The following is a 144,179-nucleotide window of genomic DNA, read 5'->3' as shown; positions in this document are numbered from 1 at the left end:
GGTCCAGAAGAGGTCAATCAAACAATTGATTTTAATGAATACACGCAGCGTGGAGAGGTGCAAACTGCAAAGCAGTTGTACATCTCTACCCAAAATACACTCTAGATTGCTTTTATAACATCAGGGTATTGTAACGCCCCTTCTTGCGTTTACAAGCACATAATTTGCATGTACAGAACATTCATGTATTTTAAGAATTAACTGCAACATAGAGGTTCCTCCTTGTGGCATACTCTTAAGAATATGGTGATGATCTAAGGCCTTTGAGGTCACCATGGGCTGGACATCCTTCCGTCACCTGTAACTAAGCAAACTCAAATGCAACAAGAAGCTGAATACATTCAGGCCTTTGCTCAGCTACTTTTTACTGTACCCATATACTCAGCCTACGAGTTATGATACATATATATTTAACTCAATCATTTTAAAGTAGTTATAACTGCACCTGTAATAAACATGTTAATATTTGATTAGGATAACCCCTATAATATCAATTATAACATAATGCCAGCAACTTCAATAAACACTTCGATGAAATGATAATTAATGCAATGATAAGATGATGGTTATGTAAAATAATCCCTGTAATTCCACAATTCCCCCTTTTGACGTCTTCCAAAGACGTCACTACACCATTCCCAGGTCCACTACCTTCGCTCTGACCCTCTCTAGCCGCCCCCTGACTCAGCAAATCCGACAACAACCTCATGTCCTCTAGGTGGTCCAGCAATAAAACACCAGCTCCCACTTGAAAACACTTCATGCTTAAGTGGTCTCTGCTCCTTTCTGGGTCCCTCTCTAGTGGAAATCTTCTCCTGTAAGGGATAGAAAACAAACAACCTTTCTCTGCTACACCTTACTAACTTACTGTGTTCATCTCAGGTTCCTGTCATTATTCAAAGTTGGTTCACAATATCATATCAGGCCAAATCACAAACCCTACTGCCACGTCTACTTTGTTAAGCTCTTCAGCTAGACTCTGTACCGGTTTGCCAATCTGTGTGTACATGTCTCTACACTTTTAATGTCTAAATGCACATCTGGATGTATGTGCACTTGTGTGTCTATCTGCATCTATGAGTCAATGATTTGTCAGATGTAAGGCGTTAATGTGAGAAATGTTTCCTGACTATTAACTCCTGATACTCGAGGAACTTTCCTGTTTGCCGAACTTCCTAGGTTTGGCCTTTTACACTTTTACTAAAGAAATTTTAACAGAGCCCAAAGAGATTTTTATTTTACTCCTGTGCTTGACAGGTTAAGCGAAGTTGTTTTTTGTTTTGTTTTGAAATTTTTCTCTTCTGTGTGTGTGTGTGTACATAAGTAAGAATATGATAATCAACATAAGATCCCTGGTTTGCAAATGATTTTCTGCCCCGCTGCAGGGCAACATCATGTGGTGGTGAGTCTATGTTGGCTAGTTTAATGCAAATATGTAACAGTTGCTTCATTACATTGCCCACTCAGAGTTGCGCAGTTTCAAAGTATGTGGAGAATTCAATACACATTTCTTGGCTAATTATTTTCCCAATAAAAGTGAAATCATACATTGCATTTGATTTCACTTATATATTATCATGTTCTGGGCTCTATCCATTATATTAACTTTATTTAATCTCAATACTCTTTATGTGTGTGAGCAACGCTTTTAGTCTTATTAAACACAACCCAAGTAAAATGCACACCATCCCCATGTCAGCCTAAATCTCCGCTAAAGAGCACACTTCAAAGTTTTCTATCTGGATTTACGCCTTTTGGCCTCAAGCATATACATAACATGCCAAGGTTACTGTTAATGCCCATTAGACAAGTTTCCATTATCTACAACATTTTGTTTCACCCGGCTCACCCTTACACATTTCCTGTTCACTTATTGCATATTTATCTTTAACACCTTTTACCTCAGTAGTTGCTAAGCAGAAACAAAGCAACCTGTGGTCCACCTTTACCCTGTAAAATAAACCCTGTTATGATTGTGTCTGTAAGCATGTTTTGCATTCATTCATTACACTCCCGCCATTCCTACAAGTTAGGAGCTGTAAAGTTGAAAGCTACATCAAGTCCAGGCCTCTGGCCTGGCCTATATATAAATCATGTGTGTTTGTAAGCGTGCATGCAATTCACCTGCTATGTTCTCATCTTCCCTCAACATGTATCACCTGGACACTCTCACCAGTGAAGCTTAAAACCCTCTTGGATAGAACATCAACTCTAAACAAGCACAGTTATGCATTGCGTATAAAATTAACTCAACCTCATGCTAACCTACATAAGTACCTGTCTTAAGAGAGACCTCTGCACAGCTCAGACGCCAGTTGCAAGAGCTCTCTAACATTAGAATCATCAGCTGTGACTTATATAGTGTTATTTCGGTACTTTACACTTCACACATTTTGAATGTTGCTTATATGGGGAGTTCCTCTTTTTGTGTCTATATTTATTAATATGCCTTGTGCACTAAAGCTTCCTGTTTTTCAGTCTGGCTGAGCACTCGTTTGTGAGTATAAACTGGCCTCTACAAGCCTTCATTAGCAGATACACATTACAAATACTTCATATATAGAGAAAAACCCAATAATCCACATTTCACTATTTTGTTCTTTGGTTCAGATTTGGATTCTGTATTGTTCTTCATTTGTTATTATTTATGTTTAGATTGTTTATTGCTAATCTTGGTTTGTTGTTGTCTGTTTGGGAGCTGACATAGTCTCTATAAATTAACTTCTTTTGGTGGAGTAGCATCAGGAGAGAAGCTCCAGAGAGGCATCTTCCATGTTAAACACTAAAATATAACATAAGAGATCTTCTCAACGTGTTATATATTTTAATATTTCCTTATTATTTTGTCATAAAATAAATCAACCAAATAACTTAAGCTATGTGACAGCACCTTGCGTTTACGCCAGGCTGTGAACTGCCCTAAATCTACTTGCTTCACCCCCTTTTCACCTAGTTTAATTTTTTCAATCCTAATTTAAACTATTCCTGACTTCCCTCAATGCACACTGTAAAGTGTAAAAGATACAATTAGCTTTCTCCTGGTAAAAGGTCCTACATTATTTTCTCTACCTTTGGAAACATCCTCTATCGAGTTAACCCATTTCATTTTTCAAACTTAGGCCTGATTTCTTCGCCCCCTTTAACGGGTAGCACATATCCGGTCTGAACACTGTGTTTGGGCAATTTACTTAATTGTTGCAGGATTTCTATGTTATGTAAAGTTCCTCTCATCCCTTTTATGCTTCCATTATAACCTGTGTCTAACAAGCTTTTGATCTTCTTTGTAATATAAACAACTCGGTGTATTTGTGCTCTGTTCTTCTCCTTTCTGTCGTCTGATCATCTCAAGTACGTCCTGTACCCAATTTGCTTCCTCTTTTCAAGCCCCACATTTAATTACAAGCTCAAACATATTTGCCCTATATTGCTGTCTCGACGTGTTTCCTGTCAACTTAACAGAGTTATTCTCAGAACTCAGAGCTGAGGTTCCCCTTTTCTAAATCTGTATGTTCTACAAGAGAGCAAGTCGGTAAACAAGTTTATCATCACAAAGGTTATTAGGTAAAGGTCACGTAGACATTTGCTTAGTAACCCTAAAACAGCACATTTCATGTAGCTAATCGCATATGTTAACACCCCCCTTTTTGTGACACATCTCATGTGTTACAAACTCAAAATCCTTCACTTAGGTTAGGCAATCAAAAGAAAAGTTTAGTCCTATCATATTATGTATAAATGCTCCGGAGCTTCAAACCTGTGTTTAAGGAATGAAATCAAATTAATCATCATGTCAAATCCTTTCTTGGCTCCATCCACAGCCTGCATCCTTGAAACGTCCTAGAAACAAAAACCTGTGTGTTAACCAGAACATCACCTTTTATACTCAGTTTTCCACTTATGATCCAACCTGTGTTATAACAGAAAAGTTAAAACAGAACAATTATCAGTCATGTGTCCAACCTTAGTCCAGTCTTTTGTCAGTGTCCAGTCGGTCCAACCTATGGTCTGCCTGGTCCATCCATTCACCTGTCCATTCCCACACATTCACTCACACGCATTAACATCAGGTATTGCTGACAGTGGAGACTATCTCGCAAATATTCAGTCTTCACTCTCAGCATCATCAACTCATTTATTTGTTTTACTTTGTTTTTAAAAAAATAGTTCTTTCTGCTTTTAGACTGGATTGGCTCATGGGCAATCCTTTTACTTTGTCAGCGCTGTTATCCACTCTTTTGCAGGCCTGCTTACAACAAAATGAGAAAAAAAGAGAGCTGAGTATTAGCTCATCAAAGTACAAAACAAAATCACCTGACAGGTTTTTCTTTATAAGTGCACTGTTATAAAAACTATGGGCCCTTTTAGACATGTCCATGTTTATCAAAACTCCCTCTATTAAAAATAAAACAACAACCTCAAAAATCTTCAACAATCTTAAATTTCACCCTAGAACACACCCAAAGCGTAAAAAGCTACACCGTTTTGTACACGAGATCCCCTTTAAGCACTTTACCAAACTCACATTCAACCTTAACATATAAGCACGTTCTCACAATATGTCAACACTAATTTATACACCTCCTAATCAAATTTGCACCTCTGAACAATCTACCCCTCCTTTAAGGCCTCAATCACACCCACACAGCAACCTCCTCTGTCCACATTCACACGAGCTCTCAAACTTTTTCCATACTCAGCCATATCTCAACAATTTAACTTGGCAAAAGAAATACATGTTTAAACTTTATCACATTATTGAATTATTTTCATTTTCTTTCTATACTAATCACTTACTTTGATCAATCAGTGCAAGAGCACTCCTGAGTCACTCTTATAAACACTTCTCTTTTGTTTTTCCATCTATTTTATGAACCATTCACACCATTCTCTCACTCATACAAGTAGCAAGCCGTTCTTCATTGCATATGCTTATGTTCTTAGCCAGGTTTTTAATCAATATCTGTTCATTAAGCTTCAGGAGCTTGTCTTTATAAGGTTAATGCATTTTCTGTTTGTGTGTGTATGGGTATATGTTATTTTGCATCTATGACTTCACAGTCTCCCAGACTTCTTCCCAACTCTCCAGTTAAGCAGTCAGTTTTCTTTTTCCCCGAGTTACTAACCCACATTTTGATTTCCCACCTTAAATTACCGCCCTCCTGGTCTTCAGCCAGGAGCTGGGGCTTGCTTTTCAGGTTCCTGGACACATCCTGCTGTGAACAATTCAACCAGAAACTTGCCTTAACTTATCCATAGATGTTAACCTCTAACTTTCTTCCGACTGCTGCTGTGGAGAGCCGGTCCAAGTCTGCTTTACTCCTGAAAATAACAAAACTAAGACATTTTCATTATTATCACCAGTGGTTAAATAACCCATTTCTCTGTCTCTGGTCAGAAACACCAATTATGCCATGCATGTAAGCGTGTTCTTCCCTGCATTTTATGTTAATTGGGTGTAAACTGCTTCTTCATTAAATTAATTCATTGAGTTTCTCATTGCATTTCTATGTATTCATGTTAATGTACACTACGTGTAAGCTGTTTCTTCATTGCATCCTATATATTCATATTTAATTTATGCATTTCACCACTGAGCTTTAGATTCAAACTATCTCACTTCTGATTCATTTCAAAATAATCTCACATGTAACAATTTGTATGTGTGTTTTCTATTCATTAAGGTAATAACAATTATTTCTTTCATTATTCTTACCTTTTCTAATGTTTACCTCTTTGTTATGCTATGGTGGACATCCCTAAACAATTCATGAGTTCAGGTTTCAATTTTCAATCCAATTATATCCTATATTCTCGCAGTCAAACTCGTCCAGCTTCATCTCTCACTGGTCCTCTCTGCACAATGTCCTGTTCGTGCTTCAAAGCTCCAGCAAACACAGTCTCAACTCAGCTGTTGTCTTCTTCTCTGTTTCTTTACAGTCTTTCTTTCAGATTAAGTCCCAGCATGGCAAAATATCACTCAATGTCCAGTGCTCTTCCACAATTCTTTATCCCACTGTTCAACTGCCCAGCCTGTATTTTCACAGTACATGTTACATTACTCTTACATGCTGCTGCTGGTCGTCAGTCTTCATCAGTGTTACTGGATCAGTGGCACTGTCGTTTGCCTGCTGTATTCAAGTCCACGATGTTCTATCGGTCTTCATCAGGCGATTAACTGTCCTTTGAACTTCTTCTCCGCTTCAGGGACAAAGTGAGAGATCCAGCCACACAATTTCGAGCCAAAGACTGGCTTATTTTCCCAATTCTTTTAATCTACTTTTCTGCTACTGAACTCAAGGTTGCAAAGTTGAAAGACGCCCACCTGTATTGACCATATAATTAGTATTATATTCATTTTTTCTTAAAGGCTTCATTTGCTTCATGTGCCTAGAGTTAACTCTCTCTCTCTACTCTGGGTGCACACTTGTCACCGTGAGCTTCCCTTTTTATGGGCATGCATTTCCTGTCCCACACACACACATACTTCCTGTTGCAGCAGCCTCGGTACACAGAGCCATATTTCCTGTTCCTCAAACTAATCTAACTCCTTTGTTTTTGTTTTCTTGAATTAAAAGCACTTTCAAACTTTAGCACATCCTACTTTTCATCACACAAGAAATATATTTCACACTCCTTTATTCCATACACACCTTTTAAATGCTCTAACCTCTTTCAGACGCCATAAATCGTCTCACACGCACTGCCTTTCTCTCTCTCAGACTTCCCCTTTTCACTTACTCAGACAAATCACCCAGTCACTCAAATCAAATACTGACAGCATTCACACAGTTAAAATCACACAAAATACGCTTTCATACAGTATCTTGGACATGCCTTCCATGATCAGAAAGAGCAAGTCAAAAGAAAAAAAAAAAAAAAACTGAAACCTCTCATAACATCACTGAAGGTCAAATATCTTCATAGACCCAAAAGTAAGCATATTATTTCCCTAGTCAAAAGTCAAACCGTTACTCACAGTAATTTTAATCTCACAGCCTTTGTGTTTTGAAACTAAAAGAGGAAGGAACAGCGCCCAATTTAAACTGCGCATGTTGTCACTCAACAACACACACACAGAAAATGTAACTGTATATATTATCTCAAACTGAAACAGAACCCATCTAAAAATCCTAAAACATCTTACTTCGACACCCCAAAACACACATCGCTTACAGACATCTTTATTAATTAAATTATCTCAAATTCAATTTCAGTTCTCAGAACCCAGGTAACAGTCTTAAGTATCAACAGTTTATGTATCCTATCTCAAAACCCCGCAAAAAGTCATACAGTCATGGCAAGAAATAAAACTTTACTTACATATTGTAATAAACAAAACCAGCGTACATGCATCAGCAATGTCTAGCAGTCTCTATAAACTTCCTCATACTCTATTGACCTCTCAGCTGCCTTATTTGCATTCTCACACACACACACACAGTCTAAAAATAATACCAGCCTGACTCACAGACTCAGACAAGTCTCTTAATATATTTACACAGACGTCCTATGATTACAACTGCACAGATTTTAGGCTTCTCATTCCAAAACCTACACAATTTAGACAATTTTAAATTAACCCTCCAAGGGACAAACTCCTGAGTTTTTGTGATCAATTTAACCAGTCTCGGCCCCGGACCGTGGTCAAATATCTAAGACCCTACACAATTTAAAAGCGTCCAACCAACTCAACCCCTGCCGAAAAGCTCTGTTTTGGGGACATTTCACATCCCAGGCTTCCCGAAGTTTAAGTTAAAGTTACACGCCCGAAACCCGGTTTCTACTGACCAAAAAGTGCAAACCACCGTCCCGGACGGCAAAGTGGTCCAACCACTAGTTATTCTGGAGTGCCCCAAGCTCCACAGTGACCAACTGACTATCCTCAACTGAGGACAAGGTCTAAGCGTCCTTGACCTTGGCAACCGTTACGTCTGAGCAATACACTTCTTAGCAGTCCAACTGCCGTTCTAGAATAATTTATAATACTTTGAAAACACCCCATAAAACTACACAAGCAATCTTATTGATGTCCAAGCCCGGCTTTATGTTCAATTAAGACTTAACTGTCACAAACTCTTCGCCAATAACCTATAACTCTAACTTCACTCTGCAGTCCAACTGCTTTAAATACACTTATTCTCTTTACTCTTTACTTATTTTCTCTTATTCTCTTTTCCTTTGGGACTTTAACCCAGTACCTTTAGTGAGACTCTAACTCACTTTTACTTATAACTTATCATTACTTCAGCTTCAACTTCTCATGAGATTTTCACCAAAATCAAAACAGACATTTAGCAGTAATTTCAGTGAGTAGACTTTAATTTCTCATGTCCAATCTGGCACATTTTGGAAATAATTCAACAGGTAGTGCCTTACCTTTGAATAAGCCGGCTTATGTCCACTCACTTCGACCACTGACTCGTGTCTGCTCGTTCGAGCGCCTCGGACCCTCTCAGTCTCAACCTCCAACTTTTCTCCCTCAACCGGCCAATGCACCAAATGTTACGGGTCCGAAATTGAGGACGAGAGTAAAACAATGATGGTCCAGAAGAGGTCAATCAAACAATTGATTTTAATGAATACACGCAGCGTGGAGAGGTGCAAACTGCAAAGCAGTTGTACATCTCTACCCAAAATACACTCTAGATTGCTTTTATAACATCAGGGTATTATAACGCCCTTCTTGCGTTTACAAGCACATAATTTGCATGTACAGAACATTCATGTATTTTAAGAATTAACTGCAACATAGAGGTTCCTCCTTGTGGCATACTCTTAAGAATATGGTGATGATCTAAGGCCTTTGAGGTCACCATGGGCTGGACATCCTTCCGTCACCTGTAACTAGGCAAACTCAAATGCAACAAGAAGCTGAATACATTCAGGCCTTTGCTCAGCTACTTTTTACTGTACCCATATACTCAGCCTACGAGTTATGATACATATATATTTAACTCAATCATTTTAAAGTAGTTATAACTGCACCTGTAATAAACATGTTAATATTTGATTAGGATAACCCCTATAATATCAATTATAACATAATGCCAGCAACTTCAATAAACACTTCGATGAAATGATAATTAATGCAATGATAAGATGATGGTTATGTAAAATAATCCCTGTAATTCCACAATAGTCATAAAGCAAATAGCTATGTACAGTTAATTATTAATGGCCTTATGTACATAAGTCCGTTTTAACATATTATAATTGTACATAATTGGGAATTATTCTGCACATTAAACACACCTAACAAAGAGTCAGCCCAGTTAAATTACCGGAGATGAATCAACTGTATGGTTATTTTGGAGTTTATAGTTTATTCTGCTGTTAAACTTTACAGTATTGACTTCAGTATTTTTGCTGTTGGTGTAGCTAGATTACTATGTTGATCAGTAATATGTAATGTGAAATTTGATATTGTTACTTTGCTGGATTCACTGAGACACATGTCCAACAACCTTGGTTTATAAAGGAAATTACAGAAATTTGAGCTAACAAAACAGAGACTGGATACCTGTGTCCACAAAAAGCCCCTGTGCCAAACAGAAATTTTAATATGGTCTAATCAGCTCTATTTCATAAATGACTTCTTACCAAGCATAATCAGCGTTGGGGTGCTTGGCAGGCTTTTAACATGCAAACTGAACAATATAAATTTGCGTGCACTGAAGCCACAAAATTTAGAAATACACAGCTGCAAAAAGTTCAGTGACCAATTACCTTTCCTGAATGACATATGCAATGCAAAAAATAAGAGTATTGTCAATAGGGACCAATTCCCAGTTTTTACATGATCAAAATTATTCACAAAAGGCTTCAATAAACAGAAAATGTGTGCCGACAAGAGAGCAGTGCACAAAAACGAAAAGATATTTGAGCTCGACGCTTTAATGGGTTTAACATGACTTAGTCAGCACTCCGCACCGTACAGGTAGTACAAGCACACCTGAAAACACTGACCAGCTAACAGCTTTAAGCATTTGGGCGCAACCTCGGTAGTTCACCGATTCACCTGTTGCAAACGTCCAAGTTTCTATCAAGTCTCATAAATCCATCGGCAACTATTACCTAACTAGTCTTTTGAGTCTCCACATTCATAGCTACAGACATTTTGTCTTAGCATTTGAATGAAAATATCCTGGCTGGGTAGCTTAAAAGTCAAAACAAACAGTAATAAGAGCGCATTTCTGACTTCTCTCGAATAAGTGAAAAAAACACTTACCTTCAGACTGATTAGCTGGTTCCGATCCAACTTTAATGTGTCCCATGTCAGTCCGTTTTAGGGAAAAAGTGTTAAGTGGTTTCATTTAATTTTGGGACGAGCAATTTGGAGTCTAGCAGAGTTATCACGAATAGCATACGATCTTCAGATATAATCCAATCAACCTTGCATTTAACCCGATTGAACATCAGTTACCTCTGACTACTTCTAAGTTGCACATGTTAACGGTCTCATCATCACTCTGTGCTGCAGCGAACTGGATCTGTGGCACAGAATAGTTGATGGTCATGTTGTTCTCCTGCTTTGCAGCTTTGTTTGAGTCTGAATTGCGGCTTAAACGTGCAAAACTAAGAGAAGCAGATCAATATTTTCTTCTTGTTGTTATTTAATGGTGGTTGGCAACCAGCGAAAGGAGCATTAACCACTCGAGCAATATTTTCTATCCCCATTGTTGTTTTGAAAGTGAATACCCGGCGTAAAGCGTCATACGTCACGTTGTACGTCAGGTGAAGGTGTGGTGTCGGCTATCGCACCTGTCGCATTAAAAGCTTTAAAAACGTAACAATTGCTTTAAAAACACAACCCAACGCGCTAAACTGTGATAATGTGCAGAGCATATTATTAGGTTAGTTCACTGTAGTTAGGCAGAGGTGTCTTAAAAAGTACCACCTTATACAAAACAAATGAAGGTCCAGAAAGAATAAGAAGAGAAAAAAGGAACACCCTGCTAAATTAAGTCATTTTTAAACATTACTCTAAATGTAGCCATTAGTATTTGTTGCTGGCCATACAAAAAATAAGTATACTTCAATTATATTTCCCAAGTATACCTTACCTAGTACGTATACTAATAATGCTTCTTGGGACTATATTGGCCCTCGTTTTAGTACATAACAGTATTCTTGAAATTAACTTTTAGATGTACTTTTTGTTCACCATAATTGTACTAGCATAATGTCATAATGTCTACAAGAGTATAATTAAAATATACACGACTCTATCACAATACTAACCTTACAAGTATACTATTAAATAATAGTATTACTAATGTTTCACATTGTTTGACTTAACAAATACATTTATTAATATATGAGGTTCCATTCAGTTCAAGGAATTAAATTTTAGTGTGGCTGCAACTTACTCCTTAAGTTAAAAATTATGCTGTAGTTTATATGTTATACTACTTTCACAGTGAATCACATTTTATGGTAATACACTCTGAATGAGGATTTAAGTAATTACTCTTAGATCTACAGTAGAAAACAACAGAAATCCGGATGGTGTAATAGTATAATCTCAGTAACATCACCAATTGTTGCATTTGCTGTATTTTACAGCTGTTTCCATGAGTACGGTGAGTTACCGTAAAAATAATGTAATCTCATGGAATTTTCCCACAATTACATGCAAATTACAGTACTAAACTGCTAACATCCTTTAGAGTTTTTTACTGTTGATTTTGCAGTACTAAGCTATGGAAATTACTGCAAAGGCTAACAGTGTGCTAATGAAGTTCCTTCACAATGGTTATCTGAACCATCTCCACTCCATCAAGTGGAGAGAACGGAGAACAAGATCAAGAATTTGCTCCTGTTTTTAAAGGAATTTAAATCATACAAATACCATGTCTGCAACTGCTCAGAGACTAAAAACTGTGAGACCCGTGTGGAGAATAAGTTTGTCAAAATTTACAGATGAGGAGTGAAAGCTGAATTGTAGATTTAACAGGTTAAACCAGAATAAATGTAAATGTAGAGCTCTTTATTTCTGTAATCACTGCATTAGTGCAGGCAGTAGAGAGCTCAGTTTGTCAATTAGCTTTAACCTTCTAAGACCTGAACTCCTTTATGGCATGCATTTTTAATTTCACTTTGTCATTTGGGCTGATCGGGACCTGATGAATGTAAAAAACAAAGAATTACCTTTTTTTTTTTTTTTTTTCTTTAGAATTACCTGATTTTTCTTTCTGAGAAAAATGACATCCACATATGAGGACAGATAGAACAGTGGCAGTATAATGTCCTCGTGAGTGGATATCAGGCCCTTGTAGACCAAAATGTTCTATTTTGGTCTAGACAACCCAAAATGTGATGTCCATTGTTCATTGCATGCTGTCAATGAAGGGAACAGGAGTGCTCTTGTGTTACCATGCAGGAAGGTCAACGCATCACAGAGATGTGGCAACAACTTAAAACATGAAAGCAAACCCTTTTTGTTGTCGGCAGTGGGAAAAGACATTAAAGGACAAATTTCATTTGATGAATTTGTGTGAATTATCAACACACTCAAGTAATAATGAATGCTTGTTTTCAGTATGTTTTAATTCATTACTTTAATTTTAACTCAGATTTGAGCCATGAGTCATTTTTGATAGAAACAGAAGCTTTTAAATTTAATACATTCTATGATTTCTGCCTCTTTAGATGTCGCAGGATACAAAATGTTTTATGAGCTGATACTCAGGTTCCTTTATTTATATTTATTTCTTAATTTTATTATTTATTTCTGCCTGTGAGGAGACAGAGGTGAAGAGTCATGAACACATGAGGTCAAAGTTCTGTCACAAAAGGAACACATAGCAGGCAGGATGAGAAAATAAAATTAACTGAAAATAAAACCCATATGCAAACATTAACAAAGTACTGAAATGAGATGGAGTGTTAAACATGATGGAAAGTTCCCCCTGCCACCATCTGTGGTTTACAACAGCAGTCTAATGTAATTTATGGTCTTGCAAATGTGTCTGTCTACATGTGCGTTCCTGTGCAGTCTGCCAAAATCTGTTTTTTTAAACAAACAGCCGAGCCCTGTTTTAGGTGACTTTCTAATTTAGCCTACAGTCCTGTTAGGTAATAAATAAAAACAGTACATTAACAGTGAAGTTAGTGATGCTAACAGCTTTTCTCTTCTCCAAAAACCTTACCAATATCTGATATCTGTCAATCAAAAGAAAACACTATAGTGGGGCATAAAAAAGTATTTAGTCAGCCATTAATAGTGCAAGTTTCCCCAAATTAAAAAGATGAGAGGCCTATAATTTGCATCATAGGTATACATCAACTATGAGAGAAAAAATGAGAAAATAAATCCAGAAAAATCACATTGTCTGATTTTTAAAGAATTTATTGGTAAATGGTAAATGGCCTGTATTTGTATAGCGCTTTACTAGTCCCTCAGGACCCCAAAGCGCTTTACACATCCAGTCATCCACCCATTCACACACATTTTCAAATTATGGTGGAAAATAAGCATTTGGTCAAGAATAAAAGTTCATCTGAATACTTTGTTATATACCCCTTGTTGGCAATGACAGAGGTCAGACATTTTCTGTAAGTCTTCACACTGATGCTGGTATTTTGGCCCATACCTCCATGCAGATCTCCTCTAGAGCAGTGATGTTTTGGGGCTGTCGCTGGGCAACACAGACTTCAACTCCCTCCAGAGATTTTCTATGAGGTTGAGCATTCCAGACCTTGAAATGTTTCTTATGAAACCACTCCTTTGTTACCCAGGTGGTGTGTTTGGGATCACTGTCATGCTAAAAGACCCAGCCATGTTTTATCTTCAATGCCCTTGCTGATGGAAGGAGTTTTTCACTCAAAATCTCACAACACGTGGTTCCATTCATTCTTTCCTTTACATGGATCAGTCATCCTGGTCCCTTTGCAGAAAAACAGCCTCAAAGCATGATGTTTCTACCCCCATGCTTCACAGTAGGTATGGTTTTCTTTGGATAGCACTGAGCATTCTTTCTCCTCCAAACACGACAAATAGAGTTTTTTATCAAAAAGTTCTATTTTGGTTTCTTCTGACCATATGACATTCTCCCAGTCCTGTTCTGGATCATCCAAATGCTCTCTAGCAAACTTCAGACAGACGTTGACATGTACTGGCTTAAGCAGGGGGACACGTCTGGAACTGCAGGATTTGAGTCCCTGGCGGTGTAGTGTATTACTGATGGTTGGCTTTTGTCCCTTTGGTCCAAGCTCTCTGCAGGTCATTCACCAGGTCCCCCCGTGTGCTTCTGGGATTTTTGCTCACCATTCTCGTGATCCTTTTGACCCCACGGAGTGAGATCTTGCATGCAGCCCCAGATCGACAGAGATTATCAGTGTTCTTGTATGTCTTGAGTTTTCTAATAATTGCTCCTACAATTGATTTCTTCACACCAAGCTGCTTACCTATTGCATATTCAGTCTTCCCAGCCTGGTGCAGGTCTACAATTTTGTTTCTGGTGTCCTTTGTGACTGTTTGAGGTTGAAGAGAGGTGTCTTTTATACTGATAATGAGTTCAAACAGGTACCATTAATACAGGTAACGAGTAGAAGACAGAGGAGCCTCTAACAGAAGACGTTACAGGTCTGTGAGAGCCAGAAATCTTGTTTGTTTGTTTTTTTCCCCTCATTTTGTCTCTCATAGTTGAGGTATAACTATGATGGAAATTACAGGCCTCTGTCATCTTTTAAGTGACAGAGGCCTGTATAATAAAACAGGCTGAGGATATATAATGATCTATAAATTTGAATATTAAAAAAAAATCAGAAAAAACTAACTCAACTTATATAAATCAATAAAGTTAAAATAAGGGGTCAGTAAGCAATCATGTTGAGTCAAAGTTATTAAGTATTGATGATAATTAATGAGGCGATTCATTTTTAACTAAATTTAGAGACTTAAGATTGTTCTTCCAAAAATTCAAATTTGGCTTGAATTAACATTAGGCTAAATTTCCACTTTTAAATTCCTTAAAATGACTCCAAATTTTAGTATTCTTACATAATGCACGCAATACATAATACTGCAGTGGGCTGCATCCTGATGCAGCCCATTGTGTACATCGATTTACTGCCATTTTAAATCTTAGCCTAATAAAATTATTTGGACCATTTTCAAAACGCTCTCCAAAGCGGATACATTTGGAAACGCCATTTTTTGCATCGCAGTGTGGATGGAGGCTTTCAGAAACGATGACGCATTTTAGTCATATGAGGCAGTCATGTGACCAATTAAACACAGCAGTTGTTTTATTTGCTTTCAAATTTGACAGCCCTATTAAAGATTAATATCAGTTTGTATAAGCTCCAGAAAGCTTTTCTTCAAAATCTTTAACTCTCACTCACTTTTGCAACTTTGTATTTTTCTGTTACTCGCAGCAACAACTCCACCTCATCGTTAGTCCATTTAAAAAACTCAGTGCTTTTACTCAACATTTTGCCGTGACGTTTCAAAGAGCAGGAAAGTAAATAAGCGGCAGACAGAAATGAGGCAGGTCGAAGCAGCTTGCGCTTCATGCATGCGCAGTACTGGAAAGTAAGAGTTTTCGACCGTTTCAATGTGGACGCACAACTCTGAAAATGACTGAAAATGCTAATGTGGACGAGGAGCATTTTCAGACCAAAACGCCGTTTTCAAATCTATCCGGGCTAGTGTGGACGTAGCATAAATAAAGTCATGTTAGTCATGGCCCATTGAAAAGCACACACAGATGACAGGCCACCAGTCACAATGACCTGCAACATGAGTGCCACAGTCACGACGAACCTGATAACACACCTAGGGAAAACATCTAAACAACATCTAAACAAGAAGCAACTATCCAAATATGATCAGCTTTTCCATTTGGCTGCCAAACAACAAAAGGGGGTGAAGGGGAACAGTGAGAGATGGGGGCTACAGTCAAGCCCTCAAATAGGAAATTATAATTTCCTATTTATACTTTCAATGCTTCATAATGGTAGCATCCTTCAAGCATGTGTCATACTGGATAATCACAGAGGCCCTAATGGGACAGAACTATAAGTGTAATGGGTCAGTGCAATATCAGGACAGTCAGAGCATATACAATACTGGGGTTTGTGCAATATAATTAATGTGTTTCCGTTATTGTTCTCTATGTTGTTCTCTGTTGTCCACTCTTCTTGTCATTGTTTTTTCTAATATAATGTGATCACTGTTTTTGTCCTTTTCACATGATCTGTAAATAGTGTCTCGGTATGTTTTTACTAACTTGTGTTTAACACCAACCTGCCAGATGATCTGCAGATGGAAATTAGCCCAAGGCTATAATCTGGCATATTTACATTTGTTAAAATGTTCATGAATATGTATTGCACTCTTTCTAAATAAAATAAATAAATAAATAAATTTGTCTCCCCTTGAGCTCATGAGCCTGCGTCTGTGTAAAGTTATTATCCACTGCCCGCTGGACCGCCTTTGTGCTGAAGTGTTTGAAATGGGGGATTTCGTTGTAACTGACCCCACGACTTATTCATGCCGTAGTGTAAATGTACAATCCACACATTAACCAGTTAATTAAGTCTGAGCACACAAACAGTAAAGAGGCTAAATTTTAGTCAAATTACTATAAATACTTGAGTTACAACCATTCTTATCATTTTTCAGTTCGGATTTTTTTTTTTTGTTGTTGCTCCATGACCAGTTTCATATTGATTGTTTTTTCCACCCAGTATGCCAGGACCAAACTTATTAGATCCACTGTTACGAAGGCTAAGATGTTCATATTTGATTTTTTTTAATGTGTAAGACATTCCTCTGCTTACAATAACTGACTCCAGCTATCAATCACATGGCAAAACAATAACCAAATTGTCTGTCTTATTATATCTTATATCTTATTTTAAGCCTGGACAAAAAAAGAAAAACAAAAAACAACCATTACAGTTAACCCATGTGTCCTCCCCTTTCTTGTATATAAGAGATAACTTCTATTTTGATGGTCTTGATAGGATCTCTATGTTGATATGCAGACATCTTTTTTTTAATCTAATGTAAATCTATTGTTAATTTCAGCCAAAGCCTATGTGAAGTAGGGACAGACAAACCTAGTTAGTATCTTACTGGTGAAATCTGTCCTGTATTGAGTATTTATTCATGGACTTCTAATATTTATGTTAGAAATGCTCTTCAATCATATTTATAAACCCAGCGTGTTTGGTGACAGGTTGAGGAATGTGTGTAATGTTACGAAATATCACGGTGCATTTATTAGCACACACACACACCTTGTAATCCTTTCTCATCATGACTGGAATGCAGTTCAGCACATTCTCAGAAACGTTTTCAAAACATGTTGGCACAGACTTTATTATTTAGAGTAGTTGTAATCAGAGCTGATTTGATTATTTAAATACTGGTGAAACACCCACCAGTGCTTCCCTCATGAATTCTAATAGTAGACTGAACACTGGAGCATCCTTTATGAAGGGAGACAGTAAGAAAACTTCACATCACTCCTTCACCTCGTGATGTTTTCCTTTAAATTAGAGCAAACATAAACCAAAGATAGAGGAGAGAAGTTTTTCATACTGTAAGTTTGAAACTATTTGTTCCTGTCATTCAGCAGAACAGGGAAGTAAAAGCTTCTGTAATCAATAAAGGGGGAAATCTGCTGTTGGAAATTGAGTCATATCAATGCTATAACAGCTACTCAGAGACTGAAACCAGACACCAGAGCAGACCACACAGATGTCTTTTTAGAACAGGCCCTGCGCTGTGGCTGATTTGAATGTCAAATTTGCAAAGAGGGAAAAAGATTGTTACGCACTAAGCTTTGTTTTAGAAGTGAAAGTGAGAGAGAGAGAAGGCCACACCCACCAGCATTTTGTTTATTAGTGAAAAGTTTCCAACATTTATTCTGTGATTTTACTCGTTTTAGACATTTTAATGATATAAGGAACATTATGCATGACTCACATGGATGAACAGAAGCTTCACTGCAGGTTTTTTAATATGCAGAAAAAAAAGAATCACTTAAAACAAATAAGCTCATTATAGATGAGCCAGCTGGAGCTTTGGGGCCCTCTGGAGGTCAGATTTAAACACTGAGGCTGCTCTTATGAACACGACACATATTTATTCATGGACTTTAATATTTATGTTAGAAATTCTCTTTAATCATATTTATAAACCCAGAGTTTTGACTTACAGGAGTGTCTGAACGTTTGTATTGTTAGGAACTATCAGGAAGCATTCATCAGCACTGACACACCTGTAATCCTGTCTCATCATGTCTGGAATGCAGTTCAGCCGTTTCTTAGAAACATCTGAGAGGTCATGATGTTTCAAAACAAAACATGTTGGCACTGGTTGACTTTCAGTTTGAGCGTCCTGTTTACATCTGATCTCTCCTTTGACTGCATCCTTCAATCCATCCATCTTCCTCCACTTTATCTGGGGGCAGCAGCCTAAGCAGAGAAGCCCAGACCTCCCTCTCCCCAGCCACCACCTCTAGCTTATCCGGGGGAACACCAAAGCGTTCCCAGGCCAGCCGCGAGATATAATCTCTCCAGCGTGTCCTGGGTAAGGCTGCCCCAGGGCCTCCTCCCAGTGGGACATGCCCGAAACACCTCACCCAGGAGGCGTCCAGGAAGCATGCTTGTCAGATGCCTGAACCACCTCAGCTGGCTCCTTCCTCCCCTTTATTTAAATGTATAACCTTCATTTGTATATTTTTCCCTCAGTCAGAGCAGATATAGAAAAACAGCTTTAAACATGGATTCATCTACAGCAGGAGCTGATGCTGGCCGAGCTATTGCTGTGGGAGTGTTTAGCTGAAATTCAAAGAACTAAGAAACTTGTGTCCTTCACATGTTACTGCTAATCTGGATTATTATTTTTATATAATTTTTGTGACTGTTTATAATATTTAGTGTCTGATGGCTCTTTGCAGAGGACACAGCAGAAGCAGCTCATTTTCTGTTTAATATTCACTGATTGTTTCACTTCTCTGCTTATTGATCTACTGTAATGTCTATTGTTTGCTCTCTATCAGCGCATGATTACAATTTTCCTCATTTTCTTTTTTCCCCTTTTAATAAAAGGTCATAGGTCACAGTTGTGGGTCTGACTAAATCTCCTGTGCTGCCACCTGCTGGTGACAAACTGTGAAAGCGCTTCATACATCAATCACTTTAGGCATTTTTTCAATTATGACCTCGATGACATAAACTACGTACACACACAGTAATCATGTGTTATCATGACTGGAATGCAGTTCAGTCCTTTCTCAGAAACTCCTAAAAGTCCATTGTGTTTCATAACAAAACATGCTGGGACTAATTGGCTTTTTAAAATTTTCATTTATATAATTGGTGTGACTGTTTATAATTTTTAGTGTCTGGTGGCTCTTTACAGAAGGCACAAGAGAAGAAGCTCGCACACCGTGCTGCGCAACATATACCATAAACTGATGTGAAATGGTACAGATTCTGGTATGTTCGAGTGCAACGATTAGCTGTGTTATTATTATTTTTTTTAAGACATCTTACTTTAAAAAAAAAGAAAGAAGATTTCCACTTCATCCGGGAACTCTTACTAAAGGTTCTGATTGGGGTTCAGCTTTTACTAAATCCAGATAAATGTCCATATAAAAATATAAAAACTTTCACTGAATCCATGTCATGGTTCCCTGCGTCCTTGCCCCGTGGCCTAGGACTCCTTTTTCCTGCTTTACATTCTATTGAACATTGAAACCAGGTGAAAGAGTCTTAAAGGTTAAAATGCTGCCGAAAATGAAAACATAAATGTGGCTGCTGTCAGTTTTAAGTTACAATAAATACATTAAAACACTTTATTTTTAATAAATGAGATAGCAAAATTTTTCCAGGTACCAATGTTCTGTCTGTTGTTCAGGGTTGACGATATTTTCAGTTACACGCCACACTCAGTAGAGGGCAGCGTGCTTTCCTTTCTCAATTGATGGTAGAGGTTTGGAGACGCATGCAACAAAGTTTTCCAGCTGTGGGTAAAGAGTGTGCACTGCAAGATGTGTTATCATTAACCCCTTCAAGTTAATGCGGGCAGAGAGGTATGCAATTTGTATTTTATATGTTTTATGTGTTAAATAAGATCTTTACTTGTCACAGAACTGTCGAGTTTATGTTAGTCATATGTCAACATTTTGTAAAGGTTGAATGCTGTTGAATAAATTTATTTTCTATGAGAACAACTTACTGTAGAAACTGAATATTTAATGTGTTTGTACAGTTCCCACAGCTTCATTGGTGGTACCTGTATGCAATAAATACCAGGAAAAATCAAGAACACCTTTTGTCCATTTTTCAACTTGGAGGGAGTTACAAAAAAAGTCACAGCAACAATTAAAACAACAGATTTAATCAGTAAAATAGGTTTAAAAAATGAAATCATGGAGGAAATTTCAGACAGAATATGTTCTGTGATCAGCTTGTTACGAAATCAGTTTCACCCCGGTTCTTTGTATTCCTCAGGCATCCAGAGACGACTCTCGGCTCTCTTTGATATTTGGGCATATTGGGGCCCGATAAATGTAAAAACAAAGAATTACCAGATTATTTTTTGCCTGATTTTTGTTTCTAAGAAAAATGAGAGCCACAAATGAGGATATTCATTTAAAATTTTGATAGAACAGTAGCAATATAATGTCCTCGTAAGTGGATATCAAGCCCTTTAAATGTGATGTCCACATATGTGGAAACCAGGTCCTAGGAGGTTAAATCATAAAACAAAAAGTAAAGATATAAAGTAAAGCTGACTTTCATGAGTTAGTTTTGTGCTGAGTTAGTCGTATGTATGTAGCATCAAACCATCTTGAAAATTCAGCCACTTTGTGTTAAAGCCACTATGACACTTACCAACATGAGGAAGCTTTGCACTCATCTGCTGGCAGTTTCCTCTGCAGGCTGTCACTCAGTTCCCTGATCAAATGTGGTTGTACCTGAAGAACTGAGACGTGTGACTCGTTCTCTGTGGGGTTTGTCTTTTACTGCATATCTGGCAGCTGAAATCAAAAGTAACATTTAACACAAACGCAGAACAAGAGGAAATGTTATTGTTCTAACCAAAAAGCATAAGTCACACATCACAGACAAAACCCACATTGCAAGTATTTCACAAACCTGTTTGTTTTGGTTAGCGCTGATTGCATCAATCGTGTTAAGTCCTGACTTTAAAGATAATATACTGATACTTCTTTAGAGATCAGCTGCAACTAAGCAGTTTGTATTTGATGACTAGAATGCAGTTCAGTCGTTTATGGTTTATTCTGTCTGTCAGATTAAGTAGTTCCTAAAATAACTGCTGCATGTGCACCCAGTTTGTCCTTGTTGGATTTGTATGTAGTGATGAGCTCAGAGTGTTGGCACCAAACTCTGACTTTATTTGTCTGGTGTAATAAATCATTTCAAACTTGAGCTGCATGACTCATCATATATTTCCTTTATCCATTTGATGGTACTGTTTATTTATCATTAGGTTGGATGATGGTGTTAGTGTTGAATAGTGTTGAAATGTTGAATTGACTCAGCGAGTCTGTTTATGTAAAGTGGTTGACCCAGGTGTAACTGTGAGGAGGGAAACACCACCCCCCCCCCAAAAAACCGGACGGAGCAGTGGAGCAGCCAAGGGAATAGAACGATATAAAAACTGTATCACTAAAATATAATTTATTATACAGAAAAAGGTTCAAAACAATTAAAACAACCCTGGCCAAGGAGAACACGCAATAAAAACCAATAAAACATAAATAAACAAACAATAAAACAAACATTAAAAGTCTAGTGGCGTTAGCCACAGAATTAAAATCCAGTCAATCGGGACTGGGCCAGGAAAACCCGGCAGCCTCCCCGGCCGTCCTGTGAGTCTCTCCGCTCCGGAGTGCTGGAAAAGAGAGGGGCAGGGATGGGCTGAGCTCCTAACTTTGCCCGCCGCTTTTCTGTGTCACGCCATAAAAGGTAGGGCGCTGTTCCGCTGCTAACTAATCCCCCACCGTAGCGTCCTCCAGCATCAAGCTATCCCAGCAGCAGCGCAGCTCCGTCCGCCTCTCCGCTCACTGGCCGTCTTATGCCAAAGCCGCGCCGCCACAATTGTGGCCTGGCCGCCGCCTGCCACCATCTACTCGGCCATCTCTTCTTGTCTTTCTTCTCCTCCTTCTTCTTCTCCAGTTTAACGGCAGCTTGCATCCATCGAAGTTGCGTTACTGCCACCCTCTGGTGTTACGTAGACTGCATCTAGCTCTTTAAATCCTCTTAAACAATCCAGTTCTTCTCAGAAACCGAAGAACCACTCCTTTCCATTCATGACATCCTAGCCAGTCAACCATCTTTTCAAACCTGAGCTCCCCCCTAATTACCAATTCTACCCTCATCATTCCCCTGTGGTTATCATACTTTCTCCAGTTAAGAAATACATGCTCAATTGTTTCCATAACACCACACAAATTACATAGCGCCCTCCTTCTCCTGACCGGCCAGGCCCTCTTATTGGGCCTCCGTGACCTCCCAGGTGTGCCAAGTTGGTAATCAGGGAGGGGTGGAGTCTCTCCAGGACAAGTCAACAACAAATACAATAAAAGAATGCAATAAAAGAATAAAACACTATAGAATATTAAAATATTAACAATAATAAAACTTGTCCATTTCCACCCCGTAACATTTAAATTTGGTTCACAGTTTTTCAAAAACTGACTGCGTGTAAGGAAGCAGAAACGGGAGCTTTTCTCAAGGAGTTCTGGGATAAATACAATAAAAATGAGTTGATCTGAATCTGTGGACTCACAGATTAGAAGAATAAAACTAATCCAAATATATTTAACTGTGTGATTAAGCTGCTGGTTGCTCATCTCTCTGCATTGTGAAACTGTGTTTAGTCTTGATTGACGGTTGTGCGAGTCTCAGCAGTAACTTCGGCAGTTTCAGAGTCGATGATTATCTGAGTGTAGACTTTTTATCTTTCATTTCCAGCCTGTGACCACAGCTGAACGACTGCTGATGCAAAGCTGTGCGCACAGACATCATGTGTTTGTGATCAACTCAGGTTGTATGGACATAATTTAAGAGCTACTGAACTTAAATGTTATGTAAAACTTTAGAACTGAAAGGGTTTTTTCCCAACACCCCACAATTAAGGGAGAAATGTGACAAAGGAACTGTTTGATGCCAGTCAGACAGATAAAAGTAACAGTCTTTGACTCTCCACACTGCTGTGGTGGAGTTCACTTCGCCGTGTTTTTTTTTTTTTTTTTTTTTTTGTGAATAGAATTTTTTTAAAAAGAAGAAAAAAAAAGAAGCCTGATCTACTGCTTGGAAGAGAAACAGGAAAGGTCTCCATGGCCTGTAAATGCCTCCTCTCACTGTGATCCTGTTGAATGTCAAAGAGCACAAAGCAAACCACGTGAAGGTTTGCTTCAGGCAGCAACAAGCTGAAAACAGACACATAGGTCATTATCCGAACATTCAGTGATTAAAAAAAAAAAATGTTTACTTGAACTCAGTAAAGACAAGCTTGTAAATCAGGTTTCCTATTAATTGTTTGCTGAGTTACAAATAACCAAGAAAAGTATAATATCTGAATATGAACTCCTCTCCTCTAACACAGCAAAGACCGCAAAACTGAAGGTTTAATACAGAAATATCTGTACTTTGAAGCTAATCCAAGGTTTGCAAAACCTTCACCATGGTTTCAAAAGAGAGCAGAGGACTACCTATTTTAATGATACATTGTATTTAATGAGGAGAAACGCGCCACATTTTCACGTTGTCTAATCCAGCAGCTGCTGTGTGGAAACTTTACTGACAGACAGGGGAAGTACAGAGTCTCAATTTTCTTGTCGTTGCAATTGAGAGTGTAGCTGTGATAATGATATTTATAATGATATTCCCAGAATCCAAACCCATAAATGTCGGACTCTCTTTGTGCTGTAACAGAAAGCAAAGTGTTAAGCAAAGCAAAGTTCTAGTTGCACGTTTCCTGTCACCCAGGTAGAGTCTTCTTCTTCTGTCAAGTTTAACGGCAGCTTGCATCCAAAACTGTTGCATTACTGCATCTCCTGGCTGTTAATCGTCCGTCACTCCTCAATCCTCAGATCCTCTTGATGAGACCAGTATTTCTCAAAAAACGAAAAACCACCACTTTCCCTTCACCGTGACTTAACTCATTAACCACTTGTTCAAACGTAAGTTCCCTTCCACCACTCATTTCACCCCTCATCACCCTCCTGTGACTTGCATACTTCCTACAACTAAGGAGTACATGCTCAACCGTCTTCATATCAGTGCACACATCACACAACCTAGTCGGAAGTTTTCCTATCCTAAAAAGAGTCCCATTTAAAAAGCAGTGGCCTGTTCGTATTCTACTGATAATAACCTCCTCCTGTCTCTTTAATCTGCTACTCCTCTTAGCTTCTATTGTTTTTTGCACCCTATATAAATGTCTCCCTTTTGTGTCAGTATCCCATGCCATTTGCCAGAAGTTCTTACTTTCTGTCCAAACTATACTTTTCCCTTCAGATTTTGACAATGGTATCTGTACATCTATGTCGACTCTTTTAACAGAAGCTTTGGCCAACCTATCTGCTCTTTCATTACCCAAAATACCCACATGAGCCGGAGTCCACATTATTACTACATGTTTATTTTGGTCAGACAATCTATGATGAGCAAAAAGAACGTCATACAAAATCTGCTGATGGGTAGTTGTGTATCCTTGTTCAATACTTAATAATGCCACCCAGGCAGAGTCACCACTTCACCAATAATAAAAGGAAGAAATAAATCTAAACGCCAAAATCAATATTGTGTTCTTTCAGCCATTTTGTAGTACATAATTTTTGTAGTTTTTTAGTATGTAAACATCATTTACACAATTTTTACAATTTACATGAACATAAATTGGGTTTCGGGTGGAACACGCATGTGTGTCCTTGTATAGTATTAGATCTGTGAGTAAAGCTAGCTTGCCACCTGGTGGCTGCATTTGTTCAAAACTCTGTACAGTGTGCATCACCCCACGATGCAAATCACACACAACAATCACAACAATCTTAGACAGAGGCAATTCTTCTCTTTAAACATACTGAACAAGACGTATTGAAGAAAAAAGGGGATTTTTTTAAAATAAGGAGGACCACAAGAGCCACACACACCGAAATAAACAATTATGTGCTTAAATAATGAAATAATGAATTCTGCATTTGTAAATTAATTTTTATTGTTTATTTATAAAAACATTACAAAAGTAATTTATCATTTAAAAACACTGTTTTAAAATCAATATTTCAAAATGAATTATTAATTCATTAAGAAATACTTAATGGAAAAAAGAATTAAACTTTCAATTAAAAAAACGATTTAAAAAAGAGTTCAAAGTAAGTGGATTCAAAAATCAAAGATTTACTTCTGACATTTAAAATGGTGATTCCACTCCTTTCCTGTAAATGCCTTTCCCGTTGGCTCAATGATAAGCCATTATATTAACAATTGGATTTGTTTTTGGAATAACTACTGGATTATTTATCAGATTAGCCATCTCATTTCTGAAATTCCAAAGCACATTATTGAGGCTTACAGGGGTGATATTTGTTCCAATCGCCCTCATGAAGAGAGAATCAGACAGCGGTGAGCACAGACTATTACACAGGTCAAATCTTACTCGCAGCTGGAATGCGAAAATTTAACTTGTAACATTGTAACAATTAGTTTCTTCTGTTTTAGAAATATTAAGACGTGAAATTAGAGGATGTGAAGTGACCCAAAGTATTATTAATATCTATATGTTTCTATCTAATATTATCTATTAATATTAGGAAATGACAGAAAGAACACAAATATTGATTTTGGTGTTTAGATTTATTCCTTCCTTTTATTCTTGGTGAAGTGGAGACTCTGCCTGGGTGACAGGAAATGTGAAAGTATAACATACACTTCGCTTTCTGTTAGCAGCACAGCACAAACATACTCAAACATTTACGGTTTTGGATTTTGGGGATATCATTACCACAGCTACACTCACAATAACACAATTGCAATCACAAGAGGACTGAGACACTGGACAGACCCCTGTGTGTCGGTCAGTAAAGTGTTGGTCAGTAAAATGTCAGTCATTCATCTGTGAAAAATGTGCCTCTATTAAACCTTTGATTTTCCCTCTTTGCTGTGTAAGAGGAACAAATGTTTTGACTCTAAACTGTCAGAGTTCATATTCAGCGTTTTACTTTTCTTGCTTATTTCTAAGTCAGCATATAATTAATAGGAAGACTTTCTATCTAACATTATATATTATTTTTAGATAGAAATGACTTGCAAAGAAATAATCATACAAAAAAAGCCCTTGTTGTATGATTCTTGCTTGTGTGAATGTTTATGAATTGGTGAATGAGGCAAGTCAGGCAAGTTGTATAAAGTGTTTTAAAAGCTGAAGATGAAGCAGAAAAGCAATTTTAACAAAGCCCGTCAGAGGTCAGCTGCTGGGAGAAACAGATGGCAGCATGATGGTGCAGTGGTTTGTCTTTCCATGTAGTTTGCATGTTCTCCCTGTGTTTGTGTGGGTTCTCTGCAGGTACTCCAACTTCATCCCACAGTCCCAACTCGGCAGCTCTTTAATGCAACCTTAGTCAAATGTCCTGCCCTGCCCCAGCTTTTAACTCTGCACTCAGTTTCCTCGTTTCATACATTGATGTAATCACAGTGACTTTAGTAAAGCTTATTCACTTTCCACACCAGCTTCCAGGAGCTCACAAAGGGGAGAGTTAATGCTGTGTGATGGTCCTAACCCCCTGTAGTTGCACCACACTACATAGAATTAGACCATCCAATTAAGATCAGTTTTATGTTGTTGGTTGTAAAGATCTGGATGGATAGTTTATTTTAATTCTAATTTACATTTTTATTTTTCAAGATTTGGTGAATTGACCTTTTTGGATAACTTGGCCTACCCTTTTTAGTTTTGTTAATATTGGCAATAATGAGAAGTTTGTATTTCCATCTAATGATATTATTTCATTATTATATTATTTATAGCACACGGTTCAGTTACCTTTGCACAAAAATAGAAACATCCTCTAAAGAGCGACTTCTTACTTTGAGTACATTTCAGAGTCTGTACTTCTTTACTTTTACATGAGTAAAGAAGTTTAAATATTACTTCAACTTTTACTGTAATATTTTTAACAGTAGTATCTGTACTTCTATTTAAGTACAGAATGTCTGTACTTTTGCCAGCTTTGGTTAAAAGTGTGAGGAGGTCTTTGTTCCAACAGTTTTTAGGTGGAGAATTATTACCAGCAATGCTCCAGTTTGACCTCACGGTGGCAGTACTGTCTCACTCTGATAATGTCTACACTGAGACTACAGGACATAACAGTGTTTAAGTAAATCAGCTTAAAACCACAAAGCATTTTGGGCTGGTGCCTTCTTGTTGGTCAGTTATTGTGTCTGTTGGTATTTTTGTTTCTTTCACTAACTGCAAAAACTCAAGTGTTACATAGATCAGTACTTATGTAGCCTTTTTCTAATTGAGCCCTCAAGGCACTTTCTTACTACGAGCCTTATTCACACATTGGACTTTCTCTAAGTGCCTTTAAGGTGACATACACGCTCACACGCATATGGATGCATGTTTGGCCTTTGAGACTACAGGAGCTAAGACTCAAACCACCAACCTGTCCACTAGAAGACGACCCGCTCTATCTCCTGAGCCACAGCTGCTCACAACAGCACAGCTTTCAGCTCTACATCATCACAAAGTCCTTCAAAAACATAATTTGTTCTCATTTCTTTAGTTGAATCTGTCGAAAATGACAATGGTAACACAGTTACCAGCAACACAAGATGTCTGTGATATGAATTTATCTGACTTGATGTATGTGGTGTAAAAAAGTGAGGACAGGAGAAAAATGAGAAAAATTGTTTTCAAAGTTAAGAACCGCTCAGTGAAATCTGCTATAAATGATTTGGTTATTTTATATTGTTGAACATCTGGAAACACAAACTGAGTCATAATCTTCGTGTGTTATGAAAAGGTGAAACCAGTCAGCAGGTTTCTACAGTTTAGTGCAGAGCTGTGGTGAAGTTCATAGTGATGCATTATGTTAGGTTGAAATCATTATTTTCAGCTTCTTATGTGAAACATGCCAGAAAGTTTGAAACCGCTGTGTTTGATTCAAATGTCCGTTTGTATGATGCTGTTTAGTTTCACTCCTCAGAGGATAGTTTTACACTGACTAGTTATGAAAAATCAGCAATCACAGCATCTGTAAACATCTGTGTGTATGATGTTGAATTCAGACTGTCTGATAGTTTGGGCTCTGACGCTCCTGTGAACCCCAGAGGTCTGGAGGGAGAGTTTCTGTGAACGAGGAGGTTTAGACTTCAGTGATGATTGGGACTCATTAGTTTCACTTTCATTGTTCTGTTTAGATGTTAATGTGTCATTTTAATGCCTCCCTCATGTCTCTGTGCAAACACATGTAAAAGCTGCCACCAGTGTGAGCTTCATGTGTATGTTTGACCCAAAAAGCATTTAAATATGAGAGCGCTAAAGCTGTTAGCACTGTTAGTGCAGTAGAGTCAGTCACATAGAAACATAAAGCTTACCAGCGGCATCTTTATTTGCTGTTTAAAACTCTACAAATTAAACAATATGAAGCTTAAATTAAAAGTTTTTTTTCAATCAGATGAGAGACGCAAGACTGTTCTCACTGATTTCTCTGTAAATGTTTGTTCTTTAACACTCGATTAGCTCAATGACAAAGAAGACAAAAATATCAAGCCCAGATTAAATATGTTTTTAATGTATCCAGCACTATAGTTGACATATATAGTTGGTACAGCTCTAGCACCTGGCTGTAGCTCAGGTGGTAGAGTGAGTCATCTACTGATCGGAAGGTTGGTGGTTTGATTCATGCATGCCAAATATCCTTGGGCAAGATACTAACCCCAAATTGCTCTCCTCTGAGTATGAATGCGTGCGTGAATGTTACTTAGAAAATATGCTTGTGCGAATGGGTGTGAATAGGTGAATGTACAAGTTGTGTACAGTTGTGTAGAAAAGTATTATATAAGAACCAGTCCATTTACCATATCCAAAACATATAAAACAAGTTGATCACAGATTATAAAGAAAATGTCACAAAGATGTATAAATTATTTTTCATTGAAGGAAGTTCATTTGGCTCCTAATAGTTGACAAAAAACACTAGTTGTAGAACCACAGCATGGGTCAGCTCAGGGCACTAAACAGTAAAGTACAAAGTAAAGTAAGAGGAAACACTTGACAACAGCAGAGAAAAAAAAGGGCTTCTGTGTGTTTCATGTTTCTCCACATTCCTATTAGACATTTCTGGACCTTAATGTAACCTCTGAGATTACACAGTAACAAAATCTTAATCAGACGTTCATTTCTTAATAGGAGAAGCTTTTTTTCAAACTGGATTTTATTCAGGACGAATTTGACGTTTTCAGTTTTCCAATGATCACAAAAGCAGCCACAACAACACAAATCACACCAAAGACTGAGAGACCAGCTACCAGACCAGGACGTCCTCTACTGACTCCATCCTTTGTGTCCTCCTGTCTGACCTGCAGGTGAGAAACAGGTGTGAGGTGTCAGCTGTCAGGTAGGTGATGAGTGAAGAACAGAACAGAATCCATTTCCTCTTCAAACTGCTGTCAGACATTATCTACTGCACTCTGATCACATCACTCAGACCAGCTGCTTTCTACAAAGTCTCATCAACAACATCTTTAGAAACAAACATCAACAACCAGGAAGCAGCTTCACCTCTGATCACACACACTCAACTCTACTCACTCACCTGGAAGATCAACAACACTCAGGTAGATGATGCAGATGGGAGGAGTCTTCAGATGAGCTCTCTTCCTGCGGTTTGTTTTTCTCTGGACGACACGATACTCATATGTTCCAGCATCATCACTTGTCACATCCTTCAGAATCAAAGACACGTCTCAATCCTTCAACTGTCTGTCCTGCAGATCCACCCGGTTCTTAAAAGATGGATGCTGACCATCTGCATATAAGTGACCGTCCCGGTACATAAGGACATATTCTTCCTTCAGGTCAGCTCTGCTCCACTCTACAACTGTGATCGGGATGTTGCTATTTGGAGCTCGACATGTCAGAGTGACGTCCTGTCCAGCTGTGATGTTTAGCTCTAAAAGAGAGGAAACAATATGGAACATGGATAAAGATTCAAAGTGTAATGATTATCATGGTGAGCTACACGTGGAGATCACTGACTTATGATGAACCAGAGGAAGTACAGCACACACTGGATGCTGAAATTCCGTGTACAAAAAGGGCGATCGTGGCTTATTCATTTTTTAGTAAGATTTGACAAATCAAGTATTTAAGATATTTTTATGGGGTTTAATAGTTTTATAAATGATTTACATTTGTAGGGGCAATCTTCGGTCCCTCTTTGCTGCTTCTGCAGGACGTAAAGTTTGTGAGTCGTGCTTTTCTAAGACAGCTTGTTTGCAATTTGGTAGCAAAAAAACAAGGCGAATGTAAAAAAGGGGAAAAAAATTATTAAACACAAAAACGAAAACTACAGAACCAATCTCTCCAGTTGGAGCCCCGATTACATTTTCCTGATATTCAATTCAAATCAAATCAATTTAATTCGATTCAATTCAATTTCATTTATATAGCACCAAATCACAACAACAGTCACATCAAGGTGCTTTATATTGTACAGTATTATATTTGTTTTATACCTAAAACAACTATAAACAGCAACGTTCATAAAACTTTTGCTTCTCATCCTGCTTACTCGCCTATTCTTTCTTATCATGCTACAACTTTGAACAGTTCCGTTTGTTCCTGTGACAGGGTATTAAATATGAAATGACGATATTTATTTTAAGCAGTTTTAGGATTTTTAAAAGTCCCAAGGCCCCAAAAATGACCCTCTTGGCTGTTCTAGTTTTAAGTGGAAAACTGACTCATTTTCAGCTTTTCTTGTTTTTGCCAAAGAAGCGGAAGCATTTTACATTTTACATTTTATAATCCAGGTTTTCAGTTTTACTGTTGACATATTTCAGATGTTGTCATCTGCAGTGATTTTACACTAACGACACATACTAGTGAGCTTTCAGGTTTTTATTAAAAGACACTGAAAAAAATATTACTGGGTGCAAATAAATACACTGTAAACAAAAAATCCTGTGATTGGACTTCAATTTTTATGCTTTTGCGAAATAAATTATAAGCACTCTTTCTCTGTGGTGCCATGGATCAGCTCATTCCTTCACATGCACACATCTTGTTCAGTGTGCCTAACATGGTACTGAGTTAATAAACACACCGTTTTAACTGTTAATCATCACAAATTTTATGTTTCATGTTTTATCAGGTCAGACAAAACTATTGTTAAGCTCAGCTGTATTATAACAGTAACACCTGATTACCTTCAGAGGCAGAAAGTAGAAAAAAGACACACAGCAGAGTCCAGAAGAGTCCATGATGGAGCAGGTTCAGCACAGCCATGCTGTCTCTGCATTAACGGGCTCAACAAAACCTAAAATCTAAGTCTGAGACACCTGAGACCACGAGGAGTGATTACTGATGTTCTCTGATTAACTCTCTGCTTTTTAAACTGCTAGACCTCACATTAGCACCACCCCCGGCACCGCCCAACAGCTGCACAGTTCAGCGGGAAAGAAGAGGAACTGGACTTTACAGTTCTGATGCTGGTCTATAAAGCTCTGAATGGTTTAGGAGCAAAATACATCAGTGACCTCCTGACCCAGTATGAACCTTCCAGATCCCTCAGCTCATCTGGATCTGGATTTTTATCAGTTCTCAGAGTCAGAACCAGACACGGAGAAGCTGCATTCAGCTTTTATGCTCCTTATATCTGGAACAAACTCCCAGAAAGCCTCAGATCAGCTGAAACACTCAGTTTACAGGGTGGGCCATTTATATGGACACACCGTAATAACATGGGAATGGTTGGTGATATTAAAGTCCTGTTTGTGGCACATTAGTATATGTGAGGGGGCAAACTCCTCAAGATGGGTGTGACCATGGCGGCCATTTAGAAGTCGGCCATCTTGGATACAACTTTTTTATACAAATAAAAAATTTTTCAATAGGAAGAGGGCCATGTGACACATCAAACTTATTGGTAATGTCACAAGAAAAACAAAGGTGTGCTTGGTTTCAACCTAACTTTATTCTTTCATTAGTTATTTACAAGTTTCTGACCACTTATAAAATGTGTTCAATGTGCTGCCCATTGTGTTGGATTGTAATATCACCAACCATTCCCATGTTATTACGGTGTATCCATATAAATGGCCCACCCTGTATACATTATATAATACATTTTAATTTTTATTAAATGTTTTCCTTAATTTTCGGATTTTACTCATAGGTCAAAAAGTAAAGAGATAAAGTAAAGCAGAATTTCATGGGTTACTTATAGGCAGAGTTGGTTTTATCTATATATAGCATCAAACCATCTTGAAATTTAAGCTTTGTATTTACTTTGTATCAAACCCACTATAATACTTAACAACAACATTTGTGACATGTTAGATAAGGGCGCTTGCCTTTGAACTCATCTGCTGGGAGTTTCCTCTGTACATCGTCTCGCAGTGCCCTGATTGTACTTTTGGTTTTACCTGAACAACTGAAACGCGTGACACATTCTCTGTGGGATTTGTTTTTTATTGCATATCTGGCAGCTGAAATCAAAGGAAACATTTAACACTGAAACGCAGAACAAGAGGAAACATTCCTCTTGTTGAGAGGAAAAAGAATGCATTTCAGTAGTGTGTGGTTCCTAAAATAACCCTGTAAGAGGGTGTGCACATGTTACTGCCTGATTTCTTAGTATCAGACTTGCAGGAAATGTGATGAGCTCACCTCATCCAATGCAGATTTAGTTTAGTAAAGGAATTCTACTCACACAAAGTCAAAGGTCAAACACTTTTCTATTCTTAATTTACTGAGCAGTGAAGTGTCTTGTGACGTTTTAGCTCGGTGACCAGAACGAGCTGCAGTAGATATCGGCGCGGTGGAAACAACAGCCTCCAAAGCAAACTGTTTGTTTAGAGCTTCTAAACAAACAGTTTGCTTTGGAGACTCTTTCATTGCCAACATTTCACAATGTTGGCAATAAAAGAGTCTCCAAAGCAAACAGGCTCTTCTACTGCCAACATTGTGAAATGTCCTGTTCATGAAAGTTTTAGTGGAAACTGTTTTACTGCTGATCCAGTTTAGCTGACACCAGCTAAAGAACACACAAACTACAGCACTAAAAGTTTTAAAAAATATCCATAGTTTGTACTTCTTTGAGGTTTTATTTGTAGATATTTTAATAATGTTGAATGTTCCCAGGTTTCCATCCTGAATTCTTTCTGAAATATGTGGGTACATTTTTCTCATGAGCTGACTCACACTGAAGTTTCCTTTGGAGGCTGAAATGTTCAATCCTAGAATTTCAACACATTTTCCTGTGTTTCATTTGAACTTCTTTTATTCCACTAATATCAAGCTAACTCAAAAAACTCAACCCAGTAGACAGAGCTGCTGTATGAACAGCTCACGGTAACTCTCACATCTGTCACTGACATCAGGAGCGTCATATTTCCTTCTGCTGCTTCTATTTTCACTTTCTGAAAGTAACACATGACAGCAGAGATAATCTGATAAGGGCTCTTTGATTTATTGGTATCAAATGAACATAAGATCAACTTTGTTTCCATGAACAATACAAAACATTATTCTACATGGCTGTTTTTCTTAATGTAAAACAGTGTCTAGTGTTGGGGAGCAGTGCAAAATTTCCCTCTTCAGCGTGAGAGTCACATGCCTTCACAATGGTTATCTGAATCATCTCCACTCTTTGACAGAAGAATGTGAACATTATTTTTAATGTGCAAACAATAAGATCTGTTCCCACTGGTCTCTCACAGAAGAACTGACATAAAAGGTGTCAGTGGTTCTGTCTCTCTCTCACTTTGAATTTTCCAAAATATAAGGAAAGGTGGTTTAAAGCTTCCTTTAATGCTTCCTTTAGCAGAGGAGACACTGGAATATCCTTAGTGAAAGAAAATAAACTGATGCTGTTCACAGGGACTCATCGTCAGACCAAACAGTCAGCATATGACTGATGAGTGTCACCATGTAAATGACTTCTCTGCTTTCATCTTAACAGATGAACTCTGAACATTACTCTGCTTTATTAAAATCTGTTTCTTATGAACTTCTTTTCTCTGTGAAGCTCTTTGTGATGTGTTTAGAAAATATTAATGGGATGATGAAATGATGGAAATGGAAAGTGTAGCAGTGTAAGTCAGTCTCTTCTCAGTTCAGGTGATGTATCAATAAATCATCTGATGTCAGAAGTCCCGAGAGCTTTTCAACAGAGAGTATTAGAGAAGATGAGCAGGATGAAAACAGGACTGTTATTTTTTTATTTTTTTTATCTATTTGAAATTTTTAATCTGAACCACAGGAAGCAACACAGTAAGAACTCATGGGGCGAAGTATTCAAGAGGAGCTCTTTGTGCTCCATCATCACATATTTTTAGGTGGTTTACATGCATCAGTAACATCCACCACCACATTAGTAAACAGACTGCTATCAGAGCAGCCTGAGTCTCTGAAACAAAGAAAATTTAACATCTTTCCTTCCCTTCATGATTTTGTCCCCTTTAAAGTAAAGGAAAAAAAGGAAATTACTTCAAGTCAGAGGAGGGATATTTATGAACTATATGAATGTTTCATATTCTGTTTAATATCATGAAATTAATTTTTATCATGCTGTAAGATTAAAGTTTACTTTGTTCCCAGTGTAACATGGTGAACTATTGCGCCTGTATTAATTTAGCCCCATGTTACTGTGTGAAGTTGCACTGGGTTGGGAGTGGTTGTGTGTGTGTCACATTTGCGGCGAGCCAATGGCAAGAATGGCGTTTGGACTATTTGGAGGCAGGTGTAGTTGATTGCACTGATACGCTAGTCTACTTATGGCCCACACTAAAAACACTGCTGTGTTATTTTGTCTCTCTGTGCAGGTATGTAGTGTGATGAAACCTAGGAGGACATGATATGTTTGGGATGGAATATTAGTTGCGCTTTAAATTGCAGATTGAAACCGCTGTTACTTTGTCTCCCTGTGCAGGCCAGGGCCTATCATATGCCACAGCCTACAGGCAGTTGCGTTGCAGAGTGATCACTGGCCATCTACTTACAGGGTGGTGGGTCTCAACTGCTATCCCTGCTGAAGTGATCAAAGTGTAGAGTGCAACTGCTTTTGTGGCATAGTTGGCTCTGACCGGGGACTCTGTTTTTATTATTCTGTATCCAAGTAGGACACTGGACTGCATAATCTGTTATTTTTGGATTATTGCGTTAATGAATTACCTCTTAGAATTGTATTGCCTGTCATCTTTTTGCCCGCGCCTGAGATGGTTGGTCAGACCTAGAAACCTTTGTGTGTGCGTTACACTGCCGTTCAGCAGAACAGGGTCATGAAAGGGGGAACTTGCTGCTGCTGTTAAACAATTTAAAAATTTAAGATGACTCCAAATGCTCAGACTAAAAACTGAGAGCAAAGGAGATTTGTGTGTGCATAGTTTCTGTTTACTCTCCTGTGTTTTGCATTTGTGTGAGAAGCACATGTTTTTTGTTGTTGTTGTTGTTGTTGTTGTTGTTGTTTTAATCTATGGCCCCCTCGCTGCAGCCCGGCTGGTTATGCACGAATTTGGTCGCACAGTCCCTTGCTCATTTATATCAGTTGACTGACAAGTTGGTATGTCTTACATACCCAGTTGGTACTTTAACACTAAGTTTTAGTGTGAAAATTGGTTGGTATGTAACACATTCCCCTGTCCTGTATTGACAGTCAGGGCCAAAGGTAAAACATAGTTTTCTATGGTCAGAGTCATGTCCAGTAAATTTACTAAATGTGTAGATTAAACAAAAATTTGATTTTCTGTCATGATGGGATCATGCAATCATGCAGTGAGAATGTGACACCTGCCTTTGTGTATGAATGGAGCCTGGGGGGAGGGCCGCTCACTGAAAGTGTTTTTACAAACAGCACGTGACTGCTGGGGGAGGGGAGGGGGGGGCATTTTTAACCTTTATTGATAGAGAGAGAGTGAAGATAGACAGGAAAGTGGGGAGAAAAAGAGAGAGGGGGGAAGACATGTAGCAAAGTGCCGCGAGTCAAACCGCTACTTTACAGCCTTACGGCATATAGTCGCCTCCTCACCCCACTGAGCAAAAACGGTGCCCAGATTTATATTGTTAAATGGTAGTTATGAGACGGTGTGTTTCAGATCATTTTACAGAGTAACATGAAACTAACGTAACAAGTAGTATTACGAATGTCTTTCTCCTGGGAGTAATTAAGTAACGTACTGCATTACTTTTAAGAGAGGTGTTCTGTGTAGTATGTGCAATAACTTCTTTTCTTTACTGTGTTTTACTTTACAACATTGTGTTTCGAGTAATGAACCCAGCACTGATCACAACAAAGAGAAGATAATGGAATTGATATCGATAATGGTATTGGAATTGCTAAATTGACACAGAAGCAACCTGATATCAGACTGAGACTCTCTGACTCAGAGGTCTGCACTCAAATAAAAACAAATAGGAAAGAATCATGTCTGTATGTGACATGCAGCACACAGAATGGGTGCATTTGTGTGAAGCGTGTTTTAACCATGAATCACTGTGAATAGGTTTGCATAAGAAAAGACATCTCAATCTCTGCGAGCCATAGAGGTTTACAGCAGCTGTTTTTAAAGCTGAGCTCTGCAGGCACTGACAGGAAGACTGAAGTCAGTTTATTCTGCCTGAAGCAGAATCAACAGAATCATTTTAAACACTTTAAAAATGAGAATAATGGAGAATTTCCATTTTATATTTTATATTATAAAATCCCAAGCCAGGAAAATCACCTTCATGTTTTTCTGTGTTTTATCTTTAGCTACTTTGACACTTTGCTGTGACGCTCACACCTTTCATAAAGTCTTGCGTGTGTCAGCTTCCTTTTTATTGATACAACAATATGTAAATGTACTGATCTGAATTATAATATTTATGACTGTCAAAAGTTCCCAGATTCAAATCGAATTGAATCGAATCGAATTAAATCGAATCGTGGATCGAATCGATTCGGAACCTTGTGAATCGGAATTGAATCGATTCTAGAAATCAGTGACGATACCCAGCCCTAATTGTTGTCCCTGGCTCTCTTTCTCTCTCTCTCCCTCCCGCTCTGTTCCTCTGCTACTGCGACTCCAATTACCGCCCCTCCCCCCCTCTGCCCAGCGCAAAGCACAAGGCTCGCGTGCGGAGTGAAGCGGGAAAAAAAGTGCGAGAGAGAGAGAGAGAGAGAGAGGGTGAGAGAAAGAAAAGAAAAAACCCACGGCTCGCGATAAGGAGCCGGCTCGCGTCGTTCACTTCCAAGATCCGGCTCTAAGAGCCATTTCGTTCGTGAACGACACATCACTACTGCTGGCACATTTGTTTTACATCTGTACTGTCCAGTCTCTCCTGGTGGACATGGCACACAGCAACATTGTTTAATCTCATTTGAGTCATTGTTGACCTTTCCCATCTTTTTAGTCTTCTGAGAGCACTGAAGCTTCTTTCAGCCTGAGTACATGTGTTTTATCCTCATATTAAAATTATTATTATGTGCTTGATGTGTCTCACCTTTGGCCCTGGCTCTTCCCCTCTGACTGCACTAGGACATACTGCCACCTGATAAAATAACACATTGATTCGTGCCATATAAAAAGTGAGACGTGTCAATTCAGATTCTTTGTCAAATATACACTAATAAATCAGTTTACATCAATAATAACAGATTGGCAGGATAAACAGTTTTTAAAGGTGAAATATAGAAGCCAAATCAAAAGTAGTCAAAAACGGCCAATTATACCCTGGACCCCAGAGGGTTAAAGGCTAAAAGCAAAGTTGTCACCAAGTACTGTTTATATTTGTGTGTATTGCTGCAGCTTTTTTGAGTATTAACTTGGTGCCTTTGGGTGAAATAATGGTAATATGAGGGACCGATCCATATGGTCACAAAGAATAGCCACTTGTTTCTGTGCTACCAAAGTTCCCCGGCTTTCATTCAAAATGTGTTTATCGTCAGCACCTACACATTAAACTACTTAAACATTATAAATGTCTTCAAGCTCACACGAGGCCTGTGGGGCACTATCAGCCACTGAGACACTACACACATATATATGTGTTTGTATATGAATATTTCATACTTTAAGGGTGCCTGTTTATTTAAGGGAGATGAACAAAATAAATTGGAATTGTACATAATAATATCACAGATGATAAATAGATTTTAAGTAGATGCTTGTGCATCTACAGAGATTGCATGTGACCTGTTCAAAGCCTCTCCTAGTCATGTCTGTTCTCCATGCCTGTCTGACATGATGTTATTAGCACAAACACTTTCAAGGTGATCATTTAGGACTTCAGCAATAATACAGACAGCAATGTAGTTAGCAATAAAACAGTTAGTTTTATTGGGAATTAACTTTAAAAACAAACCAACATCTGTCTTCTATTTTTTGACACACAGGAAAGAAGCATCAATATCTGATGAGAAGACTTATTTCTTTTTTGGGGTATTTTTTTTCAACAGAAGAACATCTCTAACAAGTTGATTTGTTCACATTTTCACATCTTGATTTTTAAGTGAAATGTGCATTTTGAGTTTATACACTGTGTATATAAGGCAACCGTTTCCTTTTGCAGTATTTTTGTGTGGTCTTAACAAAAGGTGGACAAAGGTGTCTACGTTCACCTAGGATGATTTGTTTTAATTTTCACATGGTCTTACTGAGGTGAAGCGAATTGAAACATGCTTTCTTTTTTTTTTCTTTTTTTGGGGGCGGGGGGCGGGGTGCTGGAAAAGCTTGAAAAGGGACCTTGAAAGTGCTTAAGAAGAGCTTGAATTTGACCATGAAAAAGGTGTATGAACCTTGAACTACCTTCCTCTCTCCTGCTTCTTCCTCTTCCTGATCTTCCCCCACTAGAAACTGGGGTCCATTCACCAAAGTCCATTTCATCGTGCTCGTCTACCTGAGACGCCATTCCAGCTAGTCACACACCAGTTTATGCCAACCGCCAAAGTCTGTAATCCAAATCCGTAGTCCAAAGTCAAAAACAATTCACTCAAACCGTATGGTGCGTCTGCCGTTAAATTTCTCCCCGTTAATCAATCCTCTTATATGAGCCTCAGCTACAAGGAAGTGGTTTGTCCAATCCGCCCCTCTGCTTTCATTTGCCCCGCCAGGCCCCTTTATTGGCCTATGGTGGCCAAAGGCGAACCCTGATTGGTCAGTCTTAACTGGCATGCCTGCTCAGGTGTATCAATTTAGCAATTAGTATGGGGAGGAAGTCTCTCCAGAACACAATTTAAAACGTGTCTAGTTCACCCTGTACAGATTCTTCCTTTAATGCTTCCTTTAGTAGAGGAGACACAGAGACATCCTTCATGAAAGGAAAGAAACTGATGCTCTCCCACAGTTCACAGAGACTCACCGTTAGACCAAACAGTCAGCATGACTGATGAGTGTCACCATGTAAATGACTTCTGTACTTTCATCTTAACAGATGAACTCTGAACATTACTCTGCTTTATTAAAATCGGCTTCTTATTAACTTCTTTTCTCTGTGAAGCACTTTTTAAAAAATCTATTTGAAATTTTTAATCAAAACACAGGAAGCAACATTGTAACTCATGGGGTGAAGTATTCAAGAGGAGCTCTTTGTGCTCCATCACATATTTTGGGATGGTTTGTATTCAAGTTAGTATGCAAGATTTGCATACACATTGCAAATGTGTATACAAGTCTGTATGCAAATGTGTATGCAAGTTTGTATGAAAATGTATATGCAAGTTTTTATGCAAGTTAGTATGCAAGTTTGTAAGCAAATTTGTATGCAAGTTAGTATGCAAGTTTTGCAAATGCAAATGTATATGCAATTTAGTATGCAAATGTCTATGCAAGTTATTATGCAAGTATTGCAAATGTGTATGCAAGTTAGTAAGTAAGTTTTTATGCAAATGTGTATACAAGTTAGTATGCAAATGTCTATGCAACTTAGTATGCAAGTTTTTATGCTAATGTGTATGCAAGGTAGTATGCAAATATGTATGCAACTTAGTATGCAAGTTTTGCAAATGCAAATGTGTATGCAAATTTTTATGCACGTTAGTATGCAAGTTTTGCAAATGCAAATGTATATACAATTTAGTATGCAAATGTCTATGCAAGTTATTATGCAAGTATTGCAAATGTGTAAGCAAGTTAGTAAGCAAGTGTTTATGCAAATATGTATGCAACTTAGTATGCAAGTTTTGCAAATGCAAATGTGTATGCACATTTTTATGCAAGTTTCGCAAATGCAAATATATATGCAATTTCTGCAAGGCAAGTGTGTATGCAAGTTTTTATGCAAATATTTATGCAAGTTTGTATGCAAATTAGTATGCAAGTTTTGCAAAGGCACATGTACATGTAATTTACTATGCACGTTTTGCAAATGCAAATGTATATGCACGTTAGTATGCAAGTTTTGCAAATGCAAGTTTGTAAGCAAATTTGCATGCAAGTTAATATTCAAATGTGTACGCAAGTTAGTATGCAAGTTAGTATGCAAGTTCTTATGCAAGTTAGTATGCAAGTTTTGCAAATGCAAGTTTGTAAGCAAATTTGCATGCAAGTTAATATGCAAATGTGTACGCAAGTTAGTATGCAAGTTAGTATGCAAGTTCTTATGCAAGTTAGTATGCAAGTTTTGCGAATGCAAGTTTGTAAGCAAATTTGCAAGTTTGTATGCTAGCAGACATAGAAACAAACCAATAAGAAACGCCCTGCAAACATTGCTAAAAGCTAAGCAAGTTTGACTAGTGTGATCACTGCTGGCAGAAGATCATTCTGTTGTTAATCAGAAATGTTCAACTCATGAAGAGATAAATTTAAATGTTCCTGCTGAATCTGTCGATGTGTTATTAACAGTGTTCAGGTGTCAAAAGTTTGCAAGCTCTCCTTTTCAAATGTTTTTTTTTTTTGTTAAATAAAAGTGTAGTGATCTAAAGTGCCTTTAAATTTCAGCTTGTCCCCAGCAAAATGTTCATGATTTTTTTTAATGTTTTTTTTTTCTCTCAACTGGGGAAGTGAAATCACACTGCTGTCTCACATGTGTTTAAATTTCTAAGCACACAGATTTTTAAAGAGGGAGTTTAAGAGGACTGTACTCAGCTTGCACACTACACAGATATATATATATATATATATATATATATATATATATATATATATATATATATATATATATATATATACAGTGTTGGGAAGGTTACTTTTAAAATGTATTCCACTACAGAATACTGAATACATGCCCCAAAATGTATTCTGTAACGTATTCCGTTACGTTACTCAATGAGAGTAACGTATTCTGAATACTTTGGAATACTTAATATATTATCATGCTGTTTACAACTACATGAATGTCCTATTGCTGTGATTTATTACTGTTACTGAAGGTCCGCGGCTCGAAACGTAGTAAAGGGACCTCTGGCTAATACGTCGGGTTCGTGTCGGGCTGGTAGCCGAAAACTAGCTTTACTTTGTTGTCTGGGTCAACTTTGCTTGCGGGGAGACAGAGAGAGGCGTTGAAAGGCTGCTCCAACAGAACTTATTTTTCCGGAGGAAAACACGAACACAGTGTACAGTTGAGTCTTAATAGCTTACTTACAGCTGGGCTCCTCAGGCACTCTTCTTGGTTGCTGTGGTTATTATTATATTTACATGCTTCCAGCTCCCGTTTTTGCTCCGTGACAGCTCGGACTTTTCCTTTCTCTCCTCCCTCGCTCACAGACACATCACGTGTATGGCAGTCCATTCTCGCTGCAGCACGGACTACACTGCCCATGAGGCTACATGCTTTAGAGCTATGCCTGTAGCATTCTGCCTTTTAGCTTAGCACAACAACAACAACAAAAAAGCGCTCTCTCACCCAGGAAACACGCAGAGAGAGAGCGCGTCACCCTGTAACCATGGCAACCGTAACGCTGCCGCCTGGAACAACAGAACGTAGCTGTCAAACAAACCCAAACAATCCTGACCCGCGACAATATGAAACAGGAAAGTACCGCCGTGTATTCCATTTATTTCAACAAAGTAACTGTATTCTGAATACCACCTTTTTAAACGGTAACTGTAACGGAATACAGTTACTCATATTTTGTATTCTGAATACGTAACGGCGGTACATGTATTCCGTTACTCCCCAACACTGTATATATATATATTTATATGTGGTGAGATGAAATTATCTCATTATCTGCAAATATCTACTAATTATAGATTTCCGGTCTGATGCAGGCTAGACATGCAAGCCAAAAGCTTTACAGCACAGGATCATTATATCCATTCGAAGGTACTAATAACCTGTCAGTCTTCTTTAACTACATTACAAAGAAAGTAGCAAACTGCCAGGTGACACAAAGGATTTTTTTTTTTTTTCTTTTGAAGGGCCAGTGTGAGGCATGGAAATGTCGTTTGTTGCCTCAGGGTAGAGGGTTAAGTGTCCGTGTGTTTGTTTAACGGGGCGTTCCCGCCTCGTGCTCCATCTTATATAAATTACCGGGATTTATTCAGTCTGACAACACAGACATGCTCCTTCAGCTCAACCGACTGTTATAGTCGCTGCAACAAGAGGACGGAGAGTTGACAGGGAACGTTACACATTTTACCGATTGGGGTTATATTTATTTTAGAGTCTTTTAGTGGAAAGTGGTTATGTTTGAGTTGCTTCATATACTCGCTTGGAGTCTTCTGTGTGGCTGTTTTCAGCTTTCTGCCTCTGTGGGTAAGCTATTCACGTTACTGTGCCGATGTCCCGTTTACTAAAACATATTAAAGGCTTTAATTGTGATTTTCTGACTTGCTTGCTAAAGAGTTTTGTTATTACATATGACCGTGTTTTTAATTTTTGGTTATTTTAACATCTCACCTTGGACTCTCTCACCCTTATTGACCTCTTTAATGTCAGTCAGTGGGTGAGTGAGCCAACTCATGAAAAATGACACATTCATACTTATGAAATTCATACGGTCTGAACTTATGTACCACTGAATTCAACAACTGTGGGATATCGGACCATTTTTGCTGTGGTGTTTAATTTCGTTAGTGGGGTTAAGTTGATTATTGAATCTAAATTGCTGATAGGTGTGAATGTGAGTGTGAATGGTTAGCCTTGGGTCAGACTGGCGACCTGTCCAGGGTGTACCCCGCCTCTAGCCCTGAGACAGCTGGGATAGGCTCCAGCCTGCCCGCAACCCTGAATGGGATGGATGTTTATATTGTGGTGTGTAGCCCGGGATTAGGAGACCTGTGTGGCGTTTACGTACGTAAACTTGACTGTTGTTCACGTTTCTTCCAGTTTCACTAAATTTGCCCTTAAATGATCAGAATATCAGAATAATGTTAAAGCTGCAAAATCAGCCTTTCTGTCTAACGTGATTTCTAGCAGCAGTCAAAATCCCTGAGGTCTTTATGTTATTATTATTATTATTATTTTATTTTGAATTTAAAACAAAATTTCTTCTTCCTTAACTGTGACTCGAGTTCCAACAATACTTTCATGTTGTCGTGTTTGTCTTTTAGATCTTTTAACATAAATTTTATTGCATGTGTTAGATTTTTTTGTGTGCGTTTTTTTTTTAAAATTGCATTTAATAGCCCCGCTAAGTTTACCTGTCATCAAATAAATCGAGTACCTTATTTTAAAAAATCCTCGACGCAAATTCTTTCCCACATATCGAAGAGTTATCAAAAGCATGTTAAATCAGTGTTACACTGTCAACCTAAATTTCATTGAGTTAAAATTGAATTCTGACATTGATTCTTGATGGTTTACCACCTTCAGTTAATATTGAAATAATGTGGACGTAACTACTAAAGATCAAGAGGACAAGCTGTGTTTCAACTGACGTTAAAGAAAACAACTTACTCACTGTACTTCTGCGCTGTACTTATCTAATGTTAAGGTAAAGGATGTAATGATGTTGATCAATCATTTTAACTGTACTATTAAACACTAGGCTCTAACATAAACGACAACAGCCATCTTCACATCAATTAAAACTTATCAAATTTAATTTAATAAAGCAAGATTGGTTTACAATAAGTTTTTGTTGAATTCACTCCTACAGTGAGTGCTGTCCGGCCTGGATCTTAAAGCGAACTCAGACTGAACGACACCAAAACCGGTTTAAATGCCCTGTTTAAAAAATCTCTCTCTAACTCATAGCTAACAAAATCCGTCTAAGTTATCAGTTACGTTTCCGAGTTAATGACATTTTTAAAGTGTGTAATGATGACCGTTGTGACTGTTCCACATCTACGCTTAGTTACACAATTAGCAACCAGGCACCACAGTCACCACAGTCACCGCAGGCTGTGGAGAAGTAAGGAAGAGAAGGATGTACGTGAGTCCAGCGCTGTTGTCAATATCTACGAAATGCAAATGGTTAAAAATACATGTGGCACAATTCAAATATTAGAAAATATCTGACTGCTTACTTGATGTATTCACAGAGGACATCTTTGGACTGCAGTAATGTCAACTAATACAGTCAACTATAATGCTGTTTGAATAACATCTCCCAGTCAACTGTAAATCAGTGACTATTAAACTGATAGGATGTACCATGTGAGAGGGGTGTGTTGGAATATAGTAACTTTAATAATGATATGGGCCTACCATACAAATATATTTAGGAGCAGTATGTGACAACATAAAGATCTTTTAAGTGGCCCATCGGGACTGTCTTTTTTTTTTCTTTTTTCTTTTTTGTTAGAATGCAGACATAATATTGCAGAGTCAAATATATAACTGCAAACGTGAAATGGACACGTTGGCCGGACTGTGTATTTCAGGCTTTGTCGTCGTATCGGGTTGTTTAAAAAAAACAAAACAGATTCCGTTTTCACACCGCAAAGAGGCAGGTTGTTTCTGCAATCACCATTGAAACCTTTAAAACAGGAGTTCTTTGTAGCTGCTCCATCCACCGCCATGTGTTTTAGAGAGTATTACAGAGAAATATCTGCACAATCCTCCAGAAGCTGCATTAAAATATTCAGATGAAACCTTAGCTTTAAATTAGACACCCTGCAGAAGGTTGACGTCCCTCTCTCTCTGCTGCTGTGACCTGCAGCAGCGCCAGAAAAGTAGGTAAGCAAGGCCAGTAAAACTCAAAGTAGCCACATACTCCTTTAAAGGTTTACAGACACAATCAGTTGAATAGTTAATAGAATACTTGGTTGCTAAAGTAATCTACAGCTGCAGCCCTAATATGTTTTCTATTGATCTATTTTCATCTTGTTTTTTTTGTTGTTGTTGTTTGTTTGTTTCTTAAACAAACTTCTAAAGCTCTTTGATCAATCTTGCTAAAGTTAGGGTTAAAACGTCACTGTTTGCATGGGCCCTAAATAATCCAATCATGTGTGTTTACACGCACCAAGCGTTTGAACAGAATAAATCTGATATGCAAAGACATGCCCACATTTCAGGAAGAAGTAGTAGAAGTACCCGACGTAAACAAAGGTCATTGTCTGGATTTCTTTTTATCATCACTTTGCTGCTTTTCATGGATTTCAGTTTCTCAGGCATTTGTGACTTTTCTGTCTTTTTTTATTATTCAAAAGTGCCTTAACTGTGCATGTGCAATAAATGTATATGTTTACAAGACTTTTAATCAGGTCACGGTATCCAGGTAAACATGACTTTTGCCACTTTATGAATTTTCAAACAAACTCCAGATGTGATAGTTGTCTCTAATGTTTGCTCAACAAAACTATCTTAAAAATGGCACACATAGTTCTGAGCATGATTAACTTCATTGTTAAACAACATGTAAAGACAGAATTAACTCCCACAAGAGTAACAGGCTAAATATATAAAGTTGCTTTAAATGAGACTGATATCTTTCTCAGCTTATTCTGCAAGTGAGCCATAATCGCTGAGGAGTTTCTTCTCATTTTTACCCCTCAGCCATAAGAGGCTGATGGACTGGACACCCGAGTTTGTGAGTGCAATAACTCGAGAATGAAGCAACATTTTTATTGATTATTATTTTATTGACTATCTTTTGTTGTTATTATGTATTGATTAATAACAATAAATACACACACTAATAGATAAATAGATAGATAGATAGATAGATAGATAGATAGATAGATAGATAGATAGATAGATAGATAGATAGATAGATAGATAGATAGATAGATAGATAGATAGATAGAGATCTCTTAACACATGTCCATCTACTAAAAATGACATCTCAACCTTAATGTCAAGGTTAGAGGCAAAATTTTTAAGAAATCTTGTGAATGCAATAACATAAGAAGGAAGTCACCTAGGATTTTAAAATTCCTACCATATGTGCATATGAAGGAAGCTGAGGGACAGTGCTGGCAGCTGCCAGTATCTTTTTTTTTTCTTTTTACTTCTGCCTCCTCATCTCCTTCGTCTTCCTGCAGACGAGGATTTTCAGGTCAACTGATGATGGATTCCCTGAAAATCAGTCTTAGTACTTAATGTTGAAGGAGGTGTCAGTTCTTGAAATGCTTCTGGAGGACAGATGAGTGTTTTTTTTGTTTTTTTTTTACTTTCAGATTATAAACGTAAAATATGTGGAATATAGAAACTATGGTGGAATGGAGGAGTCTTTTTTTCAGAAGTTGTTTCAGTTCTATAAGATGATCAAACTTCATCATTTCTGTGTGTAATCTAACGATCTCTGGTATCTGTCACATTTATCCATTTTTATTCATTTAAGGTATATCAATATGAAACATATCATAACTTTGTTACACCTCATGTCATAACAGCTGAGCTCATAAATTCAGTAGTTTGGCTCTAATAAAACTATTTATCATCCAGTTGTTCCAAACATTTATTTTAATTACCACAGTTTAAAATAGGCTTTGAAGCTATGAGGATTCACTCTGCTGAAGCTGTTTCCTCGATGCATCTCTCCTCATGTATCTTCCTGAGCTCCTCAGTTCACATCTCTGATGGGGTTAAGACACAAGGGGATGAGTGTAGAAGGGGTTTGAGGGATTTCAGCATTTAGTGCATGCTGTACTCCCCTCAGAAATCCGTAGCCTCTGTTTGTAGCTCATTGTGATAACCAGTGCTGCAGAAGTCTGTAATTTTTTATTGACCATTTTAACCTCCTCCGTTTGCTTTCTCTCTTTCAGACCCAAAAAACATCACAGTTATGTCTGGACAGAACGTCACTTTGCCATGTCGAGCTCCAAACAACATGATCATAGTTGCAGAGTGGAGCAGAACTGACCAGAAGACGCAGTATGTCATTTTGTACCGGGATGAGCAGTCTTTTCCAGACAACCAACATCCATCATATAAGAACCGGGTGGATCTGCAGGACAGACAGATGAAGGATGGAGACGTGTCTTTGATTCTGAACAATGTGACGATTAATGATAATGGAACATATGAGTGTCGTGTTGCGAACAGAAGAACAAACCGTGAAAAAAGAGCTGTTTTGAAGAGCAACCCCATCAACATCATCACACTGAGTGTTGTTGATCCTCCAGGTGAGTGAGTAGAGTTGAGTGTGTGTGTGATCAGAGGTGAAGCTGCTTCCTGGTTGTTGATGTTTGTTTCTAAAGATGTTGTTGATGAGACTTTGTAGAAAGCAGCTGGTCTGAGTGATGTGATCAGAGTGCAGTAGATAATGTCTGACAGCAGTTTGAAGAGGAAATGGATTCTGTTCTGTTCTTCACTCATCACCTACCTGACAGCTGACACCTCACACCTGTTTCTCACCTGCAGGTCAGACAGGAGGACACACAGAGGATGGAGGGAAGGAGGATGGAGGGAAGGAGGCTGTAGTCAGCAGAAGACATCTTGGTCTAATAGCTATTCCATCAAGTTTTGTTTTGATGGTTGTTTTAGTGTTCTTTGTGAAACTGAGACCAGCCTGAAGCAGCAAACATTGTATTTCTCTTCTGCAACTGCAGACAAAACCAATTTCCTTCAGCATTGTTCACTAATATTAAGATGAAAACAATATTGAAATCGATGAACTTAAGCTTTGAAGCACCTCAGCCTCTGTTCAGCTGGTTTTAGAGGATGAAACAGAACAGTTATAGAAGAGTTTCCTGTTTGTGCCATTCCTGTATAAAATGTTTAAATGTGGTGCTCAGACTAAATTAACATGCAATTCCTGTGAGATTTTGGTTCAATCTGAACAAAGTTAAAACTGACTGCTGCACACTGAGACAAACTCAGAGTAGCGTGTAAATCTGAAAGCATGTGAGAAATTATGTCATACTGTCACTGCTGAGAGCAGAAAAGATGAGAATTACTTAATAACCAAAATATCATCAACCCGAGATTCAGACACGAATCTCAAAACAGGATCCTGATCAAATCAAAACAAGTGGATGCTTTTATTTTGAAGACTGGGTTAGAGATGTTTGATATTTGATTCGTTATTAGAGGTGAAAAATACTTAAAGAATGAGGGGGGGAAAAAGATGTACATTTTTCTGCTGAATGCCTGTCACTTGAATCTAATTAAGGATAGCTGTTAATGATAGTTTCATTTATCCTGTTTAAAAAAATAAAAATAAAATAAAGTGATTTTCTCTCATTTTTTTTATTGGCAATATTCAGGCGTCAAACAGTTGATGTCTCTGCTTTTCAAATGTTTTTATGTGAAATGTGCACAGAGTTTTCCCCAGACAAAATGTTCATGATTTTGTTGCCCCTTATTAAAAAGTGGTTTCTCATTGGCCTCTCACATATGATTAAATGACTGAGCACATGGATTTTCACAGAGGTAGACATGACTCACATGTTTAGGAATGGACCGAGACCATTCTAAATGCTTTGAATTTCTGTTAAACTATAATAATTACAGGAAAGTGACCATATTTATTTATTTTTCTATATTTGTCCTGGCTGTGAGTGTCAAACTTCACTGTTTTCCACATGGACATAAAGAGTAGGGAAACTTAAGAGGAGTTTGTTCTCCTGAAACCAGGTCTCCAGGTTTCTAATCTCCTCCAGGTAGGCCTTCTCCATGTCAGAGATCAGGCCTACAACTACAGTGTTGACAATGGAGGTGATGTCTGATGTGGCTACACAGTACAGTGAGTACAGCAAGGGGCTGTACTCACTGCAAGTACAGCAGGACAAAGCCCTAAGGCACTCCAGTATAAAAACTGTACTGTGATCACCTTCATATAAGCTGGTATGGTGCTGCAGTGCCAAAAGATTTCCTTTGTTTCATGTTTGAATGTTCAGACATTGATGCTTATCTATATATATACTGAAAAAAAGGAATGAAAGCTAAATGTGATTTTTTTCTGTCTCTATTAGAACTCTATTAGAACTTGTATTCTCGATTTATGTTTGAGTTCTTTCATGTAGTGGATGACAAATTTGGGAGAAGTCATGTTCATACAGGTCTAATTTCACTGGAATCCAGTTTATCTAGTCTGGGAGAGGTAAACAAATCACCTGACCAGCTTTAATGCAACACCAGACAATATCTATATATCTATCTATCTATCTATCTATCTATCTATCTATCTATCTATCTATATATATATATATATATATATATATATATATATATATATATATATATATATATATATATATATATATATATATATATATATATCTATATATATATATATATATATATATATATATATATATATATCTATATAGATATATATATCTATATATATATATATATATATATATATATATATACATATATATATATATATATATATATATATATATATCTATCTATATATATATATATATATATAGATATATATATATATATATATATATGTATATATATATATATATATATATATATATATATATATATATATATATATATATATGTATATATATATATGTGTATATGTGTATATGTATATGTGTATTGTAGAATTATAGGGATTATTTTACATAACCATCATCTTGTCATTGCATTAATTATCATTTCATCCAAGCATTTATTGAAGCTGCTGGCATTATGTTATAATTTATATTATAGGGGTTATCATAATCAAATATTAACATGTTTATTACAGGTGCAGTTATAACTACTTTAAAATGATTGAGTTAAATATATGTATCATAACTCATATGCTGAGTATATTGGTACAGTAAAATAGTAGCTGAGCAAAGGCCTGAATGTATTCAGCTTCTTGTGGTATTTGAGTTTGCCTAGTTACAGGTGACGGAAGGATGTCCAGTCCATGGTGACCTCAAAGGCCTTAGGTCATCACTATATTCGGAAGAGTATGCCACAAGGAGGAACCTCTATGTTGCAGTTAATTCTTAAAATACATGAATGTTCTGTACATGCAAATTATGTGCTTGTAAACGCAAGAAGGGCGTTACAATACCCTGATGTTATAAAAGCAATCTAGAGTGTATTTTGGGCAGAGATGTACAACTGTTCTGCAGTTTGCACCTCTCCACGCTGCGTGCATTCATTAAAATCAATTGTTTGATTGACCTCTTCTGGACCATCATTGTTTTACTCTCATCCTCAATTTCGGACCCGTAACATTTGGTGCATTTGGCCGAGGTTGAGGGAGAAAAGTTGGAGGTTGAGACTGAGAGGGTCCGAGGCGCTCGAACAAGCAGACACGAGTCAGTGGTCGAAGTGAGTGGACATAAGCCGGCTTATTCAAAGGTAAGGCACTACCTGTTGAAGTATTTCCAAAATGTGCCAGATTGGACATGAGAAATTAAAGTCTACTCACTGAAATTACTGGTAAGTGTCTCTTTTGATTTTGGTGAAAATCTCATGAGAAGTTGAAGTTGAAGTAATGATAAGTTATAAGTAAAAGTGAGTTAGAGTCTCACTAAAGGTACCGGGTTAAAGTCCCAAAGGAATAAGAATAAAGAGGATTTAGAATAAAGAGGATTTAGAATAAAGAGAATTTAGAATAATAGGTAATTGGTGAAGTTTGTGACATTAAAGTCTCAATTGAATATAAAGCCGGGCTTGGACACCGATATATGGTGGGTTTGTGATTTTGGGGTGTCTTCAAAATAATTAAATTGTATAGAGCGGGACTCTGGGAGTCTAACAAGTGCATTTGTCGGAAGGTGACGCTTCCAAGTTGTCGGTGACGATCGACAGCTACCTCGGGGAGGGATAGTTCACTTGGCAAGTGTGGAGAACTACGACACTCCAAAATAGCCACTGACTGGGTCAGTTTACCGTCCGGGCGGTGGTTTGCACTTTTTGGTCAGTAGAAACCGGGTTTCGGGCGTCTACCTTTAACTTAAAACTGGGAAGCCTGGGATGTGGGGTGTCCACATAACAGGGCTTTTCGGGTTGAGTTGATTGATGCTTTTAAATTGTGTTAGGGCATTAGATATGTGACCACGGTCCGGGCCGAGACTGGTTAATTGATGACAAAAACTCAGGGAGTTTGTCCCTTGGAGGGTTAAGTTAAAATTTTGTCTAAATTCGGTAGGTTATGCAATTTAAGGCCTTGTAAATATTATTTAATTTATCAGACGTCTCTGTGTTATAATTTCTATGTTTGTATATAGGCTCTGTCTGCCACGGGCACTGCAGCAGGCTGGTTATTTTGAGATTGTGTGTCTGTGTCTATGTAAATGAGATGCCTGTGACTTATTTAGAGTGACATTTCCTGTTTACTAATGAGTGGCTAATGACTGACTGCAGAGCCAGGGTTAAGGACGACTTCAATCTGTGTTTTAAGGGAAGAAATGCAGTTTATGTTTATTATATTTGTGTGACTGTTGTTGATTATGATAAGTATTTCATGATAACTGTAGAATATGAGTATGGGGTTTGCTTGACACGTGTCTGTACTAGGTAAAACTGTATAAGACTGATAGGAAGTTTATAGAGACTGCTAGACATTGCTGATGCATGTGCTTAAGACGCTGATTTTGTTTATTACAATATGTAAGTAAAGTTTTATTTCTTGCCATGACTGTATGACTTTTTGAGGGTTTTGAGATAGGATACATAAACTGTTGATACTTAAGACTGTTACCTGGGTTCTGAGAAGTGAAATTGAATTTGAGATAATTTAATTAATAAAGATGTCTGTAGCGATGTGTGTTTTTTGGGGTGTCAAGTAAGATGTTTTAGGATTTTTAGATGGGTTCTGTTTCAGTTTGAGATAATATATACAGTTACATTTTCTGTGTGTGTCGTTGTTGAGTGACAACATGCGCAGTTTAAATTGGGCGCTGTTCCTTCCTCTTTTTAGTTTCAAAACACAAAGGCTGTTAGATTAAAATTACTGTGAGTAACGGTTTGACTTTTGACTAGGGAAATAATATGCTTACTTTTGGGTCTATGAAGATATTTGACCTTCAGTGATGTTATGAGAGGTTTCAGTTTTCTTTTTTTTTCTTTTGACTTGCTCTTTCTGATCATGGAAGGCATGTCCAAGATACTCGTATGAAAGCGTATTTTGTGTGATTTTAACTGTGTGAATGCTGTCAGTATTTGATTTGAGTGACTGGGTGATTTCTCTGAGTAAGTGAAAAGGGGAAGTTTGAGAGAGAAAAGGCAGTGCGTGTGAGACGATTTATGGCGTCTGAGTAGAGAGATTTAACTCTGGGCAGATGAAGCAAAAGGGAGGTTTTAAGATAAAATGAATATATTACTAATTGTATGCTTTAGTGTGTCAACACAGGTGGACTCTCTCAACATTGCAACCTTGAGTTCAGCAGCAGAAAAGTAGATTAAAAGAATTGGGAGAATAAGCCAGTTTTTGGCTCGAAATTGTGCGGCTGGATCTCTCACTTTGTCCCTGAAGCGGAGAAGAAGTTCAAAGGACAGTCAATCGCCTGATGAAGACCGATAGAACATCGTGGATGTGAAGAAGTAACGGAAGCTAAAAGACAGTGCAGGCGAAAGCAGTAACACTGACAACGACTGATGAGTCCAGCAGCATGGAAGAAAGCACGTGATGCAACATGCATGCTGGTGAAGAACAGCGTGATATGTCTGCTTGAAGGCACTGACTGTCATATTTGCCAAGCTTGGAGCAATCTTGGAAGAAAAGACTGAAAAGATGAATGGAGAAGAAAACAGAGCAAATGAAAATAAGACTGAAGGAAGAGGAAATACTGAAAGATCAAAACAGAGAAGAAACAGACTGTGTTTGCTGGGGCTCTGAAGCCCGAACAGGACACTGTGAATGAAAAAGGACCAGTGAGAGATGAAGCTGGACGAGTTTGACTGCGAGAAGATAGGAGATGATTGGATTGAAATTGAACCCTGAACTCGGGATAGTTTAGGGATGTCCACCATATCACAACAAAGAGGTAAACAATACAAAAGGTAAAGATAATCAAAATAACTGACAATTATATTAATGAATAGAAAACACACATATACCAATTGTTACATGTGAGATTATTTTTGAAACGAATCAGAAGTGAGATAGTTTGGATCTAGAGCTCAGTGAAAAGATGCATAAATTAAATATGAATACATGAAAATGCAATGAATACATAAGGATGCAATGAAGAAAACAGCTTACACTGCATTTACATGACCACATAACGCAAGGAAGAACACGCTTACATGCATGGCATAATTGGTATTTCTGACCAGAGATAGAGAAATGGGTTATTTAGGCACTTGTGATAATAATGAAAATGTCTTAGTTTTGTTATTTTCAGGAGTAAAAGCAGAACCGGACAAATTCTCCACAGCAGCAGTCGGAAGAAAATTATAGGTTGACATCAATGGATATGTTAAGGCAAGTTTCTGGTTGAATTGTTCACAGAATGATGTGTCCATGAACCTGAAAAGCAAGCCCTAACTCCTGGCTGAAGACCAGGAGTGCTTTATTTAAGGTGGGAGATCAAAAGTCTGGGTTAGTAATTCGGGGAAGGAGAAAACTCACTGTTTAACTGGAGGATTGGAAAGGTGTCTGACAGACTGCGAAGCCATATATGCAAAATAACACGTACACATACACATACAAAAAGAGAATGTATTAACCTTACAAAGACAAGCTCATGAGGATTAATGCATAAGATAGTGATTAAAACCTGGCTAAGAACACAAGCATACGCAATGAAGATCAGCTTGCTAATTGTATGAGTGATAGAATGGTGTGAATGGTTAATAAAATAGACTTAAAGCTTGAGGTTGATTCAAAGAAGTTAGGTGACAGGGGAGTGAGCTATGGAAAAAAAAAAAAAAAAAAAAAAAAAAAGAAAAGATAAGTGATTAAAGTAGTTTAAAAAGAGTGACTTAGCAGTGCTTTTGCACTGAGTGATCAAAACAAGTGATTAGTATAGAAAGAAAATGAAAATAATTGAATAATGGCATGAGGTTTAAAAAAAAAAAAAAAAAAGTATTTCTCTTGCCAAGTTAAATTGTTGAGATATGGCTGAGTATGCAACAAGTTCGAAAACTCGTGTGAATGTGGACAGAGGAGGTTGCTGTGTGTGTGTGATTGAGGCCTTAAAGGAGGGGTAGATTGTTCAGAGGTGCAAATTTGATTAAGAGGTTTATAAATTAGTGTTGACACATTGTTGTAAGATCTTAGGCTGAATCTGAGTATGGTAAAGTGCCTAAAGGGGATATTGTTGTGTACTAAACGGTGCAGCTTTTGGCGAGGTTTTCAGTGTGTCGAACGGGTGAAATTTCAGATTGTTGAAGATTTTTGAGGTTGTTGTTTTATTTTTAAAGAGGGAGTGTTAATAAACATGGACATGTTTAAGGGGTTTTGTAACAGTGCACTTATAAAGAAAAACCTGTCAGGTGATTTTGTTTTGTACTTGATGAGCTAATACTCAGCTCTCTTTTTCTCATTTTTTTGTTGTAAGCAGGCCTGCAAAAGAGTGGATAACAGTGCTGACAAAGTAAAAGGATTGCCATGAGCCAATCCAGTCTAAAAGCAGAAAGAACTATTTTCTTAAAACAAAGTAAAACAAATAAATGAGTTGATGTTGCTGAGAGTGAAGACTGAATATTTGCGAGATAGTCTCCACTGTCAGCAATACCTGATGGTAATGCGTGTGAGTGAATGTGTGGAATGGACAGGTGAATGGACGGACGAGGCAGACCATAGGTTGGACTGACTGGACACTGACAAAAGACTGGACTAAGGTTAGACACATGACTGATAATTGTTCTGTTTTAACTTTTTATATTACAGGTTGGATGAAGTGGAGAAACTGAGTATAAAAGGTGATGTTCTGGTTAACACACAGGTTTTTGTTTCTAGGACGTCTCAAGGATGCAGGCTGTGGATGGAGCCAAGAAAAGATTTGACATGATGATTAATTTGATTTCATTCCTTAAATACAGGTTTGAAGCTCCGGAGCATGTATGCCTAATATGATAGGACTAACTTTTTTCTTTTAATTTCCTAAGCTCGACTGAAGGATTTTGAGTTTGTAACACATGAGATGTGTCACAAAAAGGGGGGTGTTAATATATGCGATTAGCTACATGAAATGTGTTCTTTTAGGGTTACTAAGCAAATGTCTACGTGACCTTTACCTAATAACCTTTGTGATGATAAACTTGTTTACCGACTTGCTCTCTTGTAGAACATACAGATTTAGAAAAGGGGAACCTCAGCTCTGAGTTCTGAGAATAACTCTGTTAAGTTGACAGGAAACACGTCGAGACAGCAATATAGGGCAAATATGTTTGAGCTTGTAATTAAATGTGGGACTTGAAAAGAGGAAGTAAATTTGGTACAGGACGTGCTTGAGACGATCAGACGAGAGAAAGGAGAAGAACAGAGCACAAATACACCGAGTTGTTTATATTACAAAGAAGATCAAAAGCTTGTTAGACACAGGTTATAATGGAAGCATAAAAGGGATGAGAGGAACTTTACATAACATAGAAATCCTGCAACAATTAAGTAAATTGCCCAAACACAGTGTTCAGACCGGATATGCGCTACCCGTTAAAGGGGCGAAGAAATCAGGCCTAAGTTTGAAAAATGAAATGGGTTAACTCGATAGAGGATGTTTCCAAAGGTAGAGAAAATAATGTAGGACCTTTTACCAGGAGAAAGCTAATTGTATTTTTACACTTTACAGTGTGCATTGAGGGAAGTCAGGAATAGTTTAAATTAGGATTGAAAAAATTAAACTAGGTGAAAAGGGGTGTAGCAAGTAGATTTAGGGCAGTTCACAGCCTGGCGTAAACGCAAGGTGCTGTCACACAGCTTAAGTTATTTGGTTGATTTATTTTATGACAAAATAATAAGGAAATATTAAAAATATATAACACGTTGAGAAGATCTCTTATGTTATATATTTTAGTGTTTAACATGGAAGATGCCTCTCTGGAGCTTCTCTCCTGATGCTACTCCACCAAAAGAAGTTCATTTATAGAGACTATGTCAGCTCCCAAACAGACAACAACAAACCAAGACTAGCAAAACAATCTGAATATAAATAATAATAAATAAAGAACAATACAGAATCCAAATCTGAACCAAAGAACAAAATAGTGAAATGTGGATTATTGGGTTTTTCTCTGTATATATGAAGCATTTGTAATGTGTATCTGCTAATGAAGGCTTGTAGAGGCCAGTTTATACTCACAAACGAGTGCTCAGCCAGACTGAAAAACAGGAAGCTTTAGTGCACAAGGCATATTAATAAACATAGACACAAAAGAGGAACTCCCCATATAAACAACGTTCAAAATGTGTGAAGTATAAAGTACCGAAATAACACTATATAAGTCACAGCTGATGATTCTAATGTTAGAGAGCTCTTGCAACTGGCGTCTGAGCTGTGCAGAGGTCTCTTTAAGACAGGTACTTATGTAGGTTAGCATGAGGTTGAGTTAATTTTATACACAATGCATAACTGTGCTTGTTTAGAGTTGATGTTCTATCCAAGAGGGTTTTAAGCTTCACTGGTGAGAGTGTCCAGGTGATACATGTTGAGGGAAGATGAGAACATAGCAGGTGAATTGCACGCACGCTACAAAAACACACATGATTTATATATAGGCCAGGCCAAAGGCCTGGACTTGATGTAGCTTTCAACTTTACAGCTCCTAACTTGCAGGAATGGCTGGGAGTGTAATGAATGAATGCAAAACATGCTTACAGACACAAACATGACAGGGGTTCATTTTACAGGGTAAAGGTGGACCACAGGTTGCTTTGTTTCTGCTTAGCAACTACTGAGGTAAAAGGTGTTAAAGATAAATATGCAATAAGTGAACAGGAAATGTGTAAGGGTGAGCCGGGTGAAACAAAATGTTGTAGATAATGGAAACTTGTCTAACGGGCATTAACAGTAACCTTTGCATGTTATGTATATGCTTGAGGCCAAAAGAGGCGTAAATCCAGATAGAAAACTTTGAAGTGTGCTTTTTAGCGGAGAGTCAGGCTGACATGGGGATGGTGTGTATTTTACTGGGGTGGTGTTTAATAAAATTAAAAGCGTTGCTCACACACATAAAGAGTATTGAGATTGAATAAAGTTAATATAATGGATAGAGCCCAGAACATGATAATACATAAGTGAAATCAAATGCAATGTATGATTTCACTTTTATTGGGAAACAATCAGGCTAGAAATGTGAGTAACCTATGTTTAAACTGTGAAAACACTCTCCACATACATTAAAACTGTGCAACTCTGAGTGGGCAATGTAATGAAGCAACTGTTACATATTTGCATTAAATTAGCCAACATAGACTCACCACCACATGATGTTGCCCTGCAGCGGGGGCAGAAAATCATTTGCAAACCAGGGATCTTATGTTGATTATCATATTCTTACTTATGTACACACACACACACACAGAAGAGAAAAATTTCAAAATAAAACAAAAACAACTTAAACTTAACCTGTCAAGCACAGGAGCAAAATAAAAATCTCTTTGGGCTCTGTTAAAATTTCTTTAGTAAAGTGTAAAAGGCCAAACCTAGGAAGTTCGGCAAACAGGAAAGTTCCTCGAGTATCAGGAGTTAATAGTCAGGAAACATTTCTCACATTAACGCCTTACATCTGACAAATCATTGACTCATAGATGCAGATAGACACACAAGTGCACATACATCCAGATGTGCATTTAGACATTAAAAGTGTAGAGACATGTACACACGGAGTGGCAAACCGGTACAGAATCTAACTGAAGAGCTTAACAAAGCAGACGTGGCAGTAGGGTTTGTGATTTTGCCTGATATGATATTGGGAACCAACTTTGAATAATGACAGGAACCTGAGATGAACACAGTAGGTTAGTAAGGTGTAGCAGAGAGAGGGTCAGAGCGAAGGTAGTGGACCTGGGAATAGTGTAGTGACGTCTTTGGAAGACGTCAAAAGGGGGAATTGTAGAATTATAGGGATTATTTTACATAACCATCATCTTGTCATTGCATTAATTATCATTTCATCCAAGCATTTATTGAAGCTGCTGGCATTATGTTATAATTTATATTATAGGGTTATCATAATCAAATATTAACATGTTTATTACAGGTGCAGTTATAACTACTTTAAAATGATTGAGTTAAATATATGTATCATAACTCATATGCTGAGTATATTGGTACAGTAAAATAGTAGCTGAGCAAAGGCCTGAATGTATTCAGCTTCTTGTGGTATTTGAGTTTGCCTAGTTACAGGTGACGGAAGGATGTCCAGTCCATGGTGACCTCAAAGGCCTTAGGTCATCACTATATTCGGAAGAGTATGCCACAAGGAGGAACCTCTATGTTGCAGTTAATTCTTAAAATACATGAATGTTCTGTACATGCAAATTATGTGCTTGTAAACGCAAGAAGGGGCGTTACAATACCCTGATGTTATAAAAGCAATCTAGAGTGTATTTTGGGCAGAGATGTACAACTGTTCTGCAGTTTGCACCTCTCCACGCCATGCGTGCATTCATTAAAATCAATTGTTTGATTGACCTCTTCTGGACCATCATTGTTTTACTCTCATCCTCAATTTCGGACCCGTAACATTATATATATATGTGTGTATATATATATATATATATATATATATATATATATATATATATATATATATATATATATATATATATATATATATATATATATATATATATATATATATATATATATATATATATATATGTTTTATATATATATATATATATATATATATATATATATATATATATATATATATATATATATATATATATATATATATATATATATATATATATATATATATATATATATATATATATATATATATATATATATATATATATATATCTACATATATATATATATATACATATATATATGTAGATATAGTGCAGGACTAAAGTTTTAAAGCTATTTACTTATGTAATGTATTAAATGTCACTGAATAATATCAAACGCACATTTTGGTCTGAAATGCGCCTTTGATTTTTGATTTAAAAATCAAATCAAGCTTCATATCAGGTATCAGGTAAAGTCCTGCCTGTAGAACACAAAGCTGACAGTAAACCTGTATACTGATTGTTTTAAATATGTAACAAAGAAACAAAATGAAACCTCAATTTAAACATGTAACTCCTGATGGCCCTGTAACTCTACGTAGAAACACAATGGAGAAAGCAGATTCTGTCTTCACAGGCAGGAATCAGGTTGCTTTTTTTTCTACTTTAAACCTTTTTAACCTAAGTTCAATTGGCATGCTCCTTTTGCAAGTGCACTTTAATTCACCCTAACTTTGTTATGGAAAGAAGGCAAGGCGGACTTTATGGGAATATTGGCTGTACTCGTTAACAGAGTGTTTTAATTGTGGTTCACAATTTTCTTTAAGATTAACTGTGTGTAAAAAATCAGTTTAAGTGTCTGGAGGAAAGTTTTCCCAATTCAATGTGTCCCACATCTGGCTTTGAGTGAAAGCCAGCAGCTTTGTTGAAGGGTTTCCTGCTTAATACTCAGATCACAGTGAGTTGATTTAGATCTGCAGACTTGCAGAACAGAAAAAACCCCTCTGCGACTAAGAATCAGAAAAAGTTTGGTAGTGAATGGCTTGTGTGGTCTCTTCCCCCTCAGACAGAAAAAAAGCAGAAAAACAAAGCGCATCGTCATTTACCCTCTGCTGCACCTCCTACAAACAGGAAGGACTTTTCTATTTCTCAGGGCTGCCCAGATAGTTGAGAGCTGACTCCTTTATCACAGTCCGTTCAGGATTTACACAACGTCAAGATTAACTTCATATTTTAGAAATAGTTCAGTTTCCTCTTTAACTCATAAAGCAGCTTTAAAGTTAGACAGTTTCATGTTTCTCTCTTAGGTAATGTTACTGTCAGCCCATGCTGTATCACGCTAACACAGTGTAACCTCTAATAGCAACAGCAATGTGAACATGCATGTTCAATAAAAACAATGTCTGCAGGATTTCTCAGAGAGACAGCAGTTTGAATTCATGCAGGAATCACATTTTTATTGGCATCAAGTGAAAATAAGATCAAGTTTGCAAACATCAATATTATCAACACAATCTCCTGTTGGGTTTTGCAATGTCTACATGCGGAAACAGTGTTTAGTCTATAGTTATAAATTTGCCAAGATTTGTCTTTGCAGTGTGAGTGTCGAGGTTATCTGTGTGATAAGGATCTGACAGCAACGTGCAGTCATGGTTGTTATCTGAGTAAGATGTTGTTATTATATTATTTCCACTCTGTGAAACTATTTTGTACAATAACACAATTATGATATACAGCTGTATACACTGTATAACAGTTTTTGTTTCCATTTTGAATCACAGATTGCATAACATTATAATCATACGCAGACAGAGGTGACAAGTAGCTCTAGGCGTCTATGACCCTGTTTAGTTTTTGTTAAATACATAATGACACAGTGAGGTTTTATGCACCTAATTTTAAGACTTGCTAAAGGGGATGTTTTAACTGTGTGTAACATCTGTGTGTAGTATTTTATGTCAGGTGTAAAACAACATTTATATTCGGGGTCTTTTTTTGCATAAAATTCAAAAGGTGCCACAATGCCACAAGAGTTTTTTTTTTGTGTATCTTTGTTGTTTTAATTTCTTTCTTAGAGACGTTTCACTGCAACTATATATAGATAAAAGGCAGGAGTTATTCAAAGAGCCCTCCTTCCAACACGTTTATATATTCCAGCCTTTTAGATGTTGAAGGTGACACTTGTGCGTCCTCCTGCTGCCTCCTCTCTCCTCATGATGCCTTTTTGGAATCAACACATCCTTGAACATGAAGCATTGAGTCTGATTTCTGATTCACAAACAGAAGAATGAAGAAGCTAAACAGCTAAGGTAGGTCATTGAGACCCATGAGGAAAATAACCTTTAGAATAAAACAAAGACCATCATAGATCCAATGAAAGACAGTTTACTGTGATACTTCTGATTCCATTTTCCACTGAGGGAAGCTCACTCAGCTCGTGACAATACAAAAAATCACTGGCAGCTCAACATTTTGTAATGAAACAAATGCACAGATCATCAGTTTCATGCAATAAGTCATTTTACTGCCAGTTCTGCATGAATCTGAAAACTTAAGTTAAATGATACCAAAAATACTATCATAAAACAGTTCATCCGATTACAAAAAAAACCCAAAAAACAAACAAACCAAAAAAAAACCCCACTAACATCAGTCAATGAACTTTTACTTTTACAGTTTAAAATCACAGCACAGCTCAGATACGGGCACTTCAGAATTTTTAGAGATCACAAAATCTGAAAGATGGAAACAAACACTTGACAACAGCAAAGAAAAAAAATCTATGCTTCTGTGTGTAATAAATACTGAACGTGGGATGATCTTATGTCCTACCTTTGTCCTCTACAATCACATCAATCACTTCTGGACCTCAGTTGAACCTCTGAGAGTAAACAGTACCAGAAACTCACAGAAATCACAGATTCACTTAGTTACATTGTCAGATTTGACTGATTTCAGGACTGAAACAGGAAACTGATTTCGAAATGTTCTGCCTCATCACCTGAAAACAAAACAGACGACAAATCTCCCAGCTAGCTCTGAACTCATCGTCAATCCTTTGTCATAAGAGCGAAATTTAAGGTCACATGACTGAAGCTGATGTCATGTATGACAGCTAATTCACTAGTAATAATGAATCTGTTTTGGTCATATTTAATGCGTAATTTACAAAAACAATGGCGCTGGAATCTTAATCTTCCTGACATGAGGAAAAACTCCAGGTTCCTGCTGACAAGAAAAAAAATTGTGGGAAGTGTTTTGGTTCAAACTAGATGTTGTTCAGGAGGAGGAGGAAGTGGGGATTTCTTTATCCATTTTCCAAAGACAACAAAATTTAAACCAAAAACTGCCAGACCAGGACGTTCTCTACTGACTTCATTTTTCTTCCCTCCATCCTCTGTGAGTCCTCCTGACTGACCTGCAGGCGAGAAACAAACATCAACAACTAGGGATGGGTATTGATAAGATTTTAACGATTCCGATTCCATTTTCGATTCTGTTTAACGATTCGATTCTTTATCGATTCTCTTATCGATTCTTGTTTTTAAAAAGGAGAACACTAAGGTCGATTAGCTTAGAACTGTTTTATATCTTCTCTTTCAACAAGATAGAAATTTAGGAGTAACATGGCCTTACAAACCCAACAGTGAGATCTTAAGAGATCCACAGCCTACGGCTCTTCAATGGGGTGTCACAGGGTCCCCGGGGAAAATTGTAAACGTAAAATAATAAAATAAATATTCTTCTGTAGCAATAACAAAGTATAACATAAATTATTCTGTAGCAATTACACAAGAATATCCAGTAACGTCCCTGCCTACAGTTAAACACATTCACTTACCATCTGCTGTGGCAAATGGCTGCAAGGTTTTGACCACAAACTAGTCACTGCTCGGTGACATGCGGGCCTGAAAAGAGACGCTACCGGTGGACTGCAGCGACAACTGCCAGCGAACGCCAGCCAGACTCTGTCTGTCTGTCTCATCATGGTCACCTAAATGCACAATGGCAGGTTTTGTAATAAGGCAGATCGCACTAACATAATATGCACTGTTAGTTGATTATTTACCTGCCGCGTTAACGGAGAGGACGCGTGCAAACGTTACCGCTGCTGCTGGGTTGAGATTCACGAGTCCGGAGCGGAATTAAAGACATTCATTTAAGTTCATCGCGTGTTTTGTGAGCAAATGCTTTTGCATATTCGTAGTGTTTCCTCCCTTAATGAAATATCTACTTTGCAAGTATTGCAAGTTGCCCTGAACGGATGACAATCCGTTCTCGTAAAGTATAAACAAACTTTTAAGCGTTTGAGCCGCTTAGGCACCGTGTTTCCTGCCAGGTACGCTCCGACGCTCCGCAACGTGGTGACGTCATTCGGGGCGACTGGAATCGATAAGGGAATCGTTTGCAAAAATGGCAAACGATTCCAAGGAATTGAAACAGTGGGAACCGGTTCTCAACAAGAACCGGTTTTCGATACCCATCCCTATCAACAACCAGGAAGCAGCTTCACCTCTGATCACACACACACTCAACTCTACTCACTCACCTGGAGGATCAACATGAAGGTAGATGGTCTTGATGAGCCTCATGGGTTCTCTGACTGGGATGACACGACACTCATATGTTCCAGTGTCATTAATCGTCACATTCTTCAGAATCAGAGACACGTCTCTATCCTTCATCTGTCTGTCCTGCAGATCCACCCGGTTCTTAAAAGATGGATGCTGCTCATCTGGAACAAACTGCCCACCCCGGCATACGAGAACATGTTGTGACAGATCAGGTCTCCTCCACTCTACAACTGGGATGTTGCTATTTGGAGCTTGGCAGAGCAGAGTGACGTCCTCTCCAGCTGTGATGTTCATTTCTAAAGGAAATGAAACAGTATGGAATATGGAGAGTTTAAAGAGGTCAGCAGCACTGATCATAATGATGAGCTACAATAGAGACCACTGAGTCCTGCTGAACCAGAGAAATACAGCACATTCTTGATGCTGAAATTTATAACACGGTTTTGGGTTTTTTGTTTTGTTTAAAAAAAATTTAAAAAAAATCAGAAAGGGTTTACGGCTTTCTCCCTCTTCATTTGGATAGGCTTTAAAGTGACTGCCCAGATTATCATTATCATTATCATTACTTCGCTGCGCTCCAGCAGATTTTCTTAGTGTACACACAGGTTGTGATCAGCTGACCTGCTGCTCTTTGTAGGTGTACACAGCTGAATTTAACCAGATGTCAGCAGATGTTTCATGAGTTGTCCTGGCTGATTTCTATCCTCTATACTGACACTGCTTATCCTGTCTTTTTTCTAGATGGTATAAAGTTGTTATGAAGGTGGAATTCAGTCGATGAATCTTAGCATCATCAGCTAAAAGTCACATGAATCTCTTCTACACTCTGTAACCTAACTCTGACCATGAAACCACAGCCACTGTGCACCAGCCAGATACTGTTCTTTACTTTAAATCCATCACAGTACAGCAAACCAACCTGTTTATCCTCCACTAACCTGCAGAGGATTTTCATGCAGCCTTTAAATAACACAGTTAGTCTGCCTCAGTTTGTTTAGCCGCACGTTTAATATGAAAAAACATAATGTCACATGTACAGAGCCAATATCTGATTTAAACACACAAGGACTTACGTGTGAGGTAGAAAAAATGTTTTTCACACGATTGAAGTTAGCTCTTTTTTCATTTCTCTCACTGTTAAATTTAATCATTAGACCCTCTCGAATGACTGAGCTGCTCACCCGATCTCTGAAAAAATGAGCCCAACCACCTTTCGAAAGAAACTAATTTCCGCTGCTTGTATGCATCTTCATAAATACCCAGAGCTTGTGGCTATGTGAGGGTAAGGAGTACACTAACTGAGCACTCAGTCAGTTCACTCATTTACCCACTGACACACACATTCGATACCTAAGCTTGACATTCACGCAATCACACTGCAGCGAAGGGGAATGAGGGGGCCCTCCGTGCAGTTTGCTGCCCGAAGATACTTTGACAAGCATAACTGCAGGAATTTAACCACCAGCTCTGTTTTTATTATTATTTTATTGTCTGATAATCTGTTGAAAAAGAACAATGAATCATCCTTTAGATGTTCCCATGGGTGAGTGATTGCGGATCAACACATGATAAGCTGCTCATTATTTTGACAACCAGCTCAGTCCCATTTCAGGTAATCTAAATTTTCTCTTTACTGTCCTGTTATTCCTGCAGAGGGTTTGTGCTGTCTTTACATATTCTATAAAAGCAAAGGTAATGATGCTCACAACTAAAAATTGTGTTTTGGCGTTATCAGTTTTGGCCACGAAACATGTTATAGAACAGATAAATCTCCTATAGAAAACCTGGAAATTGTTCCTAAGATGTAAACATTTTCTTGGCTCAAAGAGGAAAGTATTCCACAGCTTATGTTCAGAAGCAAAAACACAGCCAAACATGAGCACAGTCCACATACGTCAGTTCAAAAGAGCCATGCTTCCTAATCATTAGCTGTCTCAATGACATGTAAGACCTCAGCTGGAAACACTGTCAGTTTTCTCTGACAACTCTTTGTTCCTCTTTTCAAGTGCCGTGCATGGGGCGGTTTCACTGACCTAATGAGCATGCCTATTTCTGCAGATGGAAATAAACTTCGTACTAGCAGCTGTGCATTAATCAGTCTATCCAATGCGTAATTGCTACTTCAACCCACTTTGCTGTTTTCATGTTCATGTTTGTTGAGGAGGTAGCAACGTGATCTAACTATGTAAGGTCAAAAGTGACCCTGAAAATCGATCCTTCCATCGTGTGTAAAGTTGCGCAGTTCCATTAGAGGCTTTTAGTTTATCCCAAATATCTCTGAATCTAACTTTGTAGCATTTCTACTAAAAGATATCAAACAGGCTCTGAGGCTGCGTGCAGCTGTAACACTGCCTGGGAAACTCCCAAATGTGAAAGCAGCTCGATGGTTTTAGTGCTGTGAACAGGGAGGAGTTCAGAGTAAACTGTTGGGCAGCCAGCTTTTTGTTCCCTAAGGCTGCAATAATGCGGAAATAACCGCTCACAGCAGCCATAATGTAACACAGCAGATGAAAGAAACCAAAAAGAGCAACCACAGGTATAAACTGTGAGATTAATATTACAAAATTATTCAAATAACCAAGACTTTTAAAACAATCTAACGTGGTTAGGATGTGGGTTTTGCTTTTTCTACGTGCATAAAACAGCACAGCTCTTAAGAGGATGATCTTTTGTAGTGAATCTCTGGAATTTTTTAGTCTCAGCACAGCAGCTCCATGTTAGTTTAAATGCGTCGGATCCAGTGGGTAGGTGAACTGTTTCGCAAGATGTTTCTGTTAATTATGCCCAAAAATGTGAAGCTGAGAGCAGAGTAAATCAGATGTACCTATAAGCTGAGAGTAAATCTCCCATAATTATGTGACTAAGAATGAAGTTCAGTGGCTGTCATTGTCAGACGGCTGATAAAATAAAAGATCATATCCAGTGTTGCATACCACATCCAGAACTTAATTTATAGCAAGAAAGGAAGTTCAGTTTCAAGTCAGTTCTCAAAGAGTGGAATTAACATTTTCACAACAGCCAAATGTTTCTATTTTACTCATAAAAGTCTCAGTCTATATACAGCGTTGAACTGTAACAACAATGTGAGTGGATTGTTGTAATGGTGACGTGATAAAACAGTCACATAACAGCACTGTACACTGGTTAGATTAGCTAGTGAGCTCTTGTGCTCCTATGATGTGCTATTCTATCATAGTGTGCTGTGTTTGAGCCAACCTGAGCCAGCCTGCTCGACCACTACACATTTTCTTCTTACCCAGGCAATAAAAGGCAGCACTAAAAGATAATCGAGTCTTTGTCCACCATTTACTACACAACACAGAATCAAAGGTTTGTCTCTCTTTAATTGTTTAACAAGACAGTTACAGCAAAGTATAATTGAGCCTTGTTGCACATGTTTGAGCTACTTTCTGCCCCTTGACATCTGCCTCTAACTCTGAAACTGTTATGGTCCTAGCAGGGTGTCCTGTGAGAGCAGTGTTGGGTTTTTTTAGATGCCTGTCAACCATCTTTTTGGTCCTTCAAATGACCTGCAGTGTGACAGATTGTGTATTCAACAATGATTCAAACCTGCACTCCTGGCTAACCAGCATGCTAGTTTCCATGACCTGGTGAAGAAGCATCTGAAAAGTAGTTCACTAAAGCCTCCTAGTGGCCCACTGGGTTCTCCATGTGATGCCTCAAAAAACATCAGGTAGTAACATGGGACACTATTTTGAGGGAACTGGGCCAAACTCATTCAGTGTTTTGGACCCACTGAGAACATGATCGTGTTGAGAATCCCACAGGTTATACCTAATCATTACTGTGTCTGTGAGAGTGATGCCAGAGTCTTGTTGTTGTTTTTTCAGCTAGTGAGCTCTGTGTGTGGGTGGGGTGGCTGGGTGTGTCTGCTCAGTGGACAGGAATGTGTTTGGTGATCTACTCTTTATTGACTTCTTTTTCAAGTTATTGACCAACTCCTGGATTTTGTTTTCTATAAAAGGAGAAAGTGACTTGCCCATCTTTTAGTTTAATTAGTAATAGAAGCACTAATAAAACCATTTTGGCTCCTTTTCTCCTTTTTTTCAGCAGAGACTAAATATGTCCCTGGGGACCTTAAAGAGATGTTAACAAAGTTATTTTTTATTTGTTTTAACCTCCTTTATTCTGGATTATAGGTGGATTTTCATGATCTCAGATATAACAGTATTCACAACGTGTTTTTATTTTTAAAGTTTCATTTAATTAAATTCACAGCAGTGATGATGGAGCTCGTTTTCACTTCTAACCTCATATCTACAGTTTTTTTTTCCTTTGACATTTAAGCTCAAAGATCAGATTAAAACCATGGGACAAACCGATGCTCCACTGCTGCCACCTACTGGCTCTTATCGGTCTCTGAGTGATCCCTACAGTGCATACAGTGCAGTGGCCACTTTATTAGGTACACCTTGCTACTACTGGGTTTGACCCCCTTTTTCCTTCAGAAAAGGCTTAACATATAGCGTTAAATTCATGCTTTAAAGGACACTGAAGGTTAAACCCTGAAAAGAACATCAGGTGTGCACCGAGGACAGCGTGAGTCGTGACTGACAGGTGCTTACACCACGAAACCTGCAAAGAAAACAAGAATCATACAAACAACAAAAAGAAACTCTAAAAATCACTCAGAGACAAGCTGCGGCTGTTCAAAAGCAATCTGACAGAAGTAATCTAATTAATCGAATTTAATGTTTGCACCACTATCTAACTTTGCATATATATTTAATTTATCTTTAATACAATGCATCATAAATACACTTCTGAAATAAGTGTATGAAAATATGATACACTTATTTCAAAAGTGTATTTATGAGGCATTGTTTCATATACATCCGTACATGACTTGTATTTTTTTCATTAAAATCAAAAACAATGAAACATACAATAAAAAGTGATCTGTCTGGAAAGACATTAAAAAAGGTTATGTATTAGGATTGTCAGCGGTGTCCACAGTGTTATGGCCATGGGTATCGTAGTGAGTGAGACCGCCTTTGTCTTCAAGCAAATCCAAGAGTGCCAGGACCCACTGACAATCGCCCACCTGTAGATTGGTGCCTCCTGTATGCAGATTGCAGTATGTAGCTGCCGCAAGCGTGAACTGCTGCAAATTGTAGACCACCTTAAAGTGCAGATCCCCAGAAAGGCTCCATAAGAGTGGCCTGAAGGCACTGGTAATAGACAAGTTGGTGGAGGCTGGTCCATTGCAAGTCCCTCATCTGCCTGAAATGCCTGTGGTCTCTGGTGAGATAAGTCAAACTTCCTTGTGTGAGGGGGACCATAAAAATGGTTCCAGTATGGATGGTGCGGGAGATGACCGGGGAAAGATGCCCCGCACACTCTCTCACTATGATCCCCTCTTCTCTGGAAGTTCAGAAGCACAGGAAGGGGCCTGGCTAAAGGTGCAACCGGCACGGCTCCATTTGGAGGCTGTGGAGAAGACCCAGGTCAGGCGAACTCAGCTAGAGCTCGAGATCTGCAGGTGGAGGTGGATAAAGCAGTGAGGCTGTGTAAGCTGGAGCTGGCATTTCAGCCAAGAGCCTCATTTGTCTCTGCTGATCTTCCAGGTTCTGCCCCCTTGTCTGCTACCACATGCGATATTAGTAAGTACATTTCTCTGGTGCCCACATTTAAGGCTGTGATGGATTCTTATTTTGCAGCATTTGAGGAGATGGCTGGTGATTTTCAGTAGCCTAGTGAGATCTGGCCCCTTTTATTGCAGTGTAAGTTAAATGGCAAAGCCCAGGGGGTGGTGGTGGCGCTTCCTTTAAAGGAGAGTTTGGACTATTCCAGTGTAAAATCGGCTGTGTTGCAGGCATATGAATCGGTCCCACGCAGAAGTTTCGGCAACAGATGAAACTTCCCTCCCAAACTTATGTGGAGTTTGCCAGGGAAACAGGGATCCTTTTTGACAAGTGGTGCTCTGCGTCAAAAGCCAATGATTATGATTCACTGCATGAATTTATGTTACTGGAAGACTGTAAAAAGTCATTTCCAGAGAGTCTAAAGAGCTTGGAGAGAAAAGTGTCTGGATTTCTTTAAGTTGCTTGAAGATGTTTCATCTAAGAAGCTTCTTCAGTTCTAGGGTCAAATGGTGGGGAGTCCCAGATTTAAACCCCATGGGAGTAACCCCCCACCCCAAATAGGGACAAAAGGACCCCCTGATGATCCTTTACCTAATCACGCGAGCCAAGGTGTGAAAACGGGTGTAGGTCACAATCAGCCAGGGTTTCGGGTGAGCTCATTGTGAAACCTGGCCCCACCCTATCATGTGATTTTCTGAGATCAAGGGGCCCATGATGTGAGCTGGCATTAATGTCTCTGGGAAGGGATCTCAAAATTGGATTATAGATGGCAGACAGTTCGTAAACCACCGCCTCTGTTCAAAGATGGTCGCTCACAGTGGACATAGATGGCTTCTTTCACTCCTCTTTCAAACCATCTGTCTTATCTGTCCAAAATGTGAACATTGGCATCCTCAAAAAAGTGACATTTGTCCTTTGGATGCAGATGACATTGACATGTGTGTTGTCTCATGTCAGTGCGGACTGTTTGACCCTGAAACGCAAAACATTGAATTCTCAGCAACCTAAAGGTGTTGCCTTTGTGAAACCAGCGTTCCATCCTGAGGTGTGTGGTTGTGGCACTAAGTTGCCGGACCCTTGTTTTGAACCATTCATCTTTGACGGTTTGTTATTACTAACTGATATAAACAATGATCTGAAATCGGTGTGCATATTGAGAGACACTGGAGTTTCTCAGACTGTAATTATTTCCAGTGTTTTACCTTTCTCTGCAGACATTGCATGTGGTTTTAACATTATACTGCATGGAATAGAGATGGGTTACGCTCCCAGACCAGTTTACATAAAATCAAAACCTTTTACAGGATTTTTCCCATCACAGCATGCCCAGCTTAACCAATACAGGGGGTAATGTTGCTGGTAAAAGATGTTGCGGGTTAGTGCCTCCTAGGTTCTAAAATCTAGATAATTCCCTCAGTCACAATGCCCCAGGTGTTTCTGTGACCTAGAAGCTATGCCCAACCGGTGTGGTTAGTCATGCACAAGCCCAGGAAGTGTGGACTGTAGTCAAGCCAATGCTGTGGCTGAGCAGCACCTTTCTTTCTCACAAAGAAAAAACTGATCCACCTCAACACAGAGACAATCTACAGCATTTCATTCATTTACACACAGCTTCATAGTGAAATGCACTAATGATAAGGCTTCTCTCAAAAGGCACTTTTGAGTAGGTGATAAAGTGCTTGTCTTACTTGCACTGAAAGTGCAACATCTCTCCTGTGCCACACTCCTGTGTTAGCCGCACTGATTTGGCAGGATCATTCAAGTTAGAGATTGATGCCAGTGCTGTTGCTGGGACGCTGAAGACTGAGCTAGTGGCGGCTGAGAGGGTGGCACTGAGGAATGAGCTGAGGGCGAGTGAGCAGGTGACACAGGAGTCTGAGCTAGTGGTGGCTGAGAAGGACACTGAACTAAAGGCAGCTGAGCAGGAGGTGCAGCTCTAGTAATTTCAGTTATAGAGGAGACAGGATCTTCCCTTGCTGCACAAAACATAGCTCCAGAATAAACAGTTCCACAGTCCAAAACATAAAAATTGTCCTTCCCACTCACCACAGCCAGCTGTTCTGAAATCCTGGGGTCTGACTGTGGCGAGGAGCGTCCGCGTCCCGTTTTTTTTTCTCTCTTTTAATCTTCTTAACAAACTGGAGTGAAGATGCCTTCTCTTGATCAGTCCACACTAGCATCAAGCGAGACCCTCCTCCTCCTTCCTCTCTTACAGGGTGGTAGTTCTGTAGTTTCCACCTCTCATCATTAAGAGAAAAAAAAAAGTTTATTTGGCTGAAACATGTCAGTAAACACATTTAAAAATACAACAAATTAGATCACTGCTGTTCAGGATGTCGCTCTGCAGTCTGACCTTCAAATTAACCCGTGTACTCCATCACACAACCCACACTACAGTGGGAGAAGCCATGACACAGGACAAACAACTAAACTCTGAACAAAGAACAGGAGGACACAATACTGTTAAAAGTCACATATATAACACATACAAGTACTGGTTCAGCCATTAAACAATGTTTATGTGATGTCTGTCAATCATGTTTCCTTTTAATTCCAAATGCTTCAAATTTGAACATCACTTTAAATTTAACAACTCAGTTTCTATGGATTTGACTGTGGATCTGACAGAGATAAAGTTTGGCCCTGATTTTGAATTGAGTTTGAATTAAGCTGAACAGGAGAGAGAACTGCAGACACCTCCATGCACACTGCCCTGCCCGCAGCCCTCACATATTTAGCCTCCAAGGACACCAGGTTCGCTATGTATTGAGAGTAAATCAGCTGCTGGCCCTGGCGGAATACCTGGTAGTGCTCAAAGCCTGCGCCGACCAGCTGGCTCCTGTGTTCACTGGACTATTCAACCTCTCCCTGTCACATGCCGCTGTCCCCAAATGCCTGAAATAAGCAACAATAGTCCCATCCTCCAGGTCCACCACCATCAGTAGCCTCAGCGACTACAGACCCATCGCACTGACTCCAGTGGTTGCAAAGTGCTTCGAGAAGCTGGTCCTAAAACACATAAAGGACTGCCTCCCACCCAGCTTCAACCCCGCACCAGTCCACCAGCCTGTAAAGCAAACAGGTCCACCGAGGATGCAATTTCCACTGCATTCTACTCTGCTCTGCATCACCTGGAGAATCCTGGGACATCAGTAACGATGCTCTTCATTGATTTCAGCTCAGCTTTCAATACCATCAACCCAGACATTCTTATAGCCAAGCTGCTAAACTCGGACCTCTCCCCCGCCACATGTCACAGTCAGTCAAGGTTGGCAATCAGAGATCATCCACCCTTTCACTCAGCGCTGGTTCACCACAGGGATGTGTGCTGGGTCCACTCCTATACACCATGTACACCAGTGACTGCACCCCTACACAAAACACTGCACAATGACAATAAAAATTTCTAAGTCTAACAAGTTGGTTCCCATTTGTGAAAATTCTCTATTGTTCTTATTCTGTCCGTGATTTAGCTTCATGGTGAACTTGACCCTCACCTTCTTCCAATTCAACAAAAGTGCTGTCAAACATTTGTGCTGCAATATTTTCTGTTTGTGCTGCTTCTGTTTTAAAGTTATTGATGAAAATGTAAAAGGTCACACATACACATGTTTATCCAAACCAAACAAATCTGATGTCAATCAATTGTACTACTTTTGTGCTGCTATTATTTTAAAAAATATGAAAAGAAATTTTCTGAAGAAAGTTTTTTATGGTAAGAAGGGGGCTAGTTGACCTCAGATGACCTCTAGAAGCTTTGATTAATATCTCTGAAAGGAAAGCAGCACAAACAACTATTTTTGCAGCACAAATGTCACAAAAACATTTGACACCACCTCTGTTGGAAAAGGTGGGGAGCCAACTTCACGTTCATTAAAAATCATCTATTGAGTATTTTTCTGGGTAACAGTATAGAGTTTAAATTTTCACCTCCCTCTTTCCTATGAAGGCCACAGGCCGTTTTAATACCACAGAGGCATGACACCAAACGAGTCATAACTCATGCAAACATCAAAAACCACCCAGAGAAAACTCCATCAGTTACAAACACATCAGCACTGTCTTTCTCGTCTGTAATGAAACCCCAGGGGGGAGAAACATGATCATCCAAAATGTTCCTGAGCAGTTTCTATTTTTCATATTTTTTGCCAATTTATAAATACAGCCAGTCCAGCACTAGAAATAAGTCCTGAGCCATCAACACAGCAACCAGATGATACTCGAAGATGAGCTGATAAACAGACTCCACTGTAATAACAATGATCCACATCTGTGCTTTATGAGCTGCCTGCATCATCTTATAGACTCAAATAGAATAGCCCTTTATTGTCATGTAAAACTAAATTAAAGGTGCACTATGCCAAATGTACTGGAGTAAAAAAAATTAAACACATCAGGAATAAGCACCAATCAGAAGAGATGCATACAGTCAAGAGAAATACATACAAAAACAATAGAGAGGCACACACTGTTCTCATCAGTTAACAGAACCAGTTTAAGTCAAGATTTTTCTGGAGTTCAGATTCTGACAGTCATGTACTTTTTTTTATCATTTAACAGGAAATAAATACAGAATAATTTGAGTCCCTGTTCATGCTGCTCAGTATTCATGCTGCAGTATAAAACAGTTGAAAATATATTAACTTCTTATAAAATATTATATCTCATCTCACTATTTAGTGACAAATACAGCACATAGTGTTTGTACCATTATTAACAAAGAGGAGAAAACACATGAGCCACATTAGCTGTTTTTGCAGCAGCTCAAATGTTTCTACAAAATATTCGTTTTTAAAAGAAATAATTTTTTATTTTACTAAAAAAAATTGCATTTTAGCTGTGTTGTAGTTATATTATATTTTCCACTGTATCCATTTGCACTTTGGGGATTGAACCATCAACTCAAACTGTAACAGTAACAGCAGACTGAACAATCAGGTGACATTTCAGTGCAGCTCGTTTCCAGCTTCATCGCTCTGCAGGAGATTCTGACAAGTTTGTTTGTCTGATCTTTGTGTTAGAAGCAACAGAGATTACATTAAACAGTAAACTGTTTTTTATCTAACGTTTTTCTACTGTGAGCACTCAGACTGAGCCCTTTACACAACTTGCCTCATTCAAACATTCACACCAGCACTTTTTTGGTGTCAGAGCTTTCTGTCTAACATTTAGACTCCAATGACTGCATCTGAGCGCAACTTGGGCCAACCCTCCCATTAGTAGGGAACCTGCTGTCCCAACTCAGCTACAACTGCCCCAATCAGTAAAATCAGTGTGGTTGCTACAATCACTGTAATCACTATGGCTGCTATCTGTCCAACACGCCACTTTTCTCTCTCCATGTTCCCTCCAACATCCCTGTTTTCTCTCTCAGTGTTTCCTCCACCCGAGGCATCTTTAGTAGTCTGTTCCACCCTGACACTGATGGAGCTCCGCTTGTCTCTCGTTCTCCTCGTTCCAACCAAACACTCATATCTGCCCGTATCATTGAAGGTGACGTCGTTCAGAATCACTGAAACGTCTCCATTCTTCATCTCCGGGTCTCTCAGCTTCACCCGACCTTTGTAAGACTGATGCTGATATTTTTCATAGGAGCGCTGCTCTCTGTAGTAAAACACGTAGTCTGTCAGCTCAGGTCTGCTCCACTCCAGCAGCTCGATGGGAGCATCTGCGAAACCCCAACACTGGAGAGTGACGTCCTCTCCCTGCTTCACTGTGATCACCTCCTGTGGATCTAAACCACAACAGAAGATCAGTTATTAGTGCTTCAGCTCAAATAAAACTACAGTGAAAAATCCCAAAAAGGTCAAAGTGTTTCATATGTGATGAGTGAACACAGAGACACATCAAACATGCAGGTGAGACTGAAAACACGCAGATCTGCTGAAAGTAATTTAAACTCTAGCCAAACTTTTGTGCTTGCACACAGGGCTGGAATGGGACAAAACCTAAATCATAAAATGAGGCCAACCCAAAGAGAACGCATTCGTAACTTATATTAATTTCAAACAATAACAGACCATGTTGATCATATTCTAGTAATCCAGCTGAAACCCACATAACCAAAAGTGAAAATATAATATATGTAAATGTGTGATCAGTTCACACATGTAAAAATTCTGCTTAGAAGCTGAGGTATACATCATCTGCAGCAATCTGAGAAATACAAGTGTCACAAAATTATAAATGAATAAATAAAATGATCTGCCCTCACTTGATGCACTCCATAGACATTTTCGTCCGATAGCTTACAGGAGTGTCGTTTCAATCAACCATTCAACGCTGAAAACCACAAAGTAGTGAATCACAAAACGAAACTGCAAAGACGTGTGACAGGATGACTCAGCAACAGGTGAAAACACATTCTGGGAATCCCAGCACAGAGCGCAGACCTACAGGTTACACTCGTTACCTGCATGTTTAAATTCATTTTTCATTCATGTTCATTTATCGTGTCCGACGAATGTTTTCGTAAACTTTGAGAAAGTTCACGAAAACACGCAGATCTGCTGAATTTCGTAAACTTTGCTGAAGTATTTCGTAAATATTTCAGCAAAGTTTACGAAAACAGTCGTTCCTCACCGATGATGATGAACTGGCAGGTCTGTTACCGACAGCTAAAATCTGCGTCCACACATGAAGCGAGCAGAACAGAAGCAGAAAGTGGACCGCATCCTCCAACTGCAAGGATGGCGCAAAAATGAATAATCATTTAAAAAAAGCGCAAAACACACGCGCATAAATTTGTTTACCTTCTGATAGTGAAGTCCAGATCATCAAAAAGAAAAAGAAAACAGATATGAGCCACATTCCTGTAGATTTATTGATTCCAGCGCAATCACTTAAAGAAAGTACGTATTGGTGCAGGATCCATATATCGCAATGTCGCTACCAACGCTTGTTCAGATACTGATCAGTACGAGAGCAATGAGATCGACACTTTAGATGCGATGTCATCGAAGAGGAGACCCGACTGTCTGTGCAAGAACCGCTGCTTTCACAAGTCACACCTCAGAGCTGCCGCAGGTTGTTCCTCCGAATCCTTTCTTTGGTTTGATTGTTTTACTGTCATGTGTAGTGTCGGGCAAACAAGTAGCGTCAAATATTACGCTTTGGGAGTCTGAAAGTGTTGGCCGCACAACACGTGACGATGTGAAACTGCCTCTGACACCTGGAGACAGAAAGTGAGGAGGATCCGAAATCATGTAGCTAATGTACCACTGTCACACAAACAGAGGACAAAACATCAAGAAAGCTCTTTATTGTCACTGTACATGACTTTAATTGGATAAAAAAAAACTTTGTAAAGATATCCTCTCTGGATATCTCAGTTATTTGCTCACAAACAGAGCAAATAACTGTGAGTTAGTTTACAGGATGTAGCTGTATGACTACTGGCTCCTGTTCATCCTGCAAATTCACATAAAGCAACTGTGCAGCAGATTAAGTTTCCACAGAATTCCACGTCCACTAAAGCCATTTCATTCTTTTTCTTTTACTCTGGGATTATTAAATTATTTATTATCTTTTATTTATCCAGCTGAAAGTCTCACTGGGGCTAAGATCACATTTCCAAGAGAGACCTGCCATCTCTCTAGAGAAATCAGAATCAGAATACTTCATTCATTTTATGATCGGAAAGGTCAGGGGTTTGAATCCACTGAGCTGCCCAGAGGTACTCCTAAGCAAGGTACTGTCTCTAGACACTACACCCTGAGCGCTGGATTGGTGGCTGCTTCACTGAGTGGGTTAAATGCAGAGAGGAATTTCCCTACATGATTAATAAAGGATATGTTATTAATCCCAGAGGAAAGTATGTGAGCACAGTTGCTCCAATAAATAAGAACAGTAACAAACAAGGTAAAGTACCAACATCCCTACTTCCAGACTTGGTTGTACTTTGCTTGCTTCTGCTTGTGTATTAATGTTTCAGAGATGAAACAACAATTTCCTGATGCAAAACAAAGAGCGGAACAGGACTGTGGTTATCTTTCATGAATGCTGCGGAAACAAGCTGACTCCTGAAAATGTCTTTGTTTCCATTCTGTCCCTGGAGAGTGACACAGTTTTTCATTAACATGAACTCATGTTCACCACTTCCAGGAAAGAAAGTAATGCAAGCAAAGCAAACATCTGCTTAAGAAGCCATTTGTCTTCATGTCAGTGTTTAAGACAATCAGGAATCTTAACCACACACAGCACTGGATACAAATAAAAACAAGAGGAGTCAAATATGAGCAGGTCTATTCTTTACTTTTGTGATTTCAGTTTCAGGTCTTTTGTTGCTATAAAACCAGCGACTTGATCAGTTGTGTTTCTGTTGTTCTGTTTCTTTGAAATATTTGTATTTGTCTCCTTTTTGCTAAACAGCATCATGCCAGCTAACCAGGCCCATGAAGTGGAGGTTAAATAAAGCTGTGATGTATAAAGCTGCTTTCCAGCTGGTTAACAAGAGAGTGGAGACGAGATCTGCCCACCTAACTTTGTATATAAATGAGACAGAGCACGCATCAGTACAACCCGTCAGAACAACTTCTTCCTTCTTCTCTCATTAGGGATCGCCACAGCAGATCATCTGCCTCCATCTCACCCCATCTCTACCATCCCTCTCTAATGTGCCAACACTGCTGATTTTCTTTGGCGAACAGAAATCCAAATACATCTGAGTTTTAAAGGTCTAATGGAATGAAAAATGAAAATGAAAATAAATTTCAGTAGAAATACCACAAGTAATTATAAACACTGAAATAAGGCACAGTCATACATGAACAAGTGAACAAATTTCAACAGTCTAAAGATGATTAGATATTCATTTTCATCCAGTTTTCCAGTTCAAGTTAGTGGAGGGTGATGGAGTTGTGGCTGGAACCTATACAATTCCCCAAAACTGGGGGACAATTTTAGTGGAAGTTGGACGAGCCAAAGCCAAAGACCAAAGACCAAAGCTAGAACAGGAGGAAAGGAAAGTGATGAAAAATATTTTTCACCACAGTGAAGAAAAATCCCCAAAAGTCTGTCAGACAGTTTCAGAGAGTCTTCATGAGGCACATGTAGACTCTGCCCTGAAGCAGCAAACACACAGGAGAAAACCACAGTGGGCAGATCTTAGTTTCACTACAAGGCTTTGAAAGGTCAGCAAACAAACGATGAATGAAGCTCAAATATAAATGTGCCAGCTTGGACCACTGTTGTGGAACACCCAGCTGATTCCAAAGAGTCCTTAATGGTTAGTACCCACTTTTCTTTGGTGTGACAGGAATGACTCATTTAACCAACATGAGCTCATCACAACCGTTAACAACAGACAAGTGAAACTGTATGAACACCTCAGACCTGTTAGGGACACAACCCTCTCAGTGATGTCACAGCTAAATGGAGAAGGCCCCATCAGTTATAAAAGCATTGTCACTGCTCTTCCTCATTTTTAGATAAAGCTAGGGACGGAATAAAAAATAAAACACAACAATAGCCATCAACCTCCTCCTTACTATTTTTCATATTTTGTGCCATTTTTGTAAATACAGCAAACCAAACACTAGGAATAAGATCGGAGCCATCTGCACAGCATCAATGAATAAATCAGGAAGATGATACTCCAAGATGAGCTGACAGAGTGTCACATGGTAAGGAGGATTCAAAATCACTGACACCTAGGCAGAGGACAAAACATGAAGAAATCCTATCAGTGACTAGAAAATGGCCATCTGAGCAACAGATCTATCGAAGAGACTTAGAGACTTAGAGCTTTTTATTGTCATTGTGCAGTTTCTTGCACAGTGAAATTGGGTAGCTGGACCACAAAGGTGCTAAAGTAAGAAGAAGAGAAACCAATATACAAGGAAGGCAGAAAAAATAAATAAATAAATAAATAATTAAATAAGTAGAATAAAATACAAAGCAGTGTATATGTATACATATGTGAGTGGAACTATATACATGGTGTATGTGTAGGAAACATTGAAACAGACTGGAACCAAAATAATTGCACTTGAGCCAAAAATATTGCACAGAACATGGAAAGACTGAGATATTGCACATAGATGATCAGTGTCAGGGTGGATGTGTTTGTGTTTGGAAGTCTTTACACACTCTTAGTTTTCATTAATAGTAATAATAGAAAAATAATAGAAGAATAATAGAAGCCAACATGACCCTGCAGGCTGTGTAAAGATGTCACAGAGACTATCCAGCACATAAGATGCAAGCTAGGACAGCGTACAACCAAGTGGCTGGGAGAGTTTACAGGAATGTCTGAACTTCTAATCCCCAAAAATCCATCGGGGAAGGTGATTCTGGGCTTCTGCTGACACCTGGTGGATACACTACAAAGTTTACAAAAAATCATTTAAGCACATCATTTAAACTGTATGTCATATTCCTAGTGTTTTTTCTTTCTTTTTTTTTTTACATCATATCATGTTTATCACTGTGAGCAGCTTTGTCTTTGTGTTTTGTCTTACTATGGAGCATTAAATATGAGTGTGATACAGCCTCCTATCACAGATGAACACTCTTCAACTCCTGTTTTTGTCTCTAGTTCTTGGGTCTACAGGTGAGTGAAAGAGCATTTTTACATTTTTATTCTTTAATGGTATTTCTGTGAAAAGGGTTCATGTTTTTCAAAAGGTAGTTTGACATTTTTACATTTCAGTTGGTTACCAGCGATTTCGCATTTCTGTGCTGCACAGGAGTCATACAGTATGTGCTGCGAACATCATGATGTCACACAGTGACTCACAAGAACACCCCCCCCCCCAGATTGTTTTTCACATCTCATCAGTGTCTTATCTGTGTGCTTCAATGCAAAATGACCGTTGTTGTTTTACTGTTAGCAGAATTCATGATTTAAAATACAAATTTCTGTGTATGAATTTGAAGTGATTACAGTACTTACTGTACGTGCAGAACCAGACATTCCAGATATTTGTCACAGGCGTGTTTGACATCGCATGTGAAGAGTTTGCATCTTTTATTCATTTGGATATTAGCTTGGTAGCAAACTAAATACCAAAGCAACACAGTCATCTGTAAGCTCATCCATCTGTTATGTTATTCTGTCAGTGCACTTTACAAATATTATTAATCAGTGGTTTAATGTTAGCTTTTTTTCCTTTAAAAAAAGTCCGTGTGTGTGTGTGTGTGTGTGTGTGTGTCTACCTACCGTCCTCTAGAAGGGGCTGTTCTTGAGTAGTATGTAACCTACACCTCTCCTCGTCATACTTCATCAAATTGTTATGTTACTCAGTCAGTGCGGTGGCTGCTTCACTGTTTAAACTTTCTCTTGGTTCACTTTCAGCTGTTGACCTGGCCTGTTAGTCACAGATACCCACCTGCTGTGCTGAAGATCCAGTTGTGAGAGCCAGCCTGCTGTTCTTAAACCCACTAAGAGAAGAAATCCTGTGAGCAGAGTGGGCTAAACCAAATCAGAGGAAAGACAAAAAAGAAACCTGTCTGACGGCTCGCTGATACAAGCAAATAAAATGTATCGCCAACTGCTGCACCTGTAACAGACCGAAAACCAAAACAAAGATACGACATGTGGGACACAAAAATGAGAAATATATAAATCAACAATCTTCTTATTGTGTGTGTGAGTGAGAGAGTGTCACAAATATATGTGATAATGAGGGTGTTGAAGCTGCAGCCACGCCCCCAGGAGCCTGAAGGTAGACAGAGGTAGAACTGGGACAACCGGGCCCCAAGAGTACCAAAGGCCCGACAAATAACCGCATTATTTGTAACCTAAAAAGTGTCATCTTTGCCTCAAAATGTGCGTGACATATCCCAAAAATATGACACCGTCAGTGACAGTAACAACTGATCATGTCTGATTGCAGTTTGCTGTGTGGGGACTTTCACCTGCTACTGTAGGGTCTACCTTACAGTAGCAGGTGACTGTTGTTGTGATTTGGGGCTGTATAAATAAAACTGAACTGAAAATTGAACCTGCCCCAAATTTCAGTGAATCATGCTTAACTGCAGGCAAAACGCACAAAGACCAACCAGTCTGACTTGATTCTTTGGTGGGGCCTTGATGACTGTTAGGAACAGGCGGAGCTGCACATAAATTTGACATATTTAAAGTCTAAGATGACCTGAAAGAGGTGCAGTTAACCATGGCTCTCCAACAGTTTGTGTGGTGCTTCACTGTGGTGATCATTTTCTTCTGCAAAGGTGAGAAAATGATTTGATTGGTTGTTGTCTTTCTTTAAAGCACTTTCACAGGTTTAACAGGTTTGTCTGTGTTTTTTCATTTTCAGGTTGTCACTCACAGCAGCCCAGTAAGTATCCAAAGACATTTGAACCTTGTCTTCCTTCTGTCAGCTGTACAGTAATGAGCACATATAAAACTGTGATGTCCACATTTGTTTCAGTGAGTGTGCTGACTTTGGTTTTTCTATAAACTGTAAAATGATTTTGTTCAGTAAAATCTTCCAGTTTTCTGACACAGAGGAGGAACATTTGTGGATCACATGTAAACCACAGTCTAATGTTAAAATAACATCCACATGAATGTCACTGCTCAGGATCTCCCAGCAGAGCGTTGATCAGTGTTATCTCTCTGAGTGGTTTTAATGTGGTGGCTGATCTGTTTAGCTGTGCTCTCTCTTCTCTTGTCAGAGTGTGGCAGAAGTGCTGTGAACAGCAGCAGCATCACAGGAGTTCGTGATGCTGCACCAGGAAGTTGGCCCTGGTTCACTATTGTAAACACTTATTCTGCAGGGTCTCTGATCACCGACCAGTGGGTGCTGACAGCTGCATCCTCCGTATCAGAGTGAGTCACTGCTGCAAGTTTACACTTTGTTGATGAGTAATATGATGATGAAGGTGAAGTGCAATATTTATGTGCACTAGAGATGTTTTTTTTAAATATTTCCTCACTTCTTTTAACATTTAAAAACAACAGCTGTTACACAAATTGCTGAACTGCAAAGTACAGAGTTGTCTGCACAACAATCAAACCAGATGTCACATTAATTTATTTTCATCCAAGTCATTGTTTTTTAGGAGCATTGATTTGTCAAATATAAGCTGTCACATGAAAATATTGACCTCATTCATGTCAGAAGATGGTTAGCTTAGCATGAAGTTTTTAAACAGGGAACCTGCAGCTAATAAATACAACTACGCACCTCTGTAAGGCTCATTAATGAACACATGCTGGGAAAGACTCAGTCACACAGTTATTTGTTTTGTGAGTTTTATTTGTGTGCAGGCTGTGATCAGCTGACCTCACGTCACAGCTCACTTCAAAAACATATGAACAGATTTACATGACTTACATGAGCTCTGTGGCTGATATCCAAACCCTGCACTCTGTAATGTCAGCATTCAAAAGAGAACTTAAGGACTGGCATAAAATGACTTTGGTGTCTGCTTGATGCACTCTAACACTGACTGCTTTGCTCTGTGACAATGTTCAACATGAGGCACAATAAAAACATCTGTTGTGTGTGAAGGGATTACAGTAGCATGATGGTCTTGCTGGGCAGCAACAGCCTGTCAGGTCCAAACCCAAATAAAGTGAGGCTGAACGTGATAGACGCCACCTGCCATCCTGGATTCAACCCGTTGACTCGTGAGAACAACATTTGTCTTCTGAAGCTGTCGGCTCCTGTGAATTTCACAGACTACATTCAGCCAATCTGCTTAGCCTCAGAAAACAGCACTTTCAACAATGAGACCAGCAGCTGGGCCATCGGCTTTGGTGGCATTGGTAAAACATAAAATATTTATTTGATTTTACAACATTGTGTTGGAGTCTTTAGAAAAGCTTGATGTTTACATTCTCTCCAAACAGAGGTATTCAGCTATAACCTGCAGGAGGCAAAAGTATCAGTAGTGGGAAACAATGTGTGCAAAGCCAGATTTCCATGGATCCCAGACAGCATCATCTGTACTAGAGAGACGGATTCATGTTGGGTGAGCACAACTTCATTTATTATAATCTGTTGTTGACTGTCACTGAGATAATCTCATCTTTAGTCACACTTTGGTTTACTTGTTTCTTTTTTCTTTAAAAAAAACTAATTTATTTGATGAAACTGATTCCTTTAAAAGAGCTGTTTGAAACTTTCTGTCTGTGGAATCGTCACTTTCATTTGCACCAAAGCAGCTGAAAAGGATACACAGTGGTTCATGTTTCCTAACTGGACAGACTGACATCCATTAAGATTTACTGACTGTGATGATCTGTGATGATCAACTACTCCCTTAATTTATTTGAGCAGTTTGTAACAAAACTACCAACAAAGTTAAAACTTTCTCAGGTGAAAATGGTCGACTTCTAAGAGTTACACATCTGTCCTGATAACTTTCATCACTGTCTTTCCACAGGATACTCTTGGAGCGCCACTCATGACTCAGAGTAAATCAGTCTGGCTCCAGAGTGGAGTTTTCAGTGTGCCTGGATGCACTGCATCTCCTTCAGCCTACACTCCTGTGTCCCAGTACCAGAAATGGATCAGCGACACAGTTACAGGGACACCACCAGGCTTTGTTACCTTCCCCTCCCCACACAGTTCATTACAAACCACTGCTCCTCCCACCGCTCCTCCAACTGCTCCCCTCACCGTCCCTCCTACCACTCCTACTGCCCCTCCTACTTCCCCGACATGTGTGGGTGTGTTTTGCAGTGGTGAAAACCTGATCCACTTCACTCACTTCTCCTCTCTGTGTGTTCTTGTTGTGTTGCTCCATGTGTTTGCTGGAACTGTTGGAAACTAGATCAACACATTTACTCAAGTTCAATACAAACATGAAGAACTTTACCTGACATGTTACTTTATAAATAAAAGAACCTTTTATTATTTATTCATTGCTAACATTCATTCTAACTTCCAATCCAATTTTATTTATAAAGACTTTAAAATATCCAGCACAGGTCCAAAGTGCTGTACAGAAAATAAGTTAAAAACAATAGAATAACAGAAAACAGCAAAAATAATACATAACATAATGCATAAAATTAAAACAGTCCTATATTAAAAGAAAAACAAGATAAAACAGCATTGAATCAACTAAAAACAACTAAAATAAAAAATAAGAATAAAAATAAAAAGCAACATTTCACGTGGTGTCAAAGGCCAGGGTAAAGAGGTGGGTTTTCAAGAGTGACTTAAAAACATTTAAATAAGTGGCCTGTCTGATCTCTAAAGCAGGGGTCCCCAATCCCAGTCCACGAGGGCCGGTGTCCCTGCAGGTTTTAGATGTGTCCTTGATCCACCACAGCTGATGTAAATGGATAAATTAGCTTCTCAACTTGTCTTGAAGTTCTCCAGAGGCCTGGTAATGAACTAATCATGTGATTCAGGTGTGTTTACCCAGGGTGAGATCTAAAACCTGCAGGGACACCAGCCCTCGTGGACTGGGATTGGGGACCCCTGCTCTAAAGGAAGCTCGTTCCACAGTTTTGGAGCTGCTACAGCAAAAGTATGATGTCCTCTAAGCTTACGCCCAGTCCATCTCCATCTGATACTCCTGATGGAGTTCCTCTGACAGCTGAAGACAGATGCTGGGACCAAACAGGAGGATCCAAAATCATGTAATGTACCACTGACAGACAGACAGAGGACAAAACATCAAGAAATCCTAGCAGTGGCTAGAAAAAGGCCAGATTAAAGGGACAGCACAGAGGCTCTGATCATGGCAGAGAAGAACAGGACCTAAGCATCAGATCTATAGATGCAAGAGTCTACCACAGCCAACAGGATTTTTTTATTGCAAAAGTTCACACATCCAGGCATCCACTGACAATTCAAGGACGAACCACATCAAACTGGGAATGCTGACTTGCATCTTAAACTCCTGGCTCTCAAAATGTGAGACTTAGAGGATGCAGAGTAAAGTCCTTAACATCAGATTAGAAAAGAAAAACAAAAAGACAACACAACACACAACGTAGTTAATTACAAAACGAAAATCCAAACACACATATTGCAAGATGCCCATTTCTAGGCATGGGCCGGACGTGTTGTTGTCTGAAGGTGATACTGATGCCAATTCGGCACAAATGGTAACGTAATCTTATTGAAATTTACAACATAGTGAAAGGTCTGTTATCTCCAGCTTAAAGCGTCGTCCACACTTACAGTGCTCAGGCAACCAGAGACCAACATTTGGCCACATCTTACAACTTCTACTAACATGGCAATAAATAAACGTGAAAATAAATCAGAATAAATCAGCAGAAAAAATAAATAAAGCAAAACTAACACACAAACCGAGTGACTCGACTTCATGTAGCGACCCACTTCGTCTTTGTTTACCTTTTGATAGTGAAGTTATTGCAAAGCAAATATGATCAGGTTTCCTGTAAATGTCCCTGAACGGCCCTGCTGGAAGCTGAGGTGTGATTGAGGCGGGAGCGTTCACAGCTCTGTTACAAAGTTTTCACAGAATTCCACGTCCACTAAAGCCATTTCATTCTTCCACTCTGGGATGATTTATCTTTTATTTATCCAGGTGAAAGTCTCACTGAGGTTAAGATCACATTTCCAAGAGAGACCTGTCATCATGGCAGCAAAAGTTACAACACATAAAATATTCCATACAAACAAGTGAGTACAAACAAACAAAGGTTATATTGGTTGCTTTACACATATAAAACACTCAGACAAGAGGGAAAAACCCAGGGTTTAGCAAGCTGGATGCAACAATCAGTGTCACTCTTTGCTGCTGGTTGTGAACATGGATCGCACCAGTTGTAATTTCCCTCCATATCAGATACAAAACAGCTGCTCCAAATTCATAAAATGAGTGAGAAGTTTCAGTGGTGGAAGATTAAAGTTGGAGAGCCTGTTGTTGCACTTAAGTGTCAGTAGATGGCAGCACGAGACTATGGTCGGCACAGCAGACAGAACATTGCAAGCTGGTGACTTTACCTACATACAATGCTGACCTGGAGCTCTGTCAGACTAACAACAGACTTTTTTCACGTGATTATAAAGCGATGTATCACTGATGCATTTACTCCCAGAGATCATTTCCCCTTTATTCTTATAAGAAGTCATTTAAAGTCATGGGGGAGATGGAGTAACTCATTTTAAATATTGTGTGGACTTCTCCCACACAATATTTAACCAAGTGCTCTGATGTGTCTTTTTGGGGGGCATTTTGCAGTCTGGAGGATCGGGCCCAGATGCTGCGATAGCGTCTGCCAGATGGAAGGAGAAAAAAAGAGTCCACGTGAGAGGTGTGGGGGAGGAGGCTGCATCAGCAGGAAGCCTTCCTGATGCTTGTGAAAGATGTCCTGTAAGAGAGAGAGAGATGTTCTGACATTAGGAGAGAGGAAAAAAAATGAGGCAAATCTCATTTTAAAGTGATGTCAGTGAAATGATGTTTGACTCGACTCCAACATAAATGTTTTGTTAAAGCTCGACCACAGCTGGATATTCATGATCTCAGCTATAACAGTGTTTACAACATTTTTTTTTTAAATTTAGATTTAATTAAAGTCACAGCAGAGATGTTGGAGCTCGTTTTCACTTCTAGCCACATACCTACAGTTTTTCTTCTCCTTTGACACTTAAGGTCAAAGGTCACATGAAAACCATGTGTATGGGGGAAACTGATGCTCTACTACTGCCATCTACTCGCTGTTATCATTTCTGTGAGTGATCCCTTTATATACAGTACATACACCAGCTGGCCATTTTATTAGGTACACCTCGCTAATACTGGGTTTGACCCCCCTTTTTTCTTGAAAACAGGTTTAACGTTCAGAGTTAAATTCTTGATGATCAAAAACACAAATATCTATCTACATCAGAGCAGAAAAAGTGTGCACAGTGTCAGACATGTGCACCAGGTTTTAATGTAGAAGCACAAACCACCTCTCTGCCACATTGTTTGGGAGATCATTACTTAACCACACATCCATGAAAAACATGTAATGAGCAGCAGGAAACTAAAGAAATACTGTATATATATATATATATATATATATATATATATAAAATAAAAGCTATACATATATATATATATATATATATATATATATATATATATATATATAGAGTCTCATCTGTAGAGTTTTTATTTGGTTAGCTTTTATTTTCTGTAGTTTATCTGTGAGAAATGAACATTTCTCTGTTAAAGCGCAGTAAAAGTAAAGTCTATTAAAAAAAAAAAACGGAGCCGGTGGACCTGAATGCATCTGTAGTTTACCTACGGCTCCTGAATGCATCACTCAGATCACAGAGGAAGGAAGCAGCGAGGAGCAGAGATGGAGAGGTGAAGCTGGTCCAACAGAGGGGAATAAATCGGAGTTTATTCCGGATAAGAACATTTGATCCAATATTTGGATTAAAATGTTGGTGATCTCAGTTTTGGTCCTTGTGGGGACAGGAGTGACGGTAAACAGCGGTGAGTTTTAGTGGTTTAGCACATGTTTCTTTCAAACCGAAAGAAACATGTGGCCCCGTTAAAAATGAACATGTCAGACGAGTTTAACTTTTATAAAGTTTTATTGTATTTATTTTCAGCTAAGCTTACTTTTAGTTATGTTTTGTTTAAATGTTGAGGTTAATTATTATGATGCATGTTCAGTCATCCACGAAAAGTAAATCTCCAAAAGTTGATTCTGTTCATCTGGACGTACCGGTAGTATTTTGTGGGAGAAACGTTTCGTCACTCATCCAAGTGACTTCTTCAGTCTCAGCTGACTGCAGGTTTCCCCAATCTTATAAACAGTACATTTGCATAACGACTGAAACCAGCCCACTGAAGGAACAATGGGCTGGGAGGTCAGTTCCTTAATGTTAATTATCCATTCATCCATTCATTAGTTTCAGTGTTACTATCGGTTTAATGTGGCTGTTATGTGTCAGACAGAGGGTTTAAGAAGTTTATAGCGGATGTTCTAAAATGATGCAGGATCCCTGATCACAGCTCTCTGCAAGGTTAAAGAGATCTGTTTATAGGACAGCACCGTGCTCTGTCCTCAAGATTTCCCACTAAATGACAAACACAGATCACATCTGTGTTGCCGAAGAGCTCTGACTGCTTTTTAAAAGTGGTCTCTTAGTTTCTCTGTTCCTCCCTCATGGTTCAGGAATATTATACATTTTTCTGTTTTAATAAACAAAGTCAAGTTTCAGTGAAGACAACAGAAACAGAAAGGTTTTAATACTCTGTCCTCCCTCCCTGCCTAGACGTCATTTACAAATACAGGGACGCAAACTCACCTCAACATGTAAAACTGAAACTATTAAAAAAATTAAACATTTAAGAAAACGGATGCTACCTTTAATCCAGCCTCTGACTGAGTTTAAAGTTGTGGTTGTTTTTGAGTCGGAGTGTAAAAATACTACAAAACTTTATTTTCTTGCAGGAAAACCAAATGAGAACAGGAAGTTCTCTGTCTGATTTCAAACTTCTGTAAAGTTTGTAGGTCTCAAACAGCTCAGTAACATCTTCACACAAATCTCAGCTTTAGTCTGAACTCTCAGTTAATATCAGTTATCACTGTGTATTTGGATGTTTACATTTACAGCTGAGACTGAAATCACTGCATTACATATTGAAACTTTAAAGAAAGACGTGTTTATGATGTTGGAGACGGTTTGGGTCCAAATGTCTGATTTATTTCTGACCTACAGTTTGAAAGAAGCAGTTCAGAACTGTGACAGAAATAACACAGATGATTATTTACTGCTGCTCACTGATTGTTCATGACTGAAATACCAAAGGGCCAGAGCTTCTGATCCATGGATCTTCAAACATACCTGCAAAGTAAAAAGATCAGAGCTCATCCATCCTCCTCCTGTGTTTTCCTACCTGTGTGACTTTCAGAAAAACATTCCCTCCATTACATCTACACTGGACTCTCCAAACCCGTTGGACTGCCGGGCATCCACGAGTTCACAGCCATGGGTTTGCTGGACGGCAGGATGATCGATTACTATGATAGCGAGAATCAGACAAAAGTTCCCAAACAGGAGTGGATGAGAGAGCATTTACCTGCTGATTACTGGGTAAAAGGCACCCAGTCCCGCAGGATCAAGCAGCGGTGGTTCAAGCACAACATCGGCATCCTGATGGAGCGAATGAGAAAGAATGACTCTGGCTGTAAGTCTTTGCTGTGTTTCAATGATTTGTTCTCTCAGGTAAGATCCATGAAATCTGAAGGACCAATAATCAATAACAAGACCAGAAAGGAAATGATGCAACTGTGTTGGATCACAGTTGCTCCAACACAGTAACTGACTAAGTTAAACAATACAACATATTGCAGAGTTACAAAATATACAAACACTCCAATTATAAATGTCCCAGTATATTAAACCAATTATATATACAGATAAGTATTTCTCTGTAGAGGATGTGTAGTTATTAATCATGGAATCGTCAAAATGTTCATATTTTCTCCTCTGATGTTTATTTAAACATTCATTTATTAATTTTACCCTCCTGCTTTCAGCCCCTCATGTTCTTCAGTGGATGGTGGGCTGTGAGGGTGAGACGCAGCCTAACGGCGCGCTCAGGTTTGTCCGCGGCATGAACAAGTATAACTATGATGGAAACGACTTCCTGTCCTTTGATGATAAAAACAGAGTCTGGGTCGCTCCAGTTAAAGAGGCACTTCCCTCAAAGACGAAGTGGGACAATGACCAGGTGCTGAAAGAGTACACCAAGGGATACCTGGAGAACGAGTGCATTGATTGGCTGAGCAAGTCTGTGACTTCTGAACAAAAGCAGCTGAAAAAAGCCCGTATGTATGACACAATGATCTGTGTTTTTCTATTCATTATTACTGAAGTCTATAGAACTAACATCAGTAATAGATTCAGTGTTTTCTTTGTTTTTTGTATTAAATCATTTTTAAGTTGATGTGGAACATTTACATAAAGCATCAAAACGTGATTACAGTATGATCATTTCTACTAATCACATTTTTTTCTACTTCTGTTGTTTTAATTTTGAACTTTTGTAAATTAAGTTGAAATTATTATTGAAATTAAGGCATTACCCTTTGTTTGGCAGAAATATCACAGTTCACTTTATAACAAATATAATAGAACATATTGATCCAAATCCCCATTAAATGTATCATAACTGTTATGTTGCAGTGATTCTGTGACCTCCTGATATTCAGAGCATTGACTCAATGAGCCATAAATGAATCCTTAAAGCTTTCAAACTCACAGTGTGGAGCTCTGTGTCTGCTGTCAGAAGGTCACCGTTCATGTTGAGAGGAGATCAGGTTGCCTCGCATCATGTGACCTGTACAATTGTCTTTTAATGTAAAATTGGTCACCTGGAGGTTGAAGGTGCTGAATGCTCGACCTCTGGGTGACCAAGGGGTCACTGCAATTATTTGCAATTAGCCCCAGAAACAAAAACCCCAAACGCTGCAACTCCATTCCCCTCAATTTTTCATACCTCACTTAACAGTCAAGGCCGTAGAAAACACAGCTCGTATAAGACATTCAATTTCATACACTGCTTTGATCTTTCAGAGGTAAACCATATTCACATTATTATGTTTTAATATTTAGTGACACAGTTTTCATTTCCTCCTTCCAGCTCCACCTGGCGTGTACGTGTTTGCAAAGAAGTCCAGAGTGGAGACAAACCTCACCCTGACCTGCCTCGCCACAGGCTTCTACAGCAAAAACATCATTTTGAGGATCAGAAGGAAAGGACGTGTTCTGACTGAAGACGACGGTCTGTGGAGCTCAGGAGTTCTTCCAAATGACGATGAGACCTTCCAGAGACGAGACTATTGTGAGATTTTGAAGTCTGACCTGTCAGAGTTCAGCTGTGAAGTCGTTCATGAGGCGACCCGTGTGGACGTTGTGAAGACTTGGAGTAAGAAACTTTTTTTTATTGTCTCTGTTGTTGATCATAACTTTGTTTCTTCAGTCAGAGCAGTGAGCTTCTCTGTGTCCAGCAGATCTGCATCATTACTGTCCTGATCACAGTCCTGTGGTCAGAGCCATGTCAGTCCATCTGAGAACAAAGCTAGCATGTCACATTTAGCCCAGCTCTGCAGCCCTGAAGAAGCAGAGGAGCGATCTCCTTCAGAGAATCACTGAATAGTTCCAGATATGAACAGTTTCCTCTCAGTGACCTCCTGCACATCACTGCTGTCCAATCACTGACTTCATCATGACTGTGGTTTCAAATCTACATCTCAGTAACAAACAGCAGCAAATGTCACGCTGACAGTGACCTCAGCCTAAAACTCATGTCTGCGTTTCAGAGAACGGTGACCATCCAGAGGAACCTGGATCTGGAGCTCTGATCGGTGCACAGGGTGGAGCCTTGGCTGTGATTGCTCTTGTTGTTGGTGGAGGTCTGGGTCTGATATGCTTGCATAAAAAAGGCCGTCTTAGTAAGTACAGTGTGCTGTTGTGTATAATTTTTGTTGAGCGGAGTTAAAATGTTTGACTTTGTAACCTGTAAAAATCAAACTGTCCTGATCTCAGACAGTGATAAGATGGAGCTCTGTTACTGATCATCACATTTGAAACACATAAAGAAAATCATTGAGGGGGTCAAAGGTCACATGTCAGTCATGTGACTTTTCCTGTCTGCAGCTTCTAATCCAATAACTTTGACCCCTCTGGGACATAAATGTAGAACAGAAATGATTGATGTTTGCTGATAGTGTGCAGCTCGTTTCCTCCACCGCCTCCACTCAGACACATCTGCATGTAGAACTTTGAAACATTTCAACAACATTTAGTCTGAATTACAGTAAACTGTAGGATTACACTTCAGCGTGTTATTCATTCTTTCATGTTAATGACTTGAACATGTTGCTGACGGAGGTCTGATGATGACATCAGAGTTGGTCTGAAGCTCAGCACATTGAGCTGCTTCACACATGTAGAACAAACCACTGAGTTCATCCATGATCACTGACAGTCTGTGTTACGTCTGTTTACAGGAGGCAGACGAGTAGCCAACGACAACCAAGGTAACATCTTTATTTTCCTGTCTTATAAAGTTTGATGTTCAGAGACTGGTGTCAGTCTGAGCCGATCCATTAACGTCTTTAACAGATGAGTATTTGCTCAAAGACGCTCAGTGTAGCACAGAGGAGGTGAACAGGCAAACAGAGTGGAGGAGACAGAAACTTGAAGCATGAGGAGAAAGGTGAGAGCAGCCAGACTCATGGTTACCTGTGTTCAGTATAATAATAATAGTATACTAGTAATAATATAGTATACTATTATTATATAATAATATTTATACAGCAGCAGTGACAGAAACAGATCAGCTTTAAATGTTTCCTCACATGTGGAGCACGCTGTCCTTAACTAACCTTTGTGTGTATGTGTGGGTGGGTTGTCCCAGTGGTCATGTGACCGTACCCCTCCTTAATGGCAATGGTACGTGGTTCCGTCTCCTTCCTCAGATAAACATAACAGATTAGTTTAGGACTGAATAGATCGTAGAAGATGGGTCTTAATGTTCTGTTTTGCTTCATATAGCTCAAAATGTATGTCGTCTCTACAGGAAGTGTAGCAGTGGTTGTAACAAATGTTGAGGCTGACAGTGAGAAGGTTGAGGAAGACGAGGGTAATGAAGACGAGGCAGAGGAAACCAGTCTCAGAAGCAGCACGGGTAAGTTTTCCTCAGCTAATGTGTAGCATTGAGCTCCGTGATGTGTAATTATAAGTCACATTATTCTGTACTGTGGTAGTGACGGAGACATTTTAAACTCATGTTCCAGCTGAATACTTTTTCTTCTTTCTCCGGTGGCTTTTACTCTGCCCCGTAAGTCTAATGTAGGATACTACTGCACCAGTCTGAGATCAGTCTCACAGAGCTGTCGTCAAGTTGATCTTTGCTAACTGTAAAACATTAATAAATTATTTATTATTTAATAATAATTTATTAATAATAATTTATCATTTTCCTAATAAAGATCAGATCAATAGGTTTCTATTTTTGGAAGTCCTTGTTACATTTAATTGATTTAAATTAAAGATAGAAAGCAAATATTTAATTGTGTGATGGTCCCTTACACATAAGCATTTATTAATTTTCATGATATGATCAGGTTGGTGTATCGTTTACTGAGAACCTGCTGTATGTTTTCATATTCTGAGTTAGAGCGAGGGTAGAAAGCAGCTTTGCCAAAGAACAGAGAATAAGTCAGAGCAGATCAGCCTGTGTGTTACTTTACATGTAAAATAATACTGTTGTTCATCCCTGCAGCTGACGGCTCTGACAAAAAAACAAGGCTCAGGATTCACACTAAATCTTCTGCCACCGAGAATATGGACTGAGGTCATGCTAAATCCAGTGCCTCCAGCTGTATCCCTGCCTTTGACCTTTCCTCCCCCCATGATAAATCCAGCATCACTAATTTAGGTGTGAAAATGGACCCCAGCCTAAAACTTGACTCACATGTCAAAGTTGTGGTTAAGTCCTCCATCTTTCAGTTGAGGCAGCTGTCAAAAATTAAGTCCATCCTGTCTAGATGCCACCCAGAAACACAGATTCATGCATTTATCACCTCTCATCTGGATTATTGTAATTCTCTTTTTTATTTTTCTGAGATATTTCACCCTTAAATGCTGTCACGTGCTTGTAGTTCAGCTAACCAGGTGCTTTTGACTCTCCCAAAGACATTTTATAAATCCAGAGGAGCCTTTGAAGTTTTCCTAAAATGTTGAATGAGCTGCTGCTGGAGACAGGCTCCATCTCCTGCTGTTTTTAAATGTCTTAAACTTTTACTCTTTGTACGTACTTATTTATTCTTGATCTCTTATTTTTTTTAATTTTCTTTTTGTACAGCATGTTGGTGCTTTAGAAATAAATTTAAAATGTTGTTCCATGAAATGTGTTTTAAAAGTGTTCATGCTTCTTTAATGATGTGACAGGAGATTTTAGTACAGCATATCAGGAGTTTAATGAATTTAGATACACTGGTGTGATCATTGTAATGGTGTCTTGGTCAAACATAGTAATTAATCTTTTTTATTTATAAGGCCTTGGAGAGTTTCAGTGAACTGCAGGATGATTACAAAAAACAAACCTACTGTCTACTACTAATGTGTAAATACATTTATTAAGCACTGGCTGGATTTGCCAAAAATGATAATTTCTTTTTTTGTTTTCATTTAATGTATAAAAATGTAAGAACATCCACTGTTAAATGTCTTCAAGGCAACGTAATAACAACTGAAATGAATCTGTCTCCGCTTTTAAAGACAAATAAATACCCAAGTCATCTGCAAAACTGTGAAATAAAAAGTTCCGTAAAAAAGTACAGTGTACTCCTAGTGACAACAGTGTAAACAAGACTAGACCCAAAATAGAGCTTTATGGTACAGCATCATTAAGATGGGCTGTTTTAGAGCTGTTGGGGCCCATGTTGGCAGACAAGAAGGAACCAACCCAGGGTTTAGCAGGCTAGATGCAACAGTCAGTGTCTCTCTTTGCTGCTGGTTATGAACATGGATCGCACCAGACAGTGAAGTGAAACCAAGCTGGTTTTCATAACTGGCACGTTTTATGCGAGCTTGAGTGTAAAATGTGAACATTTTAAAGACTTAAGTAATTATTTAAACCACCTTACTGTCCTTTCACCATCTGCAAACTGATCTGGAGCATAAATGAGATTCACAGAAACAGTCTAAAGAAATCAGAAAAGTTTATTAATCCCAGAGGAAAGTATGTGAGCACAGTTGCTCCAATAATTAATAACAGTAACAAACAAGGTAAAGTTTAATAATACAAAATAGCTCTTATATATAAATGTCCCAATATATATTACAAAATCTGAAGTAGAAATAAACTTGAAATGGAGCTGTCCCTCTTACTCACAGTTGTTTTCTCATTAGAGGATGTCCAGATTTTAACGGTGTACAACTACTGCAGTGTGAACTTATGCTTTTAAATGGAGGGATTGAAAAAGAAGAATTTAGAAGATCCGCATGTCTCCTTCTCTGCTGGGAGGATCTAGGACATCAGGACAGGGTATTACTTGAGTTAGACACATGCAATTGATGCATTTCAGCAAATAAAATTCACAACTAACGAAATGACCAAGAAATAAACATCCGTATATTAAAACCTGGTTTTGTTTTTGTGGGTCTTCTGCATGTGTATTAATGCTTTGGAGATGAAACAACAATTTCCTGATGTGGACAAAGAGCAGAACAGGACTGTGGTTATCTTTCATGAATGCTGCGGAAACAAGTCGACTCCTAAAGATGAACTGTGTCCACATGTCTCTGCTTCCAGTCTGTCCCTGGAGAGTGACCCCTCCCCCCACCCCAAAAAGATTGTTTTTCACATCTCATCAGTGTTGCTCATGAGTGATAAAGGTGTAGTAGGCCTCTCTTAAGTACCAACAAAGTATGGTTCTGGACTGAGACGAGGTGTGGAGAAACAAAACTGACACTGCAGAGCGACTGACCAACATTTCAGAGGATGCAATAAGATACACGAGGCTGCAGCGACTCACAGAAACAATTCAATTCAGTTTTATTTATATATCACAAAATCAGAACAACAGAGGGCTCAAGGCACTTTATATTGTGAGGTAAAGACTCTACAGTGATAACAATGATCCACCTCTGTGCTTTAAGAGCTTTCTGCCTCATCTGATAGAATTGAACAGAATAGCCCTTTATTGTCATTGTACATGTAAAACAAAATTATAGGTACACCATGCCAACTGTGCAGGAGTAAAAAAAAAAACTTTGTAAAGACATCAGGACAAAACAGCAAGCAGACGATATATAGAATATATATAACTTAATAAATCCTCCTTAGCAGAACCAGTTCAAGTCAAGATTTTTTTAATTTTGAGTTCAGATTCTGACAGTCGTGTACTTTTTTTTTTTTATCATAACAGGAAGTAAATACAGAATAATTCAAGTTCCTGTTCATGCTGCTCAGAGTATAAAACACTTGAAAATATATTAACTTCTTATAAAATATTATATCTCATGGAGTTGTTAAGTGTTCAATGACAAATACAGCACATAGTGTTTGTACCATTATTAAAATAGAGGAAAAAGAAAACATTAGCCACATTAGCTGTTTGGCACCAAACAGACATTTTCCAGTACCTCAAACGGTATTCCAAACTTTACTTTACTTTACTTTTTCTATCTAAGCTTTCTATGTAACATTCACACACGTTTAGACTCCAATGACTGCATCTGAGAGCAACTTCGGAGTCTTGTCCAAGGATATTTAGGATGCAGACTGGAGCAGACAAGGATCAAACCACCAACCTTCCCATTAGTAGGGAACCTGCTGTACCCCCACAACAACAACTGCCCCAATCAGTAAAATCAGTGTGGTTGCTACAATCACTGTAATCACTATGGCTGCTATCTGTGGAACACGCCACTTTTCTCTCTTCATGTTCCCTCCAACATCCCTGTTTTCTCTCTCAGTGTTTCCTCCACCCGAGGTATCTTTAGTAGTCTGTTCCACCCTGACACTGATGGAGCTCCACTTGTCTCTCGTTCTCCTCGTTCCAACCAAACACTCATATCTGCCCGCATCATTGAAGGTGACTTCCTTTAGAATCACTGAAACGTCTCCATTCTTCATCTCCGGGTCTCTCAGCTTCACCCGGCCTTTGTAAGACGGATGCTGATAGTTTTCATAGGAGCGCTGCTCTCTGTAGTAAAACACGTAGTCTGTCAGCTCAGGTCTGCTCCACTCCAGCAGCTCGATGGGAGCATCTGCAAAACCCCAACACTCGAGAGTGACGTCCTCTCCCTGCTTCACTGTGATCACCTCATCTGGATCTAAACCACAACAGAAGAACAGTTATTAGTGCTTCAACTCAAAGAAAACTACAGTGAAAAAAACCCAAAAGGTCACGTTGAAGCAAAGTGTTTCATATGTGATGAGTGGACACAGACACATCAAAAAGTCAGGTGAGATTGGAAACACGCAGATCTGCTGAAAGTAATTTAAACTAAGGTCAAACTTCCAAAAGAGGCTTTTGTGCCAGCACAGAATTTACTATGAAAACACTGCTGTCTGCAGCACATCTTACGTACATTTGTGGGAGTTTTGCTTTCAGGGAGCAAAATTTGGGAGAAGATTATTAATATGAACAATGCACATATCATTTTGCCAGGAATTTACAGCAAACCAACTTTAAGTTAGTTAGAATGAGAGGAGATGTTTTTATGAGAAATGATATTCTTCCTTTAAGGGTCGCTGCACTCACATTGCTTTTGATTTTAAGACTGATCAAATGCAACAACAACAACAACAAACTTTATTTATAGAGCACATTTAAAAACCAGCAGTATACCAAAGTGCTTAACATAAGAGACAGAGAAGTAACACGAGTATTATAAGGCCTTAGCAAAGTATCAAATATACTCACAGGTCAATGCCACTAATACACAGGGGTAATATAAAATGCATATCAAATAAAAACATAGTAAAAGCACAAGCCATAAAAATATGTATAAGAAAAAATAGAGTAAGTCTAAAAGTCAGGTGCGAGCATTAACAAGCAGGAAAGGCAAGATTAAACAAATAGGTTTTTAACCGTGATTTAAAAGATTGGATAGAATCGGACGCCCGGATCACAATCGGAAGGTTATTCCACAACTCTGGTGCAGCCAGGGCAAACGCCCAGTCACCTCTAGATTTCAGCCGAGATCTAGGCTGCACCAAGAGTAGCTAAGTAGATGATCTTAATGCTCTGGCAGGAACATACGATTTAAGGAGTTCCTTAAGGTAGCTCGGTGCTGTGTTGTTGGTAATTTTGAACGTAAGCAGCAGTATTTTAAATTGGATACGGTATTTTATGGGTAGCCAATGCAGATCAGCTAAAACAGGAGTGATAGAGGCAAACTTCCTGGTTCTGGTCAGAATGCGTGCTGCAGCATTTTGGACTGTCTGCAGTCTATGAAGGAGGGCAGAATGAAGACCAAAATAAAGTGAGTTGCAGTAATCCAGCCTCGAGGTCACAAAGGCGTGGATGAGCTTTTCCAGGTCCTTATGCGGAACATACTGCCTTAGAGATGAGACGGAGTTGGTAGAAACTAGATCTAACTACAGCAGACACTTGTTTATCGAGTTTGAACGAGCTGTCAAACAACACGCCCAGATTGCTAACAGTGTCCTTGAAATGCAAGTCCTTGAAATTCTGGGACAGATCATGACGTTTCCCTTACAAACCTTCAACCCTTTTCCATCGCCAGACCAACACTGCTTCATCCTCTAAAATCAAGCGTTTTAAACAAGTTCCTGTTAACTGTATAAATATGTGCATAACAAATCTGAACGTCTGAACGGATGGAAGTTTTTTTTCTTTTTACAAAAATATCATCGCCACAGTACATCCTGTTAATGGAGGGCCAAGAGTGACCAAATGAATTAATTAAATACATCATTAAATAATGAATTAAATGTGTCAATAATTATTTAAAATTGGAATTAATTAATTGAATTACACATTTAATTAATTATTTATTTATTTCACATTTGAATTAATTAGTGACATACATTATTAATTATTATTATTAATTATTAATTATGTGTATTTAATTAATTCATTTTGGCAGTCCTGTATGGGAAGCACTTTGTGCCATCAGAAACTGAATTTGAATAAGTTAAATTTGAATTTGAATTGCACGGATTGAATGTGAATTGTACCTTGAATAAATGGTTTTTATAAACGAATTTGAAGTTCAATATATTGGTTTGAAAATGATCATCAGTAAATTCAAATTTTAACTTTATATTTTGAAAATGAATTAATTTGCTTTGAAACTGTATTTTATCCTTTAAAAATGTAGCTCTCGAATAATTTCAGTTTCACTTATCATCATTCAATTTCAGTTCCAAAATACCGTTTTTTGGGACTTACATCTGGTTCCGGTTCCAGAGTAATGAGCGCAGATTAATAGAACTACGTTTTACTAGCGGACTGAAAGTGTTACTGACGGGACTCTATGCATCTTGAGCTGAAATAAGACTTCAGAAGTCTTTCGTCATGTCGAATGACCAGCGGATAAACTCTCAGGTTGGTAATAAATATATTACATGTATAAAAACAAGCGTCATGTTAACAATTGATAGCCGTACAGAAACTTTTATGCTTATTGTAGCTGTTAGCTAAAAACGCTAATTTAGCCTAGTTTGCCCTGGATTCAGCTTTCACAAACAAATATGATCGACTGTTTCTAGTAGAATTCCAAAGTTGTCATCTTGTACCCTGTCAGAGCCCTGTATGCTTGCAGAGACCCCTACAGTAGGGAAACGATGCAAAATGGTGTCCAAACCTTTGTATTTTAGCTTTATTTATGTCTTACACAGCATCCCAACTCTTTAGCTAACTTAATAACTTTAGCTAAAGTGAATAGTTAGTCTAATTCGACATGCGACATGAGTGTTTGTGTTTGTCATTGCAAAAGAACTGTCTGAATGGTTGACTGAAGTTAACTTGGATAAATTATAGTTAAGGAGTATCACAGATAACGCCCATGTGAGCTGTGTGACTGTTCACCACTACACTGAAATAAGTAGGCTATTACTGAAATACACCTGCTATATCATAAACTATGATATAAATCTGGAGGTGCAAGTGTTTAACCATGTTGATCATATTCTAATATTCCAGCTGAAGCCGAGACTCACATAACCAAAAGTGAAAATACGGTACAGTATATGCAAATATGTGATCTGTGTGATTACGTCACACATGTAAACAGTCGGCTCTTAGTGCTACTAAGAATCTGAGGTATACATCATCTGCAGCAGTCTTAGAAAGGTAAGTGTCACAAAATTATAAATAAATAAATAAAGTTATTTGCCCTCACAAGATGGACTCACATATATGTTTTTCCAATCGCCTACAAGAGTGTGGACAGACTGAAGAGAGTCATTTCAATCATCAGTACAAAACGAAACTCCAAACACACATCAGAGGATGACTAAGGCCACAAAAACTGAACCCTGAACAGTTGATTGAACAGTTACATTAATGCCACTGTTTTGCACATACCTACCTCTGTATATTTTATATTTTATATATCTTATTTTATTGTTTACTCTATTTCATTTGTAAAACATGTATATACACACTCACACACACACACACACACACACACACACGTAGAAAAACATATTTAGTACACACATTCAGTAATGTATATACCTTTATATATGGTACATATATTTATTACTTTTTAGATTAACCATTTTTATATTTTGCTTGTTGCACGTTATTGTATTTTGCACAACTCTGTTGCTTGTGAAGCTTGCACACAAGAATTTCACTCGCATGTACTGTACCAGTGTACCTGCACATGTGATGTGACAATAAAGGTGATTTGATTTGATTTGATTTGAAAACACCACGATTCTGGGAATTCCAGCACAGAGAGCAGACCTCTGACAGGTGGGTCGCTATTTGAATTCATGTCCATTTATCGTGTCTGACGATGATCACGAACGAATATTTTCGTAAACTTTGAGACTGTTTTCGAAATGCTGGGAGGTCTGTTACCTACAGCTAAAATATCTGCGTCCACACGTGAAGCACTAAGGGGAACAGAAGTCGAAAGGAGACCGCATCCTTCAACTTCAAGCCACTGCTGACGCAAATAAATAAATAAGAAAAGAAACAAAATACAAAACACACACGCATAAATTAGACAGTTCCTATTGGTTTACCTTTTGAAAGTGAAGTCCAGATCACCGAAAAGCAAAGGAAAACAGATATGAGCAACATTTCTGTAGAAGATCACAATCACTTAACTAGTTGTGGGGGATCGATCCGTATCCGTACCGCTTGTACTGATTTTAATCATTACGAGTGTAATGAGATCAATACTTAAGTTCCCGTTTTCTCCCTTCTGTGCACTGATGCGATGTCATCTAAGAGGAGATCCGGCTGTAAGAGCCGCTGCTTTTACAAGACACACCTCAGAGCAGCCGCAGTTTGTTTTTGTTTTGGTGTTGTACTGTCACGTGACTCGCGCCGGTCAAACGAGGAAGGAGACGTGCACGTACTGTCCTCACAAGTGACTGCTGACTTTTCTTGATTTTACTGAAGATCTTTATAAATCTCTTTCCTTTTTAAGGCTTTTTTCTTTGTAAAAAGACGAACGTTTCGAAAGGAACATGCGCGCAGGGAAAGTTTTAGCGTGTGCATGAGCGGTTTCCTTTCTTACTTCTACCGAAGCACTTGTTCACAACATTCCCGGAGGAGTTAGGCCAAAGATAGGTTCATGGGGGGCCCTCTCCCTCGCTCCCGATGCTGCACATCCAAGACAACAAGGATCGTTTGTGGTAGAAGTCATACTCTGGTCAGATTTCAAACCCAAAACAGTTTGATCGTTTTTAGCATGATTTTACTTCTGATATTTATTAACTACGAACGTATTAATCCCCTTATTTATGCAACTCAATCAGATTGAACACTCCCTCTGGCGCCCCCCCAACACACACACACACACAAAACATATAAAGGATTATACATGTAGCCCTGGCTATATAAAAAGGTCAGTTATTTAAATAGTTCATTGGTGTTCATGGTTAATTGCAAATGTTTAATGTGTTCAAGAATGTATATAATTGCCTGTAAGGTATGTGATGTGTGTCAGTTAAATGCACAACCTTTTTATTTGTATTTTGAGGTTTATGTCATTATTTTTGATATGGTATTGATATGTACTACAGCTCCAGTGAACCCTGAAGTAGTCTCAGGTAGAGGGGGTGGGAGCAAGTGGGGAGCCGTGTGCACTCTGCAGGAAGCGAGAGAGACGAGAGCTGAACAGTGTCGAGTGAACGCAGAGTTCATAGAAGGCCGACGGACGTATTTTCGGGTTGACGGATAGTTGACTGGAGTGAAAAGCTGTTGTACCCAACTGTGAGTAGGAGGAGACGGACGTCTTGCTGGCGTGTCAGAGAGGTCCCTTCTGCTGGTGTGCTGAAGTTATATGTTCACGTGGGAGCACGTGGAGAGGACGACTGTGAGTGTTGCTGCCGCGGCCTGCTGGTAGCCTTGACCCAGTTTCCCCTGCTATCCCCTTGAACTGCCTGGAGGTGTGAGTACTGTTTGCACGTGCTTTTTATTTTACTGCTTGGCAACAAGTGAAGCGACCATATTGTTTTAGGTCCCAACGTACCCGAGCCACGACTCAGGCCTGCAACGAGGGGTTTGCTAGCAGAAAGACTGTAGCCAGGGCCGTTGCTAGCCATTTGGGTGCCCTAAGCACAAATGCTTTATGGTGCCCCCCCCCCGCCACTTAAAAAAAAAAAAAAAAAAAAATTAATACTTTTGAATTTCTCAGTGGAATTTGTTTAATTAAATAACAACAAACATGACAGTTAAACCAATAAATAAGGTTAAAGGAGGTTAAAAATACTGTTACAAATAAATACTCAGGCCCCTTTGGAAAATTAAAATCAGAGCTGACATTAAAAGGACCTCTCCGCACAATTTCAACACGATCAGCATCTACAATGTGAGCTGGCCAAAGAGCAGGATCGGTTGAAGGGGGCACACATGTCTCCACAGTGTCACTTTCTGATAGTCTCTCAGTGACAGGACTCTCAGTGGTACTTGTGTATGGAACTGTACCTGAACTGGTGGTTGATGGTTCTTGTTCTTCTTGGCTAGGGATTGTTGCAGGGTCTACAATGGCTGGTGGTTGATGTCCAGGGATGGCACTACTACTGGATGGTTCATCCTGTCCTTGAGATCCTCCTTGAACATATTTAAGCATTGACCCTGCATACAAGAGAAAATATTCAGGGATTTTACAGAAATACAATTTTGAATCTACAGTAGGTAGGCCTACGAAAAATTGCATTATAAGACTAATAAATTAAGTAAGTCACTGGTACATTTAAAAATTACTAACTATATTTTACATGTATAGATTTTCATAATGGCAAATGGCAATATAAACATGCTGTACATAATTTGATATAAATGCTAAGTAGGAAATCTATATTACTGAAGATATAGGTTTCATATTACACTGTAATATGAAACCTATATCTTATTTATGCCGCATAAATAAGATATGCGTCTTTATAGATATCCTGAAATGCAGCAACATACAAAGTAATCTTGTCTAATCTGATAATAATACTTGACTGCATCACTGACCTATCCCAAAGTTAAGGTTAATCAGTAGCATGCATGACGTTAGCCAGCTAGCAACCTGAGGAGGGAAATGCTAGTCTCACGATTGCTAACGTTATCTGAAAACCGTCAATTGAGTGACCATGATGAGTTGCTTTTAGTAGTCCATTCTATATTCATATCCACAACGTAAACAAACTACCCAACATCAATCATTTGCAACATTTGTTAACACAGTATGAACACTGCTAACAGGAGCTATCACAGAGTTGACGGACATGAGCGTGCAAGCAAGGGCTACAATAATGAACTTTTTTATTGTTATTATTTAAACATTGCCTTACTGGCAAGCGGCGCCTGAGTTTCATCACGCTTCTCTTCTTCTTTCTTTTCTCCGCTCCCGACTCCTGTTGCCGTTTCGAGGCCATGTTCAAACAGGTGTTTACCAATACCGAATTGAGGCATTATAGAACAGACCACTGGGAGTGGGGGGCACCAGGAGGAGACTGGAGACAGGGCACAAAGCAGATTCACCCCTTTTCTCGGGAAAATTGTTTTATGTTGCTTTTGTATTGTTTAACCATATTAATGCATATGATATTTATAGTATTAATATGGTTTACTTTTTTTTTTTTTTTACGACCCTGATTTTTTTGGTGCCCTACCGGCCATTTGGTGCCCTACGCAGTGTGCGTTATGTGCGTTTGCGGAGCTACGGCGCTGACTGTAGCACTTGAGGTCTGTGTGTGTCGGTGAGAGTGTGTGTGGGCCCACAATATTAGTTGATTATTTTGTTTCTGTTGAAGTAGATAACTTAAATTCTTTAACAAACTTTATTGATTTTACTTATTTTCTTTTGTCGTTAAATAATCATTTACTAAAGTGGAGTTAACGTTATAATTGACCTGTTTGTGTGTGATTTATTTCTATACAGTGTAGTTTTATTGCATATTTTATACCATAAGCATTAAAAAGGGAGTATCAATAAGAAAGTAACAAAAGGAACCCAGGGCCCCTCTCAACAGAAGTGGGACGGGTGTTACATACATTAACATAAAACTGTTGTCGGAACCATACTGAATTTCACCAGAGAAACACACGCACATATGAAGACAGAGAGAGTAGGCATTGTATGCAAACGGCTACCAAACAGCCATCATAATTCGTCATACAATGAGAACAGGACAAATCAACAACTGACAATGACTAATTAATATTAAAATCTGTAACATAATGTATGGTTTGGAGTTTAGTCTGTTACTGTTACTATTTTTACCATTTCTTCTTGGAGCAACTGTAATCCACATTATTTCCTTAGGGATTAATAAAGTATTCTGATTCTGATTGTTTCAGGATGACCTGCCATTATCCAATCACACATCTGCTTACCTGTATCTTTTGCTCGTTTCTCCTCCTCTTCTTTTCTATTTTTTCTAAACTGAGCACCTGATGGCTTTGAACTTTTCTTGTCCATCTTCCATTGGTTTTAATTTTGCACTCCAGTATGAACACAAATCCCCCAACCCGAGGATCACCACAACATAACCTAATAGACCTACACCTTAGTTCACAGATTCACTTTGTCTAAGGTGTATTTCTGGGATTTCACACAACCCAGGATTCAAATCATGAATCCATAATGGGCTTGGATTTACATCATTATGAATGAAATGTGCTCTATTTGGAAGCAGCCGGCCCCCCTCCCCTTTCGATGGGTTGTGTGTGAGACTTTAAATCATCAAAGTGTAAATTATAAGTTTTAAATTGTTATTGATCCCTTTACCCCGAGTCCTAAAGTGTATATTTATTTTCTTACTCTTCTTATATTTATTGTTTGTTTACTTAACTGGAGCCTCGTCGTCTCGTCTCTCTATATACTGGACTGTCTCTAGCGGAGATGACAATAAAGTTTACTTTGACTTCAGCAGCAGGCGCAGCAGGCGCACCTCGCAAACGGAGGGCGCTTTTACTCCCAGCAAATGGGCGATAGAAAACCGATCGGTGCCTATGACATTCCCAATATGCTCTGGCTGATGTCGGTGGCAGCATGAGTACGAGCAATTTTTTATTTTTACTTTTTTTGCCGATGCCCGTGATGCCGCCCCCCACCACGATGCCGCCCCGGGCAACCGCCTGTGTCGCCCGTATCAAAAACCGCTACTGCTTCTGTGTTAACTGTGAAGTGGATATTGTATGATTGTTGTATTTAAACAATAAACAAGTAGATGTGCTCCTAATTAAATCATTATATTATACTCCAAAATAAGCTGACAGAGTTCCTCTGACAGCTGAAGACAGAAGGCGAGACTGAACAGGAGGCTCCAAAATCATGTAATGTACCACTGACAGAGGACAAAACAGTGGTTAGAAAAGGCCATCTTAAAGGGACAGCACAGAGGCTGATCATCAAAAAGATGGTTTCTCATCTCATCAGTGTTGCTCATGAGGGGTAAAGGTGCAGTAGATCTATCTTCGGTTACAACAAAGTATGACTGAGATGAGGTGTGGAGAATCAAAACTGACACTGCAGAGCGACTGACCAACATTTCAGAGGAACAATAAGATACACGAGGATGCAGCGACTCACAGAAACATTGAAGCCAAACAATTTAAGTCAGTTTAATTTATATATCACAAAACCACAACAACAGGGGCCTCAAGGAACTTTATATTGTAAGGTAAAGACTCTACAGTAATAGCAATGATCCACATCTGTAGGTCTTTCTGCTTCACCTCATGGAATTGAATAGAATAGCCTTTTGAAAATACAAATAAATCAGCAGGAAAAAAAAAAGCAAATCACACACACATAAAAACTGAGTGACTCAACTTCTTGCAGTTAGCCACTTCCTCTTTGTTTACCTTTTGATAGTAAAGTCATTGCAAAGCAAATATATGACATAACCAAGCAGATATGATCAAGTTTCCTGTAAATGTCCCTGCTGGAAGCTGAGGTGTGTTTGAGGCAGGAGCATTCACAGCTCTGTTATAAAGTTTTCACAGAATCCCACGTCCACTAAAGCCATTTCCTTCCTTTTCTTCTACTCAGGAATTATTAAATTATTTGCTATCTTTTTTTTTTATCCAGGTGAAAGTCTCACTGAGGCTAAGACAGACCATCATGGCAGCAAACGTTACAACACATAAAATATTCCATACAAACAAGTGAGTACAAAGAAACAAAGGTTATATTGGTTGCTTTACACATATAAAACACACAGACGAGAGGAAACAACCCAGGGTTTAGCAGGCTGGATGCAACAGTCAGTGTTGAACAGTTACTGTCCTTTCAGCAGCTGCAAACTGATCTGGAGCATAAATGAGATTCAGAGTAACAATTTAGAGAAATCAGACCAGTTTATTAATCCCAGAGGAAAGTATGTGAGCACAGTTGCTCCATTAAATAAGAACAGTAACAAACAAGCTAAAGTGTCATATTCAATAATATAAAAAATCGCGAAATAGCTCTTATATATAAATGTCCCAATATATATCACACAAAACTGAAGTATACATACACTTTAAATGGAGCTGTCCCTGTTACTCACAGTTGTTTTCTCTGGAGAGGATATGGAGACATTAAAGGTGTACAACTACTGCAGTGTGAACTTGTGCTTTTAAATGGAGGGATTGAAAAAGAAGGAATCAGAAGAGCCGCATGTCTCCTCCTCTGTTCACATCTCTGCTGGGAGGATCTAGGACATCAGGACAGGGTATTACTTGAGTTAGACACATGCAATTGATGCATTTCAGTGAATAAAATTCACAACTAAAGAAATAGTGACCAAGAAAGAAACATCTGTATATTAAAACCTGGTTTTGCTTTGCTTCAATATTTTGTTTCAGTGGATCTTCTGCATGTGTATTAATGCTTTGGAGATGAAACAACAATGATGCGGGCAAAGAGTGGAGCAGGACTGTGGTTATCTTTCATGAATGCTGCGGAAACAAGTCGACTCCTAAAAATGAACTGTGTCCACGTGTCTCTGTTTCCAGTCTGACCCAGTTGTTCATTAACATGAACTCATGTTTACCGCTTCTTTGTTACTGAAATTATTATTTTTACAATGAAAATACAGAAATAAAATACACAATATGCCACAATAGATCATCTGCCTCCATCTCACCCCGTCTCTAGCATCCTACTCCATCGTGCCAACCCTGCTGATTTGTCTATTTTTGTTGCTGAAAGGAAATCCAGATACATCTGAGTTTTAAACTGCTAGTGGGATGAAAAATGAAAATACATTTCAGTAGACAGAGAATTCTAAATATAAATTATGAGTACTGAAATAAAGTACATTCACACATGATGAAGTGCACATATGAACAGTTTGAAGTAAATGGTAAATGGCGTGTATTTGTATAGCGCTTTACTAGTCCCTAAGGACCCCAAAGCGCTTTACACAACCATTCACACACACATTCACACCCTGGTGTGAGGCAAGCTACATTGTAGCCACAGCCACCCTGGGGCGCACTGACAGAGGCGAGGCTGCCGGACACTGGCGCCACCGGGCACCTCTGGCCACCACCAGTAGGCAATGGGTGAAGTGTCTTGCCCATGGGATGATAAAAATGTCCAAGCCAGGGCTTGAAACAGCAACCTTCCGATTACAAGGCGACCTCCCAACTCTTGAGCCACAATCGCCTGCGAGTAAAGTGATATTCATTTTCTTCCAGTTGTCCAGTTCAAGTTAGGTGCTGGAAACTATACTATCACAGCTCCTCAAAAACTGGGGCAATGGTACCCGTTGTGGTTAAAAGGGGAGCAGCTGAAAGTAACTGTGACAGGAGAAGGTTACTGGTCTTGGTTTGTGTCGCTAGGCAGTAAGATTAGAGAAAAAAAAAACTTCCATAGACACTGTTGGATCAATGCAGAATAAAGAAACAGTTCTGATTTCACTTTGTGTGCGTGAGGAGGAAAATAGTGGTGCAGTCTTTTCGGGGCAATGAACTGCAGGTGTGCTTGATGTTGATACAGAACCGTGGAGGAGTAAAGGTGGAAGGGCCAAAAAAACAAGCTAGAATGGGATGATAAAAATGATTTTTCGTCACAGTGAAGGAAAATCCCAAAACCGTCTGTCAGACAGTTTCAGAGAGTCTTCAGGAGGCACTTGTAGACTCTGCCCTGAAGCAGCAAACACACAGGAGAAAAACACAGTGGGCAGATCTTGGTTTCACTTTCACTTTGAAGGGTCAGCAAACAAAAGGTGAATTAAGCTCAAATATAAATGTGCCAGCTTTGACTACTGTTGTAAATGTTTCTGTGAATAACTTATCAATTTATCTTGGTTTCACTTTCACTTTGAAAGGTCAGCAAACAAAAGGTGAATTAAGCTCAAATATAAATGTGCCAGCTTTGACTACTGTTGTGGAACACCCAGCTGGTTCCAAAGGTTCCTTAATGCTTAGTACCCACTTTTCTTTGGTGTGACAGGAATGATTCATTTTACCAACATGAGCCAATCACAACTGTTAACAACAGACAAGTGAAACTGTATAAACACCCGTCCTCTGTCCATTTTAAAGGACAGCACAGAGGCCCTGAGCACCAGCTCTATAGAACCAAACGTGACCCTGCAGGCTGTGTAAAGATGTCACAGAGACTATTCACTGCTTCACTGCTATTCCTCTTATCTACTGCCGGACCCTCTTATCTAAATTTAACACATTGTATTCTAATAATTATTTTCTTGTACTCACACTATCCAACACATAAGATTCAAGTTAAGACAGTGTACAACCAAGTGGCTGGGAGATGGATCCCCAAAAATCCATTGGGGACTAATGTTGTGAAATCCTTGCTTCTTTAGTGAATCTTACAAGTGGAATCAATTTGAAAACACAATCACTGCTTTATGAAACATTTAAATTTCACTGTGAAAACTTTACATTGAATAACAAACACAACCATCCTGATCTTCACTCAGTGCAGTCACATTGCTCTGTGTGGGTGATTCTGGGCTTCCACTGACACCTGGTGGATACACAAAGTGTACAAAACAACTCCCGCTTTTCTCAGAAACAGCTTGAATTCCTGTAAAATCCCAGAGAGATGTCACACGCCTAATGTTTTGCACTTTTTATATCATATCATGTTTACCACTGTGAGCAGCTTTGTCTTTGTGTGTTTCTTACTATAGAGCATTACATAAGTGTGATCTCACTTTTTCTTAAACACTACTTTCCTTTTAACCACCTACTTCCCGCTTGTGTGTGTGTTTTCAGCAGCAAGCAGTGCATCAGTGGTAGATGGATAATTAATTTACTAAAAGGAGACAATAGTTAGCTGATACCATTTTTTTTATTCTCGACAGCACACATCCAATAATATCATTATAGTCTCATTTTAGCCACACAGACAAAACCTGATTTAGTGACAGCCCTAAATCACAGATACTCAGTGCTCATGATTGTTTTAGTTTGCTTCAGCACTTTAACTTTTCCTCAGGTGAGACATTTAAATTTACATGTAAACAGTGGCTGACACATTTAGACGATGGGTGCTTGGGCTATCAAACTCACCAAAGAGAAAGAAAGAAGGTAAATCCTGGACAGGTTTCCAGTCAACCTCGCAGATCCACACAACCTACACCTGCATCACCTGCATGTGAGGTTGCCAGAGTTCCCAGAGGGAACCCATGCAGGCACAGAGAGGATATGCAAACTGCACATGCAAAGGCCTCAGCTAGTGGGTTCAAACCCAGGATTTTCTTTCTGTTTGACAACAGAACTAACCACTCCACCACCAAGCCACCTTAGACATCCTTTAAACTTTTCTACTGGCAGATTTCCAAAATCTTCCCAAAGTTTTACTTAAGTGGCGTTTGGGATTATTGAAAAATGGGGCTGTGACAGTGTGCTGGTTGTAAGTAGCGAATATGAGCCTGTCCAGAATGATGCACTAACCAACAACACTAATCCAACTTTAATTTGGCGTGTGCAGTATTTCTGGATTCTTTTCTTTTCTTTTTCTTTTAGTCCAAGACGAGAAAGAAGTGGAGGTTGGAGAGGATGCAACTCTTGATTGTCAGGGTCCCCATCAAGGCAACATCTTGCGGGTAGCATGGACCAAGAGTGACCTGAAAGCAGACGATTATGTCTGTTTCTTCCGGGAAGATCGTCTTTACAGAACATACCAGCATAAATTATTCAAAGGTCGAGTGGAGCTGGAAGACCCAAACATGAAAAGTTGAAAAATGTCCATCATTCTTCACAATGTCACCGTTAATGACACTGGAACATATGAGTGCCACATCTCATATGAAACAGATCACAGCCAGAGATCTGAGATGAAGCGGGAAACCAAGCTGAAAGTTACACCTGCAGGTGAGTTGAAGCCTCGAGTGTGTCCTCTTTATCAGTTTGTCCCTCGATGAGCAAGACTAGCAGGTTAAATCAAGGGTAAGAATTCACTCTTCCTGCTTTCATCCATTTTATTAGTGATGTCCTGGCTTCAGGTATATATTGTTATGATTATACATTTATTGAACTGGTTTATTAGTAAAATATCAACTTCCATAAATGCCAAGATACATGCATCTATCCACTTTCCTCCTGTTCTGCTACTACTGTGTGAATCACAGCTAAGCAGACAGACAGCTCTTTGACCAGTGACAGGTGTGTTGTCTACTTTATTAAGACGGCCCTTCAAAATGCAAGCAGAGTAAAACTAACAGACATCATCAAACATATACCTCAGTCTCAGGGTCGACGCACTTATGGTATCAATTTCAATATCCTACGTCACTTTATTCTCAAGTTATCCCATTGAGAGGATTTTTTTTAAAATTTGACCTCTGACCTTGAGGTTGATATCCCTGAGATTTATACTTGTCTGAGACTCTTTTTTGCAGCTACACCTATGGTATTGATTTTTAATTCCTCTCAAGTGATCACATTCAGAAACTTGGGAGTCCACGAAAATCCCCCATGAACATTTTACAGCTGAAGTGTAAAAATGAAACAAGGTGCAATGAGATCTGAAGTTACATAGTAGCCTGTTTCTTAAAATTAACTTCCATAAAAACCACAATTGTACCTAAAGTACCAAAAAATAATAATTGAAAACATGTCAAAAGCTCAAAATACTCACAGGCAGTGTTTTCCACAAAGTCATAAATAAGGATGGAGTTGGGTTCATTCATGACTCTTCAACCATCACAAGCGCACATGTGAGAAATATTTCCTGCTTCTGACTCTGCCTAGCCCCGACTGGTTATCGCAATGCAACCTATGAACAGACAAAGCAATAGCACCACCTGCTGGTGAGATTTAACCCAGCCCACTTCCACTTATCAAATTCAAGGTCAAGGTTGAGCTTGAGTTTATCCCAGGTGCCAGAAGGCTACAGACAGGTAAAAATGGTCTGTATTTGTATAGCGCTTTTACTAGTCCCTAAGGACCCCAAAGCGCTTTACACATTCAGTCATCCAGCCATTCACAAGCTACATTGTAGCCACAGCTGCCCTGGGGCGCACTGACAGAGGCGAGACTGCCGGACACTGGCGCCACCGGGTCCTCTGACCAGCACCAGTAGGCAATGGGTGAAGTGTCTTGCCCAAAGACACAACGACCGAGACTGTCCAAGCCGGGCTCGAACCGGCAACCTTCTGATTACAATACAAACTCACAACTCTTGAGCCACAATCCCCTTGGTGGCAAGACAGGGAGAGGGGACAGAGAGAGAAAGAGAAAAAGAGGCTCTAAGACACCGATATGGGATGGTGATCTGAATGAGATCAGAGAGATATGGAGGAGAGAGATGATGAATAGCCTTAAATGTGTACACAAGTATTTTGAAATTGATACGATATTTGACCAGGAGCCAATGAAGCTGCTGCAGGACAGGGGTGATGTGGTGGATAGAAGGGGTCCTGGTGATAATACGGGCAGCAGAGTTCTGGACGCGTTGGAGCTTGTGGATGGATTTTTGAGTAAGACCAAAAAGAATGAATGACAGTAATCGATCCGGGACGTAACGAGGCTATGAACAAGAATGGCAGTGGCATGTGGGGTGAGAAAAGGACGGAGACAATTAACGTTATGCAATTGAAAATATGCAGACCGAGTGACATTATTAATGTGTAAATTGAAAGATAGAGTACTGTCGAGGATGACACCCAAACTTTTCACAGAGGAAGAAACGAAGACCGGCGAGTTATTGATAGTAATAGAGAAACTGTTGGTTCTGGATAATGTTGATTTAGTGCCTAGAGAAGCTCGGATTTGTTACTGTTGAGTTTGAGAAAATTGGAAGAGAACCATGAATCTAGTTCGGCTAAGCAGAGGGTGAGGGAGGATGAGGAAGAGCAGAATCAGGTTTAGTGGACAGATAAAGCTGATTGTCATCGGCAATAGTGAAACTGGATATTGTATTTACAGAAAATGTGTCCAAGTGGAATAAGGTAGATAATGAAAAGAAGGGGCCCAGGACAGATCCCTGGGGCACGCCAGTGGTCAGAGGAAAGGACTGAGAAGTAAAGGATTTGAGTTGAATAAACTGAGTGTGATCAGACAGGTATGATTTAAACCAGGCCAGTGGAGTATGGGAGAGACCGATGGAGGCCGATAGAGAGAGAAATAATGTCGAAAGCAGCACTCAGATGGAGGAGAATAAGAATGGAAAGTAAACCGGAGTCAGCTGCCATAAGAAGATCATTGGTTATTTTTATAAGTGCTGTTTCTGTGCTGTGGGAGGGGCTAAACCAGACTGGAACTGTTCATACAGATTATTATTAGTTAAATGTGAGTGAAGTTGTGTGGAAACTATCTTCTCAAGAATTTTTGAAAGATTGGATTGGAAGATTAGATTGGAAATAGGCCGAAAAATTCTCAGAATTATTGGGATCTAGACCAGTTTTCACAGGGACAGTTGCGAGTTCTACCCTTCACCTGATTTCTTACTTCCTTCTACCAGAGATGAGACACGAGGAGAGAGGAATAAAAATGAGGCAAATCTCATTTTAAAGTGATGTCATTGAAATGATGTTTGACTCAACTCCATCATAAATGTTTTGTTAAAGCTCGACCACAGCTGGATATTCATGATCTCAGCTATAACAATGTTCACAACATTTTTTTTAAAATTTTGATTTAATTAAAGTCACAGCAGTGATGTTGGAGCTCGTTTTCACTTCTAGCCTCATACCTACAGTTTTTTTTCTCCTTTGACACTTAAGGTCAAAGGTCACATGAAAACCATGTGTATGGGGCAAACTGATGCTCTACTACTGCCATCTACTCGCTGTTATCATTTCTGTGAGTGATCCCTTTATATACAGTACATACACCAGCTGGCCATTTTATTAGGTACACCATGCTAATGCTGGGTTTGACCCCCCTTTTCTCTTCAGAACAGGATTAACGTTCAGAGTTAAATTCATGCTATAAAAGAAATTTAAGATTAAACCCTGAAAAGAGTAGTTGTGAGTAGTTGTGACTGACAGGTGCCTACACCATAACTCATTCAAAGAACATTGTAAATCATTAGAAACTGAAATCTATACATGTGTTTTTGTTTGCTGCAACTTGATGCTCAGTTTTTAGTGCAAACTACAAACAGAGTACAAGTGCAGTGTGATAGAATAAATTTTATGTCCTCTGTTTGTACAACAAATATTCTGATAGAAGCATAGATCAAACACTGCAGTAATTAAAACCCGACAAGAGCAAAGGCCTCTGGATAGAGTCTTTGCAGTTTGCTGATGGTGTCAGTGAAGTCTTTCATGGCTGTTTCAGCATTTTCATCTGGTGCTACATAAACTACAGAAGATGGGTCGCACTTGATAATCAAAAACACAAGTATGTATCTACATCAGAGCAGTAAAAGTGTGCACACTGTCAGACATGTGCACCAGGATTTAATGTAGAAGCACAAACCACCTCTCTGCCACATTGTTTGTGAACTGGACATGTGTCTGCTTAATAAACTGGCAAATTACAGCAGGATATTCCTATCCTCGGTCAGAAGGCACAGGTGACTTATATGATGGAAGAGAGGGTCCACAGCGATGATCATTTAGGTTCCTTTAATTCAAACATCTTCAGAAGTGAATTTGTGGGAGTATACATAAGTATGTGTGTGGTTCTGTAAAGTAACAGAAATTACAATTAGCAAACAAAGTCAACCAAACTGGTCTAAATAATACAGAAAGGGTTGAACAGAAATCTAATTCGAAAATGACTAAACACCACCCCCTGGTGGACACAAATGGGCTGCTGCACAGGGATCGACTCCATCTTTACTTTGGGCAGCTCAGTTCACAAGTGTGGCGCCATTTGGTCAAATCAGCGTGATTATACAGTGTCTCGTGGCTACACAAACCGCCGGAAAACTCTATAAAAGCATCACACAATGTACATGGGCAAGTATATGATAAGTTACAACCATAGAACAAACAAATACAAGGCACTTACTTATCATTCACGCACACGCACGACACATGTTCAGTACAACAGCCCAGCTCCACCAGCGCTATCACGGTGAACCAGCGCAAACACAAACAAAGGATGGGAGGAATGTACCATCTTAGCAGTGGTTAGAGGGGGTGCGTGGACCAGTCTATATACACAAATCACAGGGGTTTTATACAGTTTGGGAGATCATTACTTAACCACACATCCATGAAAAACATGTAATGAGCAGCAGTGGACAACCTTGAGAGGGTTACAAACAGAACATCAAATCTCAAACAGTACACTTCATTTTGAAGATCTACAATCTACAGAGTGTCATAATGTGGAGTGTAGCTTGACAAAGACCCATATTACAAAAACTGAAGTATACATACACTTTAAATGGAGCTGTCCCTCTTACTCACAGTTGTTTTCTCTGTAGAGGATGTCCAGATTTTAAAGGTGTACAACTACTGCAGTGTGAACTTGTGCTTTTAAATGGAGGGATTGAAAAAGAAGGAATCAGAAGAGCCGCATGTCTCCTCCTCTGCGCACATCTCTGCTGGGAGGATCTAGGACAGGGGTCGGCAACCCGCGGCTCCGGAGCCGCATGCTGCTCTTTAGTCTTTATTTTGCGGCTCCGGGTGGTTTGGGAAAATAAATTAGAAGTATTTAGCTGAAGTGTATTTTATTTGTGTTTAGTTCTTTTTTTAACTTGTAGTTCTAAATTGGAAGATTATTGTGATTTTGAAATATAAAAATAAAATTATATCTTATTATTTTTTCATCGCTCAAAATAAGCGTCACACTCGCTGAAGCCGGTGTACCGCTTTGAACGCCGCATTTATCGAGACTTTCGACACCAGGTAGGCCAATTATGGATCTTCGGATCCACATTATGTCGGCAGCTGTTCGCCACCGTGAGCTATGTTAAAAACAAACACCGCTCACGCCTGACAGATGACAGCTTACAGTCCTGCGTAAAGATGAAAGCCCCGATTTGCAGACGCTGTGCGCAGAGGTTCGGGACCAGAAGTCCCATTGTAAACATATCACAGCAGACCCGACGATGTTTGCATGAACATGCTTTTCAGCATCTCTTTATTGACCACTTTTCACACACGGTTGCTGTACGCATACAGCCGGCTGTAGCTTTTCAGCTCACAGCCTGACACACACCAACACAACAGCAGAGAGAGCACGAAGTTAAGGCGGCGAGGCGTGATTGCGGGTGCTGCTCAGTTGCGTCCGCCTCCCCTGCAGCGGCGCTGCAGACCACGCCCCGCCACACACATTAACCAGGTAAAATACATATTTAGGCAGAATTTTGCAGATATGTATTTTTCATTTTTCAGCAGCATAGTGCTTTTTTTCCAATTACTTTTTAAAAGTCAGGTCAAGGCTCCAAAAGCCCAAAGGCGATATAAGGGTGGCGGCTCACAACAGTTTTTGTTTGCTGGATCATTTTAGTTCAGCTGGGTGTCTTTCCTCTTGTTATATTTCTTTAAGAGTTCAAAATGTGTTAATTAAATAAATAAAATGTAATTTTGTCTGTAGCACTTCATGGATTTCATAAGCAACACACCTTAGTTGCTCTGTGGATTCTTTTAAAAAGCAGTTAAAAACTTTTCTTTTCAAACAAGCCTTTTGTTGTTTGTACGTATTTTATATTCTTTACATTATTTACATTTGATCTTTTACATTGTGTATAATGTCTATTGATTGTATTGTTTATTTTAATATTTGTGTACAGCGCTTTGTGACTGCCTGTCTGTGAAAAGCGCTTAATAAATAAACTTTACTTACTTACTTTAGTTGTTCACACAAAGCATAAAGGTAAAAAACAATATATACTGTGTTATCTTAATTTTAGATTTCAAATAGTATTTGCGGCTCCCAGTGTTTTCTTTTGGGTGGAAACCGGGTCCAAGTGGCTCTTTGGGTGTTAAAGGTTGCAGACCCCTGATCTAGGACATCAGGACAGGGTATTAATTGAGTTAGACACATGCAATTGAGGCATTTCAGTGAATAAAAGTGAAAACTAAAGAAATACTGACCAAGAAATAATCACCCTACATCTACATCAAGACCTAGTTTTGCTTTGCTTCAACATTTTGTTTCAGTGGATTTTCTGCCTGTGTATGTATGTTTCAGAGATGAAACACCCATTTCCTGTTGTAGACAAAGAGTGGAACAGGACTGTGGTTATCTTTTACGAATACTGTGGAAACAAGCCAGTTCCCCCACCTGGAAATGAACTGTCTCCACACATCTCTGTTTCCAGTCTGTCCCTGGAGAGTCACCCAGTGGTTCATTAAGATCAACTCAAATTATACATTTCCAGAAAACAAAGTAATGCAAGCACAGCAAACATCTGCTTAAAAAGCTATTTATATATATACAACACTAAGTACCCCACCCTTTTCCCACCTCCATTGCCACCATCTGCCCCTTTACATTTCTGTCTGTCCTCTCATAGATGCATGTCTAGAACTGGCTCAGGTACAAAGTGACAAATGTAAAACAGGTAGATGGATAAAGGTCTTTGAAACTTTTTTTTCCTGTCAGTATTTTTCTCAGAAATGTGTAATTTCTGAAGTTGTTTAAAATCAGTGAAATATTGTGTGTAGGCCCGTATTTTGATTAGCTCAGTTCTGTTTGGCAGTTCATTCTGTGTCAAACAGATTTGCTTTCCCAAGAAGAGCACTGTAGACTCTGTGAGCTCATCTTGTTTATCTTTTTTATTTTACTTTTAGGGTCCACAGGTTTAGCAAAAGACAGGAGAAGAAAGTGGTGGGATAGAAAAAAGGAAAGAAAGAAAAGAAGCGGCATGAGGATGAAACAGACACGCTGAGACTCCAACTGCTGCATCTCAAACATACACAGCACCTGAAAGACAAGACAGAGAGAGGAACACACACACGTCGCACTGTATGGGCATTTGTCCATGAAACATCCTTAAAAATGAGGGTGAGACACACTGTAACAACCCACAGCAGCTTTGTGACAGGTCTTAATGAGTTTTATTTGGTTAGCTTCTATGTTCTGTAGTTTATCTGTGAGAAATGAACATTTCTCCGTTAAAACGCAGTAAAAGTAAAGTCTATTTAAAAAAAAAAAAAAAAAAAAACGGAGCCGGTGGGCCTGAATGCATCTGTAGTTTACCTACGGCTCCTGAATGCATCACTCAGATCACAGAGGAAGGAAGCAGCGAGGAGCAGAGATGGAGAGGTGAAGCTGGTCCAACAGAGGGGAATAAATCGGAGTTTATTCCGGATAAGAACATTTAATCCAATATTTGGATTAAAATGTTGGTGATCTCAGTTTTGGTCCTTGTGGGGACAGGAGTGACGGTAAACAGCGGTGAGTTTTAGTGGTTTTGCACATGTTTCTTTCAAACCGAAAGAAACATGTGTCCCCGTTAAAAATGAACATGTCAGACGAATTTAACTTTTATAAAGTTTTATTGTATTTATTTTCAGCTAAGCTTACTTTTAGTAATGTTTTGTTTAAATGTTGAGGTTAATTATTATGATGCATGTTCAGTCATCCACGAAAAGTAAATCTCCAAAAGTTGATTCTGTTCATCTGGACGTACCGGTAGTATTTTGTGGGAGAAACGTTTCGTCACTCATCCAAGTGACTTCTTCAGTCTCAGCTGACTGCAGGTTTCCCCAATCTTATAAACAGTACATTTGCATAATGACTGAAACCAGCCCACTGAAGGAACAATGGGCTGGGAGGCCAGTTCCTTAATCTTAATTATCCAGATGAATAGAATCAACTTTTGGAGGTTATTCATTAGTTTCAGTGTTACCACTAATGTGGCTGTTATGTGTCAGACAGAGGGTTTAAGTTTATAGCGGATGTTCTAAAATGATGCAGGATCCCTGATCTCTCTGCAGGGTTAAAGAGATCTGTTTAGAGGACAGCACCATGCTCTGTCCTCAAGATTTCCCACTAAATGACAAACACAGATCACATCTGTGTTGCCGAAGAGCTCTGACTGCTTTTTAAAGGTGGTCTCTTAGTTTCTCTGTTCCTCCCTCATGGTTCAGGAATATTATACATTTTTCTGTTTTAATGAACAAAGTCAAGTTTCAGTGAAGACAACAGAAAATGAAAGGTTTTAATACTCTGTCCTCCCTCCCTGCCTAGACGTCATTTAAAAATACAGGGACGCAAACTCACCTCAACATGTAAAATTGGAACTATTAAAAAAATTAAACATTTAAGAAAACGGATGCTACCTTTAATCCAGCCTCTGACTGAGTTTAAAGTAACCCTGAAGCTGAGTTTAAAGTTGTGGTTGTTTTTGAGTCGGAGTGTAAAAATACTCGTTTTTTCTTGCAGGAAAACCAAATGAGAACAGGAAGTTCTCTGTCTGATTTCAAACTTCTGTAAAGTTTGTAGGTCTCAAACAGCTCAGTAACGTCTTCACACAAATCTCAGCTTTAGTTTGAACTCTCAGTTAATATCAGTTATTACCGTGTATTTGGATGTTTACATTTACAGCTGAGACTGAAATCACTGCATTACAAATTGAAGCTTTAAAGAAAGACGTGTTTATGATGTTGGAGACGGTTTGGGTCCAAATGTCTGATTTATTTCTGACCTGCAGTTTGAAAGAAGCAGTTCAAAACTGTGACAGAAATAACACAGATGATTATTTACTGCTGCTCACTGATTGTTCATGACTGAAATACCAAAGGGCCAGAGCTTCTGATCCATGGATCTTCAAACATACCTGCAAAGTAAAAAGATCAGAGCTCATCCATCCTCCTCCTGTGTTTTCCTACCTGTGTGACTTTCAGAAAAACATTCCCTCCATTACATCTACACTGGACTCTCCAAACCCGTTGGACTGCCGGGCATCCACGAGTTCACAGCCATGGGTTTGCTGGACGGCAGGATGATCGATTACTATGATAGCGAGAATCAGACAAAAGTTCCCAAACAGGAGTGGATGAGAGAGCATTTACCTGCTGATTACTGGGTAAAGGCACCCAGTCCCGCAGGATCAAGCAGCGGTGGTTCAAGCACAACATCGGCATCCTGATGGAGCGAATGAGAAAGAATGACTCTGGCTGTAAGTCTTTGCTGTGTTTCAATGATTTGTTCTCTCAGGTAAGATCCATGAAATCTGAAGGACCAATAATCAATAACAAGACCAGAAAGGAATGATGCAACTGTGTTGGATCACAGTTGCTCCAACACAGTAACTGACTAAGTTAAACAATACAACATATTGCAGAGTTACAAAATATACAAACACTCCAATTATAAATGTCCCAGTATATTAAACCAATTATATATACAGATAAGTATTTCTCTGTAGAGGATGTGTAGTTATTAATCATGGAATCGTCAAAATGTTCATATTTTCTCCTCTGATGTTTATTTAAACATTCATTTATTAATTTTACCCTCCTGCTTTCAGCCCCTCATGTTCTTCAGTGGATGGTGGGCTGTGAGGGTGAGACGCAGCCTAACGGCGCGCTCAGGTTTGTCCGCGGCATGAACAAGTATAACTATGATGGAAACGACTTCCTGTCCTTTGATGATAAAAACAGAGTCTGGGTCGCTCCAGTTAAAGAGGCACTTCCCTCAAAGACGAAGTGGGACAATGACCAGGTGCTGAAAGAGTACACCAAGGGATACCTGGAGAACGAGTGCATTGATTGGCTGAGCAAGTCTGTGACTTCTGAACAAAAGCAGCTGAAAAAAGCCCGTATGTATGACACAATGATCTGTGTTTTTCTATTCATTATTACTGAAGTCTATAGAACTAACATCAGTAATAGATTCAGTGTTTTCTTTGTTTTTTGTATTAAATCATTTTTAAGTTGATGTGGAACATTTACATAAAGCATCAAAACGTGATTACAGTATGATCATTTCTACTAATCACATTTTTTTCTACTTCTGTTGTTTTAATTTTGAACTTTTGTAAATTAAGTTGAAATTATGAACTTTATGTAATGCCCTTTGTTTGGCAGAAATATCACAGTTCACTTTATAACAAATATAATAGAACATATTGATCCAAATCACCATTAAATGTAGAATAACTGTTATGTTGCAGTGATTCTGTGACCTCCTGATATTCAGAGCATTGACTCAATGAGCCATAAATGAATCCTTAAAGCTTTCAAAGTCACAGTGTGGAGCTCTGTGTCTGCTGTCAGAAGGTCACCGTTCATGTTGAGAGGAAATCAGGTTGCCTCGCATCATGTGACCTGTACAATTGTCTTTTAATGTAAAATTGGTCACCTGGAGGTTGAAGGTGCTGCATGCCCGACCTCTGGATGACCAAGGGGTCACTGCAATTATTTGCAATTGGCCCCAGAAACAAAAACCCCAAACGCTGCAACTCCATTCCCCTCAATTTTTCATACCTCACTTAACAGTCAAGGCCGTAGAAAACACAGCTCATATAAGACATTCAATTTCATACACTGCGTTGATCTTTCAGAGGTAAACCATATTCACATTATTATGTTTTAATATTTAGTGACACAGTTTTCATTTCCTCCTTCCAGCTCCACCTGACGTGTACGTGTTTGCAAAGAAGTCCAGAGTGGAGACAAACCTCACCCTGACCTGCCTCGCCACAGGCTTCTACAGCAAAAACATCATTTTGAGGATCAGAAGGAAAGGACGTGTTCTGACTGAAGACGACGGTCTGTGGAGCTCAGGAGTTCTTCCAAATGACGATGAGACCTTCCAGAGACGAGACTATGTGGAGATTTTGAAGTCTGACCTGTCAGAGTTCAGCTGTGAAGTCGTTCATGAGGCGACCCGTGTGGACGTTGTGAAGACTTGGAGTAAGAAACGTTTTTTTTATTGTCTCTGTTGTTGATCATAACTTTGTTTCTTCAGTCAGAGCAGTGAGCTTCTCTGTGTCCAGCAGATCTGCATCATTACTGTCCTGATCACAGCCCTGTGGTCAGAGCCATGTCAGTCCATCTGAGAACAAAGCTAGCATGTCACATTTAGCCCAGCTCTGCAGCCCTGAAGAAGCAGAGGAGCGATCTCCTTCAGAGAATCACTGAATAGTTCCAGATATGAACAGTTTCCTCTCAGTGACCTCCTGCACATCACTGCTGTCCAATCACTGACTTCATCATGACTGTGGTTTCAAATCTACATCTCAGTAACAAACAGCAGCAAATGTCACGCTGACAGTGACCTCAGCCTAAAACTCATGTCTGCGTTTCAGAGAACGGTGACCATCCAGAGGAACCTGGATCTGGAGCTCTGATCGGTGCACAGGGTGGAGCCTTGGCTGCGATTGCTCTTTTGTTGGTGGAGGTCTGGGTCTGTCGATATGCTTGCATAAAAAGGCCGTCTTAGTAAGTACAGTGTGCTGTTGTGTATAATTTTTGTTGAGCGGAGTTAAAATGTTTGACTTTGTAACCTGTAAAAATCAAACTGTCCTGATCTCAGACAGTGATAAGATGGAGCTCTGTTACTGATCATCACATTTGAAACACATAAAGAAAATCATTGAGGGGGTCAAAGGTCACATGTCAGTCATGTGACTTTTCCTGTCTGCAGCTTCTAATCCAATAACTTTGACCCCTCTGGGACATAAATGTAGAACAGAAATGATTGATGTTTGCTGATAGTGTGCAGCTCGTTTCCTCCACCGCCTCCACTCAGACACATCTGCATGTAGAACTTTGAAACATTTCAACAACATTTAGTCTGAATTACAGTAAACTGTAGGATTACACTTCAGCGTGTTATTCATTCTTTCATGTTAATGACTTGAACATGTTGCTGACGGAGGTCTGATGATGACATCAGAGTTGGTCTGAAGCTCAGCACACTGAGCTGCTTCACACATGTAGAACAAACCACTGAGTTCATCCACGATCAGTGACAGTCTGTGTTACGTCTGTTTACAGGAGGCAGACGTGTAGCCAACGACAACCCAGGTAACATCTTTATTTTCCTGTCTTATAAAGTTTGATGTTCAGAGACTGGTGTCAGTCTGAGCCGATCCATTAACGTCTTTAACAGATTAGTATTTGCTCAAAGACGCTCAGTGTAGCACAGAGGAGGTGAACAGGCAAACAGAGTGGAGGAGACAGAAACTTGAAGCATGAGGAGAAAGGTGAGAGCAGCCAGACTCATGGTTACCTGTGTTCAGTATAATAATAATAGTATACTAGTAATAATATAGTATACTATTATTATGTAATAATATTTATACAGCAGCAGTGCTGAAAACGTTTAAACGTTAACCTGCAGTTCATAAAGAAAAGAAGCAACAGCAGTGACAGAAACAGATCAGCTTTAAATGTTTCCTCACATGTGGAGCACGCTGTCCTTAACTAACCTTTGTGTGTATGTGTGGGTGGGTTGTCCCAGTGGTCATGTGACCATACCCCTCCTTAATGGTTCCGTCTCCTTCCTCAGATAAACATAACAGATTAGTTTAGGACTGAATAGATCGTAGAAGATGGGTCTTAATGTTCTGTTTTGCTTCATATAGCTCAAAATGTATGTCGTCTCTACAGGAAGTGTAGCAGTGGTTGTAACAAATGTTGAGGCTGACAGTGAGAAGGTTGAGGAAGACGAGGGTAATGAAGACGAGGCAGAGGAAACCAGTCTCAGAAGCAGCACGGGTAAGTTTTCCTCAGCTAATGTGTAGCATTGAGCTCCGTGATGTGTAATTATAAGTCACATTATTCTGTACTGTGGTAGTGACGGAGACATTTTAAACTCATGTTGCAGCTGAATACTTTTTTCTTCTTTCTCCGGTGGCTTTTACTCTGCCCCGTAAGTCTAATGTAGGATACTACTGCACCAGTCTGAGATCAGTCTCACAGAGCTGTCGTCAAGTTGATCTTTGCTAACTGTAAAACATTAATAAATTATTTATTATTTAATAATAATTTATTAATAATAATTTATCATTCTCCTAATAAAGATCAGATCAATAGGTTTCTATTTTTGGAAGTCCTTGTTACATTTAATTGATTTAAATTAAAGATAGAAAGCAAATATTTAATTGTGTGATGGTCCCTTACACATAAGCATTTATTAATTTTCATGATATGATCAGGTTAGTGTATCGTTTACTGAGAACCTGCTGTATGTTTTCATATTCTGAGTTAGAGCGAGGGTAGAAAGCAGCTTTGCCAAAGAACAGAGAATAAGTCAGAGCAGATCAGCCTGTGTGTTACTTTACATGTAAAATAATGCTGTTGTTCATCCCTGCAGCTGACGGCTCTGACAAAAAACCAAGGCTCAGGATTCACACTAAATCTTCTGCCACCGAGAATATGGACTGAGGTCATGCTAAATCCAGTGCCTCCAGCTGTATCCCTGCCTTTGACCTTTCCTCCCCCCATGATAAATCCAGCATCACTAATTTAGGTGTGAAAATGGACCCCAGCCTAAAACTCGACTCACATGTCAAAGCTGTGGTTAAGTCCTCCATCTTTCAGTTGAGGCAGCTGTCAAAAATTAAGTCCATCCTGTCTAGAGGCCACCCAGAAACACAGATTCATGCATTTATCACCTCTCATCTGGATTATTGTAATTCTCTTTTTTATTTTTCTGAGATATTTCACCCTTAAATGCTGTCACGTGCTTGTAGTTCAGCTAACCAGGTGCTTTTGACTCTCCCAAAGACATTTTATAAATCCAGAGGAGCCTTTGAAGTTTTCCTAAAATGTTGAATGAGCTGCTGCTGGAGACAGGCTCCATCTCCTGCTGTTTTTAAATGTCTTAAACTTTTACTCTTTGTACGTACTTATTTATTCTTGATCTCTTATTTTTTTTTATTTTCTTTTTGTACAGCATGTTGGTGCTTTAGAAATAAATTTAAAATGTTGTTCCATGAAATGTGTTTTAAAAGTGTTCATGCTTCTTTAATGATGTGACAGGAAATTTTAGTACAGCATATCAGGAGTTTAATGAATTTAGATACACTGGTGTGATCATTGTAATGGTGTCTTGGTCAAACATAGTAATTAATCTTTTTTATTTATAAGGCCTTGGAGAGTTTCAGTGAACTGCAGGATGATTACAAAAACCAAACCGTGTCTACTACTAATGTGTAAATACATTTATTAAGCACTGGCTGGATTTGCCAAAAATGATAATTTCTTTTTTTGTTTTCATTTAATGTATAAAAATGTAAGAACATCCACTGTTAAATGTCTTCAAGGCAACGTAATAACAACTGAAATGAATCTGTCTCCGCTTTTAAAATCAAATAAATATCCAAGTCATCTGCAAAACAGTGAAATAAAAAGTTCCGTAAAAAAGTACAGTTTACTCCTAGTGACAACAGTGTAAACAAGACTAGACCCAAAATAGAGCTTTATGGTACAGCATCATTAAGATGGGCTGTTTTAGAGCTGTTGGGGCCCATGTTGGCAGACAAGAAGGAACCAACCCAGGGTTTAGCAGACTAGATGCAACAGTCAGTGTCTCTCTTTGCTGCTGGTTGTGAAAATGGATCGCACCAGACAGTGAAGTGAAACCAAGCTGGTTTTCATAACTGGCACGTTTTATGCGAGCTTGAGTGTAAAATGTGAACATTTTAAAGACTTAAGTAATTATTTAAACCACCTTACTGTCCTTTCACCATCTGCAAACTGATCTGGAGCATAAATGAGATTCACAGAAACAGTCTAGAGAAATCAGAAAAGTTTATTAATCCCAGAGGAAAGTATGTGAGCACAGTTGCTCCAATAATTAATAACAGTAACAAACAAGGTAAAGTTTAATAATACAAAATAGCTCTTATATATAAATGTCCCAATATATATTACAAAATCTGAAGTAGAAATAAACTTGAAATGGAGCTGTCGTTCTTACTCACAGTTGTTTTCTCATTAGAGGATGTCCAGATTTTAACGGTGTACAACTACTGCAGTGGGAACTTATGCTTTTAAATGGAGGGATTGAAAAAGAAGAATTTAGAAGATCCGCATGTCTCCTTCTCTGCTGGGAGGATCTAGGACATCAGGACAGGGTATTACTTGAGTTAGACACATGCAATTGATGCATTTCAGCAAATAAAATTCACAACTAATGAAATGACCGAGAAATAAACATCCGTATATTAAAACCTGGTTTTGTTTTGGTGGATCTTCTGCATGTGTATTAATGCTTTGGAGATGAAACAACAATTTCCTGATGTGGACAAAGAGTGGAACAGGACTGTGGTTATCTTTCATGAATGCTGTGGAAACAAGTCGACTCCTAAAGATGAACTGTGTCCACATGTCTCTGCTTCCAGTCTGTCTCTGGAGAGTGACCCCCCACCCCCACCCTCCCGCCCCCCCAAAAAAGATTGTTTTTCACATCTCATCAGTGTTGCTCATGAGTGATAAAGGTGTAGTAGGCCTCTCTTAAGTACCAACAAAGTATGGTTCTGGACTGAGATGAGGTGTGGAGAAACAAAACTGACACTGCAGAGCGACTGACCAACATTTCAGAGGATGCAATAGGATACACGAGGCTGCAGCGACTCACAGAAACAATTCAATTCAGTTTTATTTATATATCACAAAATCAGAACAACAGAGGGCTCAAGGCACTTTATATTGTGAGGTAAAGACTACAGTGATAACAATGATCCACCTCTGTGCTTTAAGAGCTTTCTGCCTCATCTGATGGAATTGAACAGATTGGCCTTTATTGTCATTGTACATGTAAAACAAAATTATAGGTGCACCATGCCAACTGTGCAGGAGTAAAAAAAAACTTTGTAAAGACATCAGGACAAAACAGCAAGCAGACGATATATAGAGAGAGATGCATAACTTAATAAATCCTCCTCAGTTAGCAGAACCAGTTCAAGTCAAGATTTTTTTAATTTTGAGTTCAGATTCTGACAGTCGTGTACTTTTTTTTTTTATCATAACAGGAAGTAAATACAGAATAATTCGAGTTCCTGTTCATGCTGCTCAGAGTATAAAACACTTGAAAATATATTAACTTCTTATAAAATATTATATCTCATGGAGTTGTTAAGTGTTCAATGACAAATACAGCACATAGTGTTTGTACCATTATTAAAATAGAGGAAAAAGAAAACATTAGCCACATTAGCTGTTTGGCACCAAACAGACATTTTCCAGCACCTCAAACGGTATTCCAAACTTTACTTTACTTTACTTGTTCTATCTAAGCTTTCTATGTAACATTCACACACGTTTAGACTCCAATGACTGCATCTGAGAGCAACTTCGGAGTCTTGTCCAAGGATATTTAGGATGCAGACTGGAGCAGACAAGGATCAAACCACCAACCTTCCCATTAGTAGCGAACCTGCTGTACCCCCATAACAACAACTGCCCCAATCAGTAAAATCAGTGTGGTTGCTACAAACACTAAAATCACTATGGCTGCTATCTGTGGAACGTGCCACTTTTCTCTCTCCATGTTCCCTCCAACATCCCTGTTTTCTCTCTCAGTGTTTCCTCCACCCGAGGTATCTTTAGTAGTCTGTTCCACCCTGACACTGATGGAGCTCCGCTTGTCTCTCGTTCTCCTCGTTCCAACCAAACACTCATATCTGCCCACATCATTGAAGGTGACTTCCTTCAGAATCACTGAAACGTCTCCATTCTTCATCTCCGGGTCTCTCAGCTTCACCCGGCCTTTGTAAGACAGATGCTGATATTTTTCATAGGAGCGCTGCTCTCTGTAGTAAAACACGTAGTCTGTCAGCTCAGGTCTGCTCCACTCCAGCAGCTCGATGGGAGCATCTGCAAAACCCCAACACTGGAGAGTGACGTCCTCTCCCTGCTTCACTGTGATCACCTCATCTGGATCTAAACCACAACAGAAGAACAGTCATTAGTGCCTCAGCTCAAAGGAAACTACAGTGAAAAACTCTAAAATGTTCACGTCGAAGCAAAGTGTTTCATATGTGATGAGTGGACACAGACACATCAAACAGTCAGGTGAGACTGAAAACACGCAGATCTGCGGAAAGTGATTTAAACTAAGGCCAAACTTCCAAAAGAGGCTTTTGTGCCAGCACGGAGTTTACTGTGAAAACACTGCTGAACACTGAAATTACTGAATTGTTCATATAATTTTACTGAAATTATATGAACAATGCACATATCATTTTGCCAGGAATTTCCAGCAGACCAACTTTAAGTTAGTTAGAATGAGAGGAGATGTTATTATGAGAAATGATGATATATTCTTCCTTTAAGGGTCGCTGCACTCACATTGCTTTTGATTTTAAGACTGATCAAATGCAACAACAACAACAACAAACTTTATTTATAGAGCACATTTAAAAACCAGCAGTATACCAAAGTGCTTAACATAAGAGACAGAGAAGTAACACGAGTATTATAAGGCCTTAGCAAAGTATCAAATATACTCACAGGTCAATGCCACTAATACACAGGGGTAATATAAAATGCATATCAAATAAAAACATAGCCCGGTCACCTCTAGATTTCAGCCAAGATCTAGGCTGCACCAAGAGTAGCTGAGTAGATGATCTTAATGCTCTGGCAGGAACATACGATTTAAGGAGTTCCTTAAGGTAGCTTGGTGCTGTGTTGTTGGTAATTTTAAACATAAGCAGCAGTAAATTTAAATTTTATGGGTAGCCAATGCAGATCAGCTAAAACAGGAGTAATAGAGCCAAACTTCCTGGTTCTGGTCAGAATGCGTGCTGCAGCATTTTGGACTGTCTGCAGTCTATGAAGGAGGGCAGAATGAAGACCAAAATAAAGTGAGTTGCAGTAATCCAGCCTCGAGGTCACAAAGGCGTGGATGAGCTTTTCCAGGTCCTTAAGCGGAACATACTGCCTTAGAGATGAGATGGAGTTGGTAGAAACTAGATCTAACTACAGCAGACACTTGTTTATCGAGTTTGAACGAGCTGTCAAGCAACACGCCCAGATTGCTAACAGTGTCCTTGAAATGCAAGTCCTTGAAATTCTGGGACAGATCATGACGTTTCCCTTACAAACCTTCAACCCTTTTCCATCGCCAGACCAACACTGCTTCATCCTCTAAAATCAAGCGTTTTAAACAAGTTCCTGTTAACTGTATAAATATGTGCATAACAAATCTTAAGTGTCTGAACGGATGGAAGTTTTTTTTCTTTTTACAAAATATCATCGCCACGGTACATCCTGTTAATGGAGGGCCAAGAGTGACCAAATGAATTAATTAAATACATCATTAAATAATTAATTAAATGTGTCAATAATTATTTAAAATTGGAATTAATTAATTGAATTACACATTTAATTATATATTTATTTATTTCACATTTGAATTAATTAGTGACATACATTATTAATTATTCAATTGTGTATTTAATTAATTCATTTTGGCAGTCCTGTATGGGAAGCACTTTGTGCCATCAGAAACTGAATTTGAATAAGTTAAATTTGAATGTGAATTGTAACTTGAATACATGGTTTTTAAAACCAAATTTGAATTAGCCTAATTTGAAGTTCAATTTATTGGTTTGAAAATGATCATCAGTAAATTCAAATTGAACTTTATATTTTAAAAATGAATTAATTTGCTTTGAAACTGTATTTTATCCTTTAAAAATGTAGCTCTCGAATAATTTCAGTTTCACTTATCATCATTCAGTTTCAGTTCCAAAATACCGTTTTTTTCGGACTTACATCTGGTTCCGGTTCCAGAGTAATTGAACGCAGATTCATAGAACTACGTTTTACTAGCGGACTGAAAGTGTTACTGACGGGACTCATGCATCTTGAGCAGAAACAAGACTTTAGAAGTCATTTGTCATGTCGAATGACCAGCGGATAAACTCTCAGGTTGGTAATAAATGTATTACATGTATAGGAACAAGCGTCATGTTAACAAATGATAGCCGTACAGAAACTTTTATGCTTATTGTTGGAATTTAATAGCTTGCATTTTGAAAAATAGTCCATTTGTATGATCCCTGTACCCTGCATTATTTATTAATCTGATGACCCTTTTCTGTATTATAGTTATTGTTTGTGTATTACTTTTGTATTTGTTTCCCCAGACCTACACAGTAGCTCATATACGGCAGTAGTAAAGCACAGTATAATATATGCAGTGCTTTCTCCAGGACGGCAATGCCCCATGCCAGTTTCCCTCAAAACAGACCTTGTGGTCAATGATCACACCAAGAAATTTTATTTCATTTACTCTTTCTAAACATACATTGTCAACACATATTTCTACTTTGATATTTTTCTTTTGGTTTACAAACAACATAAATTTGGTTTTATCTAGATTTAATGATAATTTATTTATATCAAACCACTTCTTTAATATCATTAATTCCTGTGTGATCATCTCCAAACCTGTTGCAATTCCACACCTGAACAAAATACATTTGTGTCATCTGCAAATATTACAAACTTTAAATTCTGCGAGACTGTGCAAATATCATTTAAGTACATAATAAACATTTTTGGACCCAATACTGAACCTTGAGGTACTCCACAAGCAATATACATCAAATTAGATTTATATTAATTTATTTGTACCTATTGTTGCCTATTGCCTAAATAACTTTTAAACCAGTCCAAAACCACTTCCCTAAACCCATACCTTTCCAGTTTTTTAAATAGAATTTCACGATTAACAGTATCAAACGCCTTCTTTAGATCTAAGAAAACTCTGAGTGTGTACCTATTATTGTCCAGACATTCTGTTATCTCTTCCATTAAGTCTATCAGTGCCAAAGTTGTTGATCTGTTGTTTCTGAATCCATATTGACCATCTGTCAGTAATTCATGTTTTTCCACAAAACCTTTTATGAAAAGTTTTTTCAAGTATCTTAGAGAACTGGGAGAGTATTGACATTGGTCTGTAATTTGTAAAATAATACTTTTCACCTGTTTTGTAAATTGGAATAACTTTAGCAACTTTAATTTTTTGTGGAAATACCTTTTTGAAAACACAAGTTGAATATATATTTTAATGGTTTTACTATACCATCAATAACTTTCTTTACTCTTACCATATCAATATCATTCCAATCTCTACTGGTTTTGTTTTTAAGTCCTCTAACTATGTCATAAATCTCTTTCTCTTCCACTGCTCTTAAAAACATTGAGCTTCTATTCCTTTAAATATCTTCACCCGTGTCCCTTTCTATTCCATCAACCTTTATTTCCTCTGCCAGTTTTGGCCCTATATTTATGAAGAATTCATTAAAACCATTTACTACGTCATTCATTTTGTTAATACTTCTTGTCCCTTCTATAAAGTACCCCGGATAATCATTTTTCTTTGATTCATTTTTGATTATACTGTTTAATACATTCCATATACCTCTTGTGTTATCTTTATTCTGTTCTAACCTTTTATTAAAATATTCTCTTTTACAGGTTCTAATTATATTTGTTAATTTATTTTTATAGGTTTTATACCTTTTTTCAGTTTGTATGGTTCTCTTTTTTATGAATTCTTAATACAGGATATTCCTTTTTTTGCTGGCATTTTGTTGTCCTTTAGTCATCCATGGTCTTCCAGCATAGTTGTGTTTCCTATTAATTTCAATTACTGGACAGTTTTTCTTAAGGAATGAGTTAAATGTTCTTGAAAATGCTTCATAAGCTTTATTAACTTCTTTTTGTTCATATACAATATTCCAATCATGCTGTAAGAGTTAATTTCTAAGACAGTTTAATGTCTCCTCTGTTCTTATTCTTTTGTAAATAATCTTGTGTCCATCGCTCTTGACCTTATAATGACCCACTTTCTATATTTTCTTCCATTATATTTGTAAATATATTATCTAATACAGTTGCGTAGTGAGACGTTATTCTAGTCGGTCTTGTTATCAGTGGAAATGAACCCATGCTATACATGGAATCAGTAAATTCTTCTGTACTCTTATTATAATTTGGATTCAACAAGTCAATATTAAAGTCCCCACAAATAAACATTCCTTTCTGATTGAGATTTGTAAATAGGTTCTCCATACTATCCTTAAATATCTCGATCTTTGGTCCTGGTATATATATTTGGTCCAGTCTGTATATACAACTGACAATTAGGTTTTTCCTTTTTTTCCATATTTATTTCCACTGTTAAACATCCCATCACTCCATCAATAACAGTCGTCATTCTTCCCACTCTTTTGTACTTCAGGTTTTTATCAATGTAAAGTGCCGCCCCACCTCCTTTTTTGTTGATCCTGTCTAAATGAAGGAATTCATATCTATTTATTTCAAAGTCTTCTTCTTTTTTCAGGAGTTATCCAGGTCTCCGATATGGCTATTACCTTGAATGGCTGTTTATAGTGTGTTATATATTCTTTGATGGATTGAAATATTGCATATTGTCACGATGAGTTGTGTGACTGTCAGTGGCTGGACCCACGTGCAGGACTCGGAGACAAAACATTAACTTAAACGGCAGCTTTATTTGCTGGTGAGACACACTTGGCAATACATAAACAACAACTTAAACTAATTACACTGGAGATGCAAATGACTGGAGGAGAGCACAGCTGGGACTCATCAGACATGACAAGACAAGGGGAGGCAAAACTCAACACATTGGCATAGTACACAGACTTTCAAAGTAAAACAGGGAACTGAACAGACGTGGACTAAACTAGGGGATACAGTGACAGAGAACAAGAGACACACTGACAGAAATGACTGTATACTAACAGAAGTAACACAGAACCACGACCTAAGAAGGAGAACACAAGAAATGCCAAGGACCTAGGGAGTTAGGAATACTAGCAACAGAAATCAAACCCAAGAGAATCAAAGATCAAATCAAAGATAACTAATACAAACAGAAAAACACTGAGTCCACAGACTCCGGACTGTGTCACATATAGGCTTCTACTATTAAAGTGAACAATTGTTATACCATTTTCTACCTTTATTTTCTTTTCAAATTGGTCATTTGTATAATAATTGCATTCATTTATCTTATTTTTAAAGAAATTACAATCAGGATCTACATTCCTGTCATACACCAATGTCCTATTGTCAATATCTATCTAAGTTGTTACTTGAAAACTGTCAGGCATCCAAGTTGGTTGTGCAACTTAGACAAGTACCATCATATTTAGCACTACTTTGCATTCTGATTTATCAGTTATATTTTTCTAGTTCCGTCATCTCTCTTATGACTAGAACTTTTGCCTGTTCTGGTGTTCCATTTAACTTAATGAATATTTTACAATCTGATGTCCAGGTTGATTGTATTTTCTTCTGTGTTCTTAGTATTCTTGCTTGTCTTGCAATGTCTGCATTTTTCTTGATTAGATGTTTGTTTAAATAAACATTTGTTCCTTTCAGCTTTCTTCCTTGCTTGAGCAGTTCTTTTTTCTGTTTGCTATTAACAAAACGTATGATAACGGCAGGTATTTGATTTTGTTTTTCCTTGGAAGAGGATGGCATCCCTCAATATCTTTACTGTCCATTTCTATACCCTTGCTTTTGAAAAAGCCCATTACCTGCTCTTCCAAGAAGTGTAGCTCTTGCTCAGGTGGCTCCCCTCTCTCTGACGCTGCTACCCGTGCATATGTCTGATGCTTAGTTTCCAGTCCAGTCAGTATCACATCATTTACTCTTGAATATTGTTCCAGATCTGACAGCCTTCCTTCCAGCATAGCAATCTTCTTGTCCTTTTCCTCACTCTGCCTTCTTAGTTCTTTAATGTCTTCCATTAAATTAAGTATCAGTTTTTGTTCTTTAGAAATAGTTGTTATTTCTTCTGACATAAAGTTTAGGGATTTCTTTATGTCCTCCAGTTCCTCCTTGTTGACGTTGCTCCTCTTAGGCGGTATCTTGTTGGTGTTAAGGCCTATTAGTTGAGAAGCACCCTTGTGGCTTGCCTAAGCCGGGCCTGTCCTGGTAGTTTGGCTGTTGGTGGTGCGTTGCCCAGCCTGCCTCTGAGCTTTGTTTGGTGGTTGAGCTTGGTAGGGTTAGGCGATTATCGTCACTGGCTGGTGCCTGTGGCTGACGTGTTCTGACAGGTAGCCTCACCTGTTGATGGTGAAACCTGGCGTGTCCTGGCAGCTAGCCTCTCCTGCTGATGGTGAAGCCGGGCTTGGCCTGACAACTAGCCTCTCTGGCTGGAGATGGAGCTCGGCCTGGCCTGGCAGCTAGCCGCTCTGGCTGGTGGTGGAGCTCGGCCTGGCAGCTAGCCAGGCCAGGTTGAAGTTCATATTGTGTTTTAATCACAAATTTAAGTAAACATAACATGACATAATGTATACTAAAAATAACAATAAATATTTCAGTAACTGTCCAATAAACATATAAAAAAACCTGAATCATATCTGTTTAAATACTGTAAGTATCCTTTAAAAAAAAAAAAAAAAAAAAAAAAAAGGGAAAAGCCCAGCAAAAATATATACACAAAGTAATTACAGTACCCAAATCCTTTCAATCTTCTTTACTGGAGCTGATCTAAAACCAGCCTTCAGACTGTCAAGAGCAAGCATTAACATGCTTGTGCAAATGCTCCCCCGGGAAAAACAACACGGCTGGAACCACGAAATTGAGGTGCTAGTGACTATTTACTGGCTGGCCTGTGGAGCTTCATACCGAGTGACAGCAGACATCTTTAGCATGCCGGTGGCAACAGTGTGCAGGATTGTCCACAATGTCATAGAGGAAATGATGAAAATTCTGCATTGTGTCATTCATTTCCCAAAGGCAGAAGAGATGCAGGAGGTTGGGGCAGGCTTTGCACACCTTGCTGGCAATGAGGTATTCCGTTGCACAGCTGGTGCAATTGATGGACGCCACATCTGCATTCTTCCACCTGGGGAACCACACAAGAGGTCATACATCAATAGGAAACTGTTTCCCTCTATCGTGATGCAGAGCATCTGTGACTCCAGAGGTGCGTTCCTAGATGTGTGCGAAGGTCCCCAATGTACAAAAAGGCCCTATATCCCCCAGCAGGCTACCTCCTCTTGGTAGATGGAGGATACCCTTGCCTTAAGCACCCAGTGGCAATAATGACCCTATATCGCCAGCCTGTGTCAAGTAAGAAAATAATTCCCCTTTTCTTTATACCTACAAACACATGTAGTGCTACAACTGTTACTGTGACGCATGCAGAGCTTTAAGAAAACAAATGCAATATTATAATTCTACCTATTACACTAATTGAAAGTTTACTTAGTATTGTCTTTCTTTTAAAGCTCAAGTTGAAGAAAGGTTCAATTGGCACCATGCCAAGGCCAGAAACATCATAGAGCGTACCTTTGGCATCCTCAAAACATGCTGGCGCTCCATTTTCTTGCAAGCCCTTGAGATCCGGCCTCTGTTTGCTCCCAAAGTTGTGGGAGCTTGCAGCATCCTCCACATCATCTGTGTGGCAACAGATGACGTCTGCCAAGAAGAAGGAGACGAGGAGGAGGCGGCACAAGCAGGACCAGAAGCCGAAACAGAAGGCACAGGTGTGGACAGGGAGCTTTCAGGAGCTTGTATCCGAGCCAGGCTTGCTGCACGAGTGTCTGCTCCTGAACAGCTGCCTGCATGTCTGTTTGAACCTGACTACATCTAGGTAAAGGTTTCATTTGTAAGATGTAGTCATGCTCAAACAGATATGTAGGCAGCTAAGGCCAAAAGAAAAAACCTCCTGTTGGTTAAAAAAGAAAAAATAAATTAAAATCATATTTTTTTTCCAAATTAGTGTTAATTAGTTAAGTTAATTAGTTAAAATACATCTTTATTTGTTCAGCTTGTAAATAGTGTACATTAGTGTTCTTTTTTGTATATTATATGTTTGCTTGTGTGCTCACGGTTGTATAGGTTGAATTCAATGTTAAAAGTTATTGTAACTGTTACACTTGTTTAAATGATGTTTTACTTTGACTAAAGAGATTCTCTGTTATTTGTTATTTGTTATTTGTTATCTGTTATTTATTTATTTAAAATTTTTTGACAGGTTTTTCAAACAGTGATAGATATCGGTCTGCCCTTTCAGTAGCTGGTCTCTCCCTCTCTTCCTCTCTTTCCACCTGGTCTTTTAGAAACTGAAGTACAGCCTGGCTGTCCCTGGGCCTCTTTCTCTGTCTCTTCCTCGACACTTCGGTAGAAGGGGACGAGGCCGGATGTGCAGTGGATGTGAGGTTTGCTGCAACTACCAAGGGTGGACTTATTGAGTGCTGCCCCTGGAGCACAGCATCCATCATTTTGTACCACTGCCAGGTGGCGGCAGTCGGGCTACCTTCCTCTACTCCCATGCCTGTGGGGGGGTCCCTAAGCTCCTGAAAATATGTATTAATTGCTGTATTGCTATATTATAACAGATACAATTACTCTATTATTAAATGGCAAAGTACATTTAATTACCAAAAAACAAAGAAAAATCATTACCTTGTATTTGGCCTTTAGATTGTTCCATTTCTTTTGTGCTTGCTTAGCTGTTATGGCCAGGCCTGAAGAGCTAACAAATAGTCAGTCTACCTCCAACAAGGTTAAGAACCACTGCTTTAGAGATAGCAGAAATTTCCAAACAAAATGCCAAACCTCTTGTGCTCGCTATTTGGTGGGCAAGGCCCCTCCGAAAATAGCATAGGAATTTTTTAATTAGGGTCTGTACTGTTAAATTGACTACATATTCAAAGTTTAAATAACTATATTCTAGCATAAAAATGCATTGAAAATGCACTGCATATTACAACAATAGTAGTATTTAACTTACAATTATGCGTCTTCTCCTCGGCCATTTTCAGGTCTTGCGAAATGCATTCTGGGATATTGAGCTGTACCAAGTCCACAAAAGTCACCACCGATGCCTGCTCGATAAAACGAGCGGAGCGAGAACACATCGGGACTTTTTTCGTTCTCGGCTTGATGCTTACTTTGAATTGGTACAGTACTTGGTCTCTGACTGATGACATATCACGAGTACACGAGAACGCAAGTACGCACAAGTACGCATATTGGCTGTATCCCAATTCAGGGTCTGCAGCATTAAAGGCTGCATTTTAAGGCCGATTACGTCACAGCGACGCGCCGAGGGCTGTCCCAATTCAAAGGCTGCTTGAAATGCTGCCCTCAAATGCGTCCTTTATTTCCCTGAATTTTAAGGACGTGGTGGTGCACACTGCGGCCCAACATATCCCACAATTCATAGCGCGGCAGTCGGTGTGGATAATTTTGTCGCAGACAGCAGAAGCGGAGCGGGCGAAGAGTAAACTGTTAAAAGTAAGTACTGAATAATATGTCACTCATTTATGTGCAAATGTTGAATAATGGAGAACATTAAAACATTACTGTTGGCCACATGTCGGCAAAGTTATGTGACATTAGTGATGTTTGTACTTTCAGCGTTTACTTGGTTTTAAAGCCTCTACTTAAATATATATATATACATACATATATATATATATATATATATATATATATATATATTGGATTGATTACAAGAAGGCCTATGACTCAATGCCCCACAGCTGGATACTGGAATGCCTGGAACTGTACAAGATCAACAGGACCCTAAGAGCCTTCATCAGGAACTCAATGGGAATGTGGCACACAACACTAGAGGCCAACTTCAAGCCCATAGCACAAGTCACCATCAAGTGCGGGATCTACCAAGGAGATGCTCTGTCCCCACTGCTGTTCCGCATAGGCCTGAACCCCCTCAGTGAGATCATTAACAAGACTGGCTACGGATACCGACTACACGAACGGAGCGGTTGTCAGCCACCTCCTGTACATGGATGACATCAAGCTGTATGCCAAGAATGAACGAGACATCGATTCACTGATACACACTACCAGGTTATACAGCAATGACATTGGAATGTCATTCGGGCTGGAAGAATATAGTCGGATGATAACAAAGAGAGGGAAGGTAGTCAGAACTGAGGGGATTGAACTACCAGAAGGCAACATTGCAGACATAGAGGACAGTTACAAGTACCTGGGGATCCCACAGGCGAATGGGAACGATGAAGAGGCCGCTAGGAAAGCTGCAACCACCAAGTACCTGCAGAGGGTCAGGCAAGTCCTGAGGAGTCAGCTGAACGGTAAGAACAAGATCCGGGCCATCAACACCTCGCCCTGCCCGTGATCAGGTACCCTGCTGGGGTAATAGGCTGGCCAAAGGAGGAGATAGAAGCCACTGACATCAAGACAAGAAAGCTCCTTACCATGCATGGAGGGTTTCACCCCAAGTCTAGCACCCTGAGGTTGTACGCTAAGCGGAAGGAAGGGGCCGGGACTGGTGAGTGTCAGCACCACAGTCCAGGATGAGACAAGAAACATCCACGAATACATCACGAAGATGGCCCCAACTGACAGTGTGCTCAGTGAATACCTCAGGCAGCAGAAACCCAAGAAAGAGGAGGAAGGCGAGGAACCATCATGGAAGGACAGGCCCCTGCACGGTATGTACCACCGGCAGATAGAGGTGGCTGATATACAGAAATCCTACCAGTGGCTGGACAAAGCTGGACTGAAAGACAGCACAGAGGCACTAATCATGGCAGCACAAGAACAAGCTCTGAGTACAAGATCCATAGAGGCTGGGGTCTATCACACCAGGCAAGACCCCAGGTGCAGGCTGTGTAAAGATGCCCCAGAGACAATCCAGCACATAACAGCAGGGTGCAAGATGCTAGCAGGCAAGGCATACATGGAACGCCATAACCAAGTGGCCGGCATAGTGTACAGGAACATCTGTGCCGAGTATAACCTGGAAGTCCCGAGGTCAAATGGGAGATGCCCCCAAGGGTGATGGAGAATGACCGAGCTAAGATCCTGTGGGACTTCCAGATGCAGAGGGACAAAATGGTGGTGGCTAACCAACCGGACATAGTGGTGGTAGACAAACAGAAGAAGACGGCTGTAGTGATCGATGTAGCGGTTCGAATGACAGCAATATCAGGAAGAAGGAACACGAGAAGCTGGAGAAATACCAAGGGCTCAGAGAAGAGCTCGAGAGGATGTGGAGGGTGAAGGTAACGGTGGTCCCGTGGTAATCGGAGCACTAGGTGCGGTGACTCCCAAGCTAGGCGAGTGGCTGCAGCAGATCCCAGGAACAACATCAGAGATCTCTGTCCAGAAGAGCGCAGTCCTGGGAACAGCTAAGATACTGCGCAGGACCCTCAAGCTTTTTATGCATATATGTAAGCATTGAGCCAAATTTAGTAATGCCAACATACTGAAGGAACAATATTTGTCTCTTATATATATTACATCTATATATGCACTGTCAAAGATACTTGAGTGTCTTTGAGTGAAGATTTAAGGTAATAGGACATATAAATAGCTGCAACTTGAACTTTACTGAAGCTCAGTATTAGACACAGAGTTCACTCACATGAATTTAACTCACATGTGCTGTACCAGTGTACCTGCACATGTGATGTGACAATAAAAGTGATTTGATTGACTTCAAACTCACTGCTGTAATAACTAATAATGATTACTATAATAACTATAATATTGGCCATATCATATTTACACTGACTTTAGTCTCATGAACAACATAATCTAATTGTTGTTTACTAGCTAATCTTACAATGACTGTTCAGTACAGATATGAAGGCCAACAATCATGTTTTACAGTCCTGTGGTCTCTGCCGCCATATCGGCCACTCTGCCGGCTGTGTAAAGTCGAACGGCTCCGGAGGTTCAAATTTAGCCATTTCTCCGTGTAACTCGGCGTGAAGTCCTCAATTCTGACACCATGTCATGATCGGAGGGAATAAGACGCAGCGTTCTCAAGCACAAACCGCTTTTATTGAATTTTAGCAGTAGCGTACGTGCCTACATCAATTTGTGAAGAAAAACATATATACACCACACCAGTATTCTAGCGACCTCTAGTGGCTACCCCCATGGTAGCCTTACTAGGACACATAAACAGATTTCAGAACAGCTTCAGATACTTATTAACTCACACAAAGCTCGTGTAGAAACAAACAAACAAATGAACAAAATATGTTCTCCTTCATTTCTGTAAACCACACGTTTCCGGCTATCATGGTTGCTAGGCAACCTGGGCAGTGCGACGGAGGCTAAACAGTCCCATTTCACAAGCCTCGCACTTCAGCCATTGAGAAAGGGCCTCTATTTTGAAATAACACACCACGTGATTACGTTGTGCAGCTGAGTCACGTGACCGCACAGGAAAAACACAGCAGAGCTGGGTAAAGGGGTGGAGCAAAGTGTGTGTGCAGGAGAGGAGTCGGGCAGAGAGCTTCCTTTTCGTGAAACGGGAGTAAAGTCGCAAACGTAAAGGATCATATACAACTACCTACTTTTCAATCGATATCTGCATCGATCTACTCACCGTTGTCTCCTGGATTGTAGCTGAGATCAGCGCGAACCACGTGTGTCTCAGCTTCCTGATCTGTTAACTGTGTTTGGAAAGGCTTCTAGCTTAATCACAGAGTTCTCTCGTTCGTGGGCTCATCTAAAGGTAAGCATGGAGCTTTAATGTGGTTTTAGTTTATGTTGAGTTTTTCTCTGGTAATAGTAATAGATTGCTTAGTATACATTGAAGTTAGAGAGACTGTAGAGTTTGTGATTGCTTGCAATATTATAATCTGGCGGTTGCTAGGGGGTAAGAATACATACAGAAAAATAGTCTTTGAATATGAACAAAGGGTGCAGGGCAGGAGAACAACCAACCTCCACCCCAGGACATGAAGCCACGGGTTCAAGCCTGGGGGAGGGTAATCACCCTTTAGAATAGAGATTGGGATGTGACGTCATTCCGGGGTAAAACCGCAAAGGATTCTGGGAACACGTGGCAAGCGGTACTAGCGTACGCAGGCTTATCTACACTGACTTTAGTCTCATGAACAACATAAAGTAATTGTTATTTACTAGCTAATCTTATATGACTGTTCAGTATAGATATGAAGGCCAACAATCATGTTTTACAGTCCTGTGGTCTCAGCTTCAGATACTTATTAACTCACACAAAGGTCGTGTAGAAACAAACAAACAAATGAATAAAATATGTTCTCCTTCATTTCTGTAAACCACACGTTTCCGGCTATCATGGTTGCTAGGCAACCTGGGCAGCACGATGGAGGCTAGACCATCCCATTTCACAAGCCTCGTGTCACTGTCACTACCCGATCCGTGCGAAACCCGATATACATATATATATATATATATATATATATATATATATATATATATATATATATATATATATATATATATATGTGTATATATATATATATATATATATATATATATATATATATATATATATATATATATATATATATATATATATATATATATGTATGTATATATATATATATATATGTATGTATATATATATATATATATATATATATATATATATATATATATATATATATATATATATGTATGTGTATATATATATATATATATATATATATATATATATATATATATATATATATATATATATATATATATATGTATATATATATATATATATATATACTTTTTTTTTTGCTGAGTAACAGGAGGAGAAGAGTGGTGGTGCAGCAGAGGATCAATTTCAGCAATTTGGACTCAGCTCAGCCACTGCAGAGGAAACAATGACTTCAACACAAAAGGTGAGAAAACATCACAGTTACACTGTTATTGAAACTGTGTGTACAGCTGGTTGGTTTTAAAAACCCATTAACAGCAGCTTTATCTTTTCTATCCTGGGCTCATCCATATATACAGAATCTACATTCAAAATCAGCAACCACAGAAGTCACAAGAAAATACAAAGATCATATTTTATCTATACAAATTGAAACAACAATATCATCAGTTGAACTCAAAAAATGTTTATGAAATAAAAGATTTTCTCCGCTGATCAATATTTCCTAATGTCATTTTAATTACACCTCTCATTGTAGCACATCATTGTAATGTGATACTATCACCAGAACGTGGTGGTAACACATCAACAATGCGTTTGTTGACATGTTTGATTCCACTGACGGAGGGAGTTTCAGTTTGTTCCACGACTGCATTTCACTCACTGCCTCTGTTTGTATCTCTGTCACTGCAGGACCAACATGGAGCGAGAAGTCAGCGCTCGCAGGAGGCCGACAAACGTCACAGAAGAAAGAGAGAGAAAACATACAGCTGTGACGAGTGTGGGAAGGGTTTTACCTCGGCTCAAGGCCTAAAAACACACCAACTCATCCACAGTGGAGTTAAACCTTACAGTTGTGATGAGTGTGGGAAGGATTTTAGCCAGGCTGGCGGCCTAAAATCACACCAACTCACCCACAGTGGAGTTAAAGCATACAGCTGTGATGAGTGTGGGAAGGGTTTTACCTCGGCTCAAGGCCTAAAAACACACCAACTCATCCACAGTGGAGTTAAACCTTACAGTTGTGATGAGTGTGGCAAGGATTTTAGCCAGGCTGGCAACCTAAAATCACACCAACTCACCCACAGTGGAGTTAAAGCATACAGCTGTGATGAGTGTGGAAGGTCTTTTGCCCGGGCTGTAGAATTAAAACAACACCATTTCATCCACAGTGGAGTTAAACCTTACAGCTGTGACTTGTGTGGAGGGTCTTTTGTCCAGGCTGGAAGCTTAAAGAAACACCAACTCATCCACAGTGGAGTTAAACCTTACAGTTGTGATGAGTGTGGGAAGGATTTTAGCCTGGCTAGCGGCCTAAAATCACACCAACTCACCCACAGTGGAGTTAAAGCATACAGCTGTGATGAGTGTGGAAAGTCTTTTACCCGGTCTGGACAATTAAAACAACACCATCTCATCCACAGTGGAGTTAAACCTTACAGCTGTGACTTGTGTGGAAAGTCTTTTACCCGGTCTGGAGACTTAAAAAATCACCATGTCATCCACAGTGGTTTTAAACCTTACATCTGTGATTTGTGTGGAAAGTGTTTTGCCTGGGCTAAAGGCTTAAAAAACCACCAACTCATCCACAGTCGAGTTAAAGTGGACAGCTGTGAGTTATATGGAATTTTTTTTGCCCAGGTTGGAGGCTTAAAAATACACCAACTCATCCACAGTGGAGTTAAAGCGTACAGCTGTGACTTGTGTGGAAAGTCTTTTACATATTGTGAGGGCTTAAAAAAACACCAACTCATTCACAGCGTAGTTAAAGCACACTACTGTGAGTTGTGTGGTAAAGCTTTTGCTCAAAGTCGAAACTTACAGAAGCATCTACTTACCCACTCTGGAATTCAGTGACAAACAGTACCAAAATATTCACCTGCAGATTCACACTGGAAATGATGTTTCCTGCTGTGATCAGTGTGGGAAACTATTTACAACAGATGCACAGTTACAACAACACATGTTTAGCCACACTGAGGAGAGACCTTATAAATGTGACCTGTGTGAGAAGACTTTTAAATCTCCACATCACCTGAAAAAAACACCAACAGATCCACACCAGAAAGTAACTCTACAAGTGCAGTTACTGTGAGGATGTATTGATTTTTTATCTTGTAATTTTAACCTGATTGTTTGGAACAAGTCTGATCAGTAAACTTATGGAGTTATACTGAATGAACTGTTTGGAAAAATGAAGACTCGTTTTCACTCAGTAAGCTGAGTGTTGTAATGTAAACAGTAAAACGTAATTGGACATTGGCAGAGATCACTTACGCTGTCATTGTTTAGAAGCAGAGCGACGCAGATGGATCCAGTTCTCAACCCTGTCGTCACTGTGGTGGTGGGAAAACGTTTCTCTGTGACCTTTGTGGGAGAACCTCCAATCATCAACGGGACCCTAAACCACGTCAACGTAGACACACTGGAGACAAAATGAACTACTGCAAAGAATTTGGGAGAGGCTTCCACACACCAAGTACATAAAAAAAACAACATGACCTCTTCCACAGTGTGGTCAAAAAGCACATCTGTGACCAGTGTGGGTCATCCTTCACCACTGCACGTGAACTTAAAGAACAATGCAGCTTCTCCGTCCGAGCCCTGGCTCGGACAGTCTTGGTCGTTGTGTCTGGTGGCGCCAGTGTCCGGCAGCCTCACCTTTGTCAGTGCGGCCCAGGATGGCTGTGGCTACAATGTAACATCATGTGAATGGGTGGATTACTGGATGTGTAAAGCGCTATACAAATACAGGCCATTTACCATGTATATCAAGTTTATGTTTTTTCCTTTGAGGGATTTTAATTCTCTAAAATGTTATCCCTGTTACATTTTAATCTTTGTTCCCACAGTAGTGTTTAGTAGTTGTACTTGTTACTGTATTATTAAAGTTTTTACCAAGCTCATATTGTATCAAAATTAGTGGTATGGATATATATCATTTTCTTTCATTTGAACTTTCTTAGTTTTTCCAAAAATAACTATTTTTTAAATGTATTCATTTTAAAGAAACTTTAAATGTTAAAAACGGCAGCACACATAAGGACCCTTTTGTTAATTCAAATTGTATTCACACCTTGTGCTTTTGGGCACTCCAGTGATGTTGCAGCTCTGAAATATGGCCAAACTGGTGGCAAGTGGCATCTTGGCAGCTGCACGCTTGACTTTTCTCAGTTCATGGGCAGTTATTTTG

The 144,179-nt window shown here is 38.9% G+C and overlaps 5 protein-coding genes, 2 long non-coding RNA genes and 1 pseudogene across 10 annotated transcripts; 5 read left to right on the top strand and 3 right to left on the bottom strand.

Annotated features, from left to right (window-relative positions):
• Positions 1-74,188: 74,188 nt before the first annotated feature.
• Positions 74,189-80,783, bottom strand: LOC120436436 (butyrophilin subfamily 2 member A1-like). The gene is made up of 2 exons (XM_039607451.1): positions 80,408-80,783; positions 74,189-74,980 (listed from the first exon to the last, which is right to left on the bottom strand). Exons 1-2 carry the CDS (start codon positions 80,469-80,471, stop codon positions 74,463-74,465), a joined length of 582 nt encoding a protein of 193 aa, XP_039463385.1. The 5' UTR covers positions 80,472-80,783; the 3' UTR covers positions 74,189-74,462.
• A 565-nt stretch (positions 80,784-81,348) lies between these two features.
• Positions 81,349-84,215, top strand: LOC116334520 (transmembrane protease serine 9-like). Its single transcript, XM_031757950.2, has 6 exons — positions 81,349-81,420; positions 81,507-81,527; positions 81,868-82,021; positions 82,707-82,963; positions 83,048-83,169; positions 83,584-84,215. Exons 1-6 carry the CDS (start codon positions 81,363-81,365, stop codon positions 83,971-83,973), a joined length of 1,002 nt encoding a protein of 333 aa, XP_031613810.2. The 5' UTR covers positions 81,349-81,362; the 3' UTR covers positions 83,974-84,215.
• Positions 84,216-87,450: 3,235 nt separating this feature from the next.
• Positions 87,451-93,715, top strand: LOC116321305 (class I histocompatibility antigen, F10 alpha chain-like). 2 transcript variants are annotated; one of them, XR_005610371.1, is made up of 9 exons: positions 87,451-87,612; positions 89,041-89,316; positions 89,669-89,959; positions 90,775-91,059; positions 91,454-91,585; positions 92,144-92,173; positions 92,259-92,352; positions 92,716-92,823; positions 93,421-93,439. XR_005610371.1 is itself a non-coding variant. In XM_031741100.2 (8 exons), exons 1-8 carry the CDS (start codon positions 87,558-87,560, stop codon positions 93,489-93,491), a joined length of 1,248 nt encoding a protein of 415 aa, XP_031596960.2. In that variant the 5' UTR covers positions 87,451-87,557; the 3' UTR covers positions 93,492-93,715. The 2 variants fall into 2 exon arrangements, 1 of the variants encoding a protein (XP_031596960.2); XM_031741100.2 differs by lacking the exon at positions 92,259-92,352 and having other exon boundaries at positions 93,421-93,715.
• A 2,282-nt stretch (positions 93,716-95,997) lies between these two features.
• Positions 95,998-101,164, bottom strand: LOC120436440 (myelin-oligodendrocyte glycoprotein-like). The gene is made up of 2 exons (XM_039607456.1): positions 100,876-101,164; positions 95,998-96,980 (listed from the first exon to the last, which is right to left on the bottom strand). The coding sequence occupies exons 1-2, from the start codon at positions 100,931-100,933 to the stop codon at positions 96,463-96,465; spliced, it is 576 nt and encodes a 191-aa protein (XP_039463390.1). The 5' UTR covers positions 100,934-101,164; the 3' UTR covers positions 95,998-96,462.
• A 5,294-nt stretch (positions 101,165-106,458) lies between these two features.
• LOC120436474 lies at positions 106,459-114,793 on the bottom strand. The gene is made up of 3 exons (XR_005610471.1): positions 114,719-114,793; positions 106,846-106,992; positions 106,459-106,605 (listed from the first exon to the last, which is right to left on the bottom strand). It is a non-coding gene; the product is annotated as an uncharacterized LOC120436474 (long non-coding RNA).
• A 3,095-nt stretch (positions 114,794-117,888) lies between these two features.
• LOC120436393 lies at positions 117,889-121,899 on the top strand (annotated as a pseudogene).
• A 713-nt stretch (positions 121,900-122,612) lies between these two features.
• LOC120436456 lies at positions 122,613-124,737 on the top strand. 2 transcript variants are annotated; one of them, XR_005610440.1, is made up of 3 exons: positions 122,613-122,640; positions 123,226-123,333; positions 123,932-124,737. It is a non-coding gene; the product is annotated as an uncharacterized LOC120436456 (long non-coding RNA). The 2 variants fall into 2 exon arrangements; XR_005610438.1 differs by lacking the exon at positions 122,613-122,640 and adding an exon at positions 122,745-122,819 and having other exon boundaries at positions 123,932-124,736.
• A 15,127-nt stretch (positions 124,738-139,864) lies between these two features.
• Positions 139,865-142,940, top strand: LOC120436389 (zinc finger protein 239-like). 2 transcript variants are annotated; one of them, XM_039607353.1, is made up of 4 exons: positions 139,865-140,086; positions 141,138-141,230; positions 141,680-141,776; positions 141,945-142,940. In XM_039607353.1, the coding sequence occupies exons 2-4, from the start codon at positions 141,213-141,215 to the stop codon at positions 142,841-142,843; spliced, it is 1,014 nt and encodes a 337-aa protein (XP_039463287.1). In that variant the 5' UTR covers positions 139,865-140,086; positions 141,138-141,212; the 3' UTR covers positions 142,844-142,940. The 2 variants fall into 2 exon arrangements, with proteins under 2 accessions (XP_039463287.1, XP_039463285.1); XM_039607351.1 differs by having other exon boundaries at positions 141,680-142,940.
• Positions 142,941-144,179: the final 1,239 nt, after the last annotated feature.

Source organism: Oreochromis aureus, linkage group 3 (genome assembly GCF_013358895.1).
Source record: "Oreochromis aureus strain Israel breed Guangdong linkage group 3, ZZ_aureus, whole genome shotgun sequence".
NCBI lineage: Eukaryota > Metazoa > Chordata > Actinopteri > Cichliformes > Cichlidae > Oreochromis > Oreochromis aureus.
The sequence above is the reverse complement of the archived record's forward strand: the minus strand, read 5'-3'. Positions and strand labels throughout refer to the sequence as shown.

What these genes read in the sequence shown, in the direction of transcription:
- LOC120436436 (XM_039607451.1), bottom strand. Translation starts at nt 80,471, where the DNA reads ATGAAGTATGACGAGGAGAGGTGTAGGTTACATACTACTCAAGAACAG. An exon ending in ACAGCCCCTTCTAGAGGACG is followed by an intron (nt 74,981 to 80,407) that starts GTAGGTAGACAC and finishes GTTGTGGTTTAG; the next exon opens with ATCCACAGGAGGTGATCACA.
- LOC116334520 (XM_031757950.2), top strand. Translation starts at nt 81,363, where the DNA reads ATGGCTCTCCAACAGTTTGTGTGGTGCTTCACTGTGGTGATCATTTTC. An exon ending in CATCGGCTTTGGTGGCATTG is followed by an intron (nt 82,964 to 83,047) that starts GTAAAACATAAA and finishes CTCTCCAAACAG; the next exon opens with AGGTATTCAGCTATAACCTG. An exon ending in GAGAGACGGATTCATGTTGG is followed by an intron (nt 83,170 to 83,583) that starts GTGAGCACAACT and finishes GTCTTTCCACAG; the next exon opens with GATACTCTTGGAGCGCCACT.
- LOC116321305 (XM_031741100.2), top strand. Translation starts at nt 87,558, where the DNA reads ATGTTGGTGATCTCAGTTTTGGTCCTTGTGGGGACAGGAGTGACGGTA. An exon ending in GGACGTTGTGAAGACTTGGA is followed by an intron (nt 91,060 to 91,453) that starts GTAAGAAACTTT and finishes TCTGCGTTTCAG; the next exon opens with AGAACGGTGACCATCCAGAG. An exon ending in CAGTCTCAGAAGCAGCACGG is followed by an intron (nt 92,824 to 93,420) that starts GTAAGTTTTCCT and finishes TCATCCCTGCAG; the next exon opens with CTGACGGCTCTGACAAAAAA.
- LOC120436440 (XM_039607456.1), bottom strand. Translation starts at nt 100,933, where the DNA reads ATGTTGCTCATATCTGTTTTCCTTTGCTTTTCGGTGATCTGGACTTCA. An exon ending in CTGGACTTCACTTTCAAAAG is followed by an intron (nt 96,981 to 100,875) that starts GTAAACCAATAG and finishes GTTGTGGTTTAG; the next exon opens with ATCCAGATGAGGTGATCACA.